The following is a 141,210-nucleotide window of genomic DNA, read 5'->3' on the forward strand; positions in this document are numbered from 1 at the left end:
GAATGGCATGCCTGCTGGCTTTCTTGTAATGGGGGATGTATAATGTGATTTAATTATTAAACTGAAGGAAGCATTTTATTGAATTAAAAATATGAAATCCCCAGATGAACAATACACAAACAGTGTGCGGCAGTGCGACGTGGTGTGGCAAATGACTTTTCTTTATTAACCTCTAAAAGTACAAAACAGGTGAGCAAAAGAAACTACAAGTACCAATGTGTGACAAACAAATTTGAAATATTTAAAACATATTTGATTGAAATATATGAATATAATAGCGTTCGGTTTTTTTTAACTGGTGATGATGGTCTCACAACAAACAAGAGTTTACCAGTGACAGTATGCTTAGTACAGAGATAACATTCAATAGGCTTTAATCAATGGCACAGCCAGCCACAGACAAGAGCCACATAATCAGTACTATCATTTTAATAAACAGGGGATATTGTTTTCAAAGGAATATGGCTGCATGCTTTTATTGGTCTGTGTTATCTCCTGGAGGCACCTCAGAAAATGAAACAATAAAAAGGAAATGCTTTTTAATCATCCATTAATGTTTCACAAAACGAAGATGTTTTATGCCAAATGTATACTTTATGCGGTACCTGGCAGAGCTTTTCAGACCCCTGAGGAGTCCTGCGCTGCATTAGATCAGGTGGGTGAAAGAGCCTGTTGTCACTACAGCTGTCCAGTTTAAAGCAATCTGTTTGCAGACATTAAAGCATTATCTATGTTTTAAACAAAGAGTCTGAAGATGTCTGATGTTTCCTGAATGGGGTTGTGTGTTCAATATTTCTTCAGTGTGGATGCTGCACAAACACTGTTCAAAACCAAGTGGAGTTTTGTGTCAGTCATGGTCAATTTTCATCCCGGCGTTTGGGTTGGATTTCGGCTGTTTACTCTTATTCAGTGTGCTTGTGTCCTGGCAAACAGCCCAATGCAAACAACAAGTCCAAATATATGTAGTTGTATCAGATTGTCTGTTTGAACAGCACTGTATAAATGTGGCTTAACACACTCTCACTTTCAAAGAAGAGCCTGTCTGTCCACTAAAAGCGACACCTAATCTGCCAAACAATGATGAGTCAGGAGAATAGTGATAGCAGAGACAGACAGGAAAAGGCATATTGAACTCCACATCTGATCCTTACCACACAGTGCACCCTGTAGAGAATCAATGGTATTTAATCACAGCATTATTGTAGGGATCTAAGGAAGAATCGAGAACTGGACCAATGCGTTCCCCAACTGCCAAAAGTACCACTAATATACACATAGTTTTCTTAAAGTACAAAACAGTACAAACATTGCTGTTGATCAATACCCTTGTTTTTTTGATGTTTCACTTCACCTGCACAAATTCCCTGACAGGAAAAAGGGAGTTATGAATACTGAATTGAACAATTGGATATGGAGGATTTCGTTGTCTTGTAGAGGTAGTTGCTATTCATCTGTGCAGTCAGTCAGGGGGTAAGTATCAAAGCAGAAAGGCTTAATCCATGAAGCGAAGGGAGGCAGAAATCTTACACCTACTACATCAGCAATTTAGCGCTCTGACTGGTTTATCTCCTTTTTTAGTTCATCTCCCTATGTGCTGAGATAAGAAAGAATCCCTTTACAACTGCTGAAAGAAATTTCATAAATTTATAAATTGTCCTTAAATAGAGGCAGCTACTGGACGCAGGAGTGATGGCTCTTGGTGATTCATTCAACTAATAAAGAAGGTATACAAGGCAAAAAGAAACAGGGAAATCCCTTTGTAAGGTACTCACATCAAATTAGGATCACCATTTCAGAAGTTCTTTTTCACTCTTTGTTGGTTGTTACAAGCCTGCCGGACCAAAATACCTTAATTTTAGAAAGTAGTGGGCTGATGTTTGAGCAAGAAGGTAATACATTGGAGCAAATGAATTTGAAGAATACAGACTTTGAAAACGTATTTTGGCCAAATCTTTAAACTCCTCAACTCACTGTGTTAACCTACTTCAACACTACAAATGAGGCTGAAAGTATGATCATATTAATAACTCAAAAGTATTGAACAAGTTCAAATTTATCCTCATGGTGGGAAAAGGTGAGTGATAACCAACGTCCTCATGATTTATCTTCAGTGCACTCAAAGCAATGTTAGTCATCTCAAGGCGATACTAAGTTGTTATGTGTACAGCTTGGGCCAAAGTTAAGGACCAACTGATCCCTAAAGAGCCATCCCACCATTATGACTGACAAGTTTAATTCAAAAAATGTAATTCATTAATGTTTGTCTGCATATTTGGAAAAGTCCAAACGGAGAAAGTCAGCTGAATATACAATTTGTTTATGACTGTAGAGTCGTAATCTCTTTGGGATACTGATGAAAACAGTGGACCAAAATCAATCTCTGCCAGGTGTTCAAAAACAGATTTGGAGGGATTTAACTCACAGCCAAAAGCGCTCTGTCAGACTGTTTCTCCCAGTCTCTCGACCCCTCTTAAAAGTTCTGTTAGGCTAAACTTCTCCTTGTGTGAACTGAATGGGCCTTGGTAATTAAAATACTGAGTATTACCACTATATTGTTTGTGCAGTCAAAGCAGTGGCAATTACAACAGTCAACATTTATAGCCAACACAACCGTGGGTGAAGACAAATTGGGTTTTATTTGTTAACGCAAAGCACAGTATGGCCTCCAGATTAATCTATAATTAAAATGGGACTCAGACCCCTAAACTCCCATCAGAACATTTAGTACTTGTAACACTGTGACACGGCATGACTGTGGCAGTGAGCGCTTGTGGAGGGACTTACAAGGGACAATGGCGTTATATCACAACAAACATTAAGTCCCAGATGAAGCTTTCTCGAACATATACACTGACAAATATTTAATGGACCAGCAGAATCCTAATTAAGCTCCTCGTGGACTATATATTATGGCTGTGCATAAGCCATACCTCCCCAGATAACCTATGGCTATTTGCAATATATGAATCTGTAACAGTGCTCATGATGAAAATGGGATTACTTTCATTTATAGAAGCCACACAGCTTAATAAAAGACACTCTGTGGTGATTAATCAAACAAAAAATAATAACAGGAGGCTCATAGCACCCCAGTGTACAACCCAGTTTACATTCTCAGAGTGAGGTTAATAGAGAGGTTTAATAGAGAAACAAAGTCCAGTTTGAAATGTCTATGTCATATAATACAGTAAACCTTTTTTATGCTTTGACGTATCATAACAGTAAAATGATGAAGAAAATCTATTCAGCTATATCCTGCGCCAAGCTTGAGCCCTTTAGAAAAAATCAAAAGGACAAGAGCAAAACAATCCAGAATGCTGGTAGATTATTTCCTCTATAGTTTCAGTCAATGACTCCACATGATTCTGTCTGCAGACATACACGTCAGACATCTCTATAAGTAAAACCAAACCTTATACACCATGAGCCCAGGATATGGTTGAACTACGTCTATTTTTTAATTTGTCATAAATTGTTTTCCTTATCAAAAATTGAAATCATGCTGTTATCATAAGTTGTTTTTTTGAAAGCCTCACAATAGGGCTTGCATATGGTCCTTTCATACTGACGTTGCAATGAGTGTCAGGCTATTGAAAAGTGACAACTTGGTTAGCCCCGACATAGCTTCACCTTAAGCTCCATTGAACTTACCTTAACAAAAAGCAGATACCAAGCTTTACCGGCATTGCCTCTGGTTTGGTCAGTTGGTAAAGCAGATACCACATGTACAGATGCAATAGTCGTCATTACACTCATCCCTGGTGCGACTCCTGACTATGAGCATGGTGCATGAAGGTGCAAGTGCTGCTTCGAAGGCAATTAAAGCGACTAAGAAAACAACAACTTGTCAACATTTTTATCTCCAAATGTCCTTCCATGTTTTTTTCTGTGATAAATAGGGACCCATTTGTGTGGTCTGACCACAGAAACATAGTGACAGTTGTATTTATCCAATTTGTCAGTTGTGATGGATAGCCCCTCTGTCACAGTTCATAGCAGGAGGCAGATACCATTAGTGGCCACTAAAACCAATTGTCTTGTTTTAAAGTCGGTCTCATGCTTTGCTCAGACACATCATGAAGAAAAATGTTTGCAATGCATTATTCCCACAATGGATGGGCTTGTGAGGAGAGCCTGCTCTGTCTTGTAGTGCAAAATAAGTGTCACTAGCCGTCTGTGTGGATACATTTTCCGCCAAAATATCACTGATGACCTTCTTATTGTTAGTTTTGAATATTGCAGCACAGCAGCACCTGGCCACAACCCATCAGGCAACTGAGCTAAACGCACCGCCTTAAGAGCAAAACTTTGATATAGATGCATAAAAAATAAGAAATGGTCAACAATCACGTTCCATAATTGGCCCCTGGAGTCTATCTGCAAAGCAAGTCAGTCAAAGAAGCTCATAACTCAAAGTTCAGCAGATTTCAGCCTTTCCTTGTGCTGCTGAATTCAATTCATTTCCTCTGGGAGATCAACAAAGTCCTATCTGGTATATCTTTTCTTGCATCTGGAATTGCTCTACTTTCTCTTAAACAGATCATAAGTTGAAAAAGAGCGATGAAAACTCATTGGTGCAATAAGTGACAACAGGACTAAAGGCAGATTAATCCTGCACAAAAGCTGCCAATAAAAGAGAAAGCAGTCATAATTTTAATTAAAGAAGGTTAAGCAGAACGATGAAGAACCATTGCCCCTACTCATGTTCCATTACATTTTCACTCTTGTGACAATGATCAAGTCCTGTCTTCAACAAAGACTTTACTTTTTACTTACCGGTACCTTTATAGAGATTGGCCAGCACATTTTTTTCTTACTTAATTGCTTTAATTATCTGTGTTTTATTCCCCTCGGTTTGAATATAATTTTGGCCTATAAATAGTCATGTACATGTACAGAGAACCCCATCTTTAATCTAATTTGGAAACAACTTTTTGCTTTGTAGTCTGGGTGTTATCTGTGCACAGGACTAATGACTTCCACCTACAGAGTTTAAGTTAAATGATGTAAGAGAATTCTGATTGGTTTAACCATATTAACAATGTTGTCTATCATCGTCTTATTTTGTCACACTGAACTAAAAGCACCAGTATGTGGATATGTTTGCAGGTATTTGCATTGAAGCTTTCACTTCATTATAACCCTACAAAGTCCTAAAATAGGTCAGATATCAATCCGCAGACACCAGTCACATGCAGGAACCTAACTTCAGGCTTCAGGTAAACATGTCAAACGTCTTTTTATGCAGGATAAAATGTCTCCCCTGGGCGGATACCTGGGGCCAATTTCCTTCCAGGCTCGGAAGAAAGTGACTTTTCCCTTTCCCTCTGATTTTATCGAGTGGTTATTTCTCTGTCTGAGTTGCAAACTACAAAATTAAAGCCAACCATGGCTATAATGCTTTTTCCACTTGACTTTCCTGTCATGAATTTGCACCACAAGTTACTGGTATAAAATGGAAAACATGATCTAATTCCTGCTACCATTTATAAAAGGCTGCTTAAGTATTTAAGGTTTTGGATAATTCGACCTGTCATTATTTTTCTGAAGCTATCCTGAAAGGCTTCTAATCTATATATTCTTGCATTCTTAACTCAAGGTTAATACAGTTTGGTACAAGTTGACCAAGTAAATCATATTTAATAAAATGCATGTAATGATGACTACTGAATATGTTTACTGTGTAATGCAATGTATACCTCTTTTATTAAAGACTTACTGTATGATGTCTCTCTTCACGAGGGTGGACTCAAGTGAATTCATGTTTAAAGTCATTATGCTACATTACTATTAAAAGAATTCAAATTATGAACAACTCTGTTTGCTTTAAAGTTGCAGGGAAATCTCCGGTCTTTATTTTGGCCATTCAGGCACCCATAGATAATGTTTCCTTGCAGTTTTGACCTGCTTTATTGGTTTGGTGCCGGCTGGACAAAATGAAGTCTATTTATCTGAGACGTTGAGCCACTAGAGACTGTAAATTGGTGCCTCACATTGCTGGCTTATTTAACAAGCACAGTGGGTTGCAACACATCACGGGTATTCAAACTGTTATTTTCTCTCCCTGGTACAAATTAGAGAACAGCTAAATGAAACACAGCCACCTTTTTTTCTGGGTCATTGACAACACGTTATAGATACAGATCACAGAATATCAAAAATGTAATGTCACCAATGCCTTTATAGATTCCTGCATGTCTTTAAAAGCATCAACGAAGCATCGATTCATTGAAAGTGTTGCGTGTGTTTGCAATATATAGAGATTAAGGTGATTGAGTGACTGATAGAGAAAAGGGAAAGGTAGTCATTGCAAGCTCTTAAAATATCCCTAACCCTCCTAGGTTCACACAGTGTCTGTCCACCAAAAACCCAGCTTAAAGTGCTTTAAATGGTACATATCCATTTATCATAGGCACTGATGGCAAAAACAATATATCCTGCTTCCAACACAATGGTCAAAATTTGATTGAATCTTTTTTAAATGTATCACTTTAAACGGCTTTTATTATTTCTCTATTTTGATGTAAATAAATGTCTTTTTTATGTGCTTCCCCCCTAAAAGAACTTGTAAATAATTTATATGGAAATTAAGTTCTCATGCAGATACAGGAGGTGTAATGGCATTAATAAATTAGGAGGTTGAGGGTGCTTCAATGAAATATAATTCATGTCAACAAGCTGTCACATGTGTCAATGCAAATAGAGATTAATAGCAGGAGATCACAATTAAGATTAAAATAATCAACAAGCAGAAAAAAAAATATGAAGGGCTGTGTCTTTAAAGACACTCCCGATCAATAGGTAACTCTCATGATTAAGGAGCCTCAGATGCTGATGGAAGCATCAAGTAATGAGCTCACTAATCAAAGCTGTCTAGTGAGTGTCCTGTGCATATAGCCTACAGCACATAAGCAATGTTATGATGAATATCCATAACACACTTGACTATACAACATATTAGATGTAATACCAGAAGCATCTCTCAAACATTGCATTTTAAAGCAGTCAACAGAGGGATATGCATTGACATGTGACACACACACACACACACACACACACACACAGAGAGACTTTGAAACTAGCGTACTTTGAGTGGCAGCAGCGCAGCGCTGTCCTCTCGCCAGTCCTCCTGTCAGTACAGCTGGATGCAGCGTCTTCTCATCCTTCCATCGGACTTAAACTTGTTTAAGGTTCTTTTTAAAAGCAAGCTGAATCAGCTGGGCCTTGCTTCCTTGCCTTGCTTGAAAAGACGCTTTGGAGCATGGAAAATGAGTTTTCATACATGACTGTAGAAGCTCCTAAAGTTAGGGCAAAGGTGTGTGCTGTGATTTATACGGATACCCATGGCGAAATTAAGTGAGTAAACCGGCAAAAACTCATCCAGCTTTCAAAAATCCGCGTAGCCTACGTGGCTTAACTTTCTTTTTCGTCAGTCCGTGATAAGCTGTTGCAGTGTAAATTCCTCTCAAACACAATCGCACCATTGTTTCTTTATATTTTTGATGGTTTACTGATAAAGGATGCAACATCAATGCAACATAATTTACATCTAAAAATAAAAAAAATAAAAAAAAAGATCTGTGCCTTAAGTGGGGGGGCACAAGCATTTATGGGTATGCCTGTTGTTTTGCGTCTTTCTTTTTCAGAATGACTTTGTCATAGCCCCTTAGCCATTCATTGTGTCTTTAAGTGTAGTGCTCCACCCACCACCCAGTGTTTACAGTTCCATGAGTTTCTTCAGCTCCATTATTTCATCAGCCAAAGCAAAAGTCACCAGCCATCCCTTTTACTACCACTGCTTTAACATGGTGGAATATATCCAGCTGCTATTCAGGGTATGGATGCCCTGGGTTTTCAAAAAAATCCTTCCTGTTAAGGTCTACTTACCATTAAATCCCTGTCAAGTCTAAATTGATGGCAAAACATCATCTGCTTCACCAAATAATAACCCATTCTTTGGATACTTGTTCTCCATAATGTAATGGTCTAATTAATGCACTTAAACACTGTAAGGAATTTTGTAAGCTGGTAATACCTAATAGAATTTCTATCCGTGCTGACAGGATGGCTTATTCGGTCTACCATTTTGGTTAAGACTGAACTGCATAACATTGTCAATTAATGTACAACATCCTTGGTCCCCAGAGGATGAATTCTACAGACTTTTTGATCCTTGGACCTTTTCCTATTACCTTCTCTTTTCCTGTGACAACTGTGGTCTTTTAAAAAACAGTTGGATTGCGATAAAAAAAAAAATCTGTCAGATATTTGAGCTCTGTTCAGGATTAACTGTATTTGCATTGGGGATCACTTTTTTTTTTCTTCTATGCCTTTGACAGGTCAGAATCTAAATATTCTGCAATGCTGTTGTTAATGACATTAACTTCCTCAATCTGTAATAGGATAATTAAATATATGTAAATGCTAATGTTAGAAATTAAACCCATATAGAAAGCTAAAAGAGAGTAGCTGTTTTTCCCCTGCACACAATGAGTAATAAGTAGAATCACAAAATTGAAGTATATGTGTGTAAAAAAAAAAAGAGAGAGAGACTGTGAATTTGAGCTGAAGGAAGACAGAAAGAGATGCTGAGTACAATCCATTATGATATTATTTGATGGTGCTAAACCTTGCCAATGGGGGTTATTTTAACTCATCTCAAAATCACAACTACGGTCCCTTGTGTGGAGCTGTAACTTCTTTATTTCCTTCGCAGCATGTATGTGAATCTTGAATCCTGATGACTCATCTGTTGGCGTCTTTCAATAGACTCGCTTTGATCAAGCTTTCTGCACACACCAAGGACCAAGGACACTGAGAAAGCGGCTGATGAACTTGAATACTGCATTCATTTAAACTATAAGAATAATGTTTGTGTAAGTAGAGTTTTCTTTATAAAAACAAAAGCACATTCCCCCTCCTTCCAGTACACTGCAAATGTAACATGGTTTAATCTGCCAAAGTTCTTCTCACAAAAGTGTTTTTATTATTACATTATTTTAGAATAGCTCAACTTCATTCTTCAAAGTGTATTTATATGTATGTGTGCATGTATGCATGCATGTGCTGTGTAGTGAATGCACAGAGTGACTGGGGGATTGACAGCATGTGAGAAACAACATCAGAGGAGCTAGCTGGAAGCATTTCAAAGGTGTGTTCTGCTCCCTGTGGGGTAGGAGGAGACAGCTAATTACAAGTGAGATTTCCCGTTCTCTGTCTCTTATTAGCCATTTCCTCATTTCAAGCAGGAGTAAGGCATGCGGCCACTGAGAATACAACTCATCTATCCACTGTCTTTCCTGTTTTTTATAGTGCCCCAGGCAAAGCCTTAAGATGCAGCAATGGAAGGGAAACCCAGCTGTGTTTAAAGGCATTAAAGATAATCTGATAACATGCAGTGAATGGGCTGATTCCACTGAAAATATCAGTTGATCCCAGGGTGCAAGCCTGTTGTTGATTTTATTGCCAGTGAATGTTAAGCGGTGGTGATTGTTCTTTAATTGTGGCTATAAATCAGACGGCCAAGCACAAAAAGGGTTAGAGGACAGAGAGAGAGAGAGAGAGAGAGAGAGAGAGAGAGAGAGAGAGAGAGAGCTGACCTGAGGCCCACCCCGCCGGACATTTATCGGCCTCTAGAAGCAATCACCATCAAATCCTCATGTTTTTCATAATATTGTACAGATGGCCTCCTCCCAGAACACCATCAGCACATCCTGCATCTTTGTCCCTGAATCTGACAAAAAATGAAGGTCTACGTCTCCCCACAAGTAGGTGTCACCATGGAAACAACCGTTATTCAGTGCTCTCAACAATAGCTGCTAAATGAAAGGAGCTGTCTGATGGAATTAAAGAGTAGGTTCAGTCCCTCTTTCCATGCAATATGTACCCACAGGATCTGCAGCCAAAGACACACAGGGCAAATCTACACGATAGCATTACCTACATTTCATCAGGCTGTTTCTATTCAATTCTCTTGTACAGCTGAGTGTGGAGAGAAACTGTTTATTGAGATGATGAGGAAGAAGGATTGGAGGTAGCAGTTTGGCAAAAGCAAACAGATGTAATATTTCATTTTTGACAAATTATTTTCAGTTATAGTAACAAATCACAGAGGCAGTTTCAGTTAAACGAGATTTATTTGCCTCACTGCAAGACAGAAAGCATCAACAACAAGAACATAGGTTTGTGCAAATGCAGGCTTGCATATTAGCATTTCATAAGACCCAAAGGAATAACTGCACAGTACAGCTTAGCGATAAAAGTAAGCATGCAATGAATCCCTTTCTTCCTTTTGAAGAAATCAAATACTAATAATGCATTGGTTGCTTCTTGCCCTCACGGCCTGAAGTTTCACCAGTTGCATATTAAGGTTATTGGCTGTAAACTTTGTTCTTATTAAAAGTTGATGGGCGTTAAAGAGAGACAGTTTGTGAGGGAAATGTTAAATAAATCAGTGTGGTAAGTCAATAATGCAACAATAGATAATATGATTTAAACAGCATGGAGAATTCTTCACACCTTTTTTTTATATGGCCAAATGATCTCTGGTTTAATAGTCTCCATTTTTCAGCTAATTTTACTTACAAATGTTATAAACTGTGATGACAAATGACCTAATAGCTGTGCTCTTGGGTTCAGGCTGCTCTTGCATACAAGCACATGAAGACATTCTGTGAACACCTGAGCATTTCACACATGATTCGCTGTAATGAAAAGTGTCACTTCATAAAAAAGATAAAGAATATGAGATGGTTTTCAAAAGAGAAGAGTTATATGCTAGAGGCAAGTCTGGTGAGGCTTTAGAAAACCATACATCACAGTTGAACATGTATTACTGTAAGACTTCTATACATTTTGTAATTCCTCAAAAGGGTATCAAACATTTACATGCCTCAGTGTATAGATGTTTGAACTAAGAACACATTGAACACTTCTGTTAAATGAGAATAAGGACAGTAAAACATACTTTAAAGTTGTGATTGTGTCTATTGTGTGGGATAATGAATCATTAGCGCTTAAGATGCTCAAAGAGTAAATTGTCATATTAGGCAATAATCACTGCAATGTTGACACATTTAAGATATTGTTGTATGAGATGGTTTGCCCTCAAGGAAGAAATTGATTGGTCTGCGCCTCCTGTTTATTATATCTAGAGCACGAAGCAACTGAAGCTACAGTTAAAGGAAAGCACAAAGCTAAATTCACAGATCAGAAAAAACAGATCAGTTTTAAAAACTCCTTTACATTTTTATTATAGTATTTATCATTTGAGCTGTAAAACTCCCTCTTCCTTTAGAATAAAATCATGATGCACTGTTTGGGGGAACACATGTACAAAGAAAAAAATGTTATTCAAATAATGTTCAGATTCAGATTTATTGTCCTTTGCAGGAAATTTGCTGCAAAGGACAATAAATAATGTTAAACATTAAAACAACTTTAAATTAAAATGTGCTTCATTCCAGTCGACTATTGTATGTTTTGCATTAACTGATGTAAACTAGTCACATGGATCTACGCTTGAATTGTGTGACCAAAGTCCCTCCAGATGATTTATATTAGAAATACTACAAACTGAGTATGGCTGCAAAATCCAGGCCTGCTGGATCAATATGCCTCATCCTATGATCCACAGTGACTGAAGGATCCTCAATACTTGTGCTCTTCAAAAGGGTTCAGGGAGCAGCCAACAGCGGCACTCGCTGTGTTAAGGTGCTTTCATTGAGGAGTCAATAGTCTGTATCTTGGGAGGGCAGCTAAAGCTCTTGGGGACAAATCAAAGTAGAAATAATTATTGCAGCTTGGGGGTGGATATATGTACTGTATGTCAGAGGAGCTGTAAAGACCCTGTGTATTTAATAGCAGAGGCAGCTTGGTGTTTGGCCAAGTGAATTTGTCACCATTGCCATGTCTGTCAGATAGAAAATACTCCATGGAAAACTATATGCAAAAACACAGAGAAGATATAATAGACAAGAATCATTACTGGAACAGTGAGCAATCAGGCCAAACCAAAGAATATAAGGGTTGATATCAGGGTTGATATATAGTAAACAGTAAGGTTTTAAAACAGGTGCTTTTCTTTAACACTGCTGTTGTGGGCAACAGCAGCATTAAAGAAGGTATTTTCTGGTCTTCATTCTTTGCAATCTTATTTAACTTTACAATAAATTAGACTATTAATTTGCAAAGCAAGTAAGAGCCCAAGAAACATTACAATAAACAAAGAATTTACCTTTGAGTTGGACAGTGTAGGATTTAAAGCGAATTAAAAAAAACTATACATGTATGCACATGCACATTTTGTGCATTATATTCATATTAAAAATAGCTGCTTGACTGATCTGGGAAACATTTTGTTTTGTAGGGTGTTTTTTATATAATCGATCAAAATGTATTAATGCCATTGAGAAGCGTTAATATTTTAGCTCATCGCTGTTGGTGTTTACATTTAAAAATCCCGTCTCAAACAGCAAGGGTCAGCTTCACATAATGAGAACACAATCTATGAATTTCCCCAAAGAGGTATGTGATAGTAAAAGCTTAACCTTTCTGGATGTTGTTGGGCTTAATAAAAGAGCAGAAGGATCCAATAAAGATTTTCATGTAAACAGTTACTGTTAAGGGAGAAGTTACTTAAAATGTAAGAAATTAGTTTACAGATCAAAATGTTTATTATACTTATTTTATGCAATAGACATTATTTAATAGTAAGCACATTTGGAAATAATTGCAATGCATTTAGAATTTGAATTCTGTGATGTAAAATGTTCTCATAGTACAAAATGAAAGCACACTGGTTTTATGCTGTGCTTTTGTTTGTTCTGAACCATGTGCTCGCCACGCGGTTGGTTCTTCACCACTTAAATTCTTAATGAAACATTGAGAAGAATTGTGTTTCTTAAAAAAAAATAGCAGCAGAGGAGTGATAATTATGAGATGTACAGCGTATGGTTGCTACCTGTCTGACAGCTGGCTCAGAGATGACAACAATAAGAAAACAATTCAAAGAGAAAAGGTACCTGACATGCAGCATGAATAAACAGCGTCTACCGCATCGTCTTATAAAAGACAGAAAATGAAGGCGAAAAAAGTTGTTGGAGAAAAAAATAATAATAATTTACCTCTGAAAAGGCAGAACTACTTCAGCCTGCGAGCTGATGACCTGGCTGTATTTAGCTGTCTTGTGTGTCATAACTAAAAAGAACAAAGACCTAAAACTATAGCAAATGTAGTTATGTCTCCTTCAGTTGCCTTTGTATGAAAGGTAAACAGGACTGGATTGGATGAGATCAAAACAAAAAATTGTCAATTGCTTTCATATTTTTTGGGCAGGGGGTGGTGTCATTTGTCGTAAATGCAATGACAAACGGGCCTTTTGGTGCGGTCAGGATGTGCTGGTGCACTGTGGAACAGAACATTTTATAGAAGCACAACTTAAGAAAAAGGTCATGTGTATGTAACTATAAATACTTGTCTTAGAAACTGTGATTTGTTTCTCTCTGAAAATATATAATCTTGAGTTCAACATGAGGCCACTCCTGCAAATACACAGACTTACATTACAGCACAAGAGGAAAGGTTTAATATAACACCAGGCCAACAGCAGCATGTGTTAGAGCCCAAAATGTAACAACTACCCAAAATGTTACAACTACCCCAAAAAAAAAAATGCTGAGCCCAAAACGTTTGAACTTTCTGTACCACCTTCATTTTGGGTCAGTTATTACATTATGGGGCAGGCAAAATATTTTTCTCCTAAGAATGTAACAACTTGTTGCATTTTGGGCTAAAAGTTATTACATGTTGGGCTCAGCATTTTGTTACATTATCAACAACTAGTTATTACATTTGGGGTTTTGTTACTTTTTTAATTACATTTTGGGTTGTTGTGACATTTTGGGGAGTTGTGACATTTCAGGCCCGAACAAGCATGTTTTCTTCAATTTTCTGTGAATCATCTGTAACATCTGGATTAGATATTGTCAGTGGGGTCAAGTTGACAATATAATTTTAATTGCAACATAGCATACCCTTTTTACATGTTTAACATTTTCTAAAGATTTGATACAAGGTTAACAGTAATATGATAGACAATTTGAGGTGCCGAAATTCATGGTCCGTGAAAATAATAACCCAGCATCCAACCAATAGATCAGTACTAAGGGAATTGCCTGCATGCATTTACTGTGTGTGTGTGTGGGGGGGGGGGAATCCTTGAAGCCACATGATGCGGATACCCATTTTTCAAAGCTAATTAAATGCACTGGATCAAAACTGAGCAGGAAAAAAATACAGTCCCTTTCCCACTGTCTGCGTGTAAACACTTTGTCAGCAGTGAAAAATGAAATACATTTGTAACAACCCACATGTAAGGTATTCTTTCTGTTCCCTGTCCATTAATCGCAAAGCATGCGTCCTTTCTCCATCCCAGTTATCCAAACTGGTGCTGTGGCAAAGCTTGGTCCCAAGAACAGGATGGGTGGTTATTCTGTTGGGGTGGTGGCGAGTGGGCTGAGGATGGGGGTATGTAAATCCCTCTGAGGACACATAGGGGAAATTGCCTTATGGCTGTAGTACTCCACAACTTGCTTTGGCACCTCAGCAAGAACACATTTGGCCAAGGCTGCAGGTGAAGCCTGCAACAGAGACACAGAAAAGCTGAAAACTGAAAAATCTTGTTTAAATCTGAGCTATCAAGCTTTAAAATTTACTGTGCAAGCCATAAGCATTGTTTTTGTTTTTTCACACCAATTTAAAGAGATGTGTTAATATCAGATATAACAACTGTTCAACTCACGAAACTGTAAAAAGTCGCTCCCATGAAAATGCATGACAGGCTACTGTATGTTTTGCAGTTTTTGAATTTGATCATTCTGGGGTTTATTTTGAAGTCTTTAATTATTATGCCCTTTGGGGTTCATATATCTAATTTATGTGCATACTAAAGTACATTCACAATCGCTAATGTCCGAAAAAAGTGTGAGTTTTTATGTACTGTCACCCCATGCAGTCAGTCTCATCTGCCTGTATTTATAAGTCTAATCTGATTGGTTGGCCAATCTGCTCTGTTATAATTGGCCAGTCGATCAGCACGGTTTTTGGTGATGCTATGCCCCTTTTACCATATTGGGAATGCAGATTGTTGCTCTGAGTGGAGCAGTATGAGCTTGTAATTGCTAAAATGAGCCAATGGACTTGGATCAGTGACATCATCGCAGTGTGATATCACACTTCAATTTTCATCGAGGGGGGCGAGGGACTATTCATGCAGCTACTGCTACTGCTAACAGGAGGACGTAGGAGAAGCCGCGTTTCCGCGGACTTTGAGTTTTTGCACATATATGTCCCTAAACATGCACAAGACATCTGGAAAATACAACTGAGCATATAAAACCAGAAAAGCATAATATGGGACCTTGACTAAGAAATATGGGATATAAATACAAGAATTGTTTAACAGTTTTTGTTTAGCACATAATTCCCACACAGAGAGTACAGTCTTACAAAATAAATGCATCATGATTGGAGACACATTTCTGGGCTACATCTGGACAGATCAATTTGTGGAGAAGGGGAAGGCAGATTTGTATATCCTTGTCATGAAAATGTGTCTTTAAGTGTTTGAGTAAGATGCAGGATTGACATGAAGATTTTAGAACACTTGCATGCTCTCAGCACATCTTTGTAAATGCTCTGGACAAACAGCATTGTTATAAAAAAATATATATAAAAAAAAAGCTTGAGATAAAAAAATATTGTGCTCAAACAGTTTGGTATTTTGAAGCCTGTATAGCGTATGAGTCACACCCTTTTCATGCTCTTCTCCTCTTAATTCTCCTCACCTCATTCTCTTTATGTAAGCCTTTGTTAGGTTTCAACACTCAGATACTCCCTCTTATTTTTTCTTGGCTACTTCTCTGTATGGACAATACATACTTTAAGATGTAGCTGCAATAAGAATATGTTCTTGTTTAAAGAAATGTCTGGATCTCTTCCAGTCCTTGATGCCAATCAGCAGCACAAGCAAAGCCAACATAAGGCTCCTGTGTGCTCTTTTATAAAACATAGGAGGAGTGTGAATCTCCATGAGCTTCGCAACACAACATTCAAGATACAGTTAGCTAAGTCAGAAAATGAGCATGGACTGAAGGAGAAAACAAACTGACCGTTTTGAAGTCTCTGAAGGGCACAAATTGCACAATGTCCCTGAGGACTGGCTCGCCCTTAGGTGAGCGTAAGACTCCATCATCCCCATCCAAAATCTGCATGTCTGTGAAGTCTGCATTGCCCACACCAACAATTATTATGGAAAGAGGCTGGTAGGAGGCTCGAACAATAGCTTCACGCGTGTCTGCCATGTCTGTCACTACACCATCGGTCAGGATAAGCAGGATGTGGTACCGCTGGAGAAAAGATAAGAACTCTCAGTGTGATTTAATCCATATGAAAATGAACCCATTTAAACAGCATTGTGTGGTTTGGAGCAAGTTCATCTCTCAGTGTGTGCTATAGTCTAAAGTAGGCTTTCATGCTGTCTTGGCTGATTTTGCAGCCTCTGCTCAGTAGATCAGTATAAATGTGTATGGCAGTTTTCTTAAGTGTTACACATGAAAAAAGTGGATCCAAATAATGTAAAACAAAACACAGAGATATTATGACACAAACTTCACCTGAGACATGTGCGTGCATGCATGCATGTATGTGTAAAGTTCATTTCATGTGTCCACTGAATAATTTAATATGAGTAGAACAGTAGAAGAATATTAAAAGACACAATATACTGTAATTATTCTGACAGTTCACAGTAGAGAAATGGTAATGCTGTTGGTTCACTGTTGTTTTACTGCATGTCCTCAGTGAGTAAATATTTCTAATTTGTGCCCTGAAAGCCTACTTGTTCACTGCGGCTCATTTACTGATCATAAAAGGAATTACATCGAGGAGTAGACAATTTGATGAAGGTCCGCTCAGTAACAGGAGTCTAGTAGTTAAGAACACATTGTCTCCACAGCCGTAGGTAATTTAAGATAGGAATAGATAATACATCCCAAAGGGATATTAAGGGAATATACAGTACAAAGCACAGTAATTCTATCAGACACTTTGGTTAAATCAAAATGTAAGTGCAGTCCTTGCAGTAGTTTCTAAAACTAAAAAGGGCTAATAAACTGAAAAAAAAAAGAATAACACTGCTCAGAGAAGGATGCTATATTGAATTGAATCCATAGTTCAGAGTATATTAATTTGTGTTGTACTAGGTCCTTTCTTCTTTTGTGCTTTAGGGCATCATTAGTGAGGTGAACTGGAGGCTGCTCACTCTGGGACTAGGTGAACAGCAGTGTGGGGGGGCTAAACAACAAAGGCTTATATTGCAGCCATACATTTTCTTTAGAGAGTATAAAGGGACACTCACAGATGCATCTTTAATGTTACCGTCACCTGCTGCCAGCTTAGCTATCCTGGTAATGATTGGAGAAACATTTGTTGGGCCATACAACTGGATCTTAGGGAGGCAGTTCTGGTATGCCTCAACCACTCCTTGGATCTCTGATTTAAAAAGGGCACAGAAAGAAAAGAAGGAAATATTGATACAGTTATCAACACTTCTTGAGTAAAGAAGCTAATTAAACAAAAAGATAACAGTCATAGGTATCATTCACTGCATACTGCAAATTATTACAGGTAGCCTGTAGGTAAGGGGTTTTTGTCTTACACAAGTTCAAAAGCTGACTGTTTTCATAATTAAAATCTGTCTTACACTCTTTAATTATTACAACAGCGTTGTCTTATTGAAGATGTACATTTGAGTATCATCTGCATAGAGTTGCAATTACAAGGGTATAACTGTTAAATGAGGATATTCCTTACCTTCACATTCATCATCTTCTGGGTTGAAATTAATAGCAAAGTCATGAGACACCTGTTGAAGGAAAATTAAAGAAATGATTTAAGTTCTCAAAAAAAAGGTCAGTTTCATCCTCATGCATAATTGTACAACATGACGTGATGCTATCAGTCGCACAAAGTCATTTTGTCATGTCTTCATGTTTATGCTTTTTGCATGTTGTTTATAGGTATCATAAATCCACATCAAACTCCTCTCTGTACAGACTTAATGCTCTCTCTATAATTCACGTCCTATATAACATAAAATAGGTCTAAACATGCCATTAAATAAGATCATGTGTGAATCGGACATTTCAAGCAAATAAATAAAATGACTTGCATAGAATAATCATCTAGAACAATTTGTTTATTTTTTTCTGTTGTGTATATATGATTAACAACACATTTCAAATTAACAACGTGCCCGTAAGGACGATTTTCATAATAATAATAATCACAAAAAAAAATTCCAACAAAAGAATAAAAGTAAATCCCTTTTATATTGAGTTACCGTAAATTCCGGACTAAAAGCCGCTACTTTTTTCTCACACTTCGAGCACTGCGGCTTCTACTCCGGTGCGGCTAATGCATGGAATTTTTATGGGGGACAGTGAGTTAAGATGACACTGACAGCGACAACAGAGACTGAGGAAGTGAGTAATGAAGTCATTCTGAGGCAGTGAATGGATGGACTTTTTCTTGTGAAATATATTACGGTCATCTTTTTCATCAGCCGTGTTACAGACACCGTCGGCTAGGCTTCGTATTGTAACGGTTCATGTTGTAAAGTCAGTAGTTGATAATGTGTTCATAATTCCGATTATGTGGAGAGTCAGTGAATGCACCAGCGAGAACGCGTTGTGTGGCTGTATGAGAGAACGCTGGGGGAGAGAGTTGGGTTGTTACGGCAAGTTATGTGTTGCTCTCTGCTGTAAACGGCGTGGTCACGGCCGACAGTGATCGGGTTATTAAAAGTTATTATTTGAACGCTCTCGTCGTCCTTTAACGTCCGTACGGACGCTACAGTATTTGCGGGTGTTACCGGTAGCCTACGTCTGTGTAAATAGCTCTTGTTATAGCGTGGACACCTGCGGCTTATAATCAAGTGCGGATTATATATGTACAAATACATTTATTTACTTATTTTTAGCCGGTGCGGCTTATATCCAGGTGCGCTCAATAGTACGGAATTTACGGTACTCATGTAATTTACTGATATGTAATGGCCCTTTTATTATCCAATATGCTGAGTCAATTGATAAATCTGAAAATACATATCATGCACTATTTGCTCAACAGATGCTTTCCATAAGAGATTACAACCTTCAACACTTCTCCGATATTTTCTGAGCTAAAACATGTTTTATTTCAGTTGGTTTCATTCAGGGCATTCAAACTGTCATGACTAAAGAAGAAAACTAACTTTTAATTTTCTTAAGTCATATTTGTCTTCCTCTTGATTGACAGCCTGAAATAAATCACTGAAAAGATAGATATGATGAGAAATTCATCTTAAAAACCACTGATCAGGATTTATAAGAAGCCCCTGGGAGAGACAATGACTTGTTTTGTAACTTGTTTGAACGGTTTGTTTTATGGTTGACCTTTTGACGTATTACATCAGGAAAAACCTGGTATGGCTATTAAAATTAATGGTGGTTGTCCTCCATTCTGGAGTGAGGTCTGGGTATTATGCAAGCTGATTTACTTGGCTGAGAGAACTGAAGCATCAGTAAGCATCTGTGATGTTATTAGTCACACCTGTGGTTTATCTGCTACTGGAAAACTGTGTGTCCTTCAATATCATAATGTTATGATAAAGCTTTCTCTGTGTGCCCCTTTTTACTAATCTGTTAGGGGGGCAGCTTAAAAACAACCTCTGTCAACGACAGATTTTAAAAGCCACTAGGAACAGTTCCTTAGCAAAAAGTAAAACACAACTTGTTTTCTGCCAAAGTCTGATGTCAGTTTTTCCTAATTTCAACATGAGACATTGATCATGATGGTCATGGTCATGTTGCATTTGAATGATGTGTAAATGTTGTCTGATCAACCCTCACATTGGAATAACTGCATTGGAGCATTTGTAGAATTTGCCAGCTGATCAACCACACCTTAATAAAAAAATGAGAAGGTAAAAGACACAAAAAGTATCGAATTAAGATGTGTGTTTAAGGGGGATTACCGTGTGGAAGCTGTCTCACACATTTTTGAATGGTCTCAATGACCTACTAAAGTACATTGCACAGGAAAACCTGCTTTAACAGCTTTTTATTTTCAGATATATAAAGACAAGAGTTGACCTTAATGGTGTGCACTTTGCTACCTTGATAAACAAAATCTTTGACTATACACAATAATCCATAATAAACTATTTTTATAGTATGTTGTTGTATTTTTTCCAAGACTATTTTTGTCCTTATTAAACAATTAGACTTTTGGCAGTGCCATTTCTATGCAAATTATTTTGCCACATTTTTTTTACTTAACCTCGCTTAAAATTAAATTTGAATACTAAAAACTTCAAAGCCTCACGTTCATTTCTGATGCATTTTTGGATAGCTAATTATTAAAGCCAAAACAAGGTCTCCGGTGTGCACAACTTAAGAAATAGCAATCACAGGCGTTGAGAAAAAAAAAGACGATGCCTAAATATCTGTGAGATAAAAACATTGTTGATAGAATTTTCTGGGAGCTTGTGCGTTTCCTTTTTTGATTCTTGCCTAATTATTAACAATGACTCAGATAAATTATTGTCTGCCTCACAATAATTTGGAAATTAATTGTTAGTCAGCAACAAATGTTTTACATGAATGAAATAATAATCAGTGTTTCGTTTTTGCACAATACAAAGTGCAATCTAACATCAAACACAGACATGTGATGATAAATTGTGTGCGTGTGTATGTGCGTGTGTGCGTGTGTTTATGTGTGTGTTAGTGTGTGAGGGTGCTTGGGTGTATGTGTGTGTGCACTCATTCACTTGTCAGACTTCCCCCCAGGGCTTTAATCAGAATCACTTAAGGTTCTTAGTTCTCTGGGTCCAATTTGTTTAAACAAATGCTGTAAAACTCATGAATTCTTATGCAAATGAGCCTCAACACTTCAGGGCTTTTATGTCATGGGAACATGTTATTTTCTCAAGACAAGTTGATATTTCGAGATGTGGGGGGTATGAATAAAAATAAACTCAGTAATTACTTTTAAATGTGAAATATTGATGGAATGACACATGTGTCATATGGGGGGTAATGAAAAGCAACTCGCTCAGTGTTAAATTCCATTGTGCCGGAAATACCAGGATTTGATAAGAGCACTTGATTATACATTGTGAATAATAATGTTCATGGTTGTTAGACAAAAAAATAGAAAAAGGAGATTTGAACAGAGATATTTACCTCATAATTTGGAGGGATTCTGGCACCAAATCCCAAAGCTGAAAATCTTTTGTCACTGAAACAAAATGAAACAGATTAATTAGTCATACATTAACAGGAACTGTAATTTAATCTGAGCAAGTCTGATAGCATTTTACAGTGATCTGAAAAACAGTGATGGCTTATCCATCTGTTTACGATTCCAAGGGCAAACCGATTGCTTGTTTGCAATTCATAAATGCTAAAAGCTTGAATTACAATTTGAAATCTGTCTCACAGTCCCTGCAGCCAGTGTTTGCACCTGTTCAAAGAGCTTCTAACAGTCTTCATTCTCTCCATTTGTCATCCTGCCATTTATATCATCAGATATTCTCTTAGAGTCTCTGCAATGCTGGATAGTGCTCTCCTTGTGAAACGCCAGGGTGCTGGTTTTGTTTTAATGGCAAGACAAAGACTGCGTCTGAAAGTACTGAATTCTATATATTCTTTATAGTTTCCCACAGTTTTCCTCCGCAGGAAGAAAAAAGAAATGTCCATAGCATGGGTTGGATACAACATGACATGAACCAAGAAACTCAAAGTAAAACGAAGGTGAAAAAAAGGGAAAAACAAGGCCAGTTTTCCTCAAAGGAGAAGATGTGGAGTGTTTTCAGAGAAAATGCACCACTGTTAGACGTGTAGAGCACATTTAAATAAACTGTGACTTAACCCTGATGTCAACAGCCTCCCACTTCTCAACTCCAACAAATGGATGTTGGGGGAATGCAAATGCAATACTGTCATAGACAGTTGATTTGCTTATGGTTCAACGAAGTTCAATGAGGCACAGTTGCTGTTTGGAACATTTTACTCTGGTGTTCAAACAATCATAAACGGCCATTTGAAATGTCAAAATGTAACACAGAGGGCAGTTATCTCTTTATATGCATAATGGCTGAACCTACAGTGGTGCAAACAAATCACTGCCTAAAACATCTGAAAGATGTTTCTACTGTTCTTTTTAACAAAAGAAGATAATGAATTACATTATCTAGCAGGATCAATGATTGGAAAAGTTCATAACAATCTAAATAATTTGGATTTATTGGAGGGCAGCAGCAGCAGAAGAAAAGATCATTGTTTGACATTAATAGTTTACAAATGCTGTTGGTTAAACCGAAGACTTAAAGAACAGCTAACTAGAAAAGCAGGGAAAGAGAGGACTCGGAGGAGAGAGAGAGATAGAGAGAGAGAGAGAGAGAGAGAGAGAGAGAGAGAGAGAGAGTGATGCACATGCACGGAGGGAAAAGATAAAACAAGACACAAACTAGTTTCTTAAGTTTGTTGGACCCAATTATCCATCCATTGCAACCACCTAACAAGAATAGCAATAACCACCATCTGATAGGCTTGCATCTGAATGACTTGAACAATTCCTGGAGTACCAAATTTATTCCATATAGTTCAAGTACAAACTGCATACTAATTAAACATTATAAAGATAAATATTTGTGTTTACTGTAACACAATGGACTTTGTGGAGTTAGGGATATAAGCTGCCACAGTTGATTTTAGTCAGATCAGTAATTGTTTGTCAACTCTAATGGCTGCTTCCCTTATCAGAACATTATGCCTTTATCACTGACAAATACATACTACAGCCCAGAACATCACAAATAACATCCCAAGCTCAACAGAATGTCAGAATCTGCTTTTAAAATGCTACGTTTACATATTTTACTGTGGACATGGGCTGGCTGCATTAGAGGTTACCCAGCATGGTTTGCAGCACTATGAGTGCTGATTTATTTGGTGTGTTGACAAGTGGTGACTGGGGAATTGGTTGTACACCAGTGAAGCGAATAACATGGCTTTGAGGCAGCTTTTGCCAGAGCTATCAGAAGTGTTTAATGAACTCTGATGGGTGTGGACTTATACAAATGTTGGCAGTTTGGTGTTTTTTACCCTCCCTGAGTGTAAAGTACAACTCTAACAGCTAACTCTGAAAGAAACAAATTCACTTTGAAAAGATTTTTGTTGCTCTACTATAATAATTACAAATGATGTAGCAGTGCAGGCAAGATACAAACATCAAAACAGATTGGCCATTCTTTTTTAATTGGTAATATGATTTCCCTCCTCCTCCAGGATTGTCAAGGAGAGAAATGATTATGTGTATCTGTTCCCATAACCTTGAAGTATTATATTTACAGTGGCTTCAAATGGCAGCAGAAACAGCCTGTAGGCTCTGGAGAATTTCCGCTCATATTTGGTTACCATCATTATCTTCTGTTCCAAGACAAAAAAAAAAAGAGATAAACATGTGAATGAGTCCAACTCTTATTCTCCATAATACCACCTCTCCACATGTCCTAGATAATGTGCTTCTCTGTGTCCAGATACAAAACAAAAACATTCCAGTAACAATATTTCAAACAAATCAAAGCATTCAGAAGGCAGATTGGTTCTGCAGCTGAACTAACTGCATTAACAGAGGACCATGCCTTCAACATGTGGATGTTTTCAACACATTTTGCAAAGAACATTCTCGTCAAAACAGCCATCTGCTGAATGCAGGCCACACTCCCACTGCTGTGACCTCTCTGACACACTGAGGTATGTTTTGTGGAGGAAAAATGAATTGGAAAAATGTATTGTGTCTTGATATTATTTATGGTTTACCAAATTTATTATTACTAGGAAAATGTTGAGGAAATGAATTTGAAAACAGATATTGCTCTGCTAAATTAGATGTGTAATATATTCTTGCAGCTGTTATCAATGTGAATGTGCAGCACTCTGACTCTGGACCAATAGACTCTTTCCATACAATTTTTCCTTGGAGCTTTAATGAAAATAATTTTATATGCACACTTTATAAATATCTTAACAGATCTACAATATCCTGGGTTGTAGGGCCATAATATAGCACCCTTAGCTGAGACAAAAGGACAGAGAAGACGACTGGCAAGCCATTTTCATCATTCAATTTTACTATTAAGTGTATGGTAGTCCTTGTTTTCCTCTGTCTGCACATGTGAGGAGCCACGGGGAAATGTACCTGCTGAAATAGGCCTCTCAGCAGAGTAAACGAGCAACAGCCCACACAGACAAAAGCTCGTCACTCCAGCTCCGTAATGCACTCCTCTGCAAGGACTCTAAAATCCCACATCACCTATATTCACTAAGGGCTAAAAGGTTTGCTTGCCCACATGTTACACCTCACTAATAACTCAAACTAAGAGGGAAGGGCTGCCCACACTCAGAGGCATGTTTCCATGTATGACGCTTCTGTGTATCTATGTAAACATGAACCTTGCAGAGCGATGTGAATGACAATATTCAAGTTTTTTTGGTGTCTCCAATACGATGCTGTAATTAGCCACACAGCGCTACCATTACATACTATTCAATAGGAAGAACTGCATACATCACAAGTGTTAATCCTCATCTGGTTTAGTTCTGACAGATGACGGGGTCTTTCTCTTAAATATATTGTATTATAAATAGTTTCACAGTAATTAACAAGCAGACCTGCTTGCGATATTGAGTAGTATTTTGCACATTTGTATAATGGTTAATATTTATTCTCAATCAGTTAATCAGAATCTAAAAGGGAGACTGATACAAGTATCTGATATCAGATATCTATGAGTATTTATACAAAGACCGTCAACAATTTAAAGAGCTTCTGTTTCTGTAGTGATTCCTTAAAACTTGCTTTCCTCTGCATCTTTTCTATCTTAATATCTGATTTCAAACCAGGCTGTTATTTCTGCTGCCACAGTGCCTCCCACTTCTCATTGAAGTGTTTGCTGTATGGTGTCAGCCCCGACCTCTGCATGTGTTCCTCTTTAGTTCAGGGTAATGAGCCTGTACAAGCTAAGAAGAGAGACCTGTAGCGGTAGCAGATGCTGAGAGGAAACTGAACTGTTGAGTTATCCACAGGAGAAAGCACGAGCAGTCACCACGGTGAACAGAAAGGCTGTGAAGAACATGCAAGACTGTTAGCACTGAGCAAACAGGCACAGGCTTATGCTGAAGTGTGTGGGTGGGTTTTTTTGTGTGCGCTTAGAACTGTGACTCCCCTCTTCCTCTGTGAATGTATTCTATATGATTATGTCATTACTGGCAATAATGATATACATTAAACCTGTGAGCATGTCAATATTTGGTTCTATATAAACCTTTGTTCTTATTTCCACTCTTCTGGAGGGCTTTTCAGGGTAATGAGCCTGATGGAAGCCACATGAACCAAAAACTATGAGTTTTGAGAGGGGAAAAGACAACAAGCAACAAAAGGCTAAAATGGAACCAGCGGTGCTACTTTCTTTTGGTCTATATCTTAATAACACCACCTGGTTGGGAGAAATCTACTACGTTTCACTAATGTTAATTCCAGTGAGACAAAGTAAAACAAAGCCACACACTATCTTTAAAAATATAAAGATCAACCTTTATATCTACATCCTGACATGTGAAAAACACATTTTCACACAAGTCACTTTAGATCTTCCCGTGATTGTAACTCAGTCAAGATTACAACCAAAAACAAACCGCTCCTTAGACCTCTTCATGGCTCAAAAAAACGAAATCACCAGCACCTCCAAGCTTTTCTATATACCTCACACACACATTGATAACAGCAAAGATGAGTATGTGTCTGGTTTTTCTCTCCAAGAGCACTATTAGTTTTTAAGGGACAGAAAGGCCACTTGCTTATTCTTTTCTCTCAATCTATTCAATCTTTTGAGATAAACAGAAAACGTCCCTTTTTTTAACTGGGGTTTTGAAATGCATAAAGCTGTCAGCAACAAATGTGATGTCTGCACAGGATTCAAATGCCTGTGGCAGATATAAAGGTCAGCATGTCCTTTCTTTGATAGAGTGACGCAAGCTGGAAATCAATGGATACTTTGAACCATGAAGGAATTTTGTCAAGAACATTCTACCAGTGTCCTTGACTGCGGCTTCCTCAAGCCACCAGTTTCAGTCCCAGATTAGTCTCATACATCAGTAATGCCAACGAAGGTCTAATTTGTTTGCTCTACTTTTTGCAGGTACAAATAGTGTAGCAGCTTAAAGCAAATTTCACTTGCAAATGTGAACATGTGGACAGAAAACAAGATTGTTTCTGTGCGGCAGGCTTACAGGCTGCTCTGTTGACAAAGGAAGGCATGTAGATCAACCAAAAGAATGAATTTATAATGCTAAATGTTTTTCAGAGAGGAATCTGAGAGAGAGAGCAAAGATGGTGGTCACAATTCAGCCCTCTTAAATCCATTTCGAATGGTGAACAGAAATGTAATAACCTGCTGGATTGTGCTGCAATCCTGTCCCAGAGCTTCATGATTTCCATTACAATCCTTACTGTTGTGCTTAAAATGGAAAGGCTCGTTTAGAGTGTGAGTTCCTACAGAAACAGTAAGTAAGCAGCACTCTGCAGCTCCATTTCACCACGGGGGACACGGACAATCCCCTCAGGCACCAAAGAGCCCTTGCTGAGAAACAAAAGATAGACAAACCTATCATAGTCCTGACAGATCTCTCCTACTGCTATCAGAGCCTTCAGGTACTCGTTTGGCTGGTAAGGGTTGATGTAGTGCAAAGAGCAGCTGTTCCTGGGGTCTCCATTTGATGCCGTGAAGTCAATGGCAACCTGGTGGAAAGGATTGAAACATTTTCAACATAAACCACATGACAAGAATCAGTTTTTAGGCTTCTTAACTTTTTGCATACTTGTATTTGGCTGGTTATTATATCATACTGTGTGAGCGAGCCCAAATGGAAGCATAAATTATCTTATCAGTGGTAAGAACTTGCGCTTTTTACACCCACACGGTAGATTGAAGCTGCTACAGCTCCCATATACTGTAGATCCAAGCAGCCAGTTATTTCAACAAGGGAGCAACTGCCTCTACCACAGCGGTCCTGATGATTAATATTCACTGCTTTAGTAAAAATCCAGCCAAAAAGTGAGAGGGAGCAGAGAGAGCAGACCAAAGGGCAAGAGTAAAAAGAGGTTAGAATTTATTCCATAAAAGCTGCCTACAACAAGAAAACTGACACTGTGAATGTTTGGAGGTTTCAGAAAGACAGAGATGATTGAAACTGTCAGTGGTGAGGGAAGTATTTAGATATTTACCTGTGTAAATGTACTTACACTAAACTGTGGTCATACAGTACTGTTTTGAGTAAAATTACTAATTAAAAATAGTCTTAAGTTAAAACAGACACAAATGTAAGGAAAACTGCTGATAGTGTCCTTATCTGATTATTTATTTATTTTAGTTTATTTTGACTGTTAGATTCTGAAAACAGTAAGACATAAAGGTGCATTTATAGATTCAATCCAAATCATTATCAATTCATTAAAATGGAAACATGAAACAATTTTCAGGAAAAATTTGTGAAAAAAAGTCAGACATTTGCCAACGTCAAATGTTTTCTGCTAATCATTTGAACTATACTAGTAAATGTTCTTGTTGGAGTTCAAGGTCCTCCTACAAAAGCACTGACATTTCAAGATACAGTAGGTGTGCAGAATTAAAAATGTTGTATTTTCCAATGAGATGTTAACAGTTTTTTGCAGCATTAGTGCAGGCGCTCCATGTAAGGAGGAGGCTATGGTCTACCAAGCAGGCTGAACAGTTTCAATCCTGCCTGTGGCTCATTTATGTCATTCCCCATTCTATCACTCCCTGATTTCCAACTCTGTCCACTGTTCTATCCCTCCAATTGAGGCATAAAAAGCCCAAAAATCTATGTAACACCCCCCCCCCCAAAAAAAAAAAAAAAAAAAAAAAAAATGATAAGGAAAAAAAATGTTTGGATATCAAATTCTGCAAGGTCTTTTTTTTTTCTTTTTTTCTCACAGTTAAGATATTCTGATACAAATTCTCTACAAATGACAAGGGCAACTGTGTTTTCAAACCTCAAAATCGGGTCACTTTAATTTGAACACAAACCCTCATATTTAGATCCACAGATCGGTGACCTGTACTAATCACTCAAGGTAGCAGATGAACAGCATGATCGGTTGTCAGTGGCGTTTAAATCACTGAAGAAGATCACAACATTGCTTCTTCTAGTTTGTGTTTACTCGTTTTAATATGGCCTTTGTATGTCAGCATTTCAACCGTGGGCGACAAAATGGACACCTGCAGTGTGTGCAAAACGCAGCACATTCATTGCCCGGTGCTTTTTAAATGAAGCTGTTACTTTGAAAAATGCTGACTTCCTTTTTAGTATGACAGCAAGCCTACCTGTTCTTACACAGCAGGTCCTGTTTATACGATTAGCTGGGCTAGCTAAGCCACAAGCTTGAGATTGTCAGATACATGAACAGACAACTCAGTATTAAACTTTTACTCGCGGTGGAATAGTGATGATTTTATATGGGTTAAAACAGCAGCAGCCTTGGCAACAACATTATTGACATACAGTATATACAGACCAATCAGTGTTGTAAGCCTGGTGTACTGTTTTGGCATTTCAGTGGGTTAAAACCGGGACACGGACTGTTAACAAATGATCACATGGTTTATAGGTATTTGTGGGGACTTGGGACAAGTAGCTTTAAACAGGACGCTCTCAGTAGAGTCAGGACGTATGGTCACCCTACCAATAAACCACTAAAGACGTTTTACAAAAAGTCTTATTCACAATAAGCAACAATAACTAATGGAAAAAAATTGATACATTTCCATCTTAGCATTGATAATAGTATGATGTATAAAAAAAAAACACTGCTGGAGAAAAACAGGGAAGCGTTATTAATCACAGATGGCTCAATTTACCGTAAAATGGATCTGGCATCCTCCCATGATGTAATCCAAAAAGGAGTAAACTCTGTGGAGCTGCAAGAAAAAAAAAACATATCTCCATAAGGCAAACCTCAGAGAGGATGCTTGGATTGAAGAGTGAATATATTTCGCGATGTTTATATAAGCATCTGGTCATTAAAACTGTACTAACTCAACAAATCTGTTTCCTGTAAAGGCATAAAATGTGTTATTCATATAAAATTATTCTCGGTGCAAACAGCTAAGAAATGTTTTCATTTGGGTGTACAGTGAGAGAATAAATATTTATTTTTTCAATATATATATATAGTATGCACAGAATTTCTGCAGCAGATTTCTACCTTCAGGTCACTGAGGATGACGACTCCTGAATTTTTGTAGTTTCTCTTCTTCTGTTTGTACTTCGGATTCACACAATCCCACGTCACCTGAAGAGAAGAGGTTAAAGATGAAGACAGAAAATCCACTTATAACCACATATCCTAAGGATTTTCTTTCTCTGTGATCCTATGTTCACTGACCTTATTCCCACTTGAGATTTTCTGCATTTCCCTGAATGTAGCGTAGAACTCGCCGATGAAGTCATGCTTCCCCCTGGAGTCGTAATCCCACACTAGGCACTATTGCACATAAAGGCAACACTGTTTACAACCTTTTCTGAGCAGTTCTGGCAGCACACAAGGTATCAGAAAATATGTCTTGATACGTTTATTAAACTATATTCTTACTTATTTCAAGTCCATGAATTTAAAATGCACGTTCATTATGACCTTGATTTCTGATTCCAGTGGAAACATACTGCCTGTCCACTTTGTGAGTCACTGATCACCGTAGCTTTTACTGCTGTGATTAAAGGTGCCATACCTTGAGCTTGCGGTCCTCATCACAGCTGCACAGGGATATGAGCGACACTTTGAAAGGCTCCCACACAGGATTGAGGTTGTTTTTAATAACCTGTTGGAGTAGTTTACCATTTTATATAAGGCATAGTGGTAGAAACAGCTGTTGTTGAAAGAGTAGACACAGTATGATCATATTTACCTCAGTTCTGTGCACAAGCTGTTCAGTTTCATCATCATTGATTCGGTAAATTTCCAAAAAAGGGTCTGACTTACTGAAGAGATCCTGCAGAAGAGAGAAGAATATCAAAACTACTGGCCAACTGACTGCCGATTATAGTGCAGGACAGTGAATCAATTTGGGCAAAAAAAGATGAGTAAATCAAAATACGGTGAGTGTAATGCTAAGTTTAGCTATCCAAAGTGCATGCAAATCAAATTAAGTAAAGTATGCTCAAATTAATGTTCTCATAAAAGCCGTCCAATGAAATTGAGATCTATAGAAAATGAAAAGAAATGCCAACCCATGTTACATTTGACAATGATTTAAGATTAAGCCTATTCTTAAAGTTAATGAGTCAGGTAAGGTTTGCTGATATTTACTGAGACACTTTGTTAAATGTAATATTTTAGGAAAGGAAAAAAAAAGATTCAAATGGGCCAAACTCTGATTAGTAGCTGATTGAAGAGGTAGTTGTCTCTGTGATTTAAGGCCAGGGAGAAGCAGGAATTACATTCACAGCACAGCATGGGGGCTTTTTTTGGATTTGGGACATCATCAAAGATTGATTCAGAGGAATCAGAGAATAGGTCAGAGGATATTGTTGTTAATTGCTTTGTTTGTAAAGCCCTTTGCACTACATTATTATCGTATGAAAAGTGCTGTACAAAGTAAAATTGATTGATAACTGTTGTCTCAAAGCCTTACATATGATCCATAAATGTCTAATAATTTCAGAGGTAGCAATAAATGTACACTTTCTTTCGCACTTCATTACATCCCATGTCCTGAAGGTTATCTAAAATAGCCCAGTAATGGGGTTGTCATCATTGCCATCGTGCATTCCAATTAACTCAAAGGTGGCTGTGTCCATGTCCATTGTCAGTGTCATAAAAATCCGCACTAACCTCGAATAACGCACATTATTTTTGAATCTTTAACAGTTAATTGCTGTAGCCCTAAATGATCCTCTGTTTCTACATGTGTCTGATGAGCAACACTGATTATTCACATCAATCGATTCTTCAGGGAGGAAAACAAATAATTACTGTGTGTGTGTTTGTCTGGTTAGAGGGGTTTGTGTACACCACATGAGACACTTAATTCTGCATTTCCCGCCACATTAGCCAGAAACACCTCCTGAGGGACAGGAGCAAAAAGAGCAGTATAGCTTTCTCTCTTTGTCGTTATGGTAACAGCAAGCCAGGGGCATGGGTAGCATGAACTGATCTGAGACACATGTCCAAATTTAATCCTAGGCTAACAATAACTCACATGTTAATCATTTCCAATTAGCACAATTATTGGTATATCATCATTTATCCTCCTGTTCATTAGCGTCCATACTGGGATCCTTCAATATTCACTGCAGGCTGAGAGGTAATACAGCAGACAGGAAGCTAATTACATAGAGTTTGTTTTTTTACTCATCCTTGCTGTGTGTGTGTGTGTGTGTGTGTGTGTGTGTGTGTGTTTGTGTGTGTGCATGTGCGCACGTTTGTGTGTGTCAGATAAACGGTTGCACCCAAGAGATCCATAGCAGCTAATTAGCATTGTGAGGAAAATGTATGAGTGAGTGATACACATGACTGCAGAATGTAATTATTAGAGGAAGTTAAATAATTATATGAAACCAGTTTAAAGTAAGACAGAAGCTAAAAGGGGTACTGCGTCTCACCTCCTGACAGTCGTAACTTTGGTTGATGTAAAATACTTTTTCACACTACTTAGCTATTTGAAGGAAGAATGTGAAATGCTTTCAGTCGATGTCGCCCTGGAGCACCAGCATTAAACCAAAACAAACAAACTGTTTTTTGGCAACAGCTCCGCTTTCCTCCAGTGGCACACTTTCGACCCCTCTGCACGAACGAGTTGTGAATTCGAACGCACCATAATTAGGCACCATTAAGCGCATGTAGCGAAATATTTTTCCTTTGATTGAGCTGCAATTACCTGTGGTCTGCATTGTTGTGTTAGTAGGCTAATACTAGGCACACTTTGGTTAACTCATAGCCTCATATTGCACATAAATTGACAAGGAATGGCCATGATCTAAAACACACTTACGTGACAACAAATTAAGCAGTGAGTATACTATGTTATTCTTCTTTTCTCGAGTCCTTGACTAAAACAGCTTTATACATGAGGCCGTCCCCTCCATGTAAACATAATGTAAACACAACTCCCCAAACCATACAACTGGTGGGACTCATGCTGCTCACTCATTGTAGGCAGGCATGACTAAGAGAGACATTTACATAGGATACACTTGATTTGGGCTATATTTATGTGTAAAATGTTGCACTTTCTTCCTTTATAGTTGAATTGAGCTTCCTTGCCTTCCTGAGGTGCTCCCGTTCTTTGAATGGATATGTAGGCTTCACACATCGCTCCAACTCTATCCATCTCACCCAAAATCAGCTTTTGTAATGATTAGTGAAAAAAAGTCCACTCATGTGTCCCAGTTCACCACAATTAAACACTGTTGCTTCACAGTTGTGTGCCCACATTTAAACCGTCAAAACTTTAACTGTGATGTATTTGAATGTGGAGGGGAAAAAAGCAGCAAAGGGGATTCACCAGGATTTCTGTATAACTCTAGTTCTACTGCAGACTGGAATTATGCAGGGGCCATGACGCACATTAAAGCAAGCTGTTTTTCCCCCCGTGGCTTTTGTGTAAGAATCAGGTTCAATTTCCAACTGAGCAGGTGAAGGTGCGAACTGCCAAAATAAAAATAAGTGATGTAGAAAATTCAAATTGAACACCACCGGGGATCAAGGTCAACCTGTGACTATTGAATCCTAAGGCTTGCTGCTAAGAACACGGGTGAGTTCAGATCATCAGAGCTGTGATTGGATGAGAGCTCCCGCTGTCTTTTTGATTGAAATGTGCCTTCAGCAAACTCTGACAGTGTGAGAGCAGGAGCAGCTAAGGTCAGTGATATCCAGCCTTAAAGAGATCGCATGAAATCAACCATTGAAAACACCTATAATGTGAGATATTATTCACCATTATGTACATGTGACACTAGTATACTCACAAATCATCAATGTACTTTCGCACTTGAAAACATGTTATCAACATCGAGTTTTGATTTAAGCATTTAATTTCTTTGCTCTTGCTCCAACATAAAATAAGTCATCACTTGTGTATGACTGAAATATAATCTTTACTTCAAGGCACATGATGCATTGTGGGGTTATTTTGAGCTTGAACTTCAGTACCATAACGATGATATTACTTTTACTACTATCCCTGTCTAGTGCTATTAAAATACATGTTATGACAAATCATGCTCACAGTTGCTATTTCTATCAGAACCATGTTGTTTCCTCACCTTATCATCGAGCTTCTTGGCACAGAAGGAGAGCTCCAGATATCCGTTGTTGCCAGAGATTTCCTCAGCATGGACCTGAAATTATACAAGACTTAAAATGTCAATGTTTTGTAAATATGATATTTCATGGCAGTTTTGAAAAATATAAATTGTGTGGTATTTAGAGAAACTCACAATTCATCTGTACTTGTACTTAAATTTCAATATTATTAAGAGGATAGACATTATGATGGCTGCCATTGTGACAGTCACACAAGTTTCATTGTAAGTTTGTATACACCATTTCTATTAATTAATTAATAGCAGTGTGTGGTGAGCAGATAACAAAGTGAAGTGCTTTTTACTTAACACAGAATTGTTACCATTAAAATTGGTCCCAGTATAAATCCTTTTTTGCTTCTAAGCACCCAATGTATTAATTTAATAATATGAACATTTAACTTTTTATATGTATGAACTGCAATCTTTTTGTCTTATGTGTTTACAAAAAAGAAATTTCAGATGTGCCATTTTTAAGAATCAGCACACATTCTGCTGCTTAAACAGGGCTGCCTGACATAACACAGAGGTTCGCTTTCTCTCCATTTTAAACTGACAGAAACGTACATCAAACTTTGAGCTGAGAGCTTGCACAGCCTAGACTTGAGAGTAATGATTGACAAAGCAGCAAACGTGTACATTTTGCCAGACAGCGTTCTCTGACAGGTATAAAGTGAGAAAAAAAAGTCTTCATTAAAAGGTCTGGGCATAACGGTGTCTGAGTATTTCTCCTTGGCCTCTGTATGCTGTTCTATTTCAATCACTTTTTTTTTTATCAAATAATTATTCAACCAAGGTAGTCCCATTGAGATAACAACATCTTTTGCACAGAACTGTGTGCTGAACCTCTGATGTTTTAATTTCATAATATATTTACATATTTTTCATTAACAGTTGCCTTTTGTTTTACTTAACCTGAAAACCCCACATAGCTACCTTTAAACTTTGCTACCAAGGTGGAAAATGAGACAATCAGGATACACTTTGAGCTGAGAACTAAGTAATCAACTCTTCACAGAGACATTTAACTCACATTTAACTTCGCCTAGTTGGTGGTTCTTCTCCTGTGTTTATGGCTGCTGTACCTACTTTACATTGTTATAAATAACAAAAGCAAAGACCCAACAGACAGACCTTGTTCCTGGTAATGATGATACCTATACATGGAAGCAATAATCCACCCTGCAGCCATACTAACTCTGATAAATGAACTGATAAATATCTAAACTCTCTATATGGGTGCAACAAGCAGAGAAGAATCAAAAAGATATTATAAATGCAGAAAACAAACAAAGACAGCATGTGTGGGTAGCAGCTAGATGCTTGGATGAGGGTTTAACATCATGAAGCTCCGAATTCTCAATATTTGCTGAAAGAGATGGTCAAAAATCCCCTTGAGTAAATTCTCACTTTTATCCTCCAGACCTTATAAAAGGTCTTTGCTGTGGGCTGTGGTTGGAAAAAACTCCAATTCTGGCAAGAGATGAAATGATGATGATTTTTAATGGATGAGTTTTTTCTAACTTTTCCTCTCAGCACAAAGATTCAGGTTTTCGGATCTCAGGCCAGGTCAGTACTGTATGCAGAGATGAAGGTGAAAAGCTTCCTCCCACTTGTGGAGGGTTGTATTGTAGTGTACCAGTCCACAACCTGTATGTGCTGTGTATGGTTAAGTGGAACACTGACCTGATCTGATTGTGTTGTGTTTATATGGATCCACCAATCCCTAATTAGCTATAAGATAATGGTTAATAGGCCAATATGATTTATTTTTTCATCAATCTCATGTTATGCACTTTCAAATGCATGCATCATTTGGATGGATTTTCTTCATTGAGAAAGTGTACTTTTAACAACTGTAAAGACAACAAACATTATATACTGTATAACAGATAGACAACAGAACAGATGAACAGATAAGGAATTTAAGATAGACAAAATAAAAGCTTGTAATGATGCTTCCGCAGATGCACAGATGTAGACAGATCTCTTTCTGCTAATACCAGCAATTTTCCATTCATTACTTCTCTTGGCTTTGCTGCCCATTAGTCGCTACCATCCATTTCTCTTACATGCAGCAATTCAGACAAATCCATCTTCCAGAGCAGTAAGGTAATGAGCATGCTGTAAGAAGCCTACCGTGATGGTGGATTTGCCTGCATATTTTCCATACTTCAGCAACAATGGCTTCATCATCTTCTTTTGGGCAACAATCTTCAAAAGAAAAAAGTACATATTGGTGTTAGAACGTAAATACCAAGGGCCTGATTTACTAAGATCCTGATTAAAGAGAACTAAATTGCCTGTTCACTCCAAAAGATTGCACGTTCGATTTTTGGGCATTTTGTGCGTGAAGAGAAGAGAAGCAAATGAACACATTTTCGTGTTATCGAAGATAAATCTAAATATAACAAAAACAACATTTGGCTGATCAGAAAACCACAGCATTAAACATGACCCCTCTTTTCTTTCCTCCTTTTTTTAATGAATTGTCATACATTGCGCAGGAGGTGAGAGCTGTTATCTATCTATCTATCTATCTATCTATCTATCTATCTATCTATCTATCTATCTATCTATCTATCTATCTATCTATCTATCTATCTAGCTAGCTAGCTAGCTAGCTAGCTATCTATCTATCTATCTATCTATCTGTATTTTATTTATTTAAATGCACAGGTCTGTTTACTTCCTTCAGAGTTGAAGTGCTTAGAGTGCATAAAGTGTCTGCCACTGGATGTAAAGTGTAAAATTATTTAAGTAAAAAAGTGCTGGAGTATTGCACATGATTATGAGGTACTGATGTAAATTGGACATTTGCCCTCAAACCTGTAACTTTAAAGTGATGTTGTGATTGCACCTTGCCTTACTGCACCCAGTTTGCACAGACATGTTGGCGCATACTATTGCATAGGAAAAGCAAACGTAGATGTATTTATGTATGCATAATTAGAAGTAGATGGTTAGACATGGTCACAGATCTGGTTTATTCTGAGCAACAGCCTGAATGACCCTTGAAAGTGGTAAAGCATATACACACATTTCATCTACGTACCTGGCCCAGAGTGCACTCCACCCCACCCAGAAAGTCATCATCACGGGTCCCGATGCTGTGGGTGCCGTGGATGTCATAGACCTCAAATCGCAGCTTCTGGACCTCCTCAAAGTAGTAGTCCAATGAGAAAACCTTAGCAAAGACTGGGTGCAAGTTGCTCTTGATCACTTCTGTCCTGTCAAGCTGAGAGAGGAGAAAATTAATAAGATTTTAATATTTCACACACTTCCAAGTAATATATTTAAATGTAGTATTTTCAATATACTAAAAGCCTGATTAAAGCAGTAGCACACCTTATGGGTAGTCAAACTCTCTTGGACAGAGCAATAGCACTTCTGCAGACTGTATCCAGTATCATTGTGCAGCAAGATCACTCAGAAGTAGGATAGAAATGTTTAACAGATTTTTCTTATTTTAAGGAGAAGGGGAAATATTATTAAATTCAGACAAGAGCATGATTTTTCGCATGCCTGGACATGTAATTGTCCATGCTTATATTTGGCTGACAGTTAGAAGTTCTTGGAGGCCCCAATAACTCATAATATAGGATTTAGCTCCCAAACAGATCAATGGACATGAATGTCTTTACTGTCCAATTTGTTACAAGACTTAAACCTCAATCTATGAAAACCAGCAGAATAGACTCATCAGAAAGCACAATCTGCAGATGATCTGTTGGCAATAAATTTAAGAGTGAGTATAGAGCTTTCATTCGTTTGTTACACGTTTATCCTAAACATAGACACATAGCCTCGGATACAGTTTTTTAGTCACAGTCCAAAGTCGAGAAAAAATAAATACAACTGAAAGAAAGAATGAAAAAAGAAAGAAACCCTATAGAAACATTTTATTGAGTGAATGCATTTTGTCCCATGTGCTGATGTAAAGATTTATTGAGGCCACTATCGATGACATTTATCTGATTCTGAGTGGGATAGCTTTCAGTTTATTCAGCTTCAGGGGGATATTGGATAGGAAGGCAATAATGGAAAAGCTTAAACAAAGGAAACATTGTCTTTGTTCGCCTATAGCCACCCCCCCCCCCCCCCCCCCCCCTTGTGTTAGTCCAGCAAAACCCCTTGATGATCAAAAATGATCAAAGGCATTTTACAATTGATATCAACCAACATTTCAAGCTGTGTCTGAATCTCTTAAAGCTCATTTTGTAAAAACATGGACATCAGTATTTCCATCATTAAGCAACTATTACATTTCACATTATGTTCATGACATCCTGCCTTATACTACTTAAGCCTGACCTTTACTTGATTCACCATGGGCCACATGTACAGCCTGTGTTTCTTGGCATCGGCATAAAAGTTTCTGAACTCTTATGAAAGGTTAAACTTAATTTTTCTGAAAATGATCCCCCAATTGGTTTGTGAACGCTCATGATTCAACAGGCTGCTTCAAAACCTGCCATCGGTAACTGTGACAAGCAGCTATAAAAAACAAAAAAACAATTAACAATATTTCATCAAACCATTCAGTGACCCCTTGTTCCCTTTGAGCAGGGGCATCTTTCATCATCCAGAAAGAGAGCACTCCTGTTAGAAAAGAGATGTTTCATCACAGGATTAAAGTGATGTCTCAGACTCTATTGATCTGCAGAGGACGTTACATCTAATGGGACAAGTTTACCAGAAATGAGCCAACAAACCTCGCTACCTGTATGCATTCGTCCTCATTATCTTTTCCGAACAGTTACTCAAGTTTTTTTTTCTTGGTAACCTCATCTGTTGAGCCCTTTCCTTGTTTGTTGTAATTCTGCATTTTTTTGTATCCTTGCTTCACTCTGTTGCCTGTATGTTTGCTGAGGATGGACTGCTGCCCAAAACATTCATGCATGAATAAACATTTTAATTGGACTGCTGTCCTGCTCCTGTTGTTTTCAATTTCGCTTTTAAGCATTCAGCACAACAGGGTTGAAAGTGTTGAACCATTACATTACTTTTTTTTTGCCTTTTTATCAATATGCAATTCAATTTGTTATTTAGTAAATTCGGAAACAATTCACATCTCAAAACGCTTGAACTAAAACATAAACAGTACATTGTCCTTGTCATGGTTCTAGACGTACAACCAGAATATTTCTAAATACTGGCTTAGAAATATTGATGGCAGAAATCCCTCCCTTATCTCCAATCATTCCCATCTCTCATTATTATCTTTGCCTGCCTTCTCCTTCTCTATTTGTGCCATCTGGATGGACAGATTTGGGATGAGTCTGATGAGTCTGTTTGTTGTTGAAAGCTTATCAGAGCTATGGAGGATAGGTTGTGCTGAAGCCTGAAATGCCTGTCTGTTGCTGGTGTGGGGCCAGGAACTACAGAGTTTCCTGACATGGAAAATTAAAGCTTTCTCTGATCAGTACTGACAGGTATGTATAGCTGTATCTGTCATAGTAAGCTTCGATAGTTCGGGTTAGATATCAAGTAATAGATTTGAATAAACTCATTAGTCCAGTTGACTGAAGAAAAAGTACATTTTTATCCCCACCTTCTTTGCATAATTCTTTATAATGTGCTTGAAGAAATCAGGTGGTGAATTAAGGCTATAAAGACAAAGTACTTCAACAAACAGCAGTAAGTCAAGGGGGCTTACAGTTTGAGATCAGAGCAGAGAAAGATGTGAGTGGGCTCAGTCTCTTACTCAGTTGTTGACGTAAGTAAACAATTTGCACAAGCAGCGGTGCTGAGGGATTTGACAGCGGAGGATTGTAAAGCGGTGTGCACTGTCAGTACTGTGAATTCACAGAGAGATACAGAGGTAGAAGTGGAAGAAAGTCAAACTCTGATTTAATCAACAGCTAGTAATAATAGGCGTTTTAAAGTCCTGAAACTCATTTCTTAAAGCCTCTAGAATTCTAGCTTAATATAAAGAAATGCTTAGGTTAGAAATTAGAGTATACATAACTATCCATACAAAAATAAGAAAAAACTAATTGAAAGTTGATGATTGAAAACAACTCAATTTGAAGTTTGAAATTTTTTTCAAGACAGTGTGTGTGTGACCTACCAAATAGATTGACTCTCTACAGTCCACACATAAACAATGCTGTTTGACAACTGGTTTAGTGGAGCTCTAGACAGTATGTTTTAATCGTTTCAGTCAGAATCAGAGGATAAAAGTCCTTTTTTTTTAAATTGCCCCCCAATGACAATTTTTTATTTATTTTTTTTGCCATCTGAAAATTATTCACGTAACAGAATATTTTCTGTCTGTATTATTGATAACAGTTGAAAGTTAAAAGTCTATACATGTAAATTACTATTCAGCTCTAGCCTTTGTTACAATACAAGGTTATTTGATTTTTTTGGGCTGTTGTATTCTTTTGTGATTTCATTTTGTGTTACCAGTGTTTAATAGTCCTGATAATTAACAGGGGTCTCTAAAAAGTATGTTTGCCTGAGTTTGCAGCTACAGACGGCTGTTACAACACTAAACACTAACTAACACATAAAATTCTGATTGTCCTCAGCCGATAGCTTTATGTCAAATACAGCCTCTGTGAGATGAAACGGTGAAAAGTCTGTTGGATCTCACAGAGATGCAGGAGAATTTCAATATTTTTATTTTATTTTTTATCCACAGTTAAGGCAGATGGTGCCTGTTGTTAACAATATAGTACTGTAGGAAAGACTGGTTGTGTATTGTATAACTGGACTATGGACAGACAGACAGACAGACAGACAGACAGACAGACAGACAGACAGACAGACAGACAGACAGACAGACAGACAGACAGACAGACAGACAGACAGACAGACAGACAGACACACAGACACACAGACAGACACACAGACAGACACACACACAGACAGACAGACACACACACACACAGACACACAGACAGACCTGACATCATTATATGTATTGGCTTTAGTAACCAGAGCTTAAAATAGCCACACATATACGCTATATGGTACTCAGGTCAATCCTCTCATGTAACAACCTACTTACAACCAAGAAAAATCCATAACCGCTGTGTGCGCCAAACTATCAGCTGAGCACTTTTATCATCACTTGCCACAAAATATCGTATCCTTACTCCACATTCACACAGCCCTAACATTACTGTTATCTTCTTTAAAAATCAGAATCAAGCTGAATCACCACCAATTTCAATAAAATTGGAGGTTTTTGTTGGATGAGGGGTTGTTAGACAATAAATCTATATAATTACATATTATCTGCCACATTTTAACACTGGGACATCTTGGCACACCTTCATATAAAACCAGCTCGATTAATGGGGAAGTAAGAGACCTGCTGCCTGGCCTCAAATCAGCTTCGGACTCATCCAAGAAAGTAAACACTAACATCTTCATACAGTATAAACAGAGTTTTGTCCAATAATCTGCATCCTACAGAAGAGACAATCTGTCAGACAGCTGTTATGTGCTCCTCTGCCTCTTCCAAATGCATGAAAGAACTGCTGAAAGTTCCCCAAACTAATAACAGATTTATCTGGTCGGGGACCAGTGTATAGTAGTTCCCACATAAACACTGCTTCATCATAAAATATGACTGTTTCCAGATTTCTCATAACAGATTATGGGGGGAGTATTGGCAAAGTGTGCATTCCCCTAACTATTAAGAGAACAAGTGCACAGATCATCTAAACATGCCGTAATTTGAGTAATTTGAAATTCTGCATACGTTTGATTCAGAGTAGCCAACAATTCTTTTGATAGGGAGATAAATAAAAGATGGTGGATACATTTTTCCAAGCCTAATTATGTCGCCTATTGAATTTGTCCCATAAAGTCCAAGTAGCATTTGTCAGATTGCAAAAAAAGAGAAAAGAACAGGGGGCTCACCTCTGTCCACTGCCCGTTGGTCTGTACCATGAGTATGACACAGGGGTCTGACTTGTTCAGCGTGTCTCGGTCCAGCAGAGCTTTGCAAGACACCCGCAGCTCCACTTTGGAGACGCAGGTAGCCGGGCCACTGAGGCTGGTCGCAGGGGAGGTGGCCTCCTGAACGTCATTCATCTTGGCTCAGGGCAAAAGGAACTGCGAACCAGTGGAGCGGTGTGAGTGATGTGAGGATGTTGGTCGTTGCTCCGAGGGGATGGGTAAATATAGTGGTGGGTAGCTCAGTAAAGACAAGACACGCTCCTCGGAGACAAGCTCTTTTGACTTGATGACACACACAAAAAAAAGAAGACAGACTTCTGTTAAGTTCCAAGGAAGCAAGAAAAACTCTGCTATCACTGCCTGTCTGAGATATCCCCATGTGAAGAGGATCCTCTCACCTCCGTGACGATGAGAGACAGCACGAGAAGCTGGGACTTTAGAAGTCTCAATCAAACCACTGAAACAATTTAATAAAGACAGTGCTTCTCCTTTCTGAATGCTCTTGACTCCCATATGAGAGACAACCATGGGTTCCTCCGCATTACAACACAGTCCACAGGTACAAAAACATAGACTTGACTTTCATTTTCCAAACATTTGCTATTAAAACCCTGTTTCTAGTCCTAAACATAAGGTAGAAAACAAGTTAGGGACAACACGCTATTTTCTCTCTTCTAAACAGTGGGTTGACAAACAAAAGTGGCTGATAAAGTCAGGAATCCCACTGACATAACTGAGAGAAAACTATAACATAACTGAGAAAAAAGATGAAGTGCCCTTAAGAAAAGCGGTCCCCCCCTCCTCCCCCCAGTGTCGCATTCTTAGGAGACAAACGAACAAGAGCGTAGTGTGTGTGTGTGTGTGTGTGTGTGTGTGTGTGTGTGTGTGTGTGTGTGTGTGTGTGTGTGTGTGTGTGTGTGTGTGTGTGTGTGTGTGTGTGTGTGTTTGGCTCACAGCACCACGGACAGCGCCCGCGGTTTGTTCACCAGCTGTGGGTCTCGAGACCAGATGTGACCCAAAAGCATCAATCTAACATGTAACTAGCTCGTTGCTCTAAATACATTCACACTCAGGGGGCATGATAAACGCACCAAGCGAAAGTTGAACTGTTTTAAAAACCTCTTGGTAATGCAACACGTCCGCGAAAGAACGAGATGCTGCCGATTTCATCCAACTACTTCGAGAAGGCGATACGGGAAAAGCTGAACGGTCCGATAATAATTTGCAACAATAAAACAACTCTGCTAGAAATTTGGGACAAGTAAAGTCGGCGTTTTTTGTTTTCTTGCAAATCACAAAGCTTTGTCATACAAAGAAAAATAAAGCTACTTTCAAAACATCGTTTCTCATTGACAGTCTGCGTCGAGTCCTCATCAAAAACAACAAAACATCAAGTCTGCTGACGGTCAAGTAGGCTATAAGAAACATAAACTCACTTCCCTACCTTTCGTTGTTCCTTACTCTCAAACACTTGTTTAATCCGCTCCCATATTAACACACTGCTTGATGATCTTTTTTTCCACCACTGAAACTCATTGGTTAGGCTGCTGAGGAGGGAGTAGGCTTGTCGAGATTGGGAGTGGAGAGAGTCCAGCTGCTGATGTAAGGATGGAGGGGAGGTTTTAACTGGGACAAGATTATTGCGAGTTCGATTTAAGAACCGAGCCTCAAATGCAAACCACAAGACACGTAAAGAATGCGTTACAAAAGAACTTAGACTGAAAACATCTGGAAAAATACATTTTGTTTGGAAATCAAGAGAAGTCTAAAGGTATGACAACCTTGTAAAAAAAAAAAAAAAAAACCGACACGACCATAGTCAAATACATCTAAACTTATTGTAGACTTTCACACTTTAAACTTAATGTAATTTTATAGAGATAGTTAATCATCCTCTGTAGCCACAGTAAATTGCTTTTGATTCACTGTAGCTTACCGACTGATTTTATTCAGACATCTGATTTGACCGACAATCAGTAAAATTTCATGAAACTCTTTGTAGCTCATTTACGATGCCGGTACACATTTCACTCACGTGAACAGACATTCAAGTCTCTATTGTTGTTGAATTCATAACAATATAACCCTTGTCAAATGTAAAAATAAAATAGCCCATGATTCCTATCACAATGTTTTACAGTCACTGGGCATGAAATAAAAAAATACTGTAAGCTAAATTACATGTAAAATATGTGAAATTTGTTTTCATGGTACACTTTCATAAATTCCAATTGCTCTATCAAATCTGCGAACTGTAGTGATACTGGATTATTTCTTTTAATTTAGTATGATACTGATATCTTATTTTAAAGGTGTTGGCAGATACAGAAAATGTGCCATGACCTTAACATTATGACAATGCACTGTGTCATACTGTTAGTTTAACATAATGTTTACACATTGATGGTACTGTATAACCAAGCTTTGCATACTGTGGACAAACATGTTTTGCTTCATAGACAGATGTTCCTGCTGCTACACCAGCAGCAATTGGAAAACATTACGTAATCTCTGATCATAGTAGGAACCATTTTCCTGCATTAACTGGACCTTTTGTTGAACAATGACTTTATAATCTAAAATGAGATGCATGGACACCAAAGCACATGTGAAGATAAAAGGGGAACTTGAAGCAAGGACGATAACCATCTCTGTTAGCTAATTTGCACTTAGAAAAGAAGACAATTTATCTGTGTGTCAAGGGGTTGTGGCTGGCTTAGTCCCATCTCATAAAGAAATGCATAGGAAGCACATGAGGAAAGGACATATGAGGGACATAAAAGGATGGATTTTCCCGTAGCAGCCCATCCATACCAAAGCTCCATGTGGGAGCTCTAGACAGCTGAGGACCTATGACTCTTTGCTCTTTTCCTGTTATTAAAAGCACACACACCTCGCACACACACATAGCTATTTACTCTATGTGAACATACACTGTAGCCAAATGTTACATAAAAAAGATCATGACCTGATTCATTGTGTAGATTTTCAATTGACAGCAATGTATGTTATGCAAGGTATTGTTTAAACACATTTATGCTGGAATCTTTTCACAGTCCGCCCACTAATGTATTATTTTCATGAATGTATTTCCAGACATTGCATAACATTTATAGATTTTTAGATTGCACTGAGGCTCCTGCAGAATTCTGCAAAACAGAGCAAAGGCTATGTAAGAAAAAAAGCTGCTAACAGGACAAACAGAATCACTTTGGAAAATTTGGATTCATCAGACCTACACTTAAAATTAGAAAATAAAAGCCTTGGTTTAACTGTTTAAAAGCATTGTGTTGGCTTGGCTGTAAGTTGAAGAGCACTTTTGTAAGATTTTGTTCCTGAATACTTTGAAATATCAGGACTCAAAAGTGTCCTTCAAATAGAAAGACATTCTTTTCCATTAAAGCTTTGCAGCATTACAACTTGTCTTCGATTTAAAGAGGACAAGGCTGATTCTTTGAGAGCCTCAGAAGCTTTCAGCTAGATTTACAACGTAAGAAGGAGAAAAAAAAAGGCAGGTCAATTGATTGCAGCAACTACCAGCTTTTTATAATCTCCTTGGTTAAGATAAGCAATTTTACCTTTTTTTGGTGAAATTTTCCAACCCACGCCTCTGAGTGCATACTGTTTGAAACACTGGATCTGGCTGTTTTCTGACATCACCTCCAATCAGTTTTTCTTTTTATTTTCTGCAGTTCTCACTCCGAGTGCCTTTTCTTCCACGAGTACAGAGAGTCGCTCTACTTTGGGCCTCACACCTGAGCCCTGTCACACCACAGCTCAGAACAGCGGCCATCTGTTGCTGCTGCTGTGTCTCAACACCTCACAGGATGTTCTCCGAATTTACACATGGTTGATCTACGCTATCCTCCTTCACTTCTATTTAGCGCTCGGCTTGGTGATTCTGACCAAATTGCGTGCATTACTCATAGCATGGTCTCTTAGCATGGCCTAATGCACTCACATTTTCTGTCTAACTAACTCCTGTTTGTGTCACATCATCCACCGCTAGCTCCCTGGAGAAGAAGTCATTTTGAGTGTAGGTAGATGTTTTTATGCACACCATTGATTCTTTAGTCTAATGGTAATCAATCAGTTTGATTGTGTTTCAGCTCTGCTTTGAGGCTTCTAGAGCGGGAATGTTATCTATTTGAGTGTCCTTAGTCATCATTATGTTTGCCTCACTGACCTGCTGTCAAGCACATCAGTTCCTTTTTATGCTGTAAACATGATACACAGTGCATCACAATGAAGAAGGGGAAGGGGGTAAGATAAAAGCAGACAGCACTAGGGAAGTACTTCATTTCATTTGGATAGAAGTAATAGTCCCTGTAGAGATATGGATTTTCAGTGTTAGATCAAATGAGCAACACCAAAAAACAAGATGTTGCACAGAAATTGGCACCTGAAAGTGAAGAGAATAGTCGAGGCAATATTCGTGATGACAAGCTGTAACCAAACCAGCAGGGGTGTTTACAGGGATGGTGCCAATTAAAGGTGGTAACTCAAAACTTACTGAGAATTCCAAAGTAGTAATATTAAGATGTTTGATTAATCTGAGTGTAGCATTAAAGCTCCAGTTAGGAACTCTTGTTTTCTGTCCACTTTTTTTTTTTTTACATAGAAAAGTCATTATTCTGTTCTCTACTGTTCTTTCTTCTTGATGGTGAAATGTATCACTTTGTATCACAAAAAACTTTACCATGGGAAAACTTTTTCAAGTCAATTTCTGCAGCATACTGTTCATCATGTCCCCTGACACCTATCCACCCTCAGTAGCAGTTTCAGGAATTGAAAATAACATGGAACAAGTCAGTCACTTTGCTGATTTATCTCATGAAGAGGCTGTTTCACAAACAGCCAAAATCTCCTCATGTGAGCTTTAAAGTGAAAGCTTCATAAAACATTGACATCACTGTGTTGTTATTGGTAGGTCTTTTATCATTTAGAACACATTTCAAATGATACATTTACAACTTTATCTTCACATTTCAGTAAATATTGCTGTAAAAACAAAGCTTTTCTAAAAACCTGTGATCGCATGTTTCCACAATCCAATTAATGAATTGATCTGAACAATCTTGCTCCACAAATGGTGCCTCATTTAGAATCCCAAAATATAACATTCCCAGTGATGAACCAAGTGGGACAAGGAAGCAGATCCTTAACCATAGAGACACTAAAATTAGATATGTCTGCTACTTCTGAATGATTTCAGACTTAAGTGACAGACTGAATTGTTGTCACATATACCGATCAATGAATGGACTAACCGTCTCAGCTCTGGGTCAGTCTGGGATCATATAAATTGACCTTATTAACATAATCCTCTTTTTTCCTCATGTGACTGCTTATCTAAACAAAAACAAAAATTAAGCTATTTGCATCAAGTGATGTTGATTTATGGTTTATCTGGTAGTGATTGCATGAAAAGTTTCCCATAGTTCAAACAAAATTTACATTTCTGGTCATCAACACCTTTGAGGCGTTTTATATGGTTTTAAACAATAGTGATATATGAGACACATCAAGGAAAATTCTCTTCATCCTTGTATTCTGGTACATTTGAATGAGCTAAAGTAGTTTTTTTGTGAAGTGCCCTAACTTTAGGAAATATACCACCATCTTTTGCAGTACCTATTTAAGCAGTGTCAATCACCCTTGGTCTAAAATGACTTGATGGTCCACTCATCTCCATTATCTGAATAATTTATCTGCATGCAGATGTCTGGAACACAGTCAGACACCTAAGGAGACACAGACAAGGACGTTTTAGACTCACCTAATCTTGCTCCTGCAGTCTGTGTATGTTGTTGTTTGTACTGGACATTTTCTGAAGGTAATAACTAATACAATCTAAATAGGCTATGTCACTTTTTATAGGGTTGTCTTTCCTCCCTATTAGTCATTTAGCTATTCAGTTCACTTTTATCTGAACTACACCGTACACTCATCATGTGCAAATAGTTTAGGAATGTCTCAGTTGTCATAGCAATGATCCATATTAGCAGTCGGTTTTGCTTCACATCTGTCAGCTCTTAACCTTCTGTATGTAAATTTAAAAAAAATACTTTTCCCACTGCCAGAAGCTGAGAACAAAATTGTCCCAGTGGGAAGAGATTTTTTTTTTTTCCCATTCTCCACTCCTATCATGTCCTTTCCCTGCCTGTGAGGTTCTTATTGACCTCCACCACAGCTACCTGTATTCAGCCAAAGTGGAAACTGCACTGGTCTTTCACAGATGTGAGACGTTTCATTTGGCTCAGACTTCATTCTTGGTGAACGTCTGAATAATATGCTAACTGCATCTCTTTGAATTAATATGCATCTACGTGTCATATGCTTCTTTCGTCTGACAGTTCCTGACATAATCTAGGGACAAAAATGGTCAATTCTACTCCAATTACACTTTCACTACAGGCGAATAACAGGCTTTCAAAATACTGACGTGAGCTTTTCGTAAATGTCTTACATCTCCTAACATAAAAAAAAAAAAAAAAAAAGAAGTTGCATCTCACTCACCTTCAATTGTCAATGAATGGGAAGACATTTTGAGACTCTGATGCCACCTACTGTCGCAACCATGAGCTCAATGTCAGGTTTTGCAGCACAGCATGAAGCATTTCAGGCTCGCGTCAACATCTAGCAAACGAGTGTGAAAAAGTAGTTAATGTGTTTCACACCATCAACTGCACTTACTGCCTACAAGTACAGATACATGTACTCTTGCTACAGATCTGAGGGGATAATCCTTATCAAAGTCATTGAACTGTGTGATGTCACAGAAGTTGCAGAACAGGTGTTACAATTGTTTTAACAATGCAGAAGACCATTCAACTGCTTCAGTTTCATGGTTCATCATACATTGCTTTTACCTTTGGTTCATATAGCAGAGGTATTAATTATCTGCTCTGCCATTAAACAAACTGATTCAAAGTCCTTTTCAGTTTACATTCCTTTGTTCCCATTGTGTTTGTGTTCCCCAAAAGTTTACCAGTCACACTCACTTTGATACCAAGCAATGACCAAGTCCCCTGAACGACTGGACGTTACAGTTCTTAAGTTCACAATGACGACGCTCACATTATTCTTTTTATACACTTTATTTTGCAAAGTTCGGTTTAGTCTTTTTTCACTTCTTCTTCTCCACGTCCTGCTCAGCAGCCTCTTTGGCTCTCTTGGCACGGATGCCGAAAAGACGAGCGTTTGCACGAGCCATACGCAGGCTGGCGAAAGCCTTGAAGTTCTTCTCATCCTCAGAGATAACCCTGGCCTTCTCCTTCTTGTGCGCCTGGAAAAAAAAAAGATAAACTGTGAACACTTAAGACTCCCTTCCACATATTACTTTGTTTTGTCCAAACAGGCAATTTTATGTCAACTGAACAAGTGCAAGGCATCAACATGTCGGGGGGAGGGTTAAAAAAAGCAGTCATCAGAAAAAGGGTTCAAAGTTTCATCAAAGTAGTACAGAGATTCCGGAGATTTGTCATCATTTGACTGCTGAGAAGGCTGAATATACATCACTGACATGGTGTCGAGTATGTTCATGGCTGACAACAAAATCCAACAAGTTCAATGTTAACCGTTAGCACAAAAAAAGGATTATTTTTTGGCAAATGTGATTAACAATTAATGAAAAGGCCGAAAAAATACCCAGACACCTCAATTAAAATCGAGTGTTGTGGTTTAACGTCTGTGGTCAGATGAACGATACCGTCGTATATTCAAAAACATGAATAAGAACATGAAGGTAATGGGGTTGTTTGCTCTTCATGAAAATGACACTACTTACACTTTTGATGGGCATGACTGGACCAGCAAGCTGAGTGGCCATCTTAAGCTCCTCCTCCTGAAAACAATCAAAATGGTTAAATCTCTAGGGAAATCAAAAACTCATGTTTCCAGGAAAGATTTGTTCAAACCTGAGAAAAACACTGTGCTAATTAAAGTCAAGTCTTTTCATCCAAGCAATCCACTAAAAGACAATGTGTTTTATTATCAGCACCATCATCAAACATCACTGCAGCAACAAGATTATTTTTTCAACTTAAAAATCAAAGTGCTACTTCAACAGAATACAGCCTGTAACAGGTCCAAATTTTTTTTTTAGAAAGGAAAGCTAATCATCCTCAGTGAAGGTGCATGCATGAACAGCCAAACTTCTCATTAAACAGTGAAAAGATTATTGTGGATATTTCATAAGTATTGTGCACAGTTTGAATAAATTATACTTTGATAGGGTTTCATTTGAGCTTCAGGTAAACCCTGGTCCTTTTTAATTTCATTACATCACATAAATTCCTATTAGTGTTTTGATTGATGTGTGGGAGGACATGCTGGTAGTTAAATGGAGTCTGAAGGGTCAAATGTAGGTCCAGATAAATTACAGCACAGATCAATGCTGTTGCTTTCATTTTCACATCACAGGGAGACAACGAAAACTAATCGTTCAATATTCATCGTCACGTCGCTCCATCTAACCACACGTCACTACCGAGTGTTTGAACACTTCAGATAAATGAGCAAACGAGTTTTAAAACAAGTTTTAAACTACTACTAGAGTCTGTCACTGGCTTCGAATATTTAGAGGTACGTTTGTTTCTTTCACATTCTAAGCAACAATAGGAAACTCACAGTGCTGTCTCCCTTCTTGGGGGCAGAGGCCTTCCTGGGGAACAGAATGAGCTTGGATCGGTACTCCTTCAGGCGCTGCACGTTGGCCTGAAGAGATTCTGTGGATCTGTTACGTCTGCGAGAGTCAACTGAGATGCCGATGGTGCGGGCTGTCTTTTTGTGGATGCCAGCGGCCTGCAACAAAGGGTAGTGCACATTAGTTTGAAATGCATACAACACCCTTTACTTTGCCATATTGGGTTTGGTTTATGAATTGCCGTTAATGAAAAGCAGTCATCAGAAAAGGGGTTCACAGTATTCATCAAGTAAATACAGAGATTCCGGAGATTTGTCGTCATCTGACTGCTGCCACAAAATACAGTTAGTGTTCATTTAGCTGGATGTGATGACCCACGAGCATGGGTACATCTTGCACTATTATTTTTCACGGATCAGATTTCACGCCAATTACTCACAGCTCAACATCTAGCTGTATACTGTCCAATAATAATTTAACTGCACAAAGGTTAACAATGGGGTTTGATCCAACACAGGTCGACTCGCCCTCGGTTGATGCACATCAACAGTCACTTAGCCTTACTCCCACAATAGGAGAGCACATGGGAGGAGAGACGAGGTACACTGTGCCAAGAACATCCAAGACTTTGAACAGCACTTGGTGCTATACACCCAGCGGGTTTCTTTTGGGTGGGATGCATGATTCATCCAAACAGTTGACTTTTTGCTTTGCATGCACTGCTGAAGAGCATTTCTAACATAGAGCTCACCTTGCTAAAAATGAAGTTTACAGGCCTGTCATGCTGGAAGACAAATTATCGCTCCCAAAAAAATGCACAAGAAAGATCAGTTTCTATCACTCTTCCTCCTTAAACTGGCTTTACTTGCTAATAAAATTTGAAAGACTGCCAACTTATGGGGAAGGAGTGTGAATGGAGTCATTTGGAAAACATTTACAAGGGACAACAAAATATTACCTTGAGCTCCTCCAGGGTGAAACCACGTCCAGCACGGACCTTGGTGTGGTACCTGATGGTGGGACACCTGACCTGTGGCCTCAGTGGTCCACCGACAGGGCGAGGTGCAATGAGACGGGCCTTTGCCTGGCGGGCCTTTCGCCTATCAATAACAATATTACAAACATTAGTTATAAAAGAACTTTTACAGTCTATGTGAAGTCTATTTATTCCTGATCACATTTTCCACTGCATCGCAGTCATGTTGAAAACTCCATGTTCTAGCTGCTGGACCTATGGTGGGAAAAGGCTGCTTGCCGCAAACAATACCGGGACACACGACATATTGATCCAATACTAAATCTTTGAATAAGGTCTGCAGCTTTAAATGCATTGACTCAGGTATCAAACTATGCACACAATGTCTAGTACAATGCACTGCTTTGATTGTTCAGCACTTTGTATTACATTTCTCACATACAAAAAGTGCTATATAAATACAGTTAAATGATTGATTGATAGTAAAGAGTGGTCGCTTCAAAACAGCCACAAGACCTGGTTAGTCCTTAGAAACAGACAATTACCTATGACTCATGTTTGTCAATGCAAACTGAATACTAAGCCACCCAACTTTTAATAACACACCTCGGTAGTGCTTAGTTCTTGCAATAGTCAATCATTTCGAACCAACAAATGCTGCAATACAAATATCAAATTGAGGTGTTTGTTGACAGGCTAACAGGCTGTATCCGATTCAATTTGTTAGCAGGAAATAAAGTTCTATGAACGTGGATCCCTTTTTTAGCTGATGCTAAATCATTCATGTCTCTAAAGGGCTTAAAGTTTCATCGTCACTGTTAGTAGCAGGAGGGAGACTTCTCTCACCTGCGGATCTTCCTGGCTGGCTGGTTGAACCAGGTGCGCACTCGTTTCTGCCAGTCTTTGTGGAAGTGAGGGTTCAGGAGCATTCCATTCCGGCTGGGGGCCATGGCTGCCTACTTCCCTGAAGAGAAAGCACGGACACATGGACATGAGCAGGCTGACATGCCGGCACATCATCATCCGCCACCGAGCGACGTGCCAGATGCTAAGCTAACAGGCTGCTGAGGTTAACGCCGTCTGTGTAGGCAGCCTGTTTATGTTAAAGGTCGGTGTACACTATTATAAACATCTCTGCAATAACGCGTTTACGTAAAATTAACTGAATCAACTTTATATTAAGCTGTAACTACAGAGACTGGCTGTATGGTCAATGCTAACAGTCACACACCGACACCACTTCAATGTTGATTGTATTACTGAGGTTGAAAAACACATAAATAATAACAATAATCCTCTTATTATAAAGGTAAGGAAACACGCTATTTGACACTGTACATGAACGTCACAAAATACGAGTAAATACCAAGGATTACAGTAGATTGTTGTTAAATTAGTGGAGGATAATTTCTCATACCTACGAGGGAGGAAAATGGCCGAAAGGAAAAAGGAAGTTGAGTGGCGGTGCATTCTGGGATATGTGTCTTCCAGCCAATGATCGAGGTCGAACAGACTCCTTTAGAGGAGGAGAAGAAGAAATAGACGGTCCTAGACGTAATTGGCATGTTTCATTAAAAAAAATAATTATTTGAGGTATTAAGTGATTGTATGAAAATTGAGAGGGTTATATGTTGTGAAAAAAATAATCATCTTTAAAGCATGTAAATGTCTGCAGTCTTTTTAAAATAAGAATGGCATAATTAATTTGCTTATCATTACTTAAGGTTAGAATGATCTTATTTTACATGTTAGACAAAACTTTTTTTGTATTTTATCTTTTTATTTTGTCCTCATCATTCAGTCTGTGGTATATATTTACAAAGCAAATTTCATACAAATCAAATGCAATTCAAATTGCATTAGAAAAAAAAGCAATAGGTGAAATATGTAATTTTAAACAAGAGGTGGGTGATTTTGAAACAATATCCTCCGCTTATTACCCTGTATAATGTTTTAAAATGCACAAAACTGAGCTAATAAGTTTAGTCTGTTTAATAAATGTCTCTGTAGGGGGTCCGGATGTCATCAGATAGACATCAGAAATGTCTCTCCTAATTATGATAAATTTTTATGCACAATTTGAAGGTTTTCTGCTCCACTTTAAAATGATTTACGTATGTGTCCTCTTTTGAGTCTTTAAATCTATTTTAGAGTTCAGATACATTTTCACACAGTTAGTAAAATAAAAATATGTGTACTTTAAATGTTATACGTTAACACTCTGACACATGATGATCAAACTAAAATATACTAAAAGAAGATTTTTATTCTTAGAGGGGGCGGGACATCTTTGATTGACAGACTGGCCTTGTGTCCATGTGTCCGTGCTTTCTCTTCAGGGAAGTAGGCAGCCATGGCCCCCTGCCGGAATGGAATGCTCCTGAACCCTCAGGCCACCATGGCTATTCACTCTCACCTGCCTGCTGCACACTGAACGAGAGGAGAAAGAGCTTCTGACTAGAAATTTATGAATAGAAATAAATGATTGAACTAGTAAAAAACAGACCTGTCGATCGCCTTCCTCCCTTTCATAATGCTGTTTCATCCTTGTTTCAGTTATCACAACAGGTGAGCTTCAGGTGGAGAGGCTTAGTAACTCGTAAAATAAGAGAGAGCAGAAAACACAGACAGCAGCATTTTAAACACTGGGGTTATATCTCCATTATTGTCTAAGCTCTGTGTGAATCTCAACAGGCTTCAACAACCTTGTCACAGCGTAGTGTGTAGTGGCTCATTTCTTCTATCCAACCATGAAGCGGCAGCATAAGACAACTCAACTGCTTCAGCCCCTTCACCTGAAAACAAAGCATACAGGATTGTTGAGCAACCTTGGTGAATATACAAATACAATTAAAACACCACACATTGTGTGGTTAGTTGTATCATCACTTTTAAGATAGATAGATAGATAGATAGATAGATAGATAGATAGATATGACAGACAGACACCAGTGCAACAAGAAGGTGATCTTTGGTTGATTATTTTGAAGCAAGATATCAACTTGAACAAGTCAAGTGTAACAAGGTTTCGGTACAATAGGCAGTTTTTTGAGTGACGTGTATATAACTGGGACTTCAAGTTTACAGCTCTTATGGATACATTATCAGCCAGGGAGGGCAGATTTTTGTCCAGTTGCTGATTCTAAAAACACAGCTTCATTAATCATTAATAAACATGTTGCTGCAATCTCTGCCTATCTTCACCTGAGGGCAAAGGTCAAGGTGTGTGGAACAATAATGAGCAGAAGAAAGCATAATGCTCCGTCAGCGCATGTACATCTACATAATATGAACAGTTTACCCCTTACAACACTTGTACAGAACCCTTTATGCGATTGTGAATTGGTATCATCTTAAACAAATGCCCTCACAAATCTTTCTTACATGTTTCAAGCCAAGAATACCATTTTTACTGGCTTTGTATGTCTTTATTTCATTGATAGGACAGTGGATAGAGTCCCAAGCCAAGGAGAACATTGGGAATTGACATGCAGGAAAGGAGCCACAGGTTGGATTCAAACACAGGCCGCCTGCTTTAGAGCAGTGACTCTCAAAGTGGGGTCCCAGGACCCCCAAGGGTCCACAAACCACAGCTTGGGGATCCACGGAATAAATTGTAAAAGTGGGCTGTATCATTGAAAGAGCATATATACAAACAGGGACCTCTGCCAACAATAAAATCACCCATTTTTCCCCAATACCTCAGCCAACTCCAGTTTTTGTGTCGCAATGAAAAAAAGAAACATCTTGGAGCCAACATTTTCTCAAAGTTTATCAAATTAATGGCTTGGAAAGTATAAATGTATCTTAATTCTATTGTTGAAAATGACTCCATAGCTTTTTAACGTTAAAATAATGAGGGGGTCCTTCGAAACATTTCTCACCTGAAAGGGGTCTATGGTTTTAAAAAAAGTTTAAGAACCCTACCCAACAGGGTTTTATTTTTCTTATTTATTAATTTATTTGCTTTTTGCACTGTCATATATTCTATGATGTTGTCAAGGATTGTTCTGTTTTGTATTGTGTCTGTTTAATAAAAATACAGTTCCAAAAAAAAAAAAGTTTAAGAACCCTAGCTCCAAAGGACTTTGTCTCGCTGGGAGTGCATGCACCCTGCACTCCCAGCTAGGCTATCAGTACCCAATAAATGTTTGAGACAAAGTTGTACAAAGTGTTCTTTTTTTTTTTTTTTAAAGAAAGAAATCACATCAATTCGAAATACTTTTTAAAAGCAAATTTTATTAAATGAATTGATATGGCATCACAATCATTTTCTAGTTTTGCCACCACATCACATATTTAAATATGGAGCAAGTAGCTGACAAAAATACCCAATATCTATAAAAGGATCATGAGTTTAGGAGCACTTTTAGCTGGTAGTGTAACTAAATTCTAACTTTAAATGGTATACATTTAAGATTTAAAATTATTTTGATAGCAAAATTCCAGTATCAAAATAAATAGCACAGATATGAAAAGTAGTCACACGAGGTTAGCAACTCTGCCTAATATCTTTGTTTGAAATTACATTGCAGAACAGTACAGATGGGAGAAGTTCAAATCATTGTCAAATTACTCTTCAAGCGACTTAAGAAATTTATCATATGCAGCTTGATCCATGAGTCCATCAAGTTCTTCAGGCTTTTCAATCGTCATCTTGATCAACCAGCCTGAAATAGAAGGGATCATATACAGTATGAAAAGCTGAAAAAAGACACTGTCATGAAGAAGATGTAACATGGAAACTTGTTATCAGCCTTGGCCTGGAAAAGAACAGCAGTGATTGTGAGGAGCTTACCATCTGCATAGCAGGATTTGTTGACGAGACCAGGATTCTCTGCGAGCTCTGTGTTGATCTCAGTCACCTCTCCGGTCAGCGGTGAGTAAAGCTCACTGGCAGCCTTGACACTTTCCAAGGCCCCAAACTCCTCTGAAACACATTTCATGGCAGATTCTTCTCATCACACTGCAGACATAAACTACTTACACACATGTAGTGTCATTCAGGCTCTTACCCATTTGTTCAAGACTTTGGCCAATTTCAGGTAGTCCACAGTAAACCACATCACCTAACGCTTCCTAAATAAGACAAGAAAAAAAAAATCAGGAATTGATTAAATTATTCTATCACAGTGACTTGCCCTTCTCTGTTCTCTGGCTCCATGTTATTTCTCATGGCACACTGCCTTAATTTTCACAGCCCTGCAGCTTCTTTAGAAATAATCAATATACACAGATCCATATGTGTTGTGTGTTTGTCTGAAGAAACCAAAGTTGCCAGATCTTCAAAGAATCATGATAGCCCACACACGCACAGTCCACAACTACTTAAAGGTTCAACCTCTCTGTCCTTTAGACCTGGCAAATCACAATTCAAGGTTCAAAGATTCCAGGTTTATCTTTGAAAGTAGAACATGCTTTTTTTTTTTTTTCAAGTAGTAATCAATAAAGCAGCTTGGCATTGTACATCCAAACAAATATCACCCATACAAAAGGGAATAATGTATTATAGCTAGGGACTATTTTCAGCTGTGGATAAATACACATTTAGTGCTCAAGGGGATACTTGCAGCATGATGATGTATGTGCTACTAATTTACAACACACCACAGGTCACTATGATCATATGAATGAAGAGGACATCTAGTGAAACTGAAACTATGTCGCTCAATGACAGATCTCTATCACACCAAGGGTGACATGATCTATTTATAACATGCTGAATCAGTTCACATCTGTTGACGGATAAGAATTGACAGATCATCTTTATCGACGTGTAAATGATAAGTTGTGATTCACAATCAGCCTGATACCTTTGAAAAACAGACGCACAACCGTTACCTGAACAATTATCTCTTTGACATCATTTATGTCTGCTTTGTTTCTACATATTAAACTGGAATAGTTATGCCAAGGGATGAAGATGAAATTTTGAGTTTTATTAAATGAAAATGAAGGAAACGTTCTTTTTTCAAGATAACTGTAATTTATCAAATGTAACATGGAGTTACATGATGAATACAAGTGTGCTTTGGTAAATCGGAGAAATCCCATTCCCTGTAAAACAAAAATAGCTGCTGGATGTAACATTAATAAAAACTTATTTTTTGCAAATGTGATTTTAAAAAGGGCAACAATGGACCAACACATAGGCAATAACATTAGATAAAGCTCTCTGTCTTCAAGCCTTGTTGAGAACTGCATTTCTGAGGAAATGCCACATTTGCAAAGTCCTCAATCAATGCAGTACGCATTAAAGAAAAGCCAGCCGAGATGTGATTAGCTGCCCTCAGATTAAGCAGTGCCAATTTGATTATAACTGCAAAAAGAATTGGCACGATGGCCAAGGACACAAGATACGACAAAGAAGCCAAACAGTTTTTAACCAATTTCTATATGGCTCTTCCATTTACTGTCTTCTAAAAGCAACAAATCATTGACCTCTACAGTTCTGTAGCCTTTTGACAAGTCAGTATGTGAGAGAGTTGAAAAATTATAATCAACATTTTGACTTCAGTAGCAAAAGTGCCATCACTGTTTGTTAGACTGTCAAATGTAAAACCCTCAGCTATGATTCAAAGCTTTGAATGTCCTCTGGAAGCAAGCGTCTGCCTTGAGATTTTCTGCAATAAGCTGCAGTTTGGCCGTCACCAATCTTCTCAAACAATAGTCATAAAACTGTAAATTAGCATGCTGTTCTACCTTTACTGCTGTTTAGGACAAAGTACAGTACTGAACTGCTCACATTAACTTATCACTTTTTGTGTGTGTCGTTAATCAAAGATAAGTGAAGAAGACAGGAAACAACCTACCTGAGCATAACTGCTGATACCAACTGTGCCAATTCCTCCCTCAACCTGCACCCACTCATGCTTGTCTGTGAACTTGAGGGCTGTGGAGAGAATAAAGGCCATACGTTTCATTAGACCAGATTCATCTGTGATTAATGACCATGAAATTATCAATTACAGCAGCCACAAAGGTGGCAAAATAAATATGCGTGTAAATGAGTGGAAAAGAATGCTGAAGAGAAGGCTTTTGCAACACAATGTCCTGCCAATTAAAAATGAAAGAATCTTTAAAAAACAAATTAACTTAACTACGAGGTTGTAAAGCCACAACCCTAAACCTGATTCGTTAAAACATAGAGCGTCATGCTGATGTAGTGAAAGATCATTACTATCAGTGGTTTGACAAAAAAAGTTGCAAAAAAATAAATAAATAAATAAATAAATAATGGTCACACAATGAGAAAAAGTGCAATCAAATCTGTAATAAAAAAAAAACATGAGTAAGAGCCTTTCGATGGCATGCTGTCTTCTTTTAAAGCTCCCTGAGGGAATAAGCATAGTGCCTCAGCATTGCCCAGTGTTGCTGTCAGACCATGCAGAAAAATACAGGATTGAACCAGATTGTGAACAGTGCAAGATGATGTTGCATGGCTGGAAAGAGCAGTGTCAGTCCAGAGGGCTGAATATTTCTGCTGTAAAAGGCTGGTGACATTTGACATTTCAAAAACAATACCTGTGAGGAAATCTAGTGTAACAGCCATAACTAGAGGGTACATACAGAATAGTTGAAAAGAAAGATATAAACAAATAAAATGCACGGCAGTTTGTGGTTTATAGCCAGGAGACTGTGTGGCTTTTGCTAAATCTTCTGCATCTTGGAGCACGAAACACGGGTAATGTGTTGTGTACAGGCATCAATTACACCAGGATTGGGAGCTCGTGCTCTTTTTTTTTTGAATATCATCCTATGGAAGAAGCCTTGGTGAAGCAAACCTAACATGTACCTGATAATGTTCTGTTCCTCGGTTTCTGAACTCATTTAGCAACTTTCAAGTTAAAACAAACTTCTGGTGGCTGCATTCCTGCTCTCAGCTGTGGGAAAGTGACGCAAACTGCGTGAGGACTTTCGCCCATTAGACAGACAGGAATGTGTGAGCACCCCGCATGTCGTTCGAGTCCCAGTACAGTCACTTTGTGCAGCCCGTTTTAAGGGTGTTTCTTTATGTTTGTTACCTGTGGACAGGGCCGAGCTCGTGCTAAGAGTCCGCAGAGAGCCGCTTCCCCACAACAGCCGAGCCGCTGAGACCTGCGCTGCTGTCGAGAGTTGAGGGAGTCTGGGGGAAAAGTTTGCGGAGAGGCACCGCAACGCTGCTCTCATCGCCATCTTCACTCCGTGTGTGTGGACTCTTTAATCGACTGCTGAACATACACTTGACCGCGGGAGCGCGCACCATCCCACTTTGTGCATGCTCGCTCTAGGAGGGGGTGGGGATGGAAGGGGACAGGAGTTCAACCATGACTGTAACTCATAGGTCCAGTTGTATTATCAAACCATGTTTGCTGCGTGTCAAATTCACACTTTATCAGTTGTTCGTTTTAACGCATGATTTACGCCACACACATATATTCAGACCTCGCTGCTTGGTTTCATTAAAAGTATTCACATGAGTACAAACACTCTGTTAAAGTGAATCGTGACAGCCCTGCGTTCAAGGGCACAAAATGAAGTCATTGCTACAAAGTGTACGAACGGTATCAAAGGCATCATTTGCTACTGAAGAGAAGTACCTCAAAGTAGAAGATGTTGAGAAAGTGTCATCTTCACACACCACAAAGGCTATCGGAACTACATACAATGTCAAGCCTCAAGTGAGTGCACTTCAAACCCAAGTCACAATGTTGAATAAGTTCTTACCCATTGTCTACATTATTCTATCAAACAGGAAATGCTGAGCATTATGGGGCCAGGATCAGAGCCATATAGTTTTTCTTGAACATGCTGCAAGCTTCTTGTTAAAGGGATACTTCACCCATTTGCATGAAGCTGTGTATCATTAGAAACATGGTAGTAGTGTTGAATGGTCGTGAATCCAGCCCTCATTTTGCCCTGAGACGAGAAAAATGTGTTTTTCTTTGCTTGAAAGTTTTCTTCATGTGATGCAAAAAGCGTCATATTGCATCACATGAAGAAAACTTCCAGGCAAAGAAAAACATATTTTTCTCGTCTCTGGGCAAAATGAGGGTTGGATTCACGACCATTCAGCACTACTACCATGTTTCTAAAGATACACAGCTTCATGCAAATGGGTGAAGTATCCCTTTAATTTTCAGTTTGGCTGAACTGCAAAATTCTCCCTAAAAAAGTTTGAAGATCAATTTTTCTATTTTGTGACCAAATGTGATATTAAAAGAAGTTATAAATGTATTGTTTGGTTCTGTCATAAGACCACACACATCAAAAGGAAATGTACACAGTAGTTTCATATGCACTTTATTTTTTTTCATTTTTTAAACTTCTTGGCAATGAAACACTGGAGCCCACGTTGACAAATGTGAGACAATGATACCTGGTTAAAAATGTATGAATCAATGCTACCCCTCTTTCATTATATGGTGAATGCTAGAATAAGGAACCTCTTCAAGTTTCTTTAACAGTTTGTCATCCCGGTCTGTTTGTCAAACATAACGTCCTGATTAAATCAAATCATTAAGTGTCTGGCTGAAGAATAGGATTAAAATGTTTCCTTACTGTCAAATCAGTAAATATGCAAATATACTGTATATAGCAAAAGTGTAGGAAATACAAAAGAAAAAAAAAACGTTTTATTGTCAACCATATTACCAAAACCAGATGATTTCCCTTAATAACAAAAAGTCAAACAGACACACCAACATTAACAACACTCAAACTCAGCAGGCTGCACTGACCACTTTAAAGTAAAGGCTCATATTCCCAGACTGCTGCATTGATATGGCAGGAGATAAGAGGTCATGTGATCAGACGGAGGTGCCTTCTGTGGGCGCTGCTGTCTTATTGTCATCAGGCTTCATGGCGGGGAAAAGAAGCACTTCCTGTGAGAGAACAGAATCAATCATTCAAGGGCATTTTCTCTTACAGCATTACCATAAAGGGAAAGCCCATCTCTCTGATAGATGTCAGCAGCTCAAGTATGGGTCCAGACAGTCAAATCCACTTTCTTGACAATGTTATCTCATTGAGCATTTGCCCTTTGTGTCTCTTTAATCATGGGTTCCGTAAGCATAGCCTGAACTACTTGAGAAGACAATGAGCACAGTGATGGCCTCATGTGATCACATCTACTACATGATCAGTAAAAGCAGTTTCTTAATTTAGTGTCACCTGTAACTTTGAAAAGTCCTCTTTTTTTAGGACTGGGACAAACTACTTTTGTCTTGATTCAATTTTATTTGATTCTTGGGAGACGATTTCAGTTGTACTGTGATTCTGAAGTATTTCCAAAAACAATACAAAACGCACAGGGTGCAGCTGTTGCAGTTCAAGTAGCCACACGCTGCTGATTTTATGCTCTCTCACTGGTTATATTATTTCTGTATGGTTGGACTAAGAGGTGACTTTTCTCCCCCAATTAATCACAGTTTCTTTCTTTATAAGCCAGTGGGATGTGGGATTACACAGAGTTATAGCTGTATAGCGTTATTAATTACCTGAAAGTCTCAAGGGCTGTTCTTCAGTAAATTGACAAGACGTCATTGTTTTGAGAATGTTTCTACAATAAAAAAAATCCAGACACTTTTGGATTTTCTTTGAACGGGACTTTTTCTCTGTGCAGAGTCAGTAGTCTCTGTCAATATGTAGGAAGGACGATGTTTAAACAGTCTAAAATCAATCATGCAGTATCACACAGGTACATTACTCAGACTGACAGAGCTTTTCTGTTTATGTGGTATTAGGACATTTCACACAGCAGCTCTACCTTGATGTTGTTGGAGTTGGTGAGGAACATGGTGAGACGATCGATGCCCATTCCCCAACCAGCAGTTGGTGGCAGTCCGTATTCCAGCGCTGTACAGAAGGTTTCATCGATGAACATGGCTTCATCGTCACCCTCAGCTTTGGCCTGAAAATAATTAAACGCAGCTTGTTGTTATTCACTCCCACACTGAGACAGAGACAAGTCTGAAGCCTGAGATCAAGACTCGATTGGACAAACCTGGGCTTGCTGCTCAAAAAGCTCCCTCTGTCTGATGGGATCGTTCAACTCAGTGTAGGCATTGCAGACTTCCTTTTTCATCACAAAGAGCTCGAAGCGCTCCGTTAGGCCCTTCTCTGATCTGTGCCTGTGATCAATGAAGGAAGTGTCAGTAAGCAGAATGGGAGTGTGTAAATGATAAAAACACACAAGGCTTCTCACCATTTTGCTAAAGGACTCATGATTTGAGGGTGATCACAGATGAATGTGGGGTTGATACAGGTGACCTCAAGGAAATCGCCAACCAACTGTGGAGACAGAAAACTTCAGTTAAACTAACAAAATGTAGTCATTCAGTTTGGTGTTGGTGTTTGATGTGTTTTTTTTTGTATTTAGTTTTCTTTGTAAACACCAGGGGGGAAATAAGCCCCTACCAGTCAGTAGGCTGATAGCAACCATTTCAAAAGGTAGAAGGTGTGTCACTGAGGTGATGCACCAGGAAGTGGAAACATGTTTTTCCACTACTCCACTATTGGAAGACCCTAAAAGGTGCTGTTATGCCTCCTCCCTTCTGGACAACATGCATCTGTTGACAAATGGATGCTACTAAGAAGGTAAGACATTGTGTAAAGTACCATGTCCACTGACAAGGTAGAGTAATATTTCTAATATATATTGTTTGTGATGACAAGGCTCTTCTAGTGCCTACGGCCTGCTGTTTGCATGCAGAGTCTATTCAACTGTTCCGTGAAGTCTATAGTTAGTGGCTGAATGGCTACATTGTCACATGGCAACCTGTTATGAATAATACCTGCAGTGATGCACTCCTTACTTCTTGCACGGTCACCCTCTCTTTTTCACTTTTCCTTCACTGTTTTCTTTCTCTTATTCTTACGTTACATATTGTTGCTTTAAGACCTCAAAGTCAAATTTAAACTTCGAACAGAGATGATGTTACCTTGTCAAGGAGACGGGCAGTGGTTCTAGGAGGAGGACAATCGACTCCTTTCTGTGCACACAGGTCATCAAAGAATTTACGGGTCTCTGTCGATGAACGCACGAAGGAGAAATGTAAAGATTATGGCAATTCTGAGCCAATCGAACATAAAAATGGAGTCCCCTGAAAACTGAACGACAAATAACCCTAAAAGAAGGAGACAATTGCTTCCCATCAGATTCTTACCATCGGAGTCGTAGCTGTCGGAAGGAGGGAATTTGACTCCCATAAGCTTCTCCAGGTCGTGTGTCATGCTCACTCTTCTGAATGGTGGCGTGAAGTCGATCTCACAGCACTGGCCCTCCGGACCATCAGGGTGATAAGTCACCTTGTATCCTCCAGTGATGTGCTTCACCATTCCTGAAGCAGGGAGAAAAATATGAACTTTCTATGAGGATATCAACTACAATCCAAATGAGCTCCTCCACCTACAACTGTAAGACAGTCATTTAGCTTGTCAAGGCTTAAGACAGTCAAAAAATACAAAAAAGGAAATAAAACTATCGCAAAATGCTAACATATTTAATAAAAATAACTTGATTAATCACAGATAATTAATGAATTTCATCACAGTTAAAAAGAAAAGCTCATGGTTTGACAGCCCTGCTTGTAATGAGTGTAACTGTTCTCCTATCGGAATCCTCACTATTGCTTTAAAACACATTAATAAACAGAACTGACTGTGTGAAAACAAAGACTGTGTTGGAGTGGATTAGAGTTTGTGTATTATATGCATGCCTGTTTAAAAGTAGTAAACAAACAAGATGTCGTTGCTGAGTGTTTACTCACCTGAGAGCAGCTTCTCTGTGATCTCCATCAAGTCGTGGTAATCAGCATAAGCCATGTAGAATTCACAGGTGGTGAACTCTGGGTTATGAGTAAGATCGATGCCTTCATTTCTGAATTGACGACCGATCTCATACACTCTGTCCATCCCACCAACCACAAGCATCTGCAGGGAGGATAAGTACAGAAAGATTCATTTAGACAACTGGAAACCGCCACTAAAATGTTCCATTCAAACTTAAACGAGAGAGAGAGAGAGAGAGAGAGAGAGAGAGCGAGAGAGCGAGAGAGCGAGAGAGAGAGAGAGAGAGAGAGAGGGATTACCTTGTGGTAGAGTTCAGGTGCGATCCTCATGTATAGGTTCATATCCAGCTCATTGTGGTAAGTAACAAATGGACGAGCCACTGCTCCCCCAGGAATTATATTCATCATTGGTGTTTCAATCTGCACAGAATTAAAAGAGGGAAACGTAATGAGACGCAGAACAAGCAGTCTTATGAAATCACCGTATTGTGCGAACTTATAAATGTATGTCAACACTTTTTTTCTCCACCTAAGTTTGAAAGAGCAGAGGTGTATGTTTATATTGATTAGTTGTGTGAAGCAGTAAACTTGGACGTTTGGTCATGCCACCTCTTACCTCCAAAAATCCCAGCTGGTCGAGGAAGCTGCGCAGGTACGAGATGATTTTGGAGCGAGTGATGAACTTCTGCCTCACATAGTCATTGAGAATCAGATCCAAGTAGCGCTGGCGGAATCGTGTTTCCTTTAACATCAAAGTAAAGAAGAGGAGTTATGGCTATAGGGAGTGCAGTACAGGCAACACAAAATGTACATTACTTTAACACTGTGAAGACATTTAAACCAGGGCTGCTTAGTAAATAATAATATGGCGTTCTTTAACTTTCAACACTTTTGGAAGAGCTTTGAACTGATAACAGATTAACTTTGCACTCTCCGTCCTTTTCAATCTCACTTATCGTTCAGGCAGAACCATCCCAGAAAAAAATGTTTTTAAGCACTCATCTGTCTGAAAAGGCTTTCCATTGTGTGTGCGTGTGTGTGTGGGTGTGTGTGCGCGCGCGCGCGCGCGCGCGCGCGCGCGTGCGTGTGTGTGTGTGTGTGTGTAGAGGGGAAGCTTCCACAATTTGCATCAAATGATGTGACATAATGACTGCTGCTTCTATCTGGTATTCTCAAACATCAAACCTTTTTTTTTTTTTTTTTGCAGAAAAGAAGAAGTGATGGGCACCTTTCATTTAGTGGTAATGTGAGGGGCGGTACCTTATCCTTGAGGCCGAAGTGGAGATGGGGCAACATGTGCAAACATGGTGACAGAAGGGTCATCTCGATGGGAATGATGCTCAGCTCCCCTTTTTTGGTCTTCCCAGGGTTACCACGCACACCTATGATATCCCCACGGCGCAGTTTGTTGTTAATAGCCACAAAAGCTTCCTCAGACTTGTAGTTCCTGAAAGAATCGGTGGAATATACATAAATCAGCTCAAAGCACTGTTTATTACGGAACTGTTTAGGATGCTACCGCACAGTCCTGCACTCACGATGTCTTAAAATCATAATTTACATTCGAAGGTGCTTTGTTTGAGACGTTTGACGTTCGGTGATTTTGTCTGGTTGTCATTTCTTACTTTGAGTTCGCCATAACTTGCAACTTGACGCCTTCACCTCGCAGGTCGTAGAACAGCAGCTTGGCACCAGACTCCCTCTTGGCGTGGACACGGCCTGCCAATCACCAATGAAGTTGAAGTGAGGATCTATTGCTGGACTACACTGTACATATAACTGTTAAAAGGAGGAAACATTCCAGCTACCTGAGACATTAAGGACCACGTCAGCGAGCTGTTCTCCAGGCTGGAGATGATTATATTTCTCAATGAACTCCGTGAGTGACAGGTCTACATTATACTTGTGTGGGTACGGGTCCTCCGCTGTGCCCTTCAGTTCACTGATGGCCTGGGAGCGGATCTTGAAGTATTGCTGTTTTCGAAGGAAACAGACGATTATGTTTTAACAAGAGCTGCGAAAATAACACCATCATCACAGAATAATCACACAGACTCATCGCATTCTGACATCATATGTCACAAATACTGTACATAACGATTGTGTTGATGTGATCAAATCCCATGCAAGAAAGGCTTTTGCTTTTATTATCATTAAGTCTGCTTCGATCCCCCTGCAGAGATTCACACACACAGTCCAGCTTCCAGGTACGTCCAAACTCTAAATGCCTCGATTGAGGAGCAAACTCATGTTTTGCATATCAAATAATACTACAACCTTTAACTTTAGCAACTTTATGAAACACACACTGACGTACGAAGTCACACTACAGACCTACTGAAGGAATATAAACAAAGAAGAACGCAGCAAGTCTACCTGCACAGCAACAATTGTTTTCATTTATAATTATAATTTATGGGGATTATTTACAAAGCATGTTAATTACTTTACGTATTTTAATTGCCTGACAGAACCAATTCATACTAAATAAAAAAAGTTACATGAATCAGAGAAAAGTCTCACATTTGGGTCAAGAGTTTCCTCATCCAATGCACAGTTACTTTGTGCTCCCTGGTCGGTGGATTCCTTCTTTTGTTCCACCTGCTCTTTGACCTTGGCATCTTTCTCTGCGGCCTTTTTCTCAGCTTTCATTCGTCTCTTCAGCTCACTGATAAGAAAAAGGGTTGAATAAAAGATTAGTGTTCGGTTAAAGATTAATCAGGATTTATGTCGACAATTTACCCGCAAGTGATATTCAATGATCATAAACAACAGAACACACATGAGTTTCTACTAAAGTACACAGTGCATTTTCTTCCACTTTGTTTGAAAAATAAAAATAAAGCCACGGAAAACAACACAAAAGCACAAAAAAACAATCACGCAGAAAGGGAATGGGGGCCACGTTTTGTTGTGATGACAAAAGGTTGGTTGTTTTTCTCACGGAAATGGAAAAGCCACCAACCTTTTGTCACCTGTCCAACGGTTTCCATAATTTTGAACTGGGATAGCAGATGTAAATGGGAAGGCATGTTTTAACCACTGTCCCCTGACCCCAAAGGCTTGGCACAGCTGCTGCCTGGCTGCTCTGACCAGACACAGCATGCTGAGCTAGTAGCAGACAAACCTGAGAAAATAGACAAACAACGTGTACAGCATGTAGAGCAAAAAGAGGTTTTGAACTGAGTTGTATTATTTTCCTATGCATGTCTGCTTCACACTAAACAGCATTTGTATATATATGCTTGGATATGATACAGTTCAATTAAATTACCCAAGTTTCCCATTTGAAATATTTCCAAAATTCCCAAACTTAACTTCCCATTGAAAGTATCAGGAAGTTTAAAAGAATCCCCCCCTAACCCTAACAGGAACACAAGTCAGCGACAATACCCTTGTTAAAGCACACACCCTGTCAGTGATTTGCACATTTTATTAATTTATTATTTACATTTATTCTATATTAAAATAGCGGTATTTTTGCTTAGCTGCATATGAATGACTATAATGTAGCTTGCAAGTATGTAATTCAAAGTGACCAATTGAAAAGACAGTAAGCTTAAATTAAAATAGCTTTCACGCTTTGTTTCGCCTTGACATGGCTAATGGTGCTCTGCGACAGAAAATAGTCGACAATAATTATAATACTCCTAAAGGCCTACGACATAAGAAAGAAACAAAAACCTTGCTACGATCAATATGCGAGTTACGTTTGTTTGGACGTATGTTGGGTATTGTAGTTTTTACTGCATAACATGGCAATCTAGCTTAGTATGTTTCGGTTTGCACAGGACTACAACTCCCAGAGACAAAAAACGAGCGGAACCCTGGGATGTGTATGCTTGCCGGCTGCCTCCATATGGACCAAGCACCGTCTGACCTGATGCAACGTTGAATAATTCGGCATAGCGAAGTTCAGATGGACTTCACCACTGGAACAGCCAATTAAAACAGCTAAATAACACCAGATATTGATAAAGACTTGTTCGTATGTAAAGGTAGTGAAAAATATGCTCACTTTTTGCTGAGTTTCTCTCCCTCCACCACTGTCACATCAGCCATGTTGTAGCCGCAGCGCTCAGAAAGATCGAAAAATGAGCATGCGCACCAAAGCGCACAGCATGGTGCGTTTCTGTGACTATTGTAAATCAGTGTACTACGCCCAGAGGGTAGAAAGACTCCTCAAGGTGATAAGTGTAATGCAGGTCACTAGTGTAGTTATAGTAATTGTATGGCGTCGATTGGCTTAGACTTAGCATTGTGGGCCAACCGTGAGATCTTTTCATGGTGATCAGAATTTCTGGGGACGCAGGCAACACAAGTGGATGTAAAACCCTAAAAACCTTTATGATACATTTTTAGTCAATACACTCAAATTGGTTTCAGTTCAGAAATGTAATGTTTTCCTATAAAGATCAAATCTAATTTATAAGTCGTTAACATTTAAAATCATGAAAATGTATTTTGGAAGTAATGAGTATCTCTTTAATTGTTAATATGCAAAAGAAAACCTTGTACACCAAAACGTGAAACAAAAGCTCAGAGACGTAACATTTAAAGGTATTTCATTTAATACAGATAGCAGCAGGTTTAGAGAAATGTCATTTGCAAGAAAATAAAAATGTCCCAACAAAAGCAAAATATATAGAAAGACTTCCCCCCCAGGGTAATTATTAGACAGTTGTTCAAATGGTTAGAAAAAAAGGAAAGATTTTCTCTCTTGCTACTTTCAAAAGCAAAAGTCTGTTTACAGATGAATGGTTTAATCTTGAAGCAAACATTTTTATATATAAAAGGCTACTTGCATTTTGCAAAATTTTTCAGTTCTCATTGTTTCAAAATGACAAGACTAAACAAATCAAGGATGCTTGATGTATTTATTGGTCTGCATAAAAAAAAAGAAGTCCTGGTAGATTTAGTCACCTCAAGTCAGGAAGATAAGGAACCACTTTGACAGACATAATACAGTAAGTTTGGATACACAGAGGAGGGAATAAGAAGACTGACTGCCACCTTTTTCTCAACAAAAAATCATGTTTAATACAGGTGAGAAGATCCAGTTTTGGATTTAGAAAACATCAGAACTAAGGCATCAGGAAATATTTCAACAAGCATCGACATAAATAACAAACAGAACATCTACTTTGGTTTTCTACCTTAAAGAGGCTATTTAGAAAAATATATATTGAAAAACTAACAAATCTACATTTACAGTATATTAGCTGCATAGCAGTTTCAGAGAAAATTTGCCTGCATCTACGTTGTAAAACATAAATGCAATGTATACTTCAAACAAGTAAGACATACGACATAAATTGCAAACAACACATTACCAACCAATACCACACGAACTTGGTCACTGTTGATGAGAATTTAAAATACACTTACATCGTATGGCTTCAAATTTTCTAATGAGGACTACTCATCATGAGGGGCATAAACAGCAATCTGTTGTATAACTACTGACTCTCCTTAAGGCACATGTACAATATCTACTGGTGTATAAAGTGACCTTTTTGGAAAATATCAACTGTTTGAACACTTGTGAAATGAACTTAATTAGACTTAATTATTTGGTAATTATTCAACTGTTAATGTTTCAAGACACCACACATTGTTCTATTGCAGCAAACGGAGACAGTCAGGAAATATGAGAACTTTTTATCAACTTTCTCACCAAAGTAAAAGTGACTGTATAATGGATCACAGATTTTTTGTTTTTTTCTCATCAAGTTACACTGTAAAAAAAACAACACACACACACGAGGTAACTGTAATTTCTAAAAAGTAATCACCGCCCCAGTGTGTGAATAAAAGAACATTCAGCATCTAAGCAAGACATTTACTGCCATGCTGTATAATCACATTCAGCACTATATTCATAGTACAAATACTGACATTGTTTTGGTCCTGTTTTGTAAGATTTCTTAATTTTGAGAGTAAAAATTGGTTAGTGCCATTTTGGCCTGCTGTCAGCTGTTTGTCATTGACTTCAGGTTCTGATCTTAAACTTTAAACAAGCACATGACATTTACAGTCAGGTGTTTATTATTACACTTAAACCTTTCAGAATCACCAGAGTAACTGTGAACAGGAATAAATTCATGTTAATACGTTGTTTAGAGTTTAAAGGGAATATTATTATCTAATTGAAAAGCATCATCACTTGTTCACACTTACAGTATCTGCATGTTTTAGGACCAAATCACATTGCTGTCATTAAATACATTTAGAACATATTTGAATACAACTTGAAGTTATGGGGACAGTTTTGAAAAGAACCAACACCCAAATAAATAGGGTATACCTCTTTGACATGAGGCATGGGAACGACACCAGAAAGTGAAGAAAGATAGTCGGTACTATCTCTGTCGAAAGAATTATAAATACTTGACATTTCAGTTCTTCTATTTCACAAGTAGAAAAAAAGCAAATCACGGCTAGCTCTTTTCTCCAAAGTCAGGTTTCCTTCAGGGGTAAGGTTCCTTTCAAAATGACTCAGACTGCTCAAACGGACACGCCGTACTTCTACATATCACATTAGTCAAGTTGACACAAAATCCATCATAAAAACAGCAGTTTCTGATTAAACTAAAGAGTGTATAAATGTAACCATATAAATGTTTCTAACAAAATAAACAAACAAAACAAGACGACTGAAGAAAAAAACTGAGCTCCTCCTTTCATCTTTAGAGACCAGCCCCTTGTTCATGCACACAATTACAGTGAAACATTCTTTCTTTTTTTTTAAATATAGTAAGAAGTAGAGAGAAATTGTCTCTTAAGAGGAAATATATATCTTAAGGAGACAAAAGTTTACAGTTTATAAAGTTGCAAGTCAGAAATGAAGAAATTTAAAGCCATAAAACTGGCCTGTCATCAGGAGTAATGCAAAGCAAGATTTGAGTCAAACTTTGGTCCTGAAGCCACTGGCCAACTGCAGACAAAGACTTCCGACTTTAATCTATAAAACGTGTTCAGTTTACATTTCAAGGGACATGTATAAAGAGATGTGTTTCTGCATGTTAATACATCAGAATGGCCGAGATGTAGACAACAAACTCCGCAACCTCCACAAGACCAATCCCATTCATCCAACTAGTATAAAAAAAGGCTTGTTTCCAACTTGTTTCAGAATACTATTCCAGTTCATGCGTGCCTGACGCAGAATGGTGACATGACAATGACACTAAAACACATCTCAATGACAAAAACAACATACTATATTACATCCTACTCTCTCTACCATGGATGTATGTACTTTCATAAGAATGACACATTGCCACATGACTTGCATGCCTTGATCCACATTTTTCTACGCTGGTTTTCAGCAATAAATAATGTTTTGTGTTTTGGGAATGAGTAGTTGCAATACAGCTGACAATGAGATGCACCGTTACATTACAGAGAGATATTTTGAAGAAACAACAGACGGAGGGGAAAATAACCCCACCAGCCTCTCGTGAGACTTTAAACTCAGTAAGTGAGTGAAGTATCCACACAGAACAGCATCATGATGTACTAATGATTGATTTTAAAGAAAGGCTAATCATAAAACGCTTTCCTAACATGTTTCTCTTTGTAATATACTGAAAGGAAAACATATCCTGAAAAGAAGAAAACTGACACAGTTTGGATACGACGATTAGACTCAACGTTAGCCTAAACATGTTTGCTAGACTACATCATAAAGTGCTATCTGTACACAGAGGTGGAGATGTGCTGTTATATTGAAAGACATGTTACACAGCAGGAGACAAACATCTTCACGGCACAGCTGTTGGCTAAACTACAAGTATGCTGATGAAGGTAGCACTGGGCTAAACAGGTCAATGGTGAACCTAATTTAGACTTTTGTAAAAAAAAAAGTAAAGAGTAAAAAAAAAAAAAAAAGCCAATTTTTTTAAAATTCTGAACCCACTGATTAGTTTCTGTCTTTGTCTTTTCTTTAATAAAAGTCAGAATCATATTGTTGGATGTTTGATACATCTAGAGTGTGTTTTTGTAATAATATCAGGTGCAAGCTCGCTGCAAAAAAAAATAAAATAAAAAAAAGCACGAGCACCTACATTTATAATACACATTTACTTTGTTGTGGCAACATATCAAATAATTCTTCTTACTACTTCCTCATGCTTCATTCAACCTTTCTCTTCTCTAACCTTCTTTATTTACTTTCTGCACTGTTGGCTGATTATCATAACACATGCATGCAGAGGGCATGTTAGAGCCCGAAATGTAACAACTACCTGAAATGAAAAAATGGTAACAAAACCCAAAATGTTGGTTGATGATGTAACACAATGCTGAGCTAAAAAAGTAACAACTTGTTACATTTCGGGTCAGTTATTACATTATGGGGCAAAATATTTTTCTTCTAATAATGTAACAACTTGTTATGTTTTGAGCTCAGCATTTTGTTACATTATCCACCAGTTATTACAGTTTGGGTTTTGTTACATTTCTTTTTATAACATTTGGGTAGTTGGGTACATTTCCGACTCTAACAGGCCTCAGCGTCAGAAACCATCTTCAACCAAACATCCTAAATCCTTTCCATTTGTGTTTCCTGCTAAACCTCACACTAAACCCTCAAGGAAAGAAAACAACATATGCTTTAAGTATAAAAGGGCACACTATTCATGGGCACCACTCAGCACTTTGGAGAACATTCTAGAAAACTGATCTGAAAGATGCTGCACATTACATTACTGACCAGCTCTCTACTGATTCACACAAAACTTCACATATTAAATATATAAATAGGGCCCGATGTGACTGTTTGTCTCTAATAATGCATGGTTTAACAATGATGAGCCGGTCAGGTCATGAAGTCAAAAAGAGATGCTCTTTTTTCTGGAACGAGCGATCCAAAACCAAATCCCTGGAGTCGATTCTGGATGTTGTACTTGTTGATGGGTTTATAGAGGAAAAGACCCCTTTGAAAAGCAAGCGGCACATGACAACGTTTAACACTTCTGCTCCTTTTTCTTATCAATTGTTTGTTTGTTTTTTTTTGGGGGGGGGGGCTCATTTAAACACACAATGCAGGCCAATTTTTAAATCTTGTACTGCTTGTACTCAACAGACAGTATTTTGTCTACATTTAACAATGATGCCAGAAACGACTGGTAAAGCAACACAATACATATCTTTGAACCTGCATTATAGTTAGTATGAGCGGGTTAAGTTGCTGCCGGACTCCTGCAGGCTGACCAGCAGGTCGTCAATCTTCTCCATGTTCTGTGAATTCATGCTGCTCTGTGCAGACCCAGACTGAGACAGGGACTGGCTGAGCAGGGACTGGATGTGAGCTTCACTCTCTCTTTGGTTCTGACCTGACTGGCTGATAGCTATGATCTGATCTGACAGGGTGTTTCCAGGAGTGTTCATCAGCTGGCCGCACTCTGCGAGGAAAAGGGGAGAAAGAGACATTCGGAACCTTGCGTTAATAAGAGTACTATCAAAACAAACAAATAGCAGTAAAGGAAAGAGGTTCTTTGTTAAGAATCTGGGTTTATTGGCTTTCACACAGTCTTGATCTGTAATACAATTGATGTAGTTTGTATTTGTTAAACTGAATGCTGTCTTAACAAAGTGTCTATGTCATTCATCTAGAGGATCTGGATCTGCGTCATCGTGTCCTTACCGTTCTGAATCCCATACAGGTAGAGTCCTGCTGGTGGAGGCTGGCTGGGCGGATTGATGTTTCCGCTGACAGCCGTCTGAAAGAGAGTCCCTGGCTGTTGCACAGGGGAGGAGGTTGTTGTCTGGAGGCTTCCCCCTCCATTCTGTGAGGCAAACATAGCTGACTGTGCAAGCTCCTGAGCAGCCAGTCCCCCCTGCAGAGAGGCTATGTTTGACTGGGGCATAAAAAGGCCCACTGGCTGCTCCTGCCGGCTATTTGAGCTGCTGCCCAGCTGCATCGGCTGCTGCTCCTGAAACATGACTTGTTGTCGAGGATCTGTGGGGTTCCCTAAGGCCATTGGCTCAGAACGATCCTGCTGGTTGACAGTCACCATGCTGGCTTGGGAAAAGAGCAGAGAAGGGTTTTGGGTCTCTTGTGAAACAAGACTGCTGCTGGTTAGTGGTGGCATCTGGCCCTGGCTGCTGAACATGAGGCTGGAAGTCTGATCTGGAGAGGACAGACGGTTGTTGCAGAAGAGTAGGCCAGATTGCTGTTGCTGCTGCTGGCCTGAGCTCAGAGTGTTTGCAGGATGTTGGGAGATGTTTTGAAACAGGGAGGCCTGCTGAGCTGGCTGTGTGTGGGGCTGAGCCTGGGAGGGCTGTTGCTGTTCCATAGGGCCTCTCTGCTGGATGGGGGAGAGCTGGGTCTGAGCCTGATATACCGACTGTGGTTCAGGAGCAGGAGTTTGTAGGGCACTGAGGAAGGCCAGCTGTTGCTGTTGCTGCTGCTGCTGCTGCTGCTGCTGTTGCTGAGCGCTGCTGCTCTGTGTGAGGAAAAGTCCGGGAGTTGAGGGCTGCTGGTCTGGAGACTGCAGGACTGTCATGGTGTTTTGGAAGAGAGTGGCCTGGACTTGCCCCTGGGAGCCTTTCTGAAACAAACCCCCCTGTTGATCTTGCGTTTCAGCCAGTGAAGTGGGATTGTGGAACATGGGTGGTGAAGGGTGTGAGGGGGCCTGCTGAAGGAAGTTGGTCTGAATTGAGAGCAGGTCACTTGCCTGCTGAAAGAGAGCTGCTTGCTGCTGCTGCTGCTGCTGCTGCTGCTGCTGCTGTTGTTGTTGGGCCTGTTGGAAAAGTGTCCCCTGGTTCGGCACCACTACTTGTGATGAGCCCTGCTGCTCTGAGCTCTTGCCTTGAGAAGCATCCTGAAACATGCCACACTGCATCTGAATCTGTGAATGAAACAGCTGCTGCTGTATATTCTCTAAAACCTGCTGCTGCTGCTGCTGCTGCTGAAGCTGCTGTTGCTGCTGAATTTGCTGTTTTTGGATCTGTTGTTGGTGCTGGATGTGTTGCTGCTGCTGCTGCTGCTCGTCATCAGACTGGAGTGGTAAGTTGCAGAACCCTTTGGCTTTAAGTTGCCTCACAGCCTCCTCCAGCTGGGCTACTTCATCTGGAGGGAACAGGGGCACCTGCTGCTGCTGCTGCTGCTGAGGGGCTGGTTCTCCACACAGCCTCCCCACAGATCCAGAGCCGCTGCCAGGCCTCTCCTGCCCGAGGCCCTCTCTCTCCAGGAGGAACTGCTGTGAGCTTTGCTGCAGCAAGGAGTCAGCAGGCACTGAAAAAGAACTGGCTGCTGCAATGTCCTGTTTCTGGATCGTGCTTAAGGGCTCTGTGTTGGTAAAAACAGTAGCCTGGCCTTTTTCTGAGTCACTTGCAGGTTGAGACAGGCTATTGGAGAATGGTCTGCTTTTATTTAGATGGCCAGCAGTAATGTCAGGGTTCTGCTGGGCTGCACACAAATCTTTAGTCTGCTGAAATACACAAAATAAACACATATAAAAGCAATACATTATATATATTTAAATTGTAAAAAAAATAAGTGAACTGAATTATACTGATCATTTATGTTTGCAATCACAAACAATTTCAGTTCTTCTTAAAACTTTCACCCTGTAAAGGTAACAAGTAAGGTCTTTAATCCAATCGTTAGATTACCTTAAATACACCTGATGACTGGAGGTTGCTGATCTCCATCGGAGTGACGTCCTCTCTCTTCACTAACATCAACAATGAAGGCATCAAAGCATCATCCAGAACTGTAAAAGCAAAACCAATGATTGTATAAAGTGTTGTTCTTTTATGAATTATTGGATTGCTGATGTGCCACTGATGTGGCCATGCAGTCAATATACAATTGTTGTTGTGTGGATTGTTAGCAAAAAAACACCTTGAATTTGTTCATCAAACGGGCAAGTCTTCACAGGGGAGGGAGCCTCTTTCTTCACAGGAACTTCATCTTTAGCTGAAAGGAAAACATCAGCAGATTTTTATGTCTGTGATCCCAACAAGCTGGAAATAAAGTAAGTATACAACAATATATACGATACAATAATATACAACAATGGGAGAGGCTAAATGTGGTGTACAGAACTGTAATTTACATTGATTATGATTGATTTAAATTGCCTTAATGATCCCATATTTTGATTTTTTTTTATCATAGCATAGTTACAAAGAACCTTGCAACTGAAAAAAGAGTTCTGTATCCTTGAAAGATGTTTCTGACACATGTTAATAGTTGCTTTATCTGCACTGAACTGTAGGGGGTGCTGTTGTCAAGTTAAGAATTAGATGGGGTTAGCTGGGAATACAAGAAGTTAATAAAAAAAGTAAATAATCTACTATCGAGAACACTTCTGATAAGCTCGTTTTCATATCAGCTAAAAAAAACCCACATTGATTTAGTAGATTGACCGACATTTAGTGGAACTAACCTGTATCAGGTGTGTAGGTGAAAGGTTGAACATCATGCGATCTCCCAGCATTTGTCACCACATAAATCCCCACACACACTGAGGAAGTGATGAATTGGCTTTGGTAAGGAGGAACCTTCACTATCAAGTGATTCTGGGAAGCAATCATGAAAGAAATGAAAAAATGAATGAACACTAGTGCAGATGTATAACACTTATAACACACAGTCAAATGGTGAGCTGGTTGTAAACAAGTGAATAAATATTCAATAATTTAGGGAATTTTTTATACAACAACATCACTCCATATATTCTGCTGTAACAACACGTCTGCAGTTACAGAGTGTATATTACATTATTACTATGCTCATAGTGCTAGGTAAACGAGTTAAAGGAAACATTTCTGCATTGACACATGAGGATGACTTATTATTATTATTATGATGATGAAAAATAATAATAATGTGCTCGATTCTTTTCTTTCTAATCTGCAGGGTTTTTTTCACAAGAGAATTCAGAAGTGTTCTGTTAACAAATAACGTAATGACATCTTTTCTATTAGCTGCTGAATCATCAGTTGCTACAGGGATAACACTCTAAGCTGGACTGTTAGGACACAATCAGTGTAGCTTTTGAGTCTGAGGGTAATTAGGTCAGAGCACAATGAGACTACTCAATCTTTGAACCAGCAGCTGTTTAAGATGATTACATCCAAATCCCCATACCAATCTGAAATGGCAACTTGTATCTACTCGACTCATTAGTAACTGGCACTAATCATTGAGTACAACAACAAAACAGGAGAACAATCACATGTGTACCTGGTGAAAAAGCTCCATGTCAATTTCAGCCTCTGCTTTCCACGAAGACTCATCTGGAACCGACAGAAGATGAAGCAAAGAGACTTACATGAAAAATGGATGAACCTACCGACATGTCGTATATTCAATTAAAAAGACTTCACTTTTTACCTGAGACATTCTCCTGAAATATTACTTTGGTGTCTTTCAGAAAGTTTTTGCCAATGATAAAAACCTCCTCTCCACCCCTCACTGAACAACAGTGGAGGGACTTCTTCAGGATTTCTGGCACCCCTGCAGGCTGAGCTGGAAACAGAGCAGAGGGAAGCTGTTTGAGTTCATTTATAAAGTTTATTTGACTTGCAAACATCAGTAAAGAGAATTTAAGTAGTTGTTAATCCAGACATTAGGACACCTGTTGTAATAAAACACTGCTATTCATCAGCAACATGGAAATATTCACAGACTCAAAATAAGATATTCCCCAGGAATAAAAAAGCAACAACAGATGTGTTTAGATTCAGACATTTAGCTTATTATTGTTTTGGGGTGGTCCACCATCATGTTTTATTTAAAACACATAAGCAAAATGATTTAAAGTAAAATGCCTTTAACCAAGTACTATATTGCATAACAAGTACTTACTCTGACTGTCATCATGCATTACAATATTAAAACCAGTATCTGTGAAAATGGAAGAAAATAAACATCTGTATTCACCAACGAAAAAAGTGAATCTCGGTTTTGGCTGCAACGGATATTTTCCCAAAATGACACAATGAGTTTAGAGGCTGCCTGTTGTTGACAGGGCTGTGAGTCTCATGGTGTCTCACTGTCACATAACACTCTTCGTTTCCATTCGTGTACTATGTTCAAGCAGTCGGCAATTAGATGCAACACATTCTCACACTTAACTATTTGATGCTTTAAAAACATTTTAAGAGCTGCAGATTCCCAGAACAGAGATGTGACGTGGTCATCCTCCTCAAACACTGGATGTCTCTCCGGGCCCCACAAAGAAACCTCGACAACAACTAACAACCTGAAGCTCAAACCACTCCCCTTTGCCTCTCACACATTTCACAAGGCTTATTCACTGGTCTACACATGCGCTAACACGCACACACGCGCACACACACACCCACGCAATGCCAACAGGGATTACATGTTTCTTTTTTCTTGAGTAAAGATATTTACTGGACTGCATGCTGGCTCTGTGTAAACAATAGAAGTTCACACACCTCGATTGTTTTTCCTTTCCTCCTCTTTCTCTAACGTCTCTCTCGAAGCACTTCTGCCAAATCTACTTACTAAGAAACTTTCTTATTGCCCTAAGCGTCTTTCCTGTTTAGGAAACCAACCACACCCTAATACTGTATGCATTGTTAAATAACACTTGAATCTGAAGGAATATTTACTCATTGTCTCCAAATCCAGACATCAAAAGACAGCAGTCTTTGTACCTCAAACTATATTAAACTTACAATCAGGACCCCATATATTATAAAGGAGAGAATAGATCTGTTGATAATGGGAAACTGTTGACTAAGTAGGTTACAGGTCAAGTGTCTGTTTTACTTTTACACAAGAGCTTATGCAACATTGTTCTATTCGCAAGTATCTCTAATCTAACACTTCTTCTTTTAGGTTGGACCACGATACCAACTCATAACATAGCGTTTCCACAGAGACTACCTCCGAGTCATTGACTTACTGCACAGGATCGGCGACGACGGAGTCTGCAGTGTGAGCACCGAACCATCTGGACGGGGAATGTTGACCCGAAATACCAGCCGAGCGCGTGTGCTCTTCTTCTTTGACCCGGCCACGCCGATGCGAGCCTCGACGTCGGCATTACGGAGCTTGAGGATCCCAACACAGTCCACCCTGCATGGAGAGACGATGATAGCTCGGAAAAACTTGGCAGTTTAAACAACAAACTGTACAGTGTTTGCTAAACGAGCGCAGCTCCTCACAACACTAAATAACTGAGCGTTTTATTAACACAACTGCATTCCCCGAGGGGATCAATCTACCATACACCTCGCACGGAGGTTCTTTATGCAATCATCTTGTTCAGCAACTGGTTTGAATTATCTCCGAGCATATGCACGATAGGGAGCCTTTTATGGTCTATATATGCATAAAAAGATAACTTCTTAACAAAATAATCAAATGTGATCACAAGAAGAGAACGTACGCCAGTGTCATCATAGTGCTTGGATCAAGTGACACCTCGATGACAGTTGTGCCGTCAATATCCACCTCTTTGCAGGCCGTAGTGTTTCTGCCGGTGACCCTGCAGGCCTGGTAAAATCCATGAGGCTTCACACGGCCAGCATCGTTGCCCACAAACACCTGCAAAACCACCGGCTCATTCACTCCCTCCAGCTGTGTGAGTGAAAACAGAAGAAACAATATGTGTATGATTAAAAAAAAAAACATGGTTGACAAATGCAACAGACCCTTTCTGTTTAAGAAAGAATAAACACTCGGATCAAGACTAAAGCTCGAACCATCCAAGAAATCAACAGACTTATCGTTTTTAAGCTTTAGATAAATGATCCAGTCATGTAAACCATTAAACTTCCACATCGATCAAGCAGGTTCCCCTTGATATGTCGTTAACGTGTAAACTGGCAAACTTTCACGTTAAACTTAATGTGCCCTGTCCATTTGCATCGCCTTCCTCAATTGAGTCTGAGCTTGTTTATCGGCACATTTTCATTCCTCCTCCTTGTGCAATCTAGATAGTGAGATGATGGAGAGTTCAAGCTTAGCTAAGACGCGTTTAACATAATCAAATAAAGACATTCATGCGCTAAAGTGGAGAACTGGAGGCCATCTTGGAAATCGGCTCAAACTCAACCTTGAGGACTCAGACTTGTTTGGACCACTGGTTTAAAGTGTTGAACGCTTCAGAGAGACCGTCACTGAATTTCAACAGCGTTTGAAGACAACCTGAGAGAATAAACAACTTCTTTTCGTCCATGCCGGTGATGAAAAGGGGCTGCTGAAATACTGTAGATTAAATCTTTTTAACACAACCATTCTCTAAACATGTATAATGAGAAACGATATAAAACACTAAGGGCCTGATTTACAAAGATTCCAGTTAAAGATTACTAAATTGCATGTTCACTCCAAAAGACTGCAGATTTGGTTTTTGGGCGTTTTGCGAGTGATCTATTAAGAAGATGATATGATATGAATGATGACAGGTGCAAACCTTGTGGAGGCGGTAGTATTTAAGTCAGGCTTTTTTGCATGTTCTACTGGTTTACGTCACTGAAAGTTTAAAAGCAGGATGACTGCCAGAGTAAAATAGGTATTAGTGAGAGAGGCAAATGAACATCCAGTATTTTTGAGTCCTTGCAGATAAATGTGAATTATATCAAAAAGAACATTTAGTTTATAAGAAAACCTCAGCATTACACATGGCCCCTCTTTTGTGCCTTTCATCTTTTGAATAAATTGTCAAATATTGCGCCTTTATTGTGCCCATGTCTCCTCCTAATTGCAGCCTGTTGTGCGTAACACTGAGCCCCCGGATTAGCACGTTCCTTTCAAAAGGTGTTAAACTCAGACACCGTCACAACCACTGCAACGTTTGCCTGGCTTGGCAAATCACATTACGTGTACTAACTTGACTTCTTTGCATTTTCTCCTCCCAGTATTTTGCACTCCGGGGCAGAAACGCCTCATGTTGCATATTCATTAAGATAAACGCACTAAATGGACAATACATGTTGTTTTGCTCATATCTAAGACACAGTCCTCACTTCACGCTGTTAGTAGATCAGACGGCACATTTTTTGTGGGTGGTATCAAGTCGGAACACGTTTTTGAGACACGCAAACCTTTAGTGGTTGCGCGCACGTCCCCATATATGGAGGCTATAGTCCTCAATGCAGGCGGCCCGGGTTCCACTTCAGCCTGTGGCTCCTTTCCCGCATGTCAATCCCCTCTCTCTCTCTCTCTCTCTCTCTCTCTCTCTCTCTCTCTCTCCCTGATTTCCATATATGTCCACTGTCCTGTCTCTAATAAAGGCACAAAACGCCCAAATATAAATCTTAAAAAAAAAAGCAAAAAAAAAAAAAAACAGGCCTTATGAAAGTACAATACAAGTAAAGACACCTTGAACCCTTCAAAGCCTCTGACAATAACTTTAACATTGACATAATCTTCAGTAAACAATGTAGCATGTGTCACCTTCACTGTTGGGAAGCTCTGCTGTGTGCGGTCCTTCACAGACCCTCGACTGCCTTCGGTCAGATAGCGGGCTCTGTGTTGAGTCTCAGGCTGGACGAGGATCTTCAGCTCCTTCCCTTCACACTTCTGTGGGTACTGTACCAGAAGAGTTCCTCCTTTCTGTTTAGTTGTCTGAGGATCATCAGAGCTGAAACAGAGCACTTCATTCAAATTTGGACATTTCATCTCAGTTTTCATTTTAGTTCAGGCAATACAACGGGCTCTTTCATATACTAAAAATGACCCTGTCCTCATTTATTCCCACCCCACCAAACAGCCCATGATGATTTGAGCGACGCAGAGTTTGACAGGCTCTCCATCAACCAGGTATGGTCCATCTGCAGCTCTTAAAGCGCTCTGAGCTGTCCGTTTGTTTATTCTGCTCTACCTATCCTAGGTCTTATGAGTGACTGTGATTCACTGTGGCTGCCCATTGTTTCTACTTCAGTATCCTGCCCCTCCCTCCCCTCTGATCTTACCGCTCTTCTTCAGTTAACGTGTGGAGGGAAATTTAGAGCCAAAATAGTTTGTTCAAGATTTCCAACTGCTATACAATGTGCCGTTTCCTAATGACAGCTTTTGTGACATGTGGGTGGTGTTCTGTTTGAGATAAGAGCCGGAGGACCGTTAATACAATTGTAATATAGCCTGCTTGAAAAGTTAACCTTGAACTACCAACGGGAGCCATTTTAGAGATAAAATGTAACAGCTTTAGAGTCATTGACATCTATGAATGTAGATGACTGTATTCAGAAGCTTTGGGTTTACTTCTGCAGAGACTAGATCATTTCTGCAGTGCTTCACCGAGCACCGACCTGGAGCGTTGTTTATTGGTACACACTATATGGAGACTGATTTGTTTATAACTCACTCACTTTGATTCTATTTAAGACTTTTGCATTGTCGGGGACATGGCTGATCTGGAGACAAGCGGCTGTGTTGGATCTGTTTGCCAGCAGCTAAAGCTCGCCTCAGCTCTAACTCTTTGTCTGTAACTAGGTTGACTAAAGGTTAGTTTGAGACAGAATTTCTGATATGGCCACCTCCATGTTTACATCTTATAAAGTCTATTTTCATCACCAATGTGTATACCATGGCCTCCTTTGACAACTGTATGATTAGTAGAGTGGTGTGACAGTTACTTGCCTTTTGAATTTTACATGTCAATAGTTATGGCATTTTAAATGAAGTGAATTTGAGGGTTTCACAAACCTTCCTTTTGGTCCAGTCTTGATGTCAGGTCCCAGCTGTGAGAGAACAAAGTGTGGACCTTTAGCACTGTCTGCATCAAACACGTCCATGCTGCCTTCCCCTGTAGGCACAGACTTCGGACCAGGCCTCTGGCGAGGCGTACGCTTGCGAGACTTTCGGGGCACCTCTGTATTGTCGTTGTAAGAGACGGTGCTCATGATGCTGAAGTTGGAGAGAGAGTCGTCCATCCAGATGCTGTTACTCTGCTCGGAGTCGTGAGACGCTTCACCCTGGCAGGACATCTGGCTCTCATCAAACAGGTCTTGTGGAGGCGGAGAGATGTTCAGTACGGTGCGGCGCTTAGATGGAGTCATCTCGCTGCTTCCCCTGCAGTTACCTCCGCTGCTGCCGTTACCATTCCCACTTTCTGCTCCGACAACCTCCGGCCCAGCTCTGCTACTCCTGATGTCGTCTGGGTCGACATTGGCGCAGTGAGCCAGGTTCTGGTCACTGGCTGATGTACTGGAATGAATGTTGGAGCTGGAAGAGGTGGGAAAAGCACTGCGGGGACCCTCCATGGTCATAGAAGAGGACATGGCATCTACAGTGCAAGTAATAAGACAGTGAATAAAGGCATCCCAACCAGTGTTGGCTAGCAGTCCCATTTAAGCAGCAAAATTTGTTGAAGATTTTGTTTTTTTTCTCGTCTTGCTTTTAGTATTGTTTTTTTAGTTTATCCACTATTTTTCTTTGTTCATCCAATTAAAATCTCCCCCTTTTATTGGATCTTACATGTTTGTGTCTAGTGCATGTGCTTTCTGAGGCTTTGCAGATGTGCAGTGTGCAGAGCTGTATGTGTTCTTTAAATAGGGGCCAAAGAAGCAGTCACCCATCCTAAAAATAAAATAAAAAATAAAATAAAATAAAAAAAATCTCTTGTTTAATTAATTAACATGTCAAAATGTTTTGAACGGATCAAGTGCTGTTTTCATGTTAACCGACAAAGTCTTTGAAACTTTGTCAAAATGATGAAACAGAGAGGGAAGTTTAAAACAGTTCAATGCAAAAATGTAATGCATGCCAATTATTGGAGCTTTTAATTTTCAATTTTCTTTTTTTTTTTGCTACAAAATTTCATTTGGTTGGGACTGAGCGTAGCCACAGAGACAAAAAAAACAAGCTTCTGACCTATGAAGCAGAGAACTGCAGACCATTTTATATGCAGACACTCCCTGCTTCAGAGGGAACTTCCTGGAATATAAAAATAGACAGCGAATGAGCAATAAGAGCTGAACAGTTAAAAAAAAAAAAAAATCAGATTTTATAATCAGTAGGAAAACACAGGGTATTTTGTATCTCAGAAAATGTTGCTCCGGCATGCTGACATACGTTGTAACTTTCAAAACATTCACAAAGTTAAAAGAACGAGATGAAAAGTGGGGAAAAGTCTGGTTAAGCTGCAGATCGTCAATAGTAGTTAGACTGATGTTGACTTCTGGATCGACTCACTGGTTTGAAAACACACAGTCCACAAGAAATGACTAAATAAATACGGAGGTAAGTTCTTTCTTTTTTATTTAACTTGAAGGAAAAAAAGGGATAAAACCTAAAATCTGTTAACAAATTTGATGTGAAGCGCACCATTAAAACTGTTAAGTGATGGGTGTTTACTCTCTTTTATTCCATCCCCACGGAAAATCCATGTATGACTTTGATTCAGGAATATAATTATTGCTGCAAAAAACAAAACAAAACATTTGCATTTAAAAGGGAAGTTAGAGTGTCTCCCTGAAACTATAAAGAATCATAAGCCAGGATACACTATTGGCAGTCTTCATAAAGCTTACAGTTCCATGTAAAGTGTGACATACTTCACCTGTGAGTGGCTGTACTGAAGCATTGTAGTTCAGAGGGAACACACTTCTGGATAAACTGAAATTCAATTTGAAACTGTGACACTTCAATGAGGAGCAGAGCAAATCAGCAAGCACAGTCCTGATGTCAAATATGCCTCCATTTGTTGCTGTTATATGTGTTTTTCAATATTTGCTCTTTCTAGTGCTTTGACATCGTGAATCACATCCACTTTAATTACTTAAGTTGTTTCCGCTCAAGAAATCAGGGGGTTTTAATCTTTGTACCCTTTCCTGTAAGAAAAAACCCATTCACGTGTTGTAATGTGTTTATAAGACAACTCAATGTCACGTCAGTGAAATGTGTAACTATTGTTATATGCTGCTAAAAGGGCCAGTTTAATTCTTAGCTGTCAAATAGTGGTACAGCTAAATCGTCAAAACAGCATATTTTTCAAAACTGTCTTGAATTTTTTTTCCCCATTTGACCGTACATCAAGCACAATCATCATTGTTGTATTTATTTCCCCAAAACAACAAATCAGAAAAGTGCTGAGGTGTTTATAAATTTACAAGCTTATGCAACAATGCTGGAGGTGTGGAAATGCCAAACAATGGGATTAGAGCCACTCCGAGACTTATTCTCTGTAACATTAAGAAAAGAAAAAAAGTATGTGAAGGATTTTGTGCTGAGTATGCAACAATGTGATATAATAGGCTTTGTTGGGCACTGTCAACATTATTGGGTAATTTGAACCCTTAAAACCATAAACCTATTTTAGATTCTGTCTGACAAAAAATGACTTGAGACTCTTATATAATCTATTACATAAAATGACATTTAAAAACTTGGGTTCTGCAATAAACAAACATCTCATCAGTACAACCTGCATTAACATCAACCTCTCCCTCCAACACATTTTCTGGTTTACCCAACTCCAATGACGTAAGTTGCTTGCTGAGTAGTTTTTTTTTTTTTGTTTGTTTTATTTGAAGAGGGTGATGCGGGAGTCTCACAGAGCTGCAGGCTGGTTTTCTGACAGGCTTCCCTGACCATTCCCTTCCCTTAGGTGTTTGTTATTCACAAGTACAGACAAGAGAAGCAGGAGGATTTCTGTGATTTCAATAAATGATAATGACATCCTTCTCTAGCCAATACCAAAAAAGCAACACGTCTCTACTATTAATATGGTGCAAACAAAGACGGATAATATCACAATGTGCACCTCTTGAATCTCCTGCAGGAGGTGTAAAAACTGCAATCCTGTTATTTTCCTCCAAAGCTGCTTTAAAAAGAAAAAAAGAAAAAAATCGCTCCTTCTGCCTCGCGTCAGTGTTTTAAATTCACTAAAGAGAGTGCTCAGACCTCTTCAAATGTATCTGACAGTTCCTGTTTTTGTTTGCTGAAGCATGGTTTCTGCACTAAGGTGTGTAAGCCTCCCAGAAATGATCGCATCGACCAAACAGCCTCATGACTTTTGGGTTTGCAGGATTTTTCTTAGAGAATTTTGGAAATTGTAATCATGATAAGACAAAGTATCTGATGACGAAATATGCTTTTATTGTAAATAAGACTTAAGGAAAATTAAATAGGAGAATATGAAGAAAAAAAATAGAATTAGGACAAATTGAAAACCCTAACTTGTTACTGATATAATTATATTAAAACATTTATCAGCCCTGACATGCGTCCCCAGAGCACTGTTGCACTGTTTTGTTTTTTCTTTGTCAGGGATGGAACATGATCAGTCCTGCTCGCAGAGGAGAAGTAAAGATACTGCATGAAGAGCAGGATCCTACCTGAAGCTACAGCAGCTGAAGGGGGAGGCCCGGCCTCTCCACCACTCTTTTGACTCATGACTTTCAGGTTCTGTCGAGTGGAGGATAACTGTAGCTTTCCAGGAAGAAGATCATAAGCTGATTCTGTTGAGAGAGAGATAGAGAGAGAGAGTGAGTGGGGGAGCAAATTAAAAGAAGGATTAGGTGGCAAGAGGAACTGAATTGCCCCCCGGGGACAAATAAAGTTTTTTTTTAATTTGAATTTGAATTTGAACAGGTTGGATCTGTAAAATAAGACTCGGGATTTCCTTGTCTGATTTAATGTTTAATGTGTTCCTTGGATGTCTCCAATGATATCACTTTCATGTTCTAGAAGCAGTGTCACAAATCTCAAATCAGTTTGCATCAAAACTTACAGGTGTTAACAGGTTAAGCTTTCTTCATCACTGCCAAAGTCTATACACAAGAACCATGCCATACTGTGACCCGTCCTCTGCATGGTGTAACTTAGAGAAAAAAAAAAAAAAGAAAAAAAAAAAGAGAGGGAGAAGTCTCAAACGCAGTGTAACAGTCAACACTGCAACATTAAAAGGGCCTGAACTGATGACTTGTTTCATTAGAACCAGAAGGGTTGTTTTTTTTTTCCCAGTCTTGCTTTTCAGAATCATGTGCCTACATTACCCACAATGCAACTCAAAAGATAACAGTTCGGTTTGGGATCTGTGTGGGTGACATCAATAGTTGCCGATGTTGGCTGCAGCCACCCTTTTATTTTATTTATGTATTTATTTATTTGCACCAAAAAAAGACAGTTACACTAAAAAAAGAAAACATGAAACAAGAATAGTAGAAGAAGGACCTCCCCAAGAAAACCCTAAAGAAAAGATGAGGGTAAGAGCTTCTTCAGGACGCTGCTCCTTTAAACAAACTCTTAAAGATGGAGGAGGTTACCCTGCCATACAACGGGTGGATTGTTTTCGCTCAGATGTTATTCCGTTAATACAGGCTGTGGACATTGCCAAGTGCTGATGAACCATTTAAGTGGAGCTCCGAGGTGAAATCTAAAGGTCTCCTTCCAAACAGGCGTCAGGCTTGTTTTCTGTCTTCTCTGTGCCTGCCTCATGGCCGACAGGACGTGGTGAAAGTAGAAAGCCTTGGGTCAACAGCATGACACCACTTTAACTAGCAGCCTGATTCATCATCAAAATATTATGGTATGAACTTCGAGCAGCCATTACAGTCGCCTGACTCTCTCCTCTGCCAACTGCCAGCTTTAATTACTTGCAGCTGATTCCCAGGGTTTGGTGTGTATATCAGATACTTAACCCTCCCATTGTTACCACTCGCTGTGTACAATAGACAAACCTGGGACATACTGAAACCAGCCCATGCCTCTTCATTCCCATAGCCCTCCGGTCTCTTACAGCTCGCTTTAGAAGAGCAGGGAATGCTGGTTCCCAGAAAGGGAGCTTAAAAACTGGACTCAGCAAACTCATATAACTCACAATGAACCACACATACACACAGGATTCTAGTGTGGTTTTGCTGCTTATTTGCTGAGTTCTCTAAACAAAATCACAGACACTCATGCGTGCACATGCACACAACGCCCCCACCTCCTCCTCCACAAAAACACTTTCCCTGCCCCTGCATTTACACTTTAACTCCACAGTCTATTCGGGGCTTGCTGACTGACTGCACATGCAGCAACATGTGCTCTTGGTGAGCAACCCTTCCAGTAAACAGATTGCCAACCGCACAGACAGAAAATATGTACTCTTCTCTCAGAGGGGCAGACTCAAAATCACTAGCTAGCCTGTTCAAAGTGTTTCCAGAGTCCACGAGTGCCTTTAAAGAGTGAAAAGAAATATTATATTGCTGCAAATGTGTTTCCTCTTCAGCAGACACACAGGGAGCTGTTCTTTATTTACACTGGACTAAAAACGTGCTGTCTTTCACACAGGAGAAAAAAACATTAAAGAAATAAAAGGATCCGTTTTTTTGTTTTGTTTTTTGTTTTAGCTGGGAGATAAACTGGACCGACTTGCCCACCATGTCATGTTTGGACTTTCAGGCTGCAGTTGTGCTGCGCAGACCCCAGAGGAAAATCCTTCATTGTGTGCCTGCTTGTGATCACAATTACAACAGATTACTTGGCAGACAAAAAAAAAACAAAAAAAAACAACTTCACACTAACAGACAAAGAGCACAAGTCTGATCAAGTCGACTTATACCATCAATACTGGAAATATTTGCCACCCACTTTCAATGTAAACAGAAGAAAAGACAAGAAACCACATCCAGTCAAAGTTACAGATCAGAAACCTTCGCAGAGTTTTCATTTGCCGAGCGTAACAGCTTTCCTTCGTCGTGCCCTCACCATGCTTTGTGATATGTTTATATGGTAAGTAGTGCGGGCTAAAGGTACAAAAAGGCAGCACTCACCATGTGAATGGCAGGACTTACGCTCTCATTCATTTCCCTCACATTCCTGCTGCTTGCACTTACTAGCCCTGGCACCTGGGGCGTGGCACTGGTTTTTTTGGCTGAGCGACTGACTTAACTCCCCTTCTGTCCCCCTCCTCCACTCCACCTACGTCTCTGCCTCTCTGTGCCTTGTTTACTGTGCTCCCAGACCCTTCTCTGTACTTCAACTTGCTCAACAGGTTGGAGGTATTGTCATCTGGAATCCTCTCGAGCAGAAACGCCGCAAATCAAATAACCTACCTATGATGAAACAATTCGAGATATACAATCTTCATTTCCTGAACCTTGTGGAAGCACCTCTGAACAATTAGTGAGGAGGAAGGTGAGAATGAGCTCCCCCTTGTCGGAGCATTTTGGAAATGATTCAGGGCGGTGAAGAAAAACTGTAAAAGGGGCTGTCACCTGCAGCAAACCATGTACAACAACCCTGAAATGTCTACAGCTGAAGCCTCCGTGAAGGCTGCCGGCGACTCCATAGCAACAGAAATCAGGGGACGAGTCTTCTGTGCTCTCCTTACACGACTAGCGTTACAACATTGTGGTCAAGAGTTAAACCCACCTGAGCGTGAAAACGTGTTATTGTGTTTGTCACGCTGATAATCCTTACAAGGTCAAGTGCTGGACTCACACAGGACACCATTTTGACTTGATCCAAGAATGTATGTGTGATGTCACACGGCTCCAGTTTGATAAATGCAACGTCTAGTTTTAAAATTTTATTTCAAGAATTGAATTCTGCTCGATACTAATGGTAGCTGTTTCATTTCCTGTCTGAATATCAGAGCTGTTAATTGACTGGTCAGCAGCACACAGGTTCAGCTGAAGCTGAGCTCAGCTTGTTTGTGGAGAGTGAACATGAAAAGCATTTATAATAACAATACAAGAGTTTATTCTTTCACTTCTAAATGTTCTGCTGTGGTAACATCAGCAAGATTTAATCTTTGTGCTCCTAATAAAAACACTGTTTAACTGTTAATTAAGTTAAAATTAACTGCATGGGCCGATAATGTCACTGTATCCTTTAAGAGCCTTACATAGCATCATGGTATGGTATGTATTGACAAGGCTTCCACTTTGTGTCTGAAATGCTGCATTAAGGGAGTCAACTAAACAAGCTACAGTATCCAAACATGAAATTCTTTAAATGTTCTTCTTTGTATATGTCCACAAATAATCGTCCTTTAAATGCCGTTCTATTAGATCAACCCGTTTCAGTACTGTGGCTGACATTTCAATCAGGGTATAGATACATAAGAACTTTCAAAATCACAGTAGCGTTCGCCTGAGACACAAATTCCAACAAAAAAGTTGAACCAACACCTTCCTAAAGGGAGAGACAGACGGAAGAGTTTTAGAGAGAGAAACCCAAAACACTAGAAAATAAGAGTTCATCTCTTGAAGCACATGTGCTGAATATGTGTGTGTGTGTGTGTGTGATGAAGTGAAACATCCAGCAGGTGTAACTTTAGAGGTGAGAATCCATTTTCTTTTAAAAACAGGGGGAAATGAAACACCACTGGAAAGAAAAGCCAAACCCCATAACAACATTTAACTTTGAACAGCAGTGATCAAAAAGGAAAGAGAGCAACTGTTAAACCTCAGTCGTCTTTAATGTCTTCAATCTTAATAACTAGCATTCTGCTCGAAGGCAGTGGGTGGTACTACTGGATTCAGAACTGCTGAAGTCATGTATTTCATCATGAGGAGTGATAGATGAGTGTTGCATTATTAAGATGTATCACTTGAACTCATCCATACCAGTTGCATCAGAGTCACACGTTGTGAGTCACATTCAAACCAGTTTACCTCCGATAGTCATAAAGGGTTAATATTGTTTGGGTCAATACAGATAATAATGGCTGCAAAAAGTTTCATTTTAAACACGTCATTTTAAAGAAAAAAATAAGACATAATATCAGCAGCATCAGGAACCACTAGTTGCACAGCTTTGTGTCTGACAGCAGAGCCTGTCACTCATACAACAGCAGACATGACTCACATCAAAGTCCGAAAGACGTACCTCTCCTGCCTCTTGCACAACAGCAGCCATTATAAGAGGACTTGTTAGTATGACTGCATTGATAAATACTTTCCTTTTCCTTTGTGATTATTTTATCCATGAAAAAAAATGGATAGAATATGTTGTAGTCAGGAAGTGATGATGATGATCTAAAAAATGTTGGTTTTTTTGGACATCATTTTGACTGGGAGCACAACTACACTATTTACCTTGATTGACTCATGCTGGTCTTTATGTACAAACAGTAAATGCACATTAGGCCTGTGAAGACAAGAGAAGCTCAATCCACTGGATACATTTGAACTTAAGTCAAAGGCCTAGAATGGCTTCATTTATAAAAAAAACAAAAACAAATGAGGCGCTGAACACCGGGACGTTGTCTTTAACTTCAATAAGGGAAACAAAAGATGTTTCTCTTGCCTAGATCTTCTGTTTTGACTTGTACAACATTTCCTACACTGCTAACAATCTTTGCGTTCTGACAGTTAATTGAAAAAGAGTATTAGTCCACGGTCAGCCTGGCTTTGTTGCACATGAATCATTGGTCCAACAGCAGGCTCAGAGGTAGTGGCATGTAGCTCTTTCCTTTTTCAGCTAATCCTGAGGTGAGCAGGAAAGACCTCCAGGCATCAGTTTACACAACTTTTCTTTCAACAAACACCCACCACAATCCTGACTTTACCAAACAGACCACCGAGGCTACTGTGAGGGCCAAACCATCCAGCCACAAGTCTGAGAAACAAAGGTGCTTGTTAGCCGCGCGAAGGGAGGAGGAGAGAGGGAGGGAGGGAGGGAGTCTTATTGTGTGTCCTTGTCTCTCCACACAAATGTGGAAGTGATTGCTGTGTTCTGGGTGACATAATGTTAAACCTTTGGCTCTGTATTCACCAGCAGACTCGAAAAAGATGAAAAGACATTGAGCTTAACATGAAAGCGTGACTTCGGAAAGAAGGAATTCAAACTATTTACAGAGGACAACACACACACGCACACACAAGCTCACACGCGCACACTCACCGAAAAATGCCACGCTTAGATACAGACACGGGAATACACTCCAGTATCTCTCATCAGCAGTGAGGTGAGGGTTTTATTCAACTTCCTGAGAAATCAGGGGAACCTCGCGACTCCGTTTGTCTGAATCAGTGTACGTGTGTCTGACAACAAGACACGCAACTAACAACATCTTACAGTATGACAAAAGCGTTCAACAAAACTTTTGGTGTGGCAACATTTTCATCTGGCTCACAGGAAAACCGGGCTGAAGCAACAGGAAAAGCCTTTAGCAACACCACACGCATACACTCATTGGAAGCATGGAAAAGAAGCCGAGCAGGAATACAAGTTAAAGACACACTCGGTCTGCTATACGAACTAAAGTTTTACTTCCAATTCATGCTGAACCTTTCTCTCAATCCATAGTAGTATTACAAGACAAGCTTTTTTTGGATGTTGATAAAGTGATAGATGTGTCAGATTCTCTGCGCATTCGGTTGTCTCATTTCCTGTCTGAGTCAATCCATTCTGTTCAGCTCCACACAAGTGGCTCCGTCAAAAAAAAAAAAAAAAATCGAGTCGGTGTGTATTTGAAACGGAGTGCGGAGGCCAATCCAGAGAAGGACAGCGGCGTGTTATGTGGAAACAGCAGCATTGACTACAGCAGCGGTTCTCAACTCGTCCAGCCTCAGGACCCACCACAAAGTCCTCCGTGAAAAATCGCGACAACAAATTTCCTCCAATCGGATGGATTGGAGGAAAACAAGATATGTATGCATAAAGTCTTCGGGCTCTGAAGTATCTGAATATCTGCAACTCTGAGCTAACCTTCAGAGCTCATTCTTATAGTGTAGTCATTGTGTTCTCATCTCAGAAGTATCATTCCTTCATTGAAGACTTTTCCAGCATTATGACAATGTGTCATTTCCAGGGCTAGACTGAGCTCATGCCTTCTGATTATAAATTCTTAAGAAGATTTGGTGTTCGGTAGGTTGATAAGGATTTGGAATATTTACTGATTAGTCAGGTGAAAACCACTGCAGGCTGGAAAAGGGGTCAAAACACCTTAACTACAAACACTTTTAGTTTTGTTTTTGGTAAAAACAAAAGTCTGAAATGTGGGGTTACTCCTGCTTGAAATGTTTAAAACCTGCTGTGATTGTGTACAGTATATTTTAAGAGGAGCTAACAGATGTCTGCAGTCGCACTTTTTTTTTTTTTTTTTCTGCAGCTGCCGCCCCTGAGAACTTGTTGAAGACTGTGCAGGTTATCCAGGTAAAAATGCACACATGCCGCTCTGCTTTTGAAGAGCATGTTAAACTGACGTATGCATGTATAAGCTGCTGAAATAACACAAGCAGAAGAGCGGAGAGTTAAAAAGTTGAATGTCTGTTCATGCAGGTTTTGGCTTGCTGAGAAACGAACACTGTAATTCATCTTATTTCACTCATCAAAGAAACTTCCTCTTTGCCAAACTCTGATAGATGAAGGAGTGGCCAGAAGGAGAAACCACCATGACAACACAATTATTGCACAATAAAAGACCGTTACAACAATCACTGCTGCAATGGGAATCTGTTTCATGAGCATTATTATTCTCTGAAGTAGAATCATGTTGACTTTGGAGGTGGAATGAAACGTAAACATTGACAGCCAACATAGAAAGAAAAGGCTCGTATAGGGGAAAAACAATCATTTGCATAAATGCATGCAAAGCTATCATATTGAGATCCTGTTAACCCAAACTTGTTGAGACTTGTCCTGAGGCAGAGGACTCCTGTGTGTGAGACCGTTAAATGTTTATTAAACTATGGAGGAAAAACTTTGAACAGGGTTCAAGGAGCTCAGCAGACCTTCAGCAGCTACTGACAGTTTGTAAGTAACATGCAGTTTTGTGTAGCTGTGACCAACCCCCTCATCTACTCTCACAGAGATTGACGTAAAACCATGCAGAGCTTGAATCAAGTCGAGTGCAAAAAAAAGGTTTCATTCTGATCAGCTTTTAAAGACAGCCCCAGTGCTTCCAGTCATTTGTTTAAAGGTCACTTGGAGACGGGGCGTGTCCTCAGCACACCATAGTCATACACATTCATATTTTAGGATCAACACAAAATTATATCAAATCCAGCGTTTGTTGATGCTAAGTCGGTGTTGTTGAGTGTGACAAAACGTGTCCAAACACTGTTGGGAATGGGTAAATATAAATAAATGATACAGGGCCGTCTTAAAAGAAAGAGGTTGCACTCCCACAGTTTTAACTGAGATCATTCCTCCAGCACAGCCAGACATCTTCCACCGTCTCCAAACCTTTCAGCGCCACTTTAATATAGACAGTAAAAAGGATACCAACAATGACAGGATGCAGGGGAAATCGACCATTTCATTCCCCCTGCCAGTCTCCCAAGGAAGCAGCAGTTGAGTCAGAAAACAGAAATGAATACACAGGATATTAAGGTACCACAAGCAGAGGACTGTAGGGTGGATTGCTTGAATACTTGTTCCAACATTTCTGAAGGTCATGAAATACCTGAGCCTCAGATCTGACAGGTTGCGTAAGAGGCCATGGAACGAGAGTGCCATCCTCTACAAAACCAACAGTGTTTCTAAATTTGGAACGGATCTTTAATACCATAAAGCAATTGTGTCTCAAATGATTCCAAGGAAAGACAGAAATGGAACTGAGGACTAAAAATTCCACCAAATTACAAACCTTTTCCAAATTCAACTGGAATCATACACAACGTCTGCCAAATAAGACATAAAAGCATTTGTTAAAGAGGACATATTATACCCCTTTTTAACTTTTTCAAAAAGTCTCCTGTGGTCTAAATGGAACATCTGTGCTGTGCCGTGGTCAGAATATCACATGAATCAAGTACAAGAGGAGGTTTGTGACCCTGTAGAAACCAGCTCTCCCAGAACGCTTCATTTTGGTGTGTGTGTCTCTTTAAATGCCAGTTTTGTGATGCAACACCTCTATTGCCTGCTTGTGATTAGTTTCAGACAAAAATGATGCTGTTTAGAGTTACGGGGACAATTGAGGTCAGGGGAAATTCGTCATTGTAGTTTCAACAATAAACATGTGGTTAAGGTTAGGCAATAATCAGGTTCTTACCGAAACCCCAACATTGAGAGGTGGTCAGGAATGGGAAATGAACAGTAGTCTCTCTTGTGTCAGTCTGATGTTATGTTCACCCAGCCATCCTTTCAACAAGTAAAGACCAGACAAAATGAAAGCCATCTAAAATCTATCTCCTCGCTGCCTTCAAACCTTTCATAGCTGTTATGGCAGCTTCGGAACGGGCCAACAGCAGGGATAAGTTTTCCTAGCTGGCAAGTATGAGTAATTACGTCTTCAACAGATATGGCCAGTTTTTAACAAAAAGTTGCTGCGTGAAACCCTTTCCTTACTGAGGAGCTACTTTTAAAGACGTCCCAATTGGGCTGAATACTGAGCCTGTTTCCTGTAATGTGTGATGGGAGATTCAGGACACAGAGATCAAACATTTACTTGATTTTTTTTTAAGCTTATAGTTCGTTTATAATCAAATTATACCAAACAGCAACATCATTCCTTTAGGAAGACCAACGAGTTGAATTAACTGCTCTTTGGCACAAACTCAACAAAAACTAAATATGATATTAAGCTTTACAAAGGAAGAGTTATTGTTAGGTTGGTATATTGGAATCCACGAAGATGGAGTTGTGGTTTCAGGTTGTTGTTTTTTTTTCAGTATACATTTAAACATCCTTCTTTTTTGGTAAAATCTTTTTTTGGTAAATCAAGACATCTGTTTTAATGGACTTTGTGAAAACAAAAATACATTCCATTTTTGTTTCCTACTACAGTGAGTTTAGTTTGTCCCTCTCCATCTTTAGCATGCTCCACTTTTCAGAAAAGGTGTGCTCAAACAGGCCGTTTGAAGATTTTCCCTTCATGACATCACAAAGAGTAGTAAGCCTTCCCCCATGGTGGGTGACACTCTCACAGGTAGGTGATTGTTCTGCTCTCTGAGTCTGCCATCTCACTGTAAACAATAAGGCATGGTGCAAGAAAGCCCAAACCACAGACCCTTCCAGAGAGGGGCGTGGTCAGACACAGTTCATTTGCATTTAAAGCTATAGACACAGAAACAGCCTGTTCTGAGCAGGGCTGAAATAGAGGTGTTTAGGCATGATTAAATATAGGATCAGAGTGGATTTTTAACAAGAAACTTCACAGCCTTGTTTCAGGGGGGTCAGATAATCATTTAAATGGTTTAAAAGGAGCCTACTGTGCGCTTGCAAAGAAGCTCTTTTGGAGCAGGTCCTGCCAAGTTGTAACAATAGGGCGTAAATAAAAGTGGATCCATCTCTGAAAAATGTTAATACGGTATATCCAACTTATGAACACGCTTTGAATTGCAGATAAGGCTCATGACTAATGATTTTATCTATTACCAAAATGCAAATCTTAGGCCCAAATAAAAGATTTGATCCCTTTGAGCCATGAACTCCTCGACTACCGTGTAACACAATGTTGCATGATTATGAGCTCCTGACACCTTAACGGCTGCTTCTTATCTGCCAATGGAAAGACGGCTGCCAGCCAAGATTCACCACACTCAATATTTAATGTCCAAGAATCATCTATCTGTGGAAAGAAGCACAAGGGGAAGATGTGAGATCTCACAGGTGCTTTGGGCTTTTTACAGAGAAGTGTAAGAAATCATCTCCAAAATGACTGGAAGCAAAAGCACAAAGTATCACGAGCTTTAAAACCAGGAAGAGAGCATCAACACTGAGCTCCTCTTTATTGGCTGTTGAGTACAACAGCATTTCACCATCGTCATTATAACCCTACTGACAATCAAGTATCATAGATGAGGTAAACATTTAGAAAAGAAGATTTACTTTATTGATCCCCAAAGGGGAAATTCTGTTACACTTTGTTAGTCATGCAACACACACAGGCTGATATTAGAGTAGACATGAACAAACAGGATCCTGTTGACGTACTAATGGAGAGATGCCAAAGTGAGGAAGCAGCCCCCGGCAGGTGCTCCTGAGCTGGTTGGGGATGTTCGGTGCCTTGCTCAAGGGCACCTCGGCAGTGCTCAGAGAGTTGGCACCTCTCCAGCTACCTGACTAATTCCCAGATTTTGGTCCGCAACGGGACTTAAACCGGCGACCCTCCGGTTCCCAACCCAGCGCTACGGCCGCCCCGAATCAGGAGTCTCTTCAGAAAGTAAGATTTTCCAGTTCTGTTGAACTTTCTTCCGTTTTTTTCCCCCTCTTATTTTTGTAGTTTCACAGTAACGTTGAGCTCCTACCGATGAGCTACAGAGGGGAGAGAGGAATATCAATAGAATTGCTAATCCTGCTTTTGATTGACTAAAATTAACTCTGTAACTTTGAACTTATTTACTATAGAAACATCTGACAGCCCTAATCTTTTATTAGTTCAATCACTAAATGACTTTAATGGACAAGCGAAGAGTCATCTATACACAGAGAATTGAACCAGAAAACCGATTTTAGACATGAAACATCAAGTTGTACCTCCATTTTTTCTCAGTGATATCCTGCTTGACAGTATTCTCCTCCCACCCTTTAGATCCTGTGTGTGTGTGTGTGTGTGTGGCTGCTTCAGGTTGAGCTAAGATCTCTTTTCAAAGCAGACCCAATAACCTCATCTGAGGAAACAAAGGTCTGCTACATTCTAGTAGGAGCGACAACGAAATGAATGATGCCAACTTTGCAGCTACGATGAAATACTTGCAATATTGCAGGAATAAAATTCAAAGTTTCACATTTTTTATTCTATTTCAATAATAACTATTACAACACAAATATACTTTTCTCATGTTCTACCTATGATTTTGGAATAGTTTAATAATCCATTAAAAACTGGGGGTTTTTTTTAATTTGCTTATTAATGATGGGTATTATTTTGTACAGATCCAAAGTTATTGAGTTGAACTTTTGTGTGCATTGAGAAATATTTTTTGAAGTGTAAAAATTGTAGAACGGTTAATGACGGGCTTAGGATGAAATCCAGCGTTGACATAAACGTGCCACTTTTAAAACAGTCGTGAAAAAAAGTCATTAGACAGGCTATGATAGTATTGAACAAGTGTGCCACACACTTCAGCAGGTGAAACCACTTATACATTAATATGCTGCGGCCACAACAAAGTCACAAGAGAGCAGTAAATACCAGAGAGGGTGATATTGTGACCTGAGCCTTATCTCTCTTTTTCTCGCAGGTTTGGTTAGTGTTAATGATTAATTTAAAAGAGATTTAGAAGAAGGTATGGCATCGTGACATTGTTTTTTTTTTCTGGAGACATACTTGAAGAATAAACCGGTAATGCCAAACTGAACATACAAATCATGTACATAAACAGCAACTTTACGTTTGACTGTTTAATATAAAAAAAACTAAGACAGACTACTCGTTTCTTTGAAAATCAGTTCCTAAATGACTCACTGCAGGATCTGCAGTCTTATTTTAACAGCAGTTTCATCACTGATTGGTTATGTCATTGACAATTTACTCAGGCATGATTGTGATTTTTTAAAATATATATATATATTTTTTTTAAATTTATTTTATTTATTATTTACATTTTCAGTTTTATTAACACACAGTAGAATAAAAAAAGACAAAGGGGAATTAGAGAAATAAGAAACATAAGGTACAAGTACATGGTTTCTAAAGTACATATAAAAGTAAGATGTGCAACTATTTTCACAAAGTTATTTAAGCAAAACAAAACTTTAGGTTGTCTTTGATCAGTAACAATGTGTGATTTTATTGGATGTCAATAGGAGACATGCAGCGAAAGCACAGGGAACACACTGGTCAACCTGAAGCTGCTGTATGCTCGTCTGTGAAGTTAAAAGCGTGCAGCCATGTGAAAATGCCGATTGCTGTTCGGAGACACTTCTATGTACAGTACTGCAAACTCTTTCTCCCTGTGGCCTCGTCTATGAAAGATAATAACTTGGTTAGAGACAGCTGGGTTACAAACTCTAAATGTACTTGAGCTTATCTTTCAGATGTTTCCCTTCTGCAGTATTCTTTCTTTCATCATCAAATATCAACAAGCTTTTAAGGCAATCAAGTATTTTCTAAGTGCATGCCGCTAAGTTTGCTTAACACAGCAGAGTCAATATTAATAGAGTGCTATTTAAGCCCAGGTTTACACACAGGGCAGCCACAGGGTTAATGATTGAACAGCCTTTGGTGGGTGTCAATCTGAGAAAAAAAAAAAAAAGTATTTCAAGATCTGTGGTCTTACAATTGTTAACCAGATTTCATCAAACTTACGAGAAACCTGTAGCGTTGTTTACTGTGAAACTGATGGGAAGGTATTTTATGACCTGCAATAACCCACAGTCATTTACCAACCGAGGGCCATTCCTATCTGCAGGGAATCTTTTGTCCTTCCTTGGAATTCCCTGTCCCGCCAGCATCATCAATACGTATACAAAGTAACAAACAAATGAAAAAAAATAATAATAACAATGCAGAAATAATATAACTTGATTCTGTGTGATATCCATGATAGAGGATGATGTCTGTTCAATGAACCCGTTCTTCCACAGATGACCAGTGGAGATTTAGCCTGTTCGGCGAGATGCAAAACTGGCTCCCTCCATTCTCACACAGCCGACTGAGGTTACTGACACAAGTAAACGACACTGTGACTAGTGAGTAAACAAGGTCCAACAAGTCTCAACAGCGTTTTTGTTGAATCGAAAGTCACACGAAAGAAAGAAATAAAACATTCTAAACCGTTCTTAAAAAAATGTTATGTGTTCCTTTTTGACTTTGTAAAGAAATGTAGCAATAAAACTCCTCCAGTGGAAAGTTTCCTCATTGTAAGAAGGTAAAAGTATAGGACTGCTGAAGTAGTAAAGGAATGTTTCACAACACTTTTTATAGCTGATTTGAGTGTATAAGACACACTTTGTCTCTTCCTTCTCTCAATCAGTGTCAAACACGCTTCACTCCTCATCAGGTGTGACACGGCACGAGAACACAACAAACATTCAAATGAGGCCTTTTTGTTGACCTTCAGCTTGTTGTATTTAAAAAGCTACTTAAGATTCCCCCTATTCCAAGTGCCTTTTGACCAAATGTGATCTGGAACAAAAAAAAAACAACAACAACAGACTGACATCACATAGCAACAGTATTTACAAGTCTTGTTTTTTCTGCGTTCATCTTTAATGATGACCCCGCTCTATGACAAACCCTCCACCAAATAAACATATTACTATGATGAAAGGTCACAAGGTCACATATTATTCTAAACTCACTTTAGCCTGGCTTTTTTTTTTTAACCCTAATGCGTGACCCAACCCCCTCAATGATAACAAAAGTCTGTCCTCTCTGTCTTTCGCCTGCTCTACTTTTCAGTAAATGTGTGCTAAAACAGGCCGTTTGGAGATGTTCCCTTCATGATGTCAAACAGGGACATAACACCTCCCCCCTGGGGGGGGGGGGGGGGGGGGGGGGGGGGGGTGACACTTTATTATTCTGACCTCTGAGTCCACCTTCCAGCCATTAACAATTCCCACAGCAGCCATGTCTCTGTGATGGTATCTCTAAATGTTGTTAAATGTTTTCAACATATTTAAAAAGTTGTGCCGCGGATGGTTGCTACGGTCGTGTTTTTGTTTACATTAATAGTTTTCTGTTAACCTTCTGTGGTCTTAAATACCAGAGAAGAACTAATTAGCATCAGACTGTCGTCTGTCCAGTTTTTTGTTGTTGTTTTTTTTCCCCCAAAGGCTTTCACTGAACCCGAAAGTTTTGCTGAGATTTTTGCAGGATGAGCAACAGCTCTCTCTGGACTCGGCCTGAGACGCCGCAGATGGGGGGCAAGCAAGCGGGCACGCTCGTCAAACTGAGGCCGCATGGATTACGCAGTGCACTCCCATCAATTCACCTGGCGAGCGTCCGCTCTCTGCCTAACAACACGGACGAGCTGTTGCTCTTAAAAGACAAGAAATTCAAACTTGAGCACATCTGTCGCCCTGTGTTTCACTGAAACCTGACTCAGTGAACAACATCGCGGACAGCTCACTACACCTCCAGGACTTTCAGCTCATCGGAGCAGATGGAGAGACCAGGGGAGGCGGAATATGCTTCCACATAAACGTAGGTTGGTGCACAGATGTCACACAGTGTTGAAGAAGTCATGCACTAATCTGAGCCCTAATCTGTAAACCTTTTTATTCAGCGTGGGAATTCTCCTCCATTGTTCTGGTCGGTGTCTGTCTATGTCTCACCTCAGGCCTGTGTAACAGAGGCGTTCCAGCACCTGGCTGACCAGATGACAGACGTGAAGAAAAAGCATCCTGACGCTCTGATCATCACGCTGGGTGATTTTAACAGAGCAGATCGAACCCACGAGACAACATGTGAAGTTGATTCACATCGCTCTATTCCCCGAGCAGCTTTGGCACTCTCCGACCACTGTCGACTTCACCTCATCCCGACCTACGAGCAGAAGTTCGAAACTGCTAAGCATGTCGTGAGGATTGTAAAGAAATGGGCAGAGGAGTGACTGCACTGATCGGAGTGTTTCTGAAGCTGCATCAGCAAACCTCAACGACTTCACAGACACGGTCACATCTTACATCAGCTTCTGTGAGGACAAGTGTGTGCAGACCAGGACCGGCTGCAACCAACAAGCCCTGGTTTACAACCTCAACTTAGGAAGCTACGTCAGGCCAAGGAGGAAGCCTACAGGAGAAGACCAGGAACAAACTGACGAAGGAGATCAGGGTAGCTGAGAGGACTCATCAAGTAGAATCAGTCAGCTAACAATCTTTGGGTAGTTTGGAGAAGCATTTAAAGAGACATACACACCAAAACGGAGCATTCTGAGAGGGCTGCTTTCTACAGGGTCACAGACCTCCTCTAGTACTTTATTGAGCTTAAATTTTGACCAAAGCACAGCACAGGTGTTTCATTTGGACCACAGGGGGACTGTTTAAAAAGGTAGAAAAGGGGTATGAAATGTCCTCTTTATCCTAACACACAGTCAGTGGATGTGTACAATAAAAAAAGATTAGCATTAGAAAAAAGGATTTATGCTGTATGATGCCTCAGTTACCACTGAGACTGGAAAACACATGAACCAAAACTCTGCACAGTGAAATGTGTTATCATGTCCATGATTACAGTGGCATAATAAAGTAGTATACAGTAGTAATCTACCTGAACTGTGCAATTGCACATAATGGGCATGCGAACGTTGTGCTTTGTTGGATTATGTTGAAACCATTAGAGGTCTGCATAAATGTTTTGAAAAGCTAGGTACAATGGTGTTACACACAACATCACAGAAGACCTGACTACATGGTCTGTCTGAGCAATAAACTGGCTGAGTAATATTAGGCGACACAGTGTAAGCTACACACGCTTGTATGGTATACAAAAAAATTTCTATGATCCTTTTCCCGTTATAATGCAAAAAATGATCTCAGAGAAAAACATGTGCACAAGTCTTACACACATACACTGTGGAAAATCATGCTATTATTCTTTTCTGTTTTTGTTTTCAGACTCAAACCTGCTGTAATGGAAGCAATTTAGTCTGCAGGTTCACTTTAAGTGTTGATAACAAAGTTGATGTTTATGATGGACACACTTGCAGCGCTCAGAGGGCACTGTGTGTAGGTGTGTGCGTGTGCGTGTGTGTGTGTGTGTGTGTGTGTGTGTGTGCGTGTGCGTGTTGTGCCTCTGTGGAGCAGGGGGAGGGGGGTTCTTCGCAGAACAACCCACAGAAAATAGACAGCCCTGTTTTCAGCTGGCAGGGGTAAAGTAAACTGGTCTGACCGGTGTGCATGCTTTCTGCTGAGGGCTTTAGTTTGGTTTGACATAACATTAACATTTTTTTTTTTTTTACCTTTCTCCATGACACCAAACCAAAAGTAAAAACGCTGGAATAACATCTATGTCATGTCATACAGAGATAAACGTAAACTCGAGTCTATTATCAGCAGGCATGTGACAGGAGGGAGTCTATAAGATATGAATGTCAGTGAGAAGAGAGGGGGCTGAACGCCACCACAAACACAGGTAGGCTATAGGTAGAAGAAGTTCACGAGAAAGTACTGAAACAAGTATAACTTATTAAAAGCTGTTAATTTTACCTTTCGAGTACAAGGCTCTGGGATGATTCAGGTCGAGGTCCCCGCTGAAAAGGGAGATAAAGTCAGAGGGCATCGCAATCCCTCAAGATTGGGAAACCGGACACCCACTCACACACCTTCACGTAGCGGGACGGAAAAAAAAATATCTTTCACTGTCAACAAACTTCAAAACTTGTGTTAAGACCACTCCCGTTTCTTCGTTGACCCTGTCCCTAAAGCTGGAAAGCTGTCTTCTCGGTGACTTGTCTGGTGAGAACCCTCTAGGTCCGTCTACGAAGCATGTTGTCGCCAACCGACGTGCCGAGCTACTGCTGCCAACAGCGGGTGACACGCCCACACAAATGACGCAATACGTAAACCGTTACGTCGATATCATTTTTTTTTTATGATAATGAGCTTTGCTAAGTGGTGACCGGTAGTCACTAGTGGTGACTGAACACAGGGAATAACTGAATGAACACATTATTCATACTTAGTTGCAAGAAAATCAAATCTATGACTATATTAGGCTATTTCAAAGTGATTTTTTTCCTGCCAAGTTTCATTATTCTGACTTCTCATTAGTGGCATCATTATATGTATTTATTAAACAGTAAACATAAATAATAACATATTCACATATTTTCGCAACTACTTTTAAAATAAAAAGCTCAGTTTGATCAAAGAGATTAACAACAACTTAATTAGTAAAGGTCATTTTGAATAGGTTGATAGGTTTACCTTGTTGATCAACAGTAGGCCTTAAGCCAATGACACTGCACCCAACCCCAGTCACAAAACCTGCAATTATCATTTGACCTTTTGACCTTTTGACCTTAACAGTTACATACCTTTAGTTATAAATGTATCTTTCTGATACAGGTCATGCACTTCCATACCACAACATACAGAAATCACCTTTGCCCTATAAATGAGTGAAGTATTGTTAAAACAACAATCAAACAAACAAGTGTAACAATAACTAACAGGTTTTAGGATTATCCCAAAAAAATACTTGGAGCCATTTTTTGTGGCAGTAACAACGAACAAAAAAGATTACTTTAAATTCCCATCGTTTTAATTTAACTGAATCAACAATGAGTTGTGTATTTTTCTTTAAGCTTTGGTCACTTTGCATCACTGAAAAATGTTAAATAAGCATTTTAGGACACCTGGCAATATGTATTATATGTGTATTTATGTTTATGGTTCACAGAGCTCCTGGTCTAATTTCAGATTTATATTTGTTATCACTATAAACAGGTGATATCATATTGAATGTTGGACAACCTGCTGCCATGGAATACTTATTTAACTAAATAAAACAACATCTTGAATGTATGCAAAATGAGTCACATAAACACATTTATTTCTTAAATAAAATAAACTGCCGCCAAAAGACTTAAGCCATAAGAACTTTACATGGGGATTATCCTCAATTTCTAGCTTTTCTATTGGTTGTATTTTTATTTTACTACAATAGCTTTATTGTGTACTTACGTGGTAAAGACAAATTCTAATAATTCATAGATTTGCAAGGGCTTACAATATATTCAGTGTAAAGCAATAACAAAGCAAGCTACGAAAAGCAAGATCTGAAGATAAATGGAAGCATATTTCAACCCCGTCAATATATCAGATACTTCCAGAAGAAATAGTTGAGAGTCCATTATTTGAAACAGATGAAACAGCTGACCCCTCGGTTTGGCCAACGTCGCCTTGTTTCTTACTTTTTACTCCAAACAAACTGCAGATTTTCATCAGCATCAGGTCCACAATTTCTTCCTCCTCGGATGGCTACAAGAAACACAAAATTTAAATGGGCTATTACTGTGACAGTCGTCACACTTATGCAGAACTATAAGACATTTAAGACATCACTTGGATGAGGTACCTTGTGATGTTTCTGCTCTTGACTGAATGCCACCAGAATGACAGAGATAAAGAGGTTCAGAACAACAAAGGTCATGAACACAATGCAGGAGCCGATGAGGAAGGCACCCAGAACTGGATTGTAATTCAGAACCTGACGAATCAGAGGGAGGTCATACACTGTGAGACAGAACAGCCATTTGATTCTGCTGTGGTTTTATTACAGTCTACTACAAACCTCTTCGTAGTTAAATATGCCTAGCTGCAGGCTGACCATGGTCAATCCAGCATCCAGCAGAGTCCGATAGGAGTATAGCTTCCAGCCATACATTAGATTAGACTGAAATGCATAAGGTTAATCTCTGTGTTAATAACACTCTTTTGAATGTGTTCTATTTGACAAACTGTATCAGGTTAATGTATAGTGTGGGAAACTGCTCACAGCAATGGAGTAGGCTAAGAACATAATGGTCATGACCACCAGGAAGCCTGAAATATCAGTCCAGGCTCGCTGCAGCGTGGCCGTGATCATGTGCAGCTTCGGGTTCAGTCTCAGCAGGTGCCACAGTTTGATTGTAGCTAACAAGACCAAGAAGGCAATCAGATACCCCAGCACTGCATCAGCCTTGGCTGTCTCATGGAAACTGGCGTATCTAAAGACAGAGCATTAGAGAACAGGGCCTTGTTTTAATCCACTGAAAGAGGTTTTGATTCAAGTGATAAGATTAAAGTTGACCTCTACACATTCACATACCTATACACACTCACATACACTTTCACCTGAATTTTTTCTTCCAACTCCCTGGAAAAGAGTCCACATGAAATAAAGCAACTCTGGAAGATTTAAGTGGCAGGCTGTACCATATTGTGCTTATTTTATTTCATGTTTTACATATTGTCAGGAGTGAACTTGTGAAAACAGCTCAAGTGAAGGTCCTGTGAGAAACTTTCAGGTTGTGCCAAATTTGGTGCCCCCTGTGGACAGAGAGGTTTAACTCTTTGCTGATCTTATCCTGCACATATTGTCGTTATCTTTTCTCAAATAATTCTCATCCTACATTCTAAGAGTTTTTAAGATGCAACTCACAATTTATCCTTGTTGTGGAAACAATCATAAAGGTTGTTTTTGTCTAAAAGCCACCTAATGGCAGAGGTAACAGGCAATATGAAATGATTACAAAGAAATTATACATCTTCTCTTTCATGGTCTGGTTTGCTTTTCTAGGTCTTATCAGCATTCATTTCAGTCTGTTTCATCATTTTGCAGAACATTTTGTCGTATAATGCTAAGCTTACATATTTGTCTTTTTGGCTGAACAAGTATCAGCCATCACAAACAACAAAAATAACTTTGAGAACAACACTTTTATACTTTCCCTTTTGCTGGTTTTAGTCTGCTTTTATGTTTGTCTGGAACAACCTCCAAGTGAGTCTGAGACTACATACAAGACTTACTGATCTTTGTGGTTCTGGTAGTACTCAATGTTCTTCATTCCCAGCACAGTCCTCTTGATGAAGACAGACATGGCGCTCCAGCTGAGAATGATGATCCCCAGCTCGAGCAGGTTCCACTTACTCTTAAAATAAGCCCACTTGTGCTGTTTCATCAGCTTTCCCTGTCAGATGGAATTGGATTTTGTGTGCAAAGTTATTGGATGCAACTTTACTCTTATTACCAGTCATTTAAAATAGCATTGAATCATACCTGAACAAACATGTAATAAATGACAAAGAGGAAGTAAATGACTTCAGAGGCCATGACAAAGATGTGAAGGCCGCCAGTCGACTGGTAAAGACGCACATTCTGTAGCTCACTGCGAAACTGGAAAGCTCCTGTAGGAAACCAAAAGTTAAAGACAGAATGTGCAGCTCTAAAACAATAGCTAAACAGGAACTTCAGGCTGTACCTATAGCTGTGGTCTCCAGGAGCATGGTGACAATGCAGAAGAGGTTAACATTAGCATTGTACACGGTGAACTCCACAAAGATGGCTTGGGTGTACACGTCAAACCAGGTGTTATCATAGAGGTACTGAAGAGTTCTACAAAGAGATAAACATGGTTAAAAAATTAGATGATTAAGAAATGTTTGACCGTAAAACACAAAAGACCATCTGTGTTGAGAGACAGGACGTCAGTGATGTTCAATATACTGATTGGTGGAAAACTCTTGTGGCTAAATGTATTGAAACCTGAGAGTTGGTCATAGAATTATTGCTGGATTTTAACTCGTCATTAAAGACGACTCGTGTCCTCCACTTCCTATCAGTATGGAGAATGGCAGTTCTTCTTAGAGTGCTGCACAGAGGGTGGCACATTGCGGCAGCCTTTTTGCACCGTCACCTGTGTTTCAATGTGGATTTAAGTTTGGCTTTTTCCTTCCATCTATTTGTAAGGCTGCAACTAACAGGTATTTTCAACATTGAATAATAGATTTGTTTTGACTTTTACATGAAACGTCAGAAAAGGTTCAACAGTGTTTGTTTTACTTAATATGTTGTCAGAATTGTCCCTTCTGTCCAATAAAAAAACCTAAATCCATTACCTAAATTCTTGTTGATAATTCTTATTACTTAACTTTATATCATTAACTTGGGTTTATATTCGTGGTAACTTAATACATTACAAGTCCTACCTGCTGGAGTTTTGTAAATCAGGCCCCAAATCCATGACAAACCCTCCTCCTCTGTAGAGCCTCACACTGCCCCAGAGAGGTAAGGCCCTCAGTTTGCCCTGAGACTGGTACATCCATGGGCTCTGAGGTTTCAGAGAGGAGTTATCTTGCATGGCGCTGCTCCAGCCTGGACTGTAGGAGCCCATGTCCTCCAGCTCCCATGAGTATGGAGAATGGCAGTCCTTATCAGACTGCTGCATAGAGAGGGGCACATTGCAGGAGCCTTTTTGCACCCTCACCTGGCGAAGGCGAGCGTTCCCAACAAGCTTGGAGTTTCCATCAGTGATGAATCCTAGGACAAGACATGGATATTGAAAGCAGAGATTAACTGAAAAAAAAAAGTAAATATTTTGTATTTTACTTGCCATGCAGTTCAAATAAATAGTAGGCTGTGCAAATGTTTTTGAGGATTCTAAAATAATAGTGATGAAAACACAATTTCCTGTGTTTTTAAAAGGAAACAAACAATTGGACCTGTTAAAAGGGCGTTCATGCAAGGCAGTCATGCGTCACATTTAATAACATCACAACATACCAACCTGGGTACTCTCCAAACAGGCTGCTCAACAGAGTTGTGTTTGCCCAGTCGAACACATCCTGAATGCTCATGCTGTCTGAGATGCCTTTGCTGAAGCTCTGTCGAATGTGTTGAGTCAGAAAGTAGGCGTTTGGATCCCTCTGACCATATGCCACCAAGAGAAGCATCCACATGAATCCCATGTAGGCTACATCACAAACAAATATCACACATCAGCATCTCAAACTGTTTGAATACATCCCGTGTCGTTATGATTCTCCTACTTAGAATCTCCTTGAACAGGGCGAAGACTCTCTGCTCTTTTATCATGTTGTTCCTCATCCTCTCGATGTCAGTGGGAGGTGGTGGCTGATAGAAGCTGCATGCACTGTCTCTTCTAGCTGCATGGACCATGTCTGGATCATCTGAAGAAGGCAAGCAGAACAAAAATGTTTTTTTTTTTTTCCTCGATGCAAAACTATACAATAAAAGTTCAAACTGGGAAACAAAAAACAAAAAAACCTGTGTTTCTCAGACTGTCATCAATCAGAGGCTCTCCAAACTCCTCCTGATCAACTTTTTTCAGAACAAGAGCGAAGAAAGCAGCAAAGCCAAGAACCTAAGAAAGAACATGTTCAGAAACTAAAACAAATCAATTCTAAATGTTTATTTAGGAAAAAGAAAGCCTGTTTATGGTGCTATAAAATACATGTGTTTAACTAAATTTAATGATGATCAATTATTCATATATATATATATATATATTTGGTCCTTGAAGTATCTTTTATCAGCCACTTTATCATACTCAACTTTTTCATTTGATACATTTCTTGTTCTTTTGTTTAAGTCAATGAATCTTATAATGAGGTTGATTTTTGTTTCATGTCAAGTATTATTATTTTAGAATACGTTTGCTTTATTGTTGCAAGAGTTTAAATGACTTGTCATTGCTTTACACTTAACTCGTGGACTGTATGCATAAACTTAATAAATCAATCCAGTTTAAAGTATGTTAGATGTTTTTTGTCAGTTCCCATAAATACAGTTAAAGTCATTAAACTAAAAAAAACAGGTATATGTTAAAAAATCATTTGTACTGCTGCCAATGTTATGTCTATGTACTCTAACCATGACCCCCACCTTCAATGGCTGAGTGATAAAGAGGCTCTCAAAGAAGGAGACCAGCATGGAGATTAGCCAGCTTATAGAGCGGTCTTTCCCGTACGTGAGCCCGTACATCATGGTGAAGTATCCCGACACACAGCTGGTTGCAATCACAAGCGTCCAGCCAACAAACACAAACCACCATGGCAGCCCTCCCTGACAGCACTTCTTGCTGGACCCTCCGTCAATGCTCTCTTCTGGACTTGGACTGCGGTCCAGCTGGTCTCCTTCCAGGCTGGAGGAGGGGAGGTGGTACTCCAGGAGACCCTTCATTCCCTGGACTTGCTGCATGGCCCGGTTGTAGCTGTCTGGATTTGGAAACCGAGATGGTCCCAACAAACCCAGCTCCTTCTCAACATGACGTAGCTGCCTGTACAGGTACCTGGTGTTGGTGCTCTTCTTCTGAGCTTCATCGGAGGTCTTCTCTGGACTGCTGCATTCTCGGGTTTCTGTGCACAAAAATCTGCATCACTCAGGTAGGTTTCTAACTCACAATTATAACAACGACAAAACCTGCTTAAATTGAATCTCCTTATTCAGACCACAGAACAATTTACTGTTCTCTAAGTAGAATTATTCATTTAGATAGAAGAATTATTCATTTTCAGGGAAACTACATTAAAACATTCATACTTTGTATGAGAAACAGCAAATACTGTCTGTCTTTTATCAAGATCTTTTTTCAAATGATGTAAGGGAAATGCATTGATCATTGTTCCATCTCTGTACCAAAGAAAAATTGAATCAAGTAAGACAGTGAGAAAATTACAGCTGAAGAAAATTCATATCTGCTAAGGAAATCTGACAGAAGAACAGACAGATAAAAGATAAATATTGTATAAAATAATTATTAATAGGTGTTCCAACATTTCTTGAAAGTATTTTTGTATTAAATCGAGTTAACAATATCTGATACACGTGTTGTATTCGTCTTCCAAAAAGGATAGGCCAACAAAAATCCAAATCACAAGATATAAGGAGTGTTGTAAAGTTTTACTTTTTTTTACCTTGCAGATTAACAGCACGTAAACTGAGGATCATCGAGCGATCGCTTTTGGAGGCATCAGTGTAAAAGTCTCCAGTCGCCCGGTTCTGCTGTCTGATAATGTTCTCCACCAGAGACAGCAGACTGTTGATGTCAACCTGCTGACCGGGCCGCAGCTGCATGTCAGGCAGCGGACTCTTCATGGCCTTTGAGAGAGACTGAGCAATCCTCTTTATGTCCTAAAGAAGACAGCACATGAAGCACATGAGTCAGAAGACAGAAGCGAGGAGTAATCATCATTTCCACATCATTGATCGGGACATCTGTTTCCTCACCTTAATGACAGTGTCCGGTGTGATGTCCTTCAGCTCTTTCTGAGGAGAAGAAGTCTGTGACGGAGAGACACGACCAGTCTTTGCCTGTTTGGATACGTCTGTTTTGGCGGTTGCCTTTTCTCTGGGACGAGTGTTTCTGAAGATGCTCACAATAAGAAGATTGATGGGAAACATAATGATCGAACTTTGAATTCCAATCATAACTTGTTGCCAGGTGAACTCGATATGACCTGCAAAATAAATTGGAAGTAATTCAAATACAAGAATATGCAATCAAACTATAAACATCCGGCCATAAAAGCCTCAGTACTTCAGTATTTTCTGCCTGAGGTCACCGCCATGACATTATTACAAATCCATTTAAAATTTGAGTTAACGGTTGAGGTTTCAAAAAGCAGGCTGGTGCTGGAAACATTGAACATATAATATTTTCTTTCATAGCTCTTGTAAGGTTTTAAACAAGTGTTCCACTGCAAAGTTTGACATTTTAATGACGTTGACTCTAAAGACATTTGAAAATGTTTTTATTTCCTACCAAGGTCCATTGTCTGCTCAGAGGGGTCAGTGGGGATACCCCAAAACATGATGCTGGTCAGCATTGTGCACAGCAGCAGTGAAAAGCAGCAAGACACTCGCTGCACACGAGTGAAAGTGCTGCAGGGGGGCCGACTGATCACAGAGAACCAAATGTGGCCGTCACGGAAATCCTTTGCTGTCTTCATAAAGAACAGGTTACTAGAATTATTGAGAAAAAAAAAACGAAACCAGGATTCAAGAACAATAAACATTAAATCAACATAATAAGTAATTATGTCAAATCCCTAACCTGTTTAATGGATGCTCTTACCTAAACCTCTTCAAATCCATCTCTGTTGCTACTGGGAAGACTTTGTCAAGAGTACACTCCCCCACGTCTATAGCTAGCCAGGAATTACAGAGGAAGTGCCATTTTTGACCAGTCTCCAGATCCTGCACCATTACTTTGTTGACATACCTGCACATAAATGACATAATCATCTTCTTTACTTAAAGCATCAGAACAACCTGGTGGTTTCATCACATCTTGACCTTCAACCCATACCACGCCGGGTGTGCTCCCGAGTTGTCATGCCACACTCTGACGCTCTGCAGATCCCCGAGGGAGAAGTGAGTGGTCATCAAAAACATGTCCACCCCACCCCTCTCAAACACAGGCTTCTCAGGGTCTGTCAGGTGGTGGGGCTCACTCTCTCCCTCTGTGCCCTGCAGAGTTATCGTCACCTGAAACAAAAAAAGGTACATCAAGATGTAAAGAGTGAGTCGGAGCCATAAATATTTTTTGGTTCTGTGAGAGTCTCTAACAAGAATCGCTTACCTGAGAGGAGGTGGATGCACTATGACGATGCCCTGTGCTTAAATTCAGCAAATAACGATACTCAGCCAAGGGGTCATTATCTTCAAGCACTGTTATCTTCACCTACAAGTGATAATACAGAAACCGTTTAAAAGATTCCTTTTTTTGATCTTCTGAATAAATGGACTAAGGTTAATGTTACATAACTAAGTGTCAACTATGATTAAAAACTGAAACAATGAAAAGCTTTTAATTACAGACCATTACTGATCCCATTTCTTTACATATTGTATTGCTTCTTAAAGGGTCCAGCATTTCAAATCCCCATAATAGTTTGATCAATAAATACTTCACTGAGAATGACCTTGGCTGAGTCTTGAATGTCTTTCCTGCGTGCCCACACAACTACCAGAAGATAAGCAGCAAAGATGGAGCCCACGAAACAAACCACCACAGGATTGTTAGTGAATGTTGCGAAAAGTTCTGCAGTGCGTGACACATCCACCAAGTTGGGCATAACAAAGAAAGAGCTGCCAAAGAAAGTTAAGTGGTTACAGAGGCACTGAGTCACCAGTGACGTTGTGAGCGGCCCGACCTGGAGAAAAAAGATTAGACAAGCAGACTGTCAAACTTTTTTTTAAAGAAGTATTGATGCAACCGCTTTGGAGGATTTTGTTTAACTTACCCTGCAACCATCTTCACTCCAAGTAGACCCAGTTTCATTCCAGTATTTACACTGGGCAGCAATTGATACCACATTGACTGTAGCATTGAGGAATTTGACCCCTGGCTCCACAATGGGCTTTATGACAAGGTAGTGCACTCCAACATCTGCTGTTCTGTTTTTGGGACTCAGCACCCAGGTATATTTCTCCTCTGAGGTCAAATCAGACAAACATTCATACGCAGGCTGACATGTGTATAACGAGCCAACCTTCTCATTATGATGAAAATGGTCTTGACACTGTCTCACTTTCACATAGCATTTTATAACCAGACACCTGTCACAGGTATGGGATCCCCAAAACATTGTTTGCCAATTGTTTCTTTGGGACATTTTTTCCTTATTCATGACAAACACACAGACTGTAACACAGACTATCCAAAAATATTTAACCTCCAAAAAAAGTTGACATTTAAAAGGTAACTACACCAACAATGAATATGTATGCATCATAGATTTCTTCATGTGGTCATCATGCAATTTCTCCCATCCTAAGGGAAATGAAAAAGATCTATACTTGAATTGATGCATGTTTATCAATCTTTGAGAATTAGTGGAAAACAGGCTTACACTCTTTCCCCTGTACTTAGTGTAGTTTGTATTCAGCTTTGAGTAATAATATAAATGCAAATTCCGGTTAATCTGGTAGTTATACTGTGATAGGCTTAGACTATAATGAGACCCGGCACACTGAACTCCTATCTCTTCCTGTCAATCCTTTTCACTCTATCTGTATACATTTATATTATATTACTGCATGTCTTTAACTTGAAGTCCTCATGTATCATTGGAATTACGAGCCTTATATCTTCCTGAGCTCCTGAGCTCTCTTATCTCGTATGGTTATGTTGGATGGTTGTTGTGGACAGCTTGCTGCTTCCAGAATCAGAATTTGTCTCAAACTGCAACTATTAATATCAGTCTCACTTAGCTCATCATGGTGGACTTATGTTCGGTCTCTATGATTAATATAACAAGGCTTGTTTTTTTGTAAAGTTTCTGAAGAGAAACATATGTTATGAATTGGTGTCATACAAGTAAAGACCAATTGATTGAAGATTACCTTCTTTGGAATTCTCAAGAGGGATACGAGTCTTGGCAACATAATTCTCCTCATTTGGATAATCTTTGTACCCCAGGAATAGCATGAAGGAAATGTCTTCAGACGGCTCCATTTTCATCACCAGTGTTACATCCGGCGACGGGACGTCAATTATTAATGTGCTGAAATTGGCAAGGTCTAGGACTGTGCTGTTCTCCTGCCCGACGTCGAGCCTCGGCAAGAGAATCTGACATGGCAGAGCAGATGTTGCTTGGAACAGCTTGAAATCTTCTTCAAAAATAAAGTGACTTGAAGGTTTTATGAATCAAACATTACCTCAATCTCTTCAGGTAAGTTCTCTACAGGAATGACAGAGCCGTTCAGTCTGGTCAGTGAGACCGATCCTACAGTCCCTGTGATGTTTTCCTCCTTCCAGGAATATGGATTATTCTCGAAACTCATCATCTAGGCAGAAGTACATTTCATAACTGTACATATTATGCCAACGTTTCTTATTCAATCAATCTGTCCTCTATAGTCTATGGAAGATTCTAAAAATAGCATTTTACGTAGGACCACACCATCATGCAGGGTGCAAATTGACAATAATTCCTTAATTATATTGGAATGGAGAGTATGAATCAGGTGATGTTTTGTTTTGTCAAACATAATGCAAGAATGGATAGGAGGGTTAGGGTTGAATTGCTCCTGTTCCTAAAACTTTGCTATATACAGTAGAATCATTTATTGACTAGAGGTAGTGCAGTCTGATTAGTGAGCATTTTGAGGCATCAAATAGTTTTCTATTGTTTTTATTTACTTTTAACATTTTATTTACGAGTAACATTGTACTTAATGCTTGTCAAATCTGAGTTTTTAAAGTAGAACACTCTTGAATAGGTCCAAGCATCAGCCTGCAAAGCATTTAGTTTCTCCATTGCCATAAACCCTTACTCTGACATCCACTGGCTCCTCTGGAGAGACAATATGAGCAGGCAGCGTTGGGAAGGAAAATCTGGAGGAGCTGTTTTTCTGGACATTAATATCCTGCATTTGCATCGTTCCTGGAGACACTCTACAGGAAGCAGAATAAGAATGATCTTAACAGTAAACCCCGATTGTTCCTGTGTAAAGTCTCTGACATCAGACATGTCTTACCTGTTGACATACACACTGATGTGTCCAGAATCAATGATGGCAGGTTCTCCATTCAGCTTCCTATTATTCAGCAAAGCACTCTGAACGTTGTTTATCCCAGTAAGAAGAAAATCTGAGACTTTTTTCTGGGGTTGGGTAAAGACAACAGTGAACTAAGGGAAAACACATTTATAAACATTAGTGACGGCTTTGTACTTACATTTGATGAAACATTCAAAATATTACTGGCTGCTTCAACTATGGGTGTAGCTGCTTGCATAACTTCTCCATCATAATCATGATCATCACTGATGTCCTGATTAACACTGATAATGTTGAGGGAGGAGCTGAGGTCAACCAGCAATGACCCTGCTTCTTCCTAAATACGGGGAAAGAAATCAAAAAAACTGGTCTTTGAACAACTTTGAAAAAGAGCTGATGATACAATTTGTAAGTATTGCTCCTGTCTGTTTACAAACTCTCTGCACTACATTTTCATGCATTATTCCATAAAGGTTCATTTCTATATTTTCTTTTCAATGTAACTCTTTGATATATTCATATTGCTGTACTGATATTCTCTACTGTACTTGAGCATTAAGACTGAGCTCGTCTGGGCGATGGGTGAGTCCAGCCACGGCTCTGGCCGTCACTTGCACGCCCTGAGTCGTGTTGCTTGGTGAGTCGAGCAGGACTGTCGTCATTTTGGTCAACATTTGCTCCCTGAGCTGAAAAAGAAGGAAGCGTCGATTAACAACAAATTTCTCTCCAATCTTCCACGACACAAGTTGTAACAAATTGCTCACATGTTAGAAAGTACAGTATTTGTGTGTCTCAACATGTCACACTATTACCTTCCTCCTGGCATCCTTCTGCTCTTGGATGGGCTCTGTATTCAGCATGTCAGAAACTGAAGTAAACATTTGTCCCAGTGATTCACCAGAGAGCAGACCCTGCTGCTCCAACTGACTCACAGAGTCCTCCACCGCAGATGTGAGAGCCTCCACGGAAGAGCTGGATCTGCTTGTCAATACCTATGTAGGATAAATAACAATCAATCTGAATCACACAATTTCCTTGTCTTTGACAGGTTCTTAATTTATCTCGACCTCTTTATTCCTCCTATGTTTCTAAATCCAGGAAGATGACAAACCTGAGTCGAGATGCTTGTTGTGGCTTTCTCGTTTTCATTTTGCATGGTCACAACAATGGACAAACTGTAATTGTTGTTTTCATCACCGAGAGGCAGGAAAACAGATTTCACCTCGTTTGTATTACTGCAGCGCAGATGTTTGCCTTTGAGACAGAAGAGACAATTGCGTAAAGCTGTGTAAATCATTGTTTGAGTTTCTAAAAAGTATTGTTAAAGACTCACCTGTGTCTGTTTTGAAGCAATAGGAACACCCCTTAGAGCAGGAAGTGTTTGTTTGACAGCTTATGTCAAAAGCATCCAGAACTGTTCCTGAAGGTGGAGAGATGCTACACGAGAGGGAGGTGGGGTCTGCAGGTGCATCAGTAGTTGCTGGTTTAGTTGGATCAGGACCTGGAATTGGTAGAGTGAACTTGACAAAACCTGGTTCCTTCGTGCCTGTAAAACAAATAAAAGGTTTTATGATTCATAACTCTTCTTCTTAAACAGTCAGAGGTAAAACTGTATTCATCTGAGAAAGAAAAAGGCAATTTTGAGGAGAGCACTGTTTAAAATCTTTTGAAACAACATGAAGACTTTGTGATGAAGACCCACCATAAGCAATCACACTGACGTTCTGCCCAGCGTCCCTGGAAATCTTCAGATATTTACTGTGCACAACATATTCAGTATTGCCATTCTGCCTCTCCATGGGAGGCTTTGTTCCTGCTTTGGAGTAGCATTTTTTGAGGGCACCCTTGGATAAAAGTCATAAGTTAATAAGTCTTTCATAAATTGACTGTTATGCAAGAGTGAAAGTGCTATTCCAGACTTACGCTCAAAGGTTCGGGATCCTCAATATACCAAACTACATCTGGGCAAGTTTCTGTGCAGCTCAGTCTAAGCTCTATGGGGTCCTTTGTGTTTATTGAAGCACAACTATCACAACTGCAAGAAAAACATTTAGAGTTATCAAGGTTACCTGCTTCTTTAAAGTAGCATGTGAAGCTTTAAAGAACCCCACCCCCCTTTCCATCCCTTTTACCTGATCGTTACATCTGTGAATTTCTTTGGAGCAACTGTTACACAAGCTGAAGCTGAAGCAAGGTCAACCCACTCCCTGAACCAGGCTGGTCTCTTCACAGTTAACACATATTTAAAAACATCAAAGGGATCTGGAAGGCAATCTTTTTGGATGACGTGAGTTTCTTCTGTAGTTTTGTTTCTGCATTTGCAATTCCCTTCTGCACAAAAAGAAGCACAGACACATCTTGGAAATAGCACTGAAACAATTACTCACAGACTTTACACATAGATAGATATCATGACACACATGTGGTTTGTATATATGCAAGGCATGGAAAGAATAGTGAGAAAACAAAGCAGCCAGAAACACATTTCGGTTCCAAAATTAGACACAAATTGAATTGACATCTGTTTGACACTGTAAGTTCAGTTCAAGTTGTTTTAACCCATAAACATGAAATCCAGCTTCAACAAATCTAGAAAAGCAGTAATCCTTTAGGCGTGAAAAAAACTGATCATGCCAAGATAAGTAAAAAAATTACACCAGTTCTGCTGAATTGAGGGTCAAAATTGGACATTGCTAAGGATAAATTGACATGCTAATTTTTGATAAACTGTGATCAGATGAGGAAATCAGTTGGGTGAAAAATGTAACAGCATCCATACAGCCTGAGTTATATTCAAAACTAACTTGTTTCAACTCTGAGCTATCCATTAATTGCTGTACTTACTGCATTTCCATTCAAATGCAAGTCCTTTGCTGGGTAATGATTCAGTTCCAGTTACGCTCAGTGTGACACTCTGAGCGTAGTCAACCAGAGAGTCTGGAGTCTGCATAACTTTCAATTCATTAGATTCCTCAACACTTTTATTCTGTAGGTGAAAACATAGTCATTGTGCAGAAAAATACACAAAAGCATACATATGTTTGTATTTCATAGGTTAGTGAAATGACTATTCACAGGTGTTTAAGGCTAATCTGGAACATACTCTGTCTCCATGCTCATCTGATGAAACATCAGACCAATTCTGGCAAGCCTGAAGTATACTCTCCAAGTCCACGTCCACATCCAAGGTGGAAAGAGCATTCACAGCTTTTACATTTACCTTCAACAAGCCTTGAAAAAAAACAGTTTGTGTTTAGGAGTATAAAGCACATATATTACACTCTTTATTGTATACAGTGCAGCTTTAACTTCAAGTACCTTCAAGCGTGCTGGAGAATGTGAAAGATTGTAAGCTAGCATTCGGCATGGCCCTGGTCTCAGAGATGTTGTTCTTAGCTCCAGTCAGAGTAAAGAGCAGTTCTGCAGGAGCTCCTCGCTCCAATGAAACACCAATAATGAGATCAGTAGAGTCAGGACACTTGTCTTCCTCGGATATCACCGAGGCCTTCAGGCCTTCAACAGGCTCCAGCAGACACAGCTCCACATGGGAGGACACTGTGTGGGATGTGACCTTGTTAGAGGCAGTCAGAGTCAGGTTGTGGCAGCCATGTCCAAGCCTCGTAACCACATTTTGGCTCAGAGTAATGTTCTGTGGTATAATCCCTCTGTCCACAGATAAGCTTGCAACCACATGGTCTTTATGTTGAATTTTGTATGAAACATTAGTACCTATTTACACAAAAAATGAAAGTTATAGTTATTTTTTTGACTAGTGCTCTGAAGCGTTTATCCCCTGCAGTGTGAAAACTCACTCACCAGCCTCTACAACAACCTGGATCTGAACAGTCCGACCATGCAGCACGTTGCATTTAGAGCCATCTGTTGCCATATTCCTGCTATTGCACTTTATGACACCAAATTCTCCAATGGGCTCCTGAATGGTGATGGATTTCTGAGCTGTAACGTGCCAGTCACTGGTGTTGCACTCCACACTGACCATGAAAACACCAGGCCGATTGTATTTGTGCATCACAGTACTCTCCATCCTGTGAGACATTGAATTTAAAGGTTTATGAGGCTTAAAAAATCATTAATAATCAATTAATCAATCTGTCTGTCTGTCTGTCTGTCTGTCTGTCTGTCTGTCTGTCTGTCTGTCTGTCTGTCTGCCTGTCTGTCTGCCTGTCTGTCTGTCTGTCTGTCTGTCTGTCTGTCTGTCTGTCTGTCTGTCTGTCTGTCTGTCTTATAGAATGCAAGGTCATCATTCTCACTGCTCTGGGCTGTATGGATCGACTATATGGCCGTCTCCAGCGTTCACTGTGCATGTGAGGTTTCCCTGAAAAGGTTGAAGAAGCCACTTCACAGTGAAGTTGACATCATCAAAGACAGCTGCCAGCTGTCTCATCAACAGGTGGATTCCTGAGAGGGAAATGATCATTAGTTTGACACGTGGAAACTTTGCTTCAGTATAGTTAAAAACTTGAATAACGCTTCCTTCTCTATGAAGTTGCTATCATGTCACTCAGTACAGTACAGTAGTGAGGCAAACATTTGACTGACGAAGCTGTTTTGGAAAAGCGGATGAAAGCTGAACAGCAACAAATGGAATTGAGTCACTGGAACAGCAACACAAGCCATAGAGTACAATGTCCATGGAGAGGACATCAGCCACCACTTTTGAGACCTGCCCATACTGTACAGATGAACTCTGCAAGGCAATACAACAGTACATGGATGTACGGCTAAAGTTACACTGATTTGTACATTTCCATAATAATGATATATAGTCCGATTTCAGAGAGAAAATATTAATAATAGAAGTAAAGGACAAAATGTGTATCTGACCATCTTTGCAGTGGTACTCCACAGACATGTAATTCTTCAGCATCGGACATGGTTCCCCATAAGCGCTCAGATCAACTGGAGTCTGGCACGCCTGCAGTCCATGGCAATGAGCTGGATTTAAAGACAAAAAAATAGAACACAAATTGCAGATGATATGGGTAAATTAGGAGGCGGAGAAAATATTGTTAAAGTATAGGTTTAAAATGGATGGCACTGTTAAGCTATCAATCCATTGATTTTGATTATTTGTAAGGATGGTTCAGTATCTCTAATGAGGATTTATCTTGAAGCTATTTGACTCATTATAAGTAACTATGAAGAAAAACATTTCCTTAGTTATGTCACAGTCCAGCATAATTCAAGATGTCATGAATGTAAATGTAGATTTAAACCACAGCCCATCTACAGTATACAGACCCTAGCAGGGAATTTCCAAAGTCTTTAAATATTTTTTTTCCTTAATTCCAAAGATGTATTTAACAAAAACAATATTTGTGGTGTTTTTTTTTTTTTCTGGCCATGAAAGCAGCTCAAACAAAGCCACTTGTTAAAACAAAATGTCCATCATTCTTACCAGAGAACCAGGTGGCAGGTTGAGTAAATACAGACTAAACAGACCTGTTAAACGTCGTTTTTGTTTAAACATACAACCAGCTTGTTGTGGAACAGCTAGTTGATACCTGAAACAGAATCTGTCACATCGATCCAGCTGCACTCCTCTTGGGATGATGTTGGTGTGCCAGTGAGTTTAGAACGACAGTAATGGATGGTTTTTCGGCCGTAGAAGCTGTCAACTATCTCTATAACCTGACCAGAACCACACTGCAGTGTTGCATTTTGGCCATCACACACAATTGATTTCCCAGATTCTGGGGAAGAAAAAAAAACAATCATAGAAGGGCATCAAGCACCACATAGGTTCATTGTAATTATTTTATTTACTGAGTGCACAGAGTTCATACCAAACTGGCAAATGAAGTTAAGTTCCTGACTACAGTTCCCTGCTGCTTCCCATTGGAAGTTTGAGTGTTTCAGGACGTGTCCGCAGACTGCCCCTGCATCTGGCATGTTCACCCAGTTACTGTAGCTGACATCTGAGCCATCAAGCCAAGCAAGGGAACCTGTGAGAGAGCAGTAGTAATACACAATTCAATTAGACATTATGGCCTGGATCGTTTTATAAAAGCAAAGATATGAGAACAACAACTGTTACATAAAACAATGTCATTCTCTTTGAGAATGATATTCAAACATCATAAACAACAAAACAATAGATTAAGCTGGTGAAAAAGATAAAAGAACAATAAAAACACATTCCGTATCAAGAGAAAAAACACACATTTGTAAATCAGCAGGGCTATTGAAAAGTTCAGTGAATGACAGATATCTCCCCAGCACCTGCTGCGAGAGGGAGATATCCAGTTGTCCCTGTCGTTAGAAAACAAACATTGTGCACATCTATACAATGGACATCCAAGCTGCTTGCCAAGATAACAGCTGAGGGGATTATCTTTACTTCTGACCTATTTTACTCTAATATTCATTTAGGTATATAGTTTTACAGATAGATCAAAGTCAGTTGATAATATAAAAAGGTTTAAGTGACATTAACAGTCTATTCTCAATTACTTTTGGCACACTTTTATTACATCTGGAGCTTAGCAGGTAATACATTTAAACTCTTTTAAAAATGATATAAAGCAATGTGCTATCTGGTTCCCCTGTCCCTGTGCCTCTCACCCTCAGTGGCAGCAGTGTCGAGTGTGAGGTTTGGAGCTGCAGGTGCCAGCCCGAGCCACCAGTCCTTCTCCTGCTCCAGGTGCTTCTGAAGGAACTGCTGGATTTCATCATTCAGAATAAAGGCTAGGTGTCCTCCGCCTCGCTCACACCATCCCTGAGCACTGAGGAAGGATCGCTGCAGACCCACAAACTCGTAGCAAGAGCCGTCAAAACCTTCCTGGTTTTCTGGGCAGGAGAGCCCCTTTGCATCCTCTTCAGCATAACAGGTCGAGCTGAGGAAGAGGACCATCAGAGTCAGTGTCGGGTATGAGGTGCTTTCCATCTCTACAACTGTTCAGACTCTCTGCTATCCAGCTGTCTTAAAGGGTAGTGATGTCAGCAACCATGAAACCAGTCAGCTCTACAGGATATATTCTGACATTAAGGTGGCCTTGTCACTGTGGGGCTTTGTGTTGTGGCCATAAGTTTTGTGCACAAACAAAGCTCAGGCCTGCTCTGAAAGGCAATAAAGCCCACTGTCAACAGACTAATGTTCCTCTGCCTCCATTAACGAAGGGGTCCAAAAACCTGCAGAGTGAGATAAGCCTTTTAATTCTTACCGTCCTTCCATGAAAATGTCAATTTGTACAACGAGGCTTTGACTGCCCTGTTGTTCTGTTATTGTACAGACATATACAAAATTAAACTAAAGGGTGGTTGTGGCTCAGTTGGTAGAGTTGTCATCTCTCCACCGGAAGGTCGAGGGTTTGATCCTCAGCTCCGTTGAGCAACATGTCCATGTGCTTAACCATCCCCCAACCACCTCAGGATTGCTCCCTTCTGGGGATTGCTCCCTAATTTCCCTTCGGGGATCAATAAAATCTTTTTCTTCTTCTAAACAAACATCAAGTTAAAAAAAAGTAGCCTTTAATTACACAAGAATTGCGCCCTTAGTTAAATGCAATTAAACAATCCTTAACATTTTATGACAATGAGGAATTATTCCATTTAACTTTTAACAAGGCAGACATGTTTACTTGAGATAGTTGTTAGATGTTATAACATAATAATGATTGCATGTCATAAATGCCTGCTCAGTGGTGGTTTTCCTTTCATTTAAATACCAACACATACTCATAAAATTGCCATGTAAATCAGGTTTTTTGTACAAAGTTATTACAACTATGTTTTGTTGCTTACTTTGTATCTCATGCCAGAAGCAAATGTTGTAAAAACAAGGTTAATGGCCAGGAGTCGAGTACCCGGATGTGTGACGTCAAATATGTGCGACGAAGCTGTTTGAGGACATGACTTGTTATTAAACGACCAGTGTGGATTTTATATTATCAAGTTTTTCACAATGTTTGCCTGCAGACGGAGCTTGACCAACACCGTCCTCTCTGCTCTTCGGGTTTCCCGCACCAGTCAGGTAAATACGCGGTTTACAGGCTCAGTCTTTAGTGCAATTAGTTTAGGTTTCAGTCCATGTATGAATATATACTGGTTTATGGTTATACTGGTTTCTGTCTCCTCAGGCTGATGTGTCCGCCAGTCTGCAGAGATGTCTTTCGACACAAACAGACGGAGAGGTCCGCATCGCATCGATACTCAAGGAGAAGTTTCCTTCAGCCTCTTCCCTGAAAGTTGTGGATATCTCAGGTAAATGCTGACATTGCTCTTTTTAGAAAAAGAAAATCCTCCGTTATGTTGCAACAATCAAAGACATGAAGAACAACAAAACTGCCCAAACATACACTATCATGGACACATTATGTGGAAGTGATCTGGAAGTCCTTTTCTTTTCTTGTTGTTTGCTGTATACTGTACCCCCTGAATGTCTTTAAGTATTGTTTTATTTTGTTTTATGTCTGTCAGTAAATTCGCACAATAAAAAATAAATAAATTAAAAAATATATCTCAGTTAAATCATATTCGTTCTGAGTTTAAGATCATCCTAAATAAATAAATAAAATGAAATTAGGTTTGAAGCTTTAACTTAAGCTGTTTTGGCCAAAATGTAACCACAAATAACTGAAGGATGTGAAACCGCATTCAGTCTCAGCGCTGCTGGAACAGTCATTGAAGGTTATCTTAAGTGTGTTTGGGGCTGTTCTGTACTGTCAAGTGGTTATATTCCAGATGTTCAATGCTTCTGATGCAGCCAACATAGTTATAAGTAGTCCAGATGATGACGTGCATGCTTCTGAAAATGACGGTTTTGTTGTGATCCTGTGCTTTGTGTAGGTGGTTGTGGGGCCATGTATGAGATCCATATAGAGTCCAGTGAGTTCAAAGGAAAAAGGACTATTCAGCAACACCAGTTAGTAAACCAGGTACATTAAACAATAAATTGTGCTTGTGTGCTCTGCTCAGTACCTCATCTGCTTGACGTGATATTTTTCAGATAACCCCTTTCAAATTTTGTATAATACTTAAGCAATTGTGGACGTGTATACTGCTTGCATTGTATTGTTTTTAAAGAAATGTTCTTAGCAGCTGTTGTTTTTTCTCCACAGGCACTCAAGGAAGAGATTCAAGGAATGCATGGACTACGAATATTTACTGATGTTCCAAAATAGTTGAGAGTCCTTTGACTGTTGTCCAACAACTTCTAGTTCACCCTGTCTATTACGAATGTAAAGTTTTGAAGAGGATATATTGTAGTTAATGTTTTATAAATGTAAACTTGTCATTGGCAAACGACATAAGGACTTAGTCCCTGCTAGTTGCCAGAAGCAGTGTGAAAGTATTCTGTATATTTTTTCAACTAGCGACACATGTGCTCCTCTTGAGATAATATATTCACTGAAAACTAAAGTACGCACAAAATTACTTGTTAAAAAGACCATTTTCTTCCCGGTTTTGGGTCTTCACAGGCTTTATAATGATGCTGGGGAAGTTGTAAGCAGTTGTGGATGTAATAAATATAACCATCCCATATAAAGAAGAATTGCTACAGACTCTTTATACACTGTGAAAGAAATCTTAACGGTAACATTACATGGGACAGTGTGTCCCATGTAATGTTACTAATTTTAAACTACTGAGTAGCTGTTGGATTGCACATGGACCTTGAATTCACGCCATGTCTACATTTATTGATGCATATAGTGATAGAAGCACCTGTTTTCTCCCACACACTTTTGTGACTGAACAAAAATTCAAAGGGCTCATCTCTAGCCTGTTTTAAATTTCGTTTCTACAGCGTGAAAACAAAGCTTCTATGTCGTTCCATCTTTCTGCTAACCTATACCTAACAGTGTTCCAGTGTGCGAATTCTAGGAAAGTGAGGATTAATCGTAAAATCGTGATACATCGATTCAAAGAATCCGGATACATTCTGGAAATTTAAAGAAAACTTCCCCTATGACATTATGAGAACATTTCTAGAGCAAAAATGTTTCTAGCTGGGATGTTTTGGTCGAACGTTTCCGGGGGATCTCACTACTCACTGCCTTATTCTCTTTGTCGCTTAAATAATCATCAAGCCCTCTTTACAGGCTACTATGGTATGTGTGATCGCTCCAACAGTCATAAAAACCAGGAAAGTTAGGGTGCACTGCAGCATACAGTCTTTAGATCTAGAAATCATGTTATTTTATGGACTTACCTTCACGAGGTGGGCTGCCTTTGACAGGACAGCAGTGTCTGCCTAATCTGCCTAAATTTGTTGGCTTAAATACTTTGCCTGCTTTTGACCTAAAAATTATGTGACAAACTTTTAGTATAATTGGCTGGTGGTGGAAAAGGTATCCTAGTATTTGCCTGTGTGAAGCTTTTTCACAAATTCCTTAAAGCATTGCCTCTCAACTGGTCTTCCCTCAGGATTAACCGACAATCCCTTGAAAACTTGCAACCCAAATTTCTGAAACATTTAATCCTCTCAAATGTGTAGACCGTGTGTTTAATGTTGCAGTCTATAGTTTAGCCAAATGAAAAAGGTTGAGGTTTATATCTAAGACAGAATAACGTTATGTATAGGGTTCGGGTTATGAGACTATTACTGTACAAAACCATTATAAGAGGGGGCCAAATGTGTTTCACTTTTTTTTTTTTTTATCAAGACACATTTGTAGCACACTGAAAAAATAGCACTGGTAGAAGGCATAACAGAAACCAGGAGGTAAGGTATATTTCCGAGTGCACCTGAAAGCGTCACACTTGTTGGATGGTTTTTAGCCAGTGCCATCTAAATGGCGAAGGTTTTAGGTTTTAGTAGCACCATGGCCGTGGCAATAGTGCTAAACTGTTGCATTCTTAGACTTCAATATTAAAAAAAAAGTTTTGAACACATTTCACCAGCAGATGGCGCCCTTCAAAGCCAGATGCAGACAGCTCTTCAGATAAAGTGTAATTCATTGCAGGGGGTTTTTTTTCTTCCTATTATCAACCTGTGTTTAATTATCGGGATCTTTGTGACTTTATTTTGGAAAACTGAGATTTCTTGGCTGGAGTTCCGCACTAGTACCCTCCTGTAGACTGAACGGTAACATTTCAGGCCCCTGCGTTGATAAGCGCCCATCCATACAGCGCCTGTCTGCGCACCACATCACTTTAAGCCCCGAGGAAGAGCGGAGAAGCAGAGCCGGCGAGGTGCTTGTCTCCGAAATGGCGAAAGAAGGACCACATATGACAGAGGAAACCGAGTTTATGATCAATAAAAATGTGTGCAAAGAAAATGAGGAATCGTCCAGCGATGCCAAAGAAATGCGAGCGGTGATATTGTCAGGTTTTGGAGGTCTCAACAAACTCCGTGTAACCAAGAAGGCAATGCCCGAGCTGCAGAAGGGACAAGTAAAGATCCGCGTCAAAGCATGGTAAAAATGAAAATATCTGATTCTTTCATTTAATATGTCGAGGTTTGTGCTCTGCTGTGATATCCTTTTTACATTCAAGCGACAGAATAATCCTGAACAACCCCATCTAATTTGAAATTTCGCAGTGTTGAAGCCACAGGTCTTAAACAGAAGGTTAACTGGCAGACTCCAGCTTAAACTAAGGGAAAATGAACAACAAACTGTTGCCAGATAGTCATCATTATTAGATTTAATTATCTAAAATCAAATTATACGTGGGCTTATCCGATAATGTACAATCCTTAATGCCTTAGACTACTGATGAGCCAATGATAAACTCAGTTCGGAAAATATTTTTGAATAGAATATGCCTGATGAATGTGGTTCTGTATCCACAGGGGAATAACCAGTGACTCACTGCTGATTATGATGAATTAAATCTTCAAACCTCTAAACAGCACATATGCCTATATTAATCTCTGTTATTCATTGGTTAGTTGCCAGTGGTTATAGACAATCTGATCCATGGTCTCTAAAATTTATTTCCTGTCAAAATACTGCAAGGCTCATGTTTTCTCTGTCACAGTGGCTTGAATTTTCTGGATCTGATGGTACGTCAGGGGACGATTGATTATCCTCCAAAACCTCCTCTCATCCCTGGGTTTGAATGTTCTGGAATAGTGGAATCAGTGGCTGAAAACACAACCGGATTTGAGGTTAGTTGGCTCAAGACTTCTCACTCTATATTGAAGTGTGAAAGAATGAATAGTGTTCATTTTAGAGCAACCAAATGTGCACCAACTAACCTCGAGGTATGTGCCTTAAACCGAGTAGCCTAATAAGGTATTCATTGCAATTAATCAAGAACTGCTAATGACTTTTTCCTCTCTGTATGTTATCCAGCTTTTTGTGCTTGTGTTCTGATGTTTCTTTCAGATAGGCGACAGAGTTATGGCTTTTGTGAATTACAATGCCTGGGCAGAGGTTGTTTGCACACCAGTGGATTTTGTCTACAAGATGCCAGATGAAATGAGTTTTGCAGAAGCTGCTGCTTTCTCCCTGAACTTTGTGACTGCTTACATGATGCTCTTTGAGGTGGCCAATCTGAGAGAGGGGATGTCAGTGTTGGTTCATTCAGCAGGAGGGGCTGTAGTAAGTCTGTTTTTTTTTACATGACTTTTGAAAAGCCACAAAAAACTTGCACCTTTAAAAGAATAACAACACTCATTGTCACTGTTGGTTTTAGAACTGCAACTTTTTGTTTCCTCTTATTGCTTTATTGTTGACATTAAAAAGTGAAATATAACTAAAGAGGAGAGTGCTACTGTAAGTGGCTGAAATAATTTATTATGACCGAAAAAAAAACTGTTGCCATAGAGATAAATAAATAAGGATGTGGTGTCAGTCATATCTAAACATTATCACTAATAATAATAGATAGATATAATAATATTTGAAAGTTATGAACAAGAATGGTCAGGAGAAGTTGTGAACCAAAGTTGAAAACATGTCATCTGATTTTGCGTTCTGGAGCACTATGTCACCCTTAACCTAACCAGAGCAGATGTGGTTTGCTTCCTTGATTATGAAAATAATTGCAGTTGTGTAGTTCTAATGTCTCATGTGTCACATTATGTTAACATTAAGTTGTTCTCATTGTTTGACAATGAATTGTGATGTTATTTATTGTCATTAATTATGTTACTGCTCTTGTCTGTATTGTTGTTGTCTCAGAGCATGATACGTCGAAATAACTACCGTACTACTACAGATAATAAATGCAATCTAGATGTGGTGCTCTTCTTCAGTTTCATTGTGTTTTCTGACTTCCTGTGATCTTGGTCCATTCAGAGCCCTGTGTTCACATGTTCTGATACATTGTTGTAACTGTTTGTCATTTTCAGGGACAAGCTGTGGCTCAGCTCTGCTCCACCGTACCTCATGTTACTGTGTTTGGGATTGCATCAACTTCTAAACATGCAGCCATCAAAGACTCTGTGACCCACCTCTTCGACAAAAACGTTGATTATACGCAAGAAATCAAAAAGTAAGCACAGACAGTGTTGTCATGATTTTCCAGCTGTTACTCGTGTTTCATGGTATGTATTTCTGCGATATTTTCGAAGGTATTTGAGTGCGATTACGTGGACCTCACTGTCCTTGGAGGGGTTGCGGGAGGATGCAGATGTTACTGCTTGCCTTATTTGGTCTTGTGTGGCCATGGTTCCTATGGCAACACAAAGCTCATCTGATAGAGCAGCAACAGCAGTAACACTGTGTGTGTAGGGAGGAGGTCTGCACTGACATTGTGGAACAACTGAGCCAATTAGTGCCAAGCATTGATATGCCACACATTCCATTCATTGCACAGAGAAACCAGCCTACATTATGAGACAGGTTCGCTAAATCTATGCTGTGAGGATTTAATCTATTCATTAAAGATTCTGAGAGCTTCAGAAGTCATTTATGTTATTGTCTTTTTATTCAATAATTTTCAGGATAGATGCTCCAAACACACAGCACATGACTTTATTATTCCAAAAAAAAAAATACACACGCTCTAAGTATTTATAATAATAGATAAAATGAGTGCTGATCACTTCATGGTTTCTGCCTACATATCTAGATGTAGTGGATTAATATGCCTTTCATCTCTCTGGCCCACACATTCTTCTCAGGATCAAGAGCAAAGTACTCTTAAATTAGTCTTTTGACAAAAGGCAAAAACCATGGGAATCACAAGACCACCAAGCAGTTTAGCCAGGCAGGTGTCCAGGTCCACAAGGCAGAAAGTAAGGCCCTAAAGCTGCCTTGTTCATGACATGCCTTTCATTCTTTCATATCCATGGGCAGACTGTAATGTCTAGTTGAGTCTGAGTGCAATAAGAACATTTTTGTGACAGATATTACAGATTCTGCACAATGTTAGCTTTGAAGAAGATACGTTCCACATAGAAAAAAACTGAACTGTGGGCAAAGTCATAAAAAAACCTCATGGGGTGTTTAATAAGTTGTGTTTTTTGTACAGTGAGACTCAGAGAATAAATGATTGGGGTCATTGGGAAAAATAAGTAAAATGTCTGTGTTTAGGGCTTTAATGGTGACCGAACTGCCGGATTTTCTCAGATTTATTTTGTAAACATGCTCTGGGAAACTCTGGGAATGACATATTCCACATTTCTTGGGCATCTGACAAATTGAACAATTGATTGAAAGGAATATAGATTAAATGATACTTGCTGCTATGATGTTTACACTTTATTCTTGTATGTTTTTTTCTAATCCTTAAAAAGAATGTGATTTACCGTTTTTCTTTGCTGTCGGTGTTTCAGAATATCTCCTGAGGGAGTTGACATCGTGTTGGACAGCCTGTGTGGGGAAAACACTGGGAAAGGCCTGAGTTTGCTGAGGCCTTTGGGAACTTACATCCTGTATGGTATGAACAAAAAATGAACTTAATTAACCTAATTCTACCATGCCTGTCTTTAAATAATAATGTCAAAGAAAACATGTAGAATTTTGGTAATATTTAGCTTTTATGCTAAGGGGGTTGAAGAGTACCAATACCACTCTTAGATCTGTCAATAAAAGGCAAAGCTTGCATAGTGTTACAGATAAAGACTTACTGCTAAAAGGGAGAAACAGCTTTTGTTTTTGAAATAGACCCTTTTATAAAAAGGCAAGTTTGTGTTATTCTGCAAAAAAAAAAAAAAAAGCTTATTTGTGCAATTTAGAGAATCTATAATTAAAATTGTGTTACATTTGGACATTCAGTGGTTGGCATAGCTGTTCCCTACCTTTATGCTAAGCTAAGTTGAGCCTAGGTTTTGCATCATTTTAGATAAAGATGACTGGTATTTGTATTCTCTTCTTATTCTCCACAAGAAAGGTTATGATTTTTTCCCAAAATGACATTTAAAGACAATGCTCAAAGTATTTGTTTTTATAAAATATTGACTTCATAACCTGCAAAGTTAATGTTGTCCCGAACAGCTATACTGCTCTTATCTGATCTCTGTTAATTACTGTTGAGCCTCATGACTCAAGTAGCTACATTAGAGGGAGAATCATTAGTTTAGTTTTAGTCATATTAAATATGTGCGAAAGCATGCTTGCACAGATCTGATTGTCAAAAGATGCAGACTCCTTCTCCCCCCACCTCACCTCTCATGCTTACCGTGGCTGCCTGTTAATGGCCAATCACTTCTGTCCAGCCCTTTGCACAGCATACAGCAATGTTTTTATTTTTGTCCTTTCAGGCGCGTCAAACATGGTAACTGGGGAAACAAAGAGTTTCTTCAGCTTTGCAAAATCCGTGAGTCAGCGTTGCATTCTGTCATCAACATTTGTAGAAAACAGCAACCTGTTAATACCCATTAAACATTTCATGGGTTATGAAGCTCACACACACATACTCTCTCACACACACATATGCATATGAATGAGTCACTTAAGATGCACATGTCTTTTTTTTTTTCTCCAGTGGTGGCAGGTAGAGAAGGTGAACCCTATTAAACTCTACGAGGAGAACAAAGTTATGGCCGGGTTTTCGCTCCTTAACCTGCTTTTCAAGCATGGAAAATGTAACCTGGTGAAATCAGTGATGGACAAGCTTTTATGTCTCTATAACCAAAAGAAGATAAGCCCTGTAGTGGACTCCCTGTGGGCATTGGAGGAGGTAAGAGCCTGGGGTGTGTAAATGTGTGGCCAATGATGATTTAATCACAGTTGTAACATGAAAGTAAATTCAATTGAAGATTTAGAGGCTGCTATTTGTCACTGCTGCTTTCTATGGGACAGTTTCAGCTGTTCTTGGAGGTTCTTTGACAGATGGCGGGTAGGTTGCATCTTTCTGTTGCATGATGATGTCCCGCCCACACAAAGCCCATCCATATGGCTAAATATCAATCACTTAAAAAAAAAATTGTTCCTTTATTGAAATCCATATATTGGTCAGGTTTGTAAAGTGTATGCAGATAAATCATTATCAAACTTTAAGTGTTGGATATGGATATTGTCTTTCTGCACCAGCAGGTTTTTCATGTATGAAATCTTGGGATTTATTGCCACAACTAAATGATGAAGACATCTTTTGTTATATTGACTCCTTGCCAAAAATAGACACCTTTGACATGGACATTAACAGCTAGCAGAGAAATATTCTCTTTCTTATAGCATAGGCCTGGCAATATTACAACTGGTGTTCATGATATGTTGCATCATAATACAATACTATACAATACAATACTCCAATACGATGGATACGGAATGTTAAACTACGATATGATGGATACCAAACATTACATTACACTACAATATGATACAGTACGATATGTTGTTATGCTACAATATGTTACAATTAAATATATTACAACACACTACAATATGTTACAAGGCAATACCTTACAATATCTCACAATATACGATATGTTACTTTTAGCTACAATATGTCGAGTCCAGGAGGAGTCCTTTGCTGTAATATTTAGTACAGAAGTTTCAGCTATAAGCTCAAAGTTTAGAGTTTATCTGAAACTCTAAACTAAAAGCTCTGACTGAAAAGGTCATATTTTTAGAATTTTGTTCACACCCTAAAAATCGAAATCCAGGTAAACATGAGCCTGTGCAGGTAATAAATGCATCACAAGAAGCTGATTAAAAGTCATTATCTTTTCTGTATCTGCAGTTAGTGAGCAATTTTCATTTCTCATGGGAAACTCCCCCTGTTGTCATTACTCCTTGGCAGATTGTTCAGGCCTTTCACTGGAATCGTTGCCCATGAACAATCTGGTTAGAGGGGGAGGATGGCGTGGGATGAAGTGCCAGTGGCACAACCGGCCTCATTTGTTTATATGCCTGGAAGTAGAATTCAGAGGGCGTTTGTTGATGTGTTGACCAAGGAAACTTTTTTTTCCTTCTTTTTTTTAATGAAAAGATGTGAATCTGCCTGCCTGAAACAAACAAAAACAAAAAGAGCTTGTCTGACCAGCTAAAATGTATTTGCCTGGCTCCCTCACCTGAAATTTAAACTTACTTTATTGTCAAACTGAGAAATAAAGTCTGAGAAATAAAATCAGCCTATTCACTAAGTCTCATTACACTTAAATACGGTACGGTGGAGCACATGATCTTGTATCATCATCTTTAAACTTGCTACCAAGCCACAAAGTACTTGAAAACTGTCTGACCTAATTTTGCTCATGGCATGTTTTTCTCTAAAAAAAATTTCAAACACAATGGCTAACAGACAAAGAGACACATTCCCTTGGGTCATTGTTTCGATGTAATGACAAGCGAGATTTTAACATCCTTCCTGTGTAATCCTTTGTGGTGTGTGAGTTACACATTACAAAAATAAGTGTATCATTCAAAGTGTAAAATTGTGGTTAGACATGAATGAGAAAATGTTGCATAGATACCATAGTCATGTTGTTTGTAGTACCATCAAAATATGAAGTCTGACAAAATTGGAAATTGCCTGGATTCTGATATGGTTTGTTCGCAAAATGTCCCTCCTGCATCCAAAATAGACTTATTCCAAAACTTTTTTTCACGACTAAATCGGCAACTATTCTTTGAGGGTAGCTGATGGCTAGCTTAAGTTTGTTTGATTTGTGTAGCCTGGACAGTTAGGTGACGTCCTACAGTGGCGCCGGACTTTGAGTCGGACCTTTCCATTCCGCACTCTCCCTGCCAGGTTTAGTACTCTATCCTCTGTCCTGTCAAATAAAGCCATAAACACTTCAGCTGATAGAAATACAGTGAAGAAGCTAAACGTCATTTTGAGTGCGGAATGATTAAAAAGCTGCCTGCTCTTTTTTTGCTACAGGGTTCGAATTCAAAAGTTCCGCCATCTTAGACAGTGAAAGTCTTACTGCCTGAATCTTTTTTTCTCCTAAATAGGAGGTTCATGTTGAGACAAAGTGGTAATACTGTGAACAAATGTACAGAGGCTAAAGTCCTCGAGGCAGGCGTCCTGGGTTTGGCATCAATCATCGTCACTTTGCCACGTCATTCTCTCTCATCTCTCCTCTGTAAAAAAAAGAATAAAACCCCCCAAAAAATCAATGAAAAGTCTAGGTCTAATATACAGAGGTCAGTGTGTACAGACTCTTGAGTTTCACTCAAAATAAAAATAAATACTTTCAGTGATTTGAGTGACTCTATAATAATATGAAAATGTCCCGTAGAAAGCTGCAGAAACATTTATTATTCATAGCTTTTTCACTTCCCAGCCAGTGAAGGATAATCAAATCACTGTTTCAAAGTACAGCCGACTTTCTGACTGCTCCCAGGTATAATACAGCAGTGTACTTGTGTGCTAACGTAAACCCTCTTGAATCATGACTGCAGGCAGTGAAGTGTTCAGTGTGATGTTGAATGTAGCCCAGCAGGGTGAGTCAGCGCCATTTACTCAAATCAAGGCCATCGGCTGTTTTAGTAGGGCCAGTTTACAATTCTCAGCTCTGGTTCTTTGTCTTTTATCACCAGGAAATGACTGCAAAGGGTTTTTGTGATTCTTTTTTATTTATGTCAGGAAAGCCTGTGATAGTCTTTGTTTGTTGTAAATTGCTTCTTGTTTTGAAAGAGAGATTTTACTTTTTAAAACCATTGACAAATATACAAGCAGAAGTGAAATGTTTCACATTGTTCTTATTTACAATGCTTTTGTTTTTCTTCATGATCAATCTGAATATGATAATACCAGCCTTACTAACATTTGCTTTTATAACAAACAATTTGGAAGTTTTGATTGATATGAAGCCTGAAGCATATCATTATATGCTAAGCTATGTATAACTCAACCACATTTATTTATCTACTTATATTGGCAACCCCCACAGTGCTGTTGTTTTAACCAGGTCATTATTTTTGAATTTGAGTTAATTTGTGTCTTTTATTTGCAGGTGAAAGAAGCCATGCAGAGAATCCACGACAGGGTCAACGTAGGAAAACTCATTCTGGATGTTGAGAAGACTCCCACCCCTCTGGTAACAATGTTTCTCAGTGTTGTCTTTTTGTAAAAGGATGCTCAACAACAAGAAACCTTTTAAAAGCTTTTGAACATTATATATAATATCTCACCTTGTTCTTTTCCTGCAGTCTTTAAGCACACACCTATTTTTTCATAACTCACTGGGTAGTATTTGATTGTGATAAATAGATGCTTTCAGGCACAGTCAGAATAATTTGGAGGAAGTAAGTAAGACTCCCTTCTGTTTGATAACTTTTTCGTTTCCAGATCAATCTCCACATCAAGCTACTGGATGTGCAGATATGCTTATATTGAAAAATATGGACCCTTTATGTATTCACACAACTACTGTACCTCCTATTGCAAGCCAACATGTATCCACCTTCCCTCTGTTTTATCTGTACAAAAGTTATGAAAGCTGAAGAACATTTTCCTCTTAGATGGCCAACGACAGCACAGAGACCAGTGAAGCAGGAGAGGAAGAAGAGGAGCCCGAAGGAGACAATGATAGCAAGGAGCGAATGCCTTTCATCCATTAAACCCAACCCTGCAACACACAGATAGACTTGAGTGATTCACCACAGGGGAACACAGTCACACGTGTGTGTGTGTGTGTGTGTGTGTGTGTGTATGAATGCAAGTATGTAAGTGTGTGCAGAATATGTCTGTGCCTCTTGTCAGTATTTTCTGTCAGCTTATGAAGCAAGGTGTCCAAGTGCCACTCTAACACTAGTAGAATTTTAATATTCTTGAATCAACATGAAGGTATGTTTTACTAGCTATTGACATCGATACGTTTTTGTCCATATTGTCCATGTTTAGTTTCTGCCAACTCAGATTACATTAGCATTTAATCCTACTGATAATAGATCTCTAAAAAAAGATTTTAGATCTTTCTTCAATGATTGATTCACAAATTGATCCAACTGTTGTAGTTCTCTTGAACAATGGAGTGAATCACATTTTCTTGTTTCAGTAGTTTCAAAGTAGTACAAAATCCTGCAGAGACAAAAAAAAAGAAAGAAAAAAAAGAACAAATGTCATCTTAGTTTAGTTATATGCATGGTATTTTATCTTGAGGTGCTTATCGTATATTATTATGGGGTCCCCAGTGCCTTTGAGCTGAAAACATGTGTTTGATACTTGAAGTTTGCATTGAACAAACCAACAAAACTTTATTTTGAACTGGAGTCTGATGGAAACTATTTAAGCTGCTTTCTTGCCTGTTTACAAAGTTTGTACTGAGGTGACTCAAAGTGCCATCAGAGCTCTCTTTATAAATACTGAAAATGTATTTTCCCTCCAAACTTTGTACTCTGAAATTTTACTTAAATACAAAATATACCAGAGAAGCATTTATCTTCAGGCCACCGGAATCTTAGTTTTGTAAATGGTGGAATAAACAGTTGTATTAGGTCTAATTTATACCTCTCAAAATCCTGTGTAATGCATGTAAATATAAGAGAACATTGACTACATTAGTAGACAGCTGATATTTTTAGAAAATGAAATGGTCAGTCAGATGCAGTCCGAGGTTTGTGGACTCTCTGTGTTGCTTGTCTGACCACTGTTGCCTCACAACAGAAGTGCCAAAAAGCTCCACTATAAAACAATTGTTGATAAGCTGGAGTATGAAAGCAGGGGGGGGGGGGGGGGGGGTTAGATCTGAGTGTTATTTTGAGTATTATTCTCTGCTTTATAACATTTGCAAGTTGTTAATGAGATGCACACTTATACTCACCTTCTACAGATGACTCACCTGTTCTTCTGCTTTCATTCATCAAGTTGAATAAATAACTGCTTGCGTTTTGCTTCCAGTATTCCTGAAGTTGTGCTCATCCAATTTGTGTGGTCCCGGATATTCATTTCAATGATTTATAACACAACGTACTAAAAATAAAAATCAATCGAAGTGTTCTCTCCAATTTAAAACAGGGTCAATTTTCAGGCATGCCACTATTAGAAAGCAGATCATGCATCCTCTAACTTTAACTTAAAAGTCAAACTAACAGTATTTGCACTGCATGACTTTGAAGCTGATTGATACATGGTGGAGACAGTGTTAATGGTCGTATTAGATTAAATCGATTTAGGTGAATTCTTCACTCCAAATAGGGAGAATGATGGGTAGACAGTTTAAAAATGACATGTCAATTTTGATGCCTTTAATGTCAAGTACGTTGTTTGTGTGTGTGTGTGTGTGTGTGTAGGTTTGTGTAAGAGAGAGTGTGAATTATGATTAGCTTAAAAAAACAAAACATAAATGTTTAGTATTGTGTAGTGTGTTCACAATCTTCCTTATAAACTATGGTTTACCAGTGGTCGTGTATTTTTTTCACTTTTTTGTTGTGTACGTTCCTTGAGTGCAGCTCTGTTACTTGAATAAATGTATCTGCAAGGTACTTACTTCATTGTTTGACTCTTCTCTTCCCATATACAGAATCATTTGAAAAAGCTTTTTAGACACTGTTTTACACTTTTTTTTACGTTTACCTTTACATATGTATTTTTAAAAATAGTTTACTTAGGGATTTTCAAATATTCACAGAAGGCAGAATCTATTCATGCAATACTAGCTGCAAACGGTGTTTATTTTAACCTATGCATGTCGTGTATTTATATTTAATTCTCAATTAAATCAGGAGAATTGAGTCAGTATACTTCTCAGTTTATGGTTTAATGTTAATTTTGGGTTGTCCTCAAATCAAAATGTGAGAATAGATTACATTTAAACAGCACACTGTACAAGAATGTCCTGATACCACTTTTTTTTGCATTCAAACTGAACAGAAATGGGACTCCTCATAGTGCAACATGTATAAATAAGTAATCACAAATGTCTTGTCCTTAAATTTCAAGATGCCCTTTCTTCAGGTTGGTGTGAAACAGCTGCTATTTAAAGAAATCATATTTTTTAAAAATGGTTGTATCGAGTAATGTTACAGAGAATGATGTAAATTGAAAATGATGTAGTTTTGTTGGTTTTTGTTCTGCATTTTTGATTGGAATAAATCATCAAGGAGATTTTTCAAATACCTAGTACAGCTTTAGGTTAAAGATAACACTTACCTAACACACCTATATGAAATTAGCGGCTTGGCTCAAAAGTTGGTCTTGAGTGTCACATTTCTATACTGAACTATATGTCCAAGAGATTTTCTTATTTAGCAGCCCCCTCCCATCTATATTCAACATCCCCCTCTAAAAATAACTTGGTGTTCACTGTAGCTGAGAGCTGGACTTCCTCAGGTCTAGTAGAAGCTTTATTTTGTAAAGATTATATAAATAGAAGTCTGTATAACTAAAATAATGAAGAGAGTGTAAGTAAGAACCACATTTCCTCAGTTCATAGTGTCCATCCACTTCAATTTGTAAAGTAAAGAACCACTTTTTGTTAGCGAAATGTATGTTCTGTACATGCAAACTTTTTCTGAGGTTCATCAAAATGTTCACGAATTAAGAAGTGGCTCAGCATGTTAAAAATGGCCATGGATCAATGGACAGGGTGAAGAACACTCTGTAACAGTGAAGCAGTCAATGAATTTGTTTGTGAAATGAAAGGGAATACTGCTTAGTTCACCTTGTCCCAAGTAAATATTTATGAAAAGCCAGACACAAGGAGGTTATTATTTCCCCCTCTACCCTTTTACCTCTTTCACCTCCTCCTGATGTTTGGATAAATACAAACAGAGCTGGAGCCAATGCAGGGAGAGGAACACACAGAGGCATACAGAGGGGCCAGTATATATTGAGCAGCCTGCCGTGAGTTTGGTTCCGTTCACACCAGTACAAGGTGTGTCACTGTGTCCGGCCTGTTAGGATCCACTGGTCTCAGACATGGCACGTCTGGTCCTGCATGTCTTCATCGTTCTCTGCTTCTCCATGCTCCACCTCAGCTCCAGCCGTCCGTCTCGCACCAGGAAGGCTGTTTCCCCCCGAGGTAACTATTTCACACACATATTATAAATAAATAAAGTATTGGCTATACTAATGTTTCATCCAACCTATTCTTGTGTCCTCTTTGTTGGCATATGGCTGCAGAGGAAGATGATGTGAAGTCCCAGCTTGAGAAGTTGTGGCAGGAGGTGAACTCATTGAAAGAGATGCAGGCATTACAGACAGGTACTGACTGATCTCACAAAATAAATGATGTGATGATAGATTAGATTTATTATCAATGCTAAATATGTTGGTATTACTTTAAAAATATAAGTAAATAAGTACAAACATGGGGCAATTGCACCTTTACATTGTTGTTAACATGGCTAGGTTGCATTATTAAAATGTCATCCCGCTTTCTCTTTATAAGCTCAAAAAATTGGTAACTTCAGAACACAGCTTTTAACTTTCTACTATGCAGTAACTCCAACAGAGGGCAGCAGCCCTCCTATCAGCACTTAACATATACATGTAAAGCTAGAGGATGAATTGCAGACTGGGAATAATAACTTTATTTATAAAGCGCTTTCAAACAAGGTGCTGTACAGGTACTAAAAACACTAAAAACTTAACACAATAAAAACAAATCAGGATGAATAACAGAGTGTAAACAAGTGTGTCTTTAGCTTGTCTTTAAAAACATCCACAGAGCATGCCTGCCTTATGTCCATAGGTAGACTGTTTCAGAGTGTTGGTGCACGGTAAGAGAAGGCTCGCTCACCAACAGTCTTTTTCCTGTCGGAAGACAGATAGTATCAAAATTAACGAAAAAGTCAAAATAAAAATCGACATAATTTTTTACAACTACCCCCTTTTATTGGGGTGTTGTTTTGATGTCATAGTCAATCCCTTTGAAATACAATGAATTCATTCATCTGTCTTCGTTGTTTCGTAGTTGTTTTTGTACACTCCCTTTTTTCTTTAGAAGTGGATTACCTATTCTGCTGATGGTAAATTCTTCATTATGTATCTTAATGATTGTGAAAAAAAAGTTATCTTGAAGAAAAAAGGGGTTCAAAAAAATATTTTATTTGAATGCCAATTATGATTATTATTTTGTTTACATTGAGATAACTAAACTGTCTAAACAGTATATTCACAAATTACAATTCAGTTTACTCATGAAGTAGGTCCATTGTGTTTTCAGTCTGTCTCCGTGGAATCAAAGCGCACAGAAAGTGTTATCTGACACTCGAGGAGCCCAAACATTACCATGAAGCAAATGAAGACTGTATTGCACAAGGAGGGACTCTTGCAACACCTCGGGACATGATGGAAAACAATGACCTGAGGGACTATGCAAAGAGGAGTGCTCCTGGATCCAAGGACTTCTGGATTGGTGTGGCTGACATAGTGAAAGAGGGCCAGTATGTTGACGTTAACAGCATGCCAGTCAGCTACTTGAACTGGGACCGCTCCAAGAAGCAGCCCACAGGAACCAAGAGGGAGAGCTGTGTGGCTCTGTCAGTGGCTGCACATGGAAAGTGGTATGATGAGGTGTGTCGCAGCCTCAAAAAGTACATCTGTGAATATGTCATTCCATAAAGGAGACAGAGGATCATTAAGAGTCACGGATTAAAACAGTTTAAAACGTGTTGGCTAGTCTGAGCTAATTCACAGTGAAACTTATTGTTGGCTTTATATTGTTAAATTTACTAAAATGTGTCCCTATTGTATTTAGTTCATTGGAATGCAAAGTGGTAACTGTAATCATTAAGTGCATGAAGTTGAATGGAAAAAATACTAAACATTGTTGTTATGTCTTCACCATTTAATTTGGTAAATACACTTCGGCTGATAAGGTTTGTGAATAACACCATTCATTAACACCGACAAGGACCTCAGTTATTTAATTGCTTCACCCAGTACAAAACCATTTAAGCAAATGTATGTTCATTCAACTATCATTAAAATCTTGTAAAATCACAGAGGGCATGCTGTCATTTTCAATAATGCCGCATTTAAATAAAAACAGAGTAAACACAAAATAATGCAGATAAGTTTGTAATCATCAGCTTAAATCTACCCACAGGTAGAATATTGTTGCAAACATGTTTGCCTGTGAGACTTCTGCATCCACCCATTACTAGAACATGTTGAGAAATGATTAAGACACCTGTTTTATGAGGAACTGATATATGGTGGCATTTTGCCAATTAAGGCTTTCCAAATAGATAACAACCTATATATAGAGAGATCTGTAAGAGACACATGGTGTACACTCAGTTCTATTTTTAGATATACTGTTTATAAAATCCAGAACATTGGACTTGAACTTCACTATTTACTGTCTACCATTTGTTCATACTTGTTAATGGGTGGTTATGTTTACAGCATGAGTGAAGTGACTTGTATTTTTTGAAGAACATTTGGCATCTTTTTGCTGAAGAAATGCCATGCACTGTTGTGTTGTTCCAATTTCATCAATGAAGACATCCCTGTTCCTGTGCTAGAACACAGCAAGTCTCTATCCCTTCAATGTACAAGACAGCACTGTGAGGAGGTTGGTCTAAAAATGAAAGTGCATGGCCAAAGCAATAACTAGTGCAGGAAATTTACTGTACTTCCCTTTAACAATGGGTTAGGGTTTCTGTGTCCATGTGAACCATAGAATCAGAATCAGATTTTTATTGTTTTATTGCTGATTACTTACACATAAAGGATTTGCCTGGGTCTTTTGGTGCTCAACAATTAGCAAAGGAAATAAAGCAGAACGAGTGTAAAAATGTAAATAATAAAATATAAGAGCAATTAAAAATATATAGAATAGAATTTAAAATGTAAAAAAATAATAAAAAATACAAAATGTACAAAAGGTGCAGTGTAGGCACTGTGCAGTCGACAATGACAAAAAAATCTTAAAGGGTTAATAAATCTACCCCAAGTGCATGTAAAGAAAATAAATTCAAAGTCCAGCAGGTGTTAATGTGATGCATAAAAAACAGTTTTAACCTTCACCTTACTGATTTTTTCTGACTGTGGGGCTGATGAGAGTCTGTGTTATGTGGGAGGAGGAGGAACATTGTTCATGAGGCTGAGGGGAAGAAACTGTTCTTATGGAGAGAGGTTTTGGTCCTGATGGAGCGCAGCTTTTTACCAGAGGGGAGAGTCTTGAACAGTCCATGTGCAGAGTGAGAGGGGTCAGCCATGATCTTACCTGCATGCCTCAGGTTGAGGTGTACAGGTCGTTGGAGAGATCGCAGATTGCAGCTGATCACCTTCTCTGCAGAGCGAATGATATGTTGCAGCCTGCACTTGTACTTTGCTGTGGCTTCAGCGAACCAGACTGTGATGGAGGAGAAGAGGGTGGACTCTATGATGACAGTGTAGAAGTGCACCATCATGCTCTTTGGCAGGTTGAACTTCTTCAGCTGCCGCAGGACGTACATCCTCTGCTGTCCTTTCTTGAGGAGGTTGGTGATGT

General features: G+C 39.1%; 9 protein-coding genes across 18 annotated transcripts; 3 read left to right on the top strand and 6 right to left on the bottom strand.

The window, feature by feature from the left end:
* Positions 1-10,117: 10,117 nt before the first annotated feature.
* cpne7 (copine VII) lies at positions 10,118-43,001 on the bottom strand. Of its 2 annotated transcripts, none has more exons than XM_079340040.1 (16): positions 42,850-43,001; positions 41,367-41,687; positions 36,544-36,726; positions 35,628-35,702; positions 33,450-33,524; positions 30,092-30,175; positions 29,915-30,004; positions 29,572-29,670; positions 29,392-29,478; positions 29,045-29,104; positions 26,771-26,904; positions 21,288-21,342; positions 17,872-17,923; positions 17,417-17,550; positions 16,170-16,406; positions 10,118-14,639 (listed from the first exon to the last, which is right to left on the bottom strand). In XM_079340040.1, the coding sequence occupies exons 2-16, from the start codon at positions 41,538-41,540 to the stop codon at positions 14,487-14,489; spliced, it is 1,692 nt and encodes a 563-aa protein (XP_079196166.1). In that variant the 5' UTR covers positions 41,541-41,687; positions 42,850-43,001; the 3' UTR covers positions 10,118-14,486. The 2 variants fall into 2 exon arrangements, with proteins under 2 accessions (XP_079196166.1, XP_079196167.1); XM_079340041.1 differs by having other exon boundaries at positions 42,842-43,001.
* A 5,485-nt stretch (positions 43,002-48,486) lies between these two features.
* rpl13 (ribosomal protein L13) lies at positions 48,487-52,550 on the bottom strand. Of its 3 annotated transcripts, none has more exons than XM_079340059.1 (6): positions 52,446-52,550; positions 51,875-51,992; positions 51,011-51,152; positions 50,037-50,210; positions 49,195-49,251; positions 48,487-48,693 (listed from the first exon to the last, which is right to left on the bottom strand). In XM_079340059.1, the coding sequence occupies exons 2-6, from the start codon at positions 51,976-51,978 to the stop codon at positions 48,535-48,537; spliced, it is 636 nt and encodes a 211-aa protein (XP_079196185.1). In that variant the 5' UTR covers positions 51,979-51,992; positions 52,446-52,550; the 3' UTR covers positions 48,487-48,534. The 3 variants fall into 3 exon arrangements, with proteins under 3 accessions (XP_079196185.1, XP_079196186.1, XP_079196187.1); XM_079340060.1 differs by having other exon boundaries at positions 52,395-52,464; XM_079340061.1 differs by having other exon boundaries at positions 52,405-52,446.
* A 2,697-nt stretch (positions 52,551-55,247) lies between these two features.
* Positions 55,248-59,265, bottom strand: gcshb (glycine cleavage system protein H (aminomethyl carrier), b). Its single transcript, XM_079339601.1, has 5 exons — positions 59,053-59,265; positions 57,841-57,920; positions 56,044-56,107; positions 55,827-55,958; positions 55,248-55,698 (listed from the first exon to the last, which is right to left on the bottom strand). The coding sequence occupies exons 1-5, from the start codon at positions 59,201-59,203 to the stop codon at positions 55,601-55,603; spliced, it is 525 nt and encodes a 174-aa protein (XP_079195727.1). The 5' UTR covers positions 59,204-59,265; the 3' UTR covers positions 55,248-55,600.
* Positions 59,266-60,294: 1,029 nt separating this feature from the next.
* On the bottom strand, positions 60,295-67,954 carry kars1 (lysyl-tRNA synthetase 1). Of its 2 annotated transcripts, XM_079340045.1 has the most exons (15): positions 67,817-67,906; positions 66,764-66,925; positions 66,322-66,466; positions 65,607-65,772; positions 65,424-65,517; positions 65,059-65,245; positions 64,415-64,540; positions 64,099-64,218; positions 63,778-63,940; positions 63,175-63,348; positions 62,950-63,035; positions 62,214-62,299; positions 62,013-62,139; positions 61,776-61,919; positions 60,295-60,891 (listed from the first exon to the last, which is right to left on the bottom strand). In XM_079340045.1, exons 2-15 carry the CDS (start codon positions 66,901-66,903, stop codon positions 60,817-60,819), a joined length of 1,833 nt encoding a protein of 610 aa, XP_079196171.1. In that variant the 5' UTR covers positions 66,904-66,925; positions 67,817-67,906; the 3' UTR covers positions 60,295-60,816. The 2 variants fall into 2 exon arrangements, with proteins under 2 accessions (XP_079196171.1, XP_079196172.1); XM_079340046.1 differs by lacking the exon at positions 66,764-66,925 and having other exon boundaries at positions 67,817-67,954.
* A 707-nt stretch (positions 67,955-68,661) lies between these two features.
* Positions 68,662-103,040, bottom strand: nfat5b (nuclear factor of activated T cells 5b). Of its 6 annotated transcripts, XM_079340396.1 has the most exons (14): positions 102,829-103,040; positions 102,713-102,756; positions 86,074-86,196; positions 82,442-83,021; positions 81,191-81,377; positions 79,179-79,369; positions 78,693-78,865; positions 77,150-77,284; positions 77,000-77,052; positions 76,200-76,332; positions 75,653-75,727; positions 75,421-75,521; positions 73,448-75,236; positions 68,662-73,205 (listed from the first exon to the last, which is right to left on the bottom strand). In XM_079340396.1, exons 3-14 carry the CDS (start codon positions 86,129-86,131, stop codon positions 72,970-72,972), a joined length of 3,711 nt encoding a protein of 1,236 aa, XP_079196522.1. In that variant the 5' UTR covers positions 86,132-86,196; positions 102,713-102,756; positions 102,829-103,040; the 3' UTR covers positions 68,662-72,969. The 6 variants fall into 6 exon arrangements, with proteins under 6 accessions (XP_079196522.1, XP_079196520.1, XP_079196519.1 ...); XM_079340394.1 differs by having other exon boundaries at positions 73,448-75,233; positions 102,713-103,040; XM_079340393.1 differs by having other exon boundaries at positions 102,713-103,040.
* Positions 103,041-104,041: 1,001 nt separating this feature from the next.
* LOC306821815 (polycystin-1-like protein 2) lies at positions 104,042-121,202 on the bottom strand. Its single transcript, XM_079340392.1, has 41 exons — positions 121,101-121,202; positions 120,323-120,481; positions 120,041-120,229; positions 119,361-119,471; positions 118,787-118,934; positions 118,332-118,561; positions 117,834-118,244; positions 117,619-117,746; positions 117,360-117,501; positions 116,648-116,846; positions 116,439-116,550; positions 116,218-116,359; positions 115,849-116,061; positions 115,627-115,769; positions 115,328-115,507; positions 115,064-115,201; positions 114,694-114,852; positions 114,495-114,619; positions 114,291-114,411; positions 113,673-113,801; positions 113,358-113,583; positions 112,256-112,446; positions 111,935-112,165; positions 111,592-111,693; positions 111,319-111,497; positions 111,085-111,231; positions 110,773-110,972; positions 110,238-110,467; positions 109,925-110,141; positions 108,894-109,366; positions 108,276-108,372; positions 108,038-108,178; positions 107,776-107,961; positions 107,198-107,528; positions 106,471-106,604; positions 106,269-106,396; positions 106,019-106,179; positions 105,006-105,216; positions 104,802-104,903; positions 104,586-104,717; positions 104,042-104,488 (listed from the first exon to the last, which is right to left on the bottom strand). The coding sequence occupies exons 2-41, from the start codon at positions 120,426-120,428 to the stop codon at positions 104,327-104,329; spliced, it is 7,107 nt and encodes a 2,368-aa protein (XP_079196518.1). The 5' UTR covers positions 120,429-120,481; positions 121,101-121,202; the 3' UTR covers positions 104,042-104,326.
* A 1,149-nt stretch (positions 121,203-122,351) lies between these two features.
* bola3 (bolA family member 3) lies at positions 122,352-124,029 on the top strand. The gene is made up of 4 exons (XM_079340399.1): positions 122,352-122,508; positions 122,615-122,738; positions 123,324-123,412; positions 123,596-124,029. The coding sequence occupies exons 1-4, from the start codon at positions 122,440-122,442 to the stop codon at positions 123,656-123,658; spliced, it is 345 nt and encodes a 114-aa protein (XP_079196525.1). The 5' UTR covers positions 122,352-122,439; the 3' UTR covers positions 123,659-124,029.
* Positions 124,030-125,473: 1,444 nt separating this feature from the next.
* vat1l (vesicle amine transport 1-like) lies at positions 125,474-134,726 on the top strand. Its single transcript, XM_079340298.1, has 9 exons — positions 125,474-125,896; positions 126,462-126,591; positions 126,812-127,027; positions 127,780-127,922; positions 129,208-129,311; positions 130,135-130,190; positions 130,359-130,553; positions 133,780-133,863; positions 134,288-134,726. The coding sequence occupies exons 1-9, from the start codon at positions 125,688-125,690 to the stop codon at positions 134,384-134,386; spliced, it is 1,236 nt and encodes a 411-aa protein (XP_079196424.1). The 5' UTR covers positions 125,474-125,687; the 3' UTR covers positions 134,387-134,726.
* A 2,926-nt stretch (positions 134,727-137,652) lies between these two features.
* Positions 137,653-139,443, top strand: clec3a (C-type lectin domain family 3, member A). The gene is made up of 3 exons (XM_079340191.1): positions 137,653-137,787; positions 137,889-137,969; positions 138,934-139,443. The coding sequence occupies exons 1-3, from the start codon at positions 137,685-137,687 to the stop codon at positions 139,329-139,331; spliced, it is 582 nt and encodes a 193-aa protein (XP_079196317.1). The 5' UTR covers positions 137,653-137,684; the 3' UTR covers positions 139,332-139,443.
* The last annotated feature ends 1,767 nt before the right edge of the window (positions 139,444-141,210 follow it).

The sequence above is a fragment of the Symphodus melops genome (genome assembly GCF_947650265.1).
Source record: "Symphodus melops genome assembly, chromosome: 3".
Taxonomy (NCBI): Eukaryota; Metazoa; Chordata; class Actinopteri; order Labriformes; family Labridae; genus Symphodus; species Symphodus melops.

Excerpts from the sequence above, each read along its gene's own strand:
- cpne7 (XM_079340040.1), bottom strand. The coding sequence starts at position 41,540 with ATGAATGACGTTCAGGAGGCCACCTCCCCTGCGACCAGCCTCAGTGGC. Across the intron at positions 29,671-29,914 it reads ATGAGGACCGCAAGCTCAAG|TGCCTAGTGTGGGATTACGA; the intron begins GTATGGCACCTT and ends TATGTGCAATAG. Across the intron at positions 17,924-21,287 it reads GAATCCCTCCAAATTATGAG|GTGTCTCATGACTTTGCTAT; the intron begins GTAAATATCTCT and ends TTCCTTCAACAG.
- rpl13 (XM_079340059.1), bottom strand. The coding sequence starts at position 51,978 with ATGGCCCCCAGCCGGAATGGAATGCTCCTGAACCCTCACTTCCACAAA. Across the intron at positions 50,211-51,010 it reads TCACCCTGGAGGAGCTCAAG|GCCGCTGGCATCCACAAAAA; the intron begins GTAATATTTTGT and ends CCTTTGTTGCAG. Across the intron at positions 49,252-50,036 it reads CCAAGAAGGGAGACAGCACT|GAGGAGGAGCTTAAGATGGC; the intron begins GTGAGTTTCCTA and ends GATTGTTTTCAG.
- gcshb (XM_079339601.1), bottom strand. The coding sequence starts at position 59,203 with ATGGCGATGAGAGCAGCGTTGCGGTGCCTCTCCGCAAACTTTTCCCCC. Across the intron at positions 57,921-59,052 it reads GAGCTCGGCCCTGTCCACAG|CCCTCAAGTTCACAGACAAG; the intron begins GTAACAAACATA and ends TTCTCTCCACAG. Across the intron at positions 56,108-57,840 it reads GTATCAGCAGTTATGCTCAG|GAAGCGTTAGGTGATGTGGT; the intron begins GTAGGTTGTTTC and ends TGTCTTATTTAG.
- kars1 (XM_079340045.1), bottom strand. The coding sequence starts at position 66,903 with ATGCTGTGTCTGGTCAGAGCAGCCAGGCAGCAGCTGTGCCAAGCCTTT. Across the intron at positions 65,518-65,606 it reads CGTGGTCCTTAATGTCTCAG|GCCGTGTCCACGCCAAGAGG; the intron begins GTAGCTGGAATG and ends GGTGATTGGCAG. Across the intron at positions 63,036-63,174 it reads CGACAGCTACGACTCCGATG|AGACCCGTAAATTCTTTGAT; the intron begins GTAAGAATCTGA and ends GTTCATCGACAG.
- nfat5b (XM_079340393.1), bottom strand. The coding sequence starts at position 102,785 with ATGCCCTCTGACTTTATCTCCCTTTTCAGCGGGGACCTCGACCTGAAT. Across the intron at positions 83,022-86,073 it reads TTCAGCTGCTGTAGCTTCAG|ATGCCATGTCCTCTTCTATG; the intron begins GTAGGATCCTGC and ends CTTGCACTGTAG. Across the intron at positions 78,866-79,178 it reads AGCACTATGATGACACTGGC|GGTGGACTGTGTTGGGATCC; the intron begins GTACGTTCTCTT and ends CTCTCCATGCAG.
- LOC306821815 (XM_079340392.1), bottom strand. The coding sequence starts at position 120,428 with ATGCCAGATGCAGGGGCAGTCTGCGGACACGTCCTGAAACACTCAAAC. Across the intron at positions 118,562-118,786 it reads GATCCATACAGCCCAGAGCA|GATGGAGAGTACTGTGATGC; the intron begins GTGAGAATGATG and ends AATGTCTCACAG. Across the intron at positions 112,447-113,357 it reads TCTTGAGAATTCCAAAGAAG|AGGAGAAATATACCTGGGTG; the intron begins GTAATCTTCAAT and ends ATTTGACCTCAG.
- bola3 (XM_079340399.1), top strand. The coding sequence starts at position 122,440 with ATGTTTGCCTGCAGACGGAGCTTGACCAACACCGTCCTCTCTGCTCTT. Across the intron at positions 122,509-122,614 it reads GGGTTTCCCGCACCAGTCAG|GCTGATGTGTCCGCCAGTCT; the intron begins GTAAATACGCGG and ends CTGTCTCCTCAG. Across the intron at positions 123,413-123,595 it reads AACACCAGTTAGTAAACCAG|GCACTCAAGGAAGAGATTCA; the intron begins GTACATTAAACA and ends TTTTCTCCACAG.
- vat1l (XM_079340298.1), top strand. The coding sequence starts at position 125,688 with ATGGCGAAAGAAGGACCACATATGACAGAGGAAACCGAGTTTATGATC. Across the intron at positions 125,897-126,461 it reads AAGATCCGCGTCAAAGCATG|TGGCTTGAATTTTCTGGATC; the intron begins GTAAAAATGAAA and ends TCTCTGTCACAG. Across the intron at positions 133,864-134,287 it reads AGAAGACTCCCACCCCTCTG|ATGGCCAACGACAGCACAGA; the intron begins GTAACAATGTTT and ends TTTTCCTCTTAG.
- clec3a (XM_079340191.1), top strand. The coding sequence starts at position 137,685 with ATGGCACGTCTGGTCCTGCATGTCTTCATCGTTCTCTGCTTCTCCATG. Across the intron at positions 137,788-137,888 it reads GAAGGCTGTTTCCCCCCGAG|AGGAAGATGATGTGAAGTCC; the intron begins GTAACTATTTCA and ends ATATGGCTGCAG. Across the intron at positions 137,970-138,933 it reads GATGCAGGCATTACAGACAG|TCTGTCTCCGTGGAATCAAA; the intron begins GTACTGACTGAT and ends TTGTGTTTTCAG.